The sequence below is a fragment of the Oncorhynchus clarkii genome, unplaced genomic scaffold (assembly GCF_045791955.1).
Source record: "Oncorhynchus clarkii lewisi isolate Uvic-CL-2024 unplaced genomic scaffold, UVic_Ocla_1.0 unplaced_contig_1454_pilon_pilon, whole genome shotgun sequence".
Taxonomy (NCBI): domain Eukaryota; kingdom Metazoa; phylum Chordata; class Actinopteri; order Salmoniformes; family Salmonidae; genus Oncorhynchus; species Oncorhynchus clarkii.
Window position 1 is genome coordinate 1 of NW_027260827.1, and position 112,199 is coordinate 112,199.

Here is a 112,199-nt window from a genome sequence, read left to right on the forward strand (position 1 = left end):
TGGTTAGTCAGGCTGATTGAGGTAGTATGTTCATGTAGATATGGTTAAGTGACTATGCAGATATGATGAACAGAGAGTGGCAGTAGCGTAAAGGAGGGGTTGGTGGGTGGAGGGACACAATGCAGATAGTCTGGGTAGCCAATGTGCGGGAGCACTGGTTGGTCAGGCCAATTGAGGTAGTATGTACATGAATGTATAGTTAAAGTGACTATGCACATATGATAAACAGAGAGTAGCAGCAGCGTAAAAGAGGGGTTGGGGGCACACAATGTAAATAGTCCAGGTTGCCATTTGATTACCTGTTCAGGAGTCTATTGGCTTTTGGGTAAAAACTGTTAAAAAGCCTTTTTGTCGTAGGCTTGGCACTCCGGTACTGCTTGCCATGCGGTAGCAGAGAGAACACTCTATGACTGGGGTGGCTGAGGTCTTTGACCATTTTTATGGCCTTTTTCTGACACCGCCTGGTGTAGAGGTCCTGGATGGCAGGCAGCTTTGCCCCAGTGATGTACTGGGCCGTACGCACTACCCTCTGAAATGCCTTACGGTCGGAGGCCGAGCAATTGCCGTGCCAGGCAGTGATGCAACCTGTCAGGATGTTGCAGCTGTAGAACCTTTTGAGGATCTGAGGACCCATGCCAAATCTTTTTAGTTTGCTGAGGGGGAATAGGCTTTGTCGTGCCCTCTTCACGACTGTCTTGGTGTGTTTGGACCATTCTAGTTTGTTGGTGATGTGGACACCAAGGAACTTGAAGCTCTCAACTTGCTCCACTACAGGCCCGTCGATGAGAATGGGGACGTGCTCGGTGCTCCTTTTCCTGTAGTCCACAATCATCTCCATAGTCTTGGTTACGTTGTGCTACCCTTTTTGTAGCATTTCTGATATCACTAATTTATTTTCAGCTACATCTCGGTTCTATCTAAACGGGTCAGCAACTTGGTTGCTTGGTAACAATACAGCTGCTATTAGCTAACGTTAGCTTGCTTGTCCAAAGTCCAGCAGCTAGCCTCTGTAGCTAACGAACAGGCAAAGAAAGGTAACTAACTGTAATTGTTTATTGAAGGTTTGTTACACAAATGACTTCAGCCTTTAGTTAGCCAGCAGACAAGAACTGGTGACAACAATAGCTAGTTCATGTCTAAACGGCAGTCCTAACGTTACATTTTTTTCCCACAAAACATAATTAGCTAGCTACATCAGTTAAACAAAATTGTCATGCAGCTACCTTATAATGCATTCCATGGACTTTTTCAACATGTCGTGGTAGTTATTCTAATCAAAAGGAGAGACTTTTATATTTCTACAAAAACATCCAACTTTATTAATAATTACTGCAGTAATGGAGGGTTAACGGTCACCAGATGGTGTAGAGCAAAAAGCCCAAATACTACTTTTTATAGTCCTCCTGAGTCCTCATAAGTAACAGATTTGTGAAATTATACAAGGGTACAGACAGTAACAGACAGCAAGATTTACATGGCGCCAAATGTCTGTCTCGGTCATTTACTGCTTGTTGTATTATAATTTATGTATAAACATGGGACACTGGGTCCTTCCCACAACAGATGAAGTCCAGTGTCCATTTGTGATGTGGGGAAGAGAAACTGGAGGGAGAGTTTTCCTGGCTCTGGCAGACAGACCAGCATTTCACACAGACACTAATCATGCAGTGGAATGTAGTTTAGGTTTTATCACCAAGGTATCATAAATCAACTGCCAGCATTAAGCCTCAGAGGCTCCTCTCAGGCCAACAGACAGTGTGAAATTACTAATTAAAAAATATTCTATAAAAGGTCATTTGAATAACAATGTTGACATTTCTACCACAAACGCTAGCTAGCTACTCCATAGTCCAAGCTATGGTAAGATCTTGCCATTTTTCACTGTCAGACAGGACATAACTCAAACTGTAGCTGAGAAAACAAATCAAGTCAGATTGTATTGGTCCATGCACATGTTTATCAGATCTTATTGAGGGTGTAGTGAAATGCTTGTGTGTCTAGTTCCAACAGTGCAGTGATATCTAACAATTCACAACAATAACGTTACACATCTAAAGGAATGGAATTCAGAAATATATAAATATCAGTCCAGAGTATAAATACAGTACATTCATAAGTATGTGGACACCCCTTCAAATTATTGGATTTGGCTATTTCAGCCACACCCGTTGCTGACAGGTGAATACAATTGAGCACACAGCCATGCAATCTCCATAGACAAATATTGGCAGTAGAATGGCCTTACTGAAGACCTCAGTGACTTTCACCGTGGCATCGCCATAGGATGCCACCGATCCAACATGTCAGTATGCCAAATTTCTGCCCTGCTAGAGCTTCCCCGGTTAACTGTAAGTGCTGTTATTGTGACGTAGAAGCATCGAGGATTAACACTGGCTCCATGGAGAACTGGTACGCCACACAATATCTGAGTCTGACCGCCGAGGACTAAAGCGCATAGCCTGTAAAAATCATCTCTTTTGCAACCCTCCCTACCGAGTTCCAAACTGCCTCTGGACGCAACGTCAGCACAATAACTGTTCGTCTGGAGTTTCATGAAATGGCTTTCCATAGCTGAGCAGCTGCACACAAGCCTAAAATCACCATGCGCAATGCCAAGCGTCGGCTGGAGTGGTGTAAGGCTCACCGCCGAACGACAAATCTGGGTTTGGCAGGGGGGAGAATGCTGCCTGCTGTAATACATATTGCCAACTGTGAAGTTTGGTGGAGGAGGAATAATTGGCAGGAACCAAGGATTATTTGACATTTAGAAAAGATGAACATTTTCAAGGCTGCTCTTCACATGATAACATTTTCCATCACAGGATGTAGAGACAGTATGTGGATATACTAAATATTCTACCTGTAGGATAGAATAGTGTGTGTGTGTGTGTGTGCGCGCACAGTGCTGTGAAAACGTATTTGCCCCCTTCCTGATTTCTTATTTTTTTGCACATTTGTCACACTTAAATGTTTCAGATCATCAAACAACTTTAAATATTACACAAATAACCCAAGTAAACATAAAATGCATTTTAAGTGATGATTTTATTTATTAAGGGAAAAAAGCTATGCCAAACTTCATGGCTTATGTGAAAAAGCAATTGCCCCCTAAACCTAATAATTGGTTATGCCACCCTCGGCAGCAACAACTGCAATCAAGCATTTGAGATAACTGGCAATGAGTCTTTCACATCGCTGTGGAGGAATTTTGGCCAACTCTTCTTTGCAGAATTGTTTTAATTCAGCCACATTGGAGGGTTTTTTAGCATGAACCGCATTTAAGGTCACGCCACAGCATCTCAATCAGATTCAAGTCCGGACTTTGAGTGGGCCACTCCAAAACCTTCATTTTTGTTTTTTTAAGCCATTCAGAGATGGACTTCCTCTGATTTAGTTAAACTCCAAAGGGATTTGGAGTTTCCTTCATTAAACAGTCCAAAATCACATTACACAATTTCACAAACAGTATCATCCTCACTCATTCATCTTATACAACAATTAGATGTAAGTCTCATATCTGAGGCTATTGTATAAACAGCGTTATGGTAATGTGGTCGTATTGTTTCACAAAATTGTACCAAATGGACCAGTTCGTAGCTGGATTCTTCACCGATCTTTTATACATTCTCCAGAACATAAATGTTGTTCGGACCTCAAGTTCTGTGAGGTGTAAGAAATTCCTTTGTTCTCTCTATGAAAATTCACTCTCTCTATACTGTGGCCATGAGAAGATAATCTCCTCCAGGAATTTACGACCTCTCTGACCACAGCAGCCTAGTTGTAGGAGACAGAGAGAGGGGGATGGTGCTGGCAGGGGGATGGTGCTGGCAGGGGGATGGTGCTGGCAGGGGGGGTGGTGCTGGCAAGGGGGTGGTGCTGGCAAGGGGGTGGTGCTGGCAAGGGGGTGGTGCTGGCAAGGGGGTGGTGCTGGCAAGGGGGTGGTGCTGGCAAGGGGGTGGTGCTGGCAAGGGGGTGGTGCTGGCAGGGGGATGGTGCTGGCAGGGGGATGGTGCTGGTAGGTGGATGGTGCAGAGCTGTGTCCAAAGAGGGCAAAGTCATGACACTGCCATGGATGCTATTTTTGCCCAGTGTCTTTCTTATGGTTGAGTCATGATCACTGACCTTAACTGAGGCAAGTGAGGCCTGCAGTTCTTTAGATGTTGATGTGGGTCCTTTTGTGACCTCTTGGATGAGTCGTCGCTGCGCTCTTGGGGTAATTTTGGAAGGCTGGCCACTCCTGGGAAGGTACACCACTGTTCCAAATTCTCCATGTGTGAATAATGTCTCTCACCGTGGTTCGCTGGAGTCCCACAGCTTTAGAAATGGCTTTGTAACCCTTTCCAGACTGATAGATGTCAATGACTTTGTTTCTCATCTGTTCCTGAATTTCTTTGGATCGCGACATGATGTCTTGCTTTTTGAGATCTTTTGACCTACTTCACTTTGTCAGACAGGTTCTATTTAAGTGATTTATTGATTCAACAGGTCCGGCAGTAATCAGGCCTGGGTGTGGCTCGTGAAATTTAACTCAGCTTTCCAAAAAATGTGATTAACCACAGTTAATTCATGATTTAACTAATGGGGGCAATTACTTTGTCACATAGGGCCATGAGAGTTCGGATAGCTTTTTTCCCTTAGTAAATAAAATGATCACTTAACTCAAGTAAACACAAAATGCAGTTTATCTTTGTTAATATTACAATTTGTTTGATCGGAAACATTTAAGTGTGACAAAAAAATAAGAAATCAGGAAGTGGACAAATACTTTTTTACAGCACAGTATATATATATATATATATATATATATATATATATATATATATATATATATATATATATATATATATATATATATATATATATATATATAGGACTAGTTGAATAGGATGGCCTTGACTAGAATACAGTATATACAGGACTAGTTGAATAGGATGGCCTTCACTAGAATACAGTATATACAGGACTAGTTGAATAGGATGGCCTTCACTAGAATACAGTATATACAGGACTAGTTGAATAGGATGGACTTGACTAGAATATAGTATATACAGGACTAGTTGAATAGGATGGACTAGAATACAGTATATACAGGACTAGTTGAATAGGATGGCCTTGACTAGAATACAGGACTAGTTGAATAGGATGGCCTTGACTAGAATACAGTATATACAGGACTAGTTGAATAGGATGGACTAGAATATAGTATATACAGGACAAGTTGAATAGGATGGCCTTGACTAGAATACAGTATATATAGGACTAGTTGAATAGGATGAGCCTTGACTAGAATACAGTATATACAGGACTAGTTGAATAGGATGGACTAGAATACAGTATATACAGGACTAGTTGAATAGGATGGCCTTGACTAGAATACAGTATATACAGGACTAGTTGAATAGGATGGACTTGACTAGAATACAGTATATACAGGACTAGTTGAATAGGATGGCCTTGACTAGAATACAGGACTAGTTGAATAGGATGGCCTTGACTAGAATACAGTATATACAGGACTAGTTGAATAGGATGGACTAGAATACAGTATATACAGGACAAGTTGAATAGGATGGCCTTCACTAGAATACAGTATATACAGGACTAGTTGAATAGGATGGACTAGAATACAGTATATACAGGACTAGTTGAATAGGATGGACTTGACTAGAATACAGTATATACAGGACTAGTTGAATAGGATGGACTTGACTAGAATACAGTATATACAGGACTAGTTGAATAGGATGGACTTGACTAGAATACAGTATATACAGGACTAGTTGAATAGGATGGCCTTGACTAGAATACAGTATATACAGGACTAGTTGAATAGGATGGACTAGAATACAGTATATACAGGACTAGTTGAATAGGATGGACTAGAATACAGTATATACAGGACTAGTTGAATAGGATGGACTAGAATACAGTATATACAGGACAAGTTGAATAGGATGGCCTTCACTAGAATACAGTATATACAGGACTAGTTGAATAGGACGGCCTTGACTAGAATACAGTATATACAGGACTAGTTGAATAGGATGGCCTTGACTAGAATACAGTATATACAGGACTAGTTGAATAGGATGGCCTTGACTATAATACAGTATATACAGGACTAGTTGAATAGGATGGACTTGACTAGAATACAGTATATACAGGACTAGTTGAATAGGATGGACTTGACTAGAATACAGTATATACAGGACTAGTTGAATAGGATGGACTAGAATACAGTATATACAGGACTAGTTGAATAGGATGGCCTTGACTAGAATACAGTATATACAGGACTAGTTGAATAGGATGGCCTTCACTAGAATACAGTATATACAGGACTAGTTGAATAGGATGGCCTTGACTAGAATACAGTATATACAGGACTAGTTGAATAGGATGGCCTTGACTAGAATACAGTATATACAGGACTAGTTGAATAGGATGGCCTTCACTAGAATATAGTATATACAGGACTAGTTGAATAGGATGGACTAGAATACAGTATATACAGGACTAGTTGAATAGGATGGACTAGAATACAGTATATACAGGACTAGTTGAATAGGATGGACTAGAATACAGTATATACAGGACTAGTTGAATAGGATGGACTAGAATACAGTATATACAGGACTAGTTGAATAGGATGGACTAGAATACAGTATATACAGGACTAGTTGAATAGGATGGCCTTGACTAGAATACAGTATATACAGGACTAGTTGAATAGGATGGACTTGACTAGAATACAGTATATACAGGACTAGTTGAATAGGATGGCCTTGACTAGAACACAGGACTAGTTGAATAGGATGGCCTTGACTAGAATACAGTATATACAGGACTAGTTGAATAGGATGGACTTGACTAGAATATAGTATATACAGGACTAGTTGAATAGGATGGCCTTGACTAGAACACAGGACTAGTTGAATAGGATGGCCTTGACTAGAATACAGTATATACAGGACTAGTTGAATAGGATGGCCTTGACTAGAATACAGTATATACAGGACTAGTTGAATAGGATGGCCTTGACTAGAATACAGTATATACAGGACTAGTTGAATAGGATGGCCTTGACTAGAATACAGTATATACAGGACTAGTTGAATAGGATGGCCTTGACTAGAATACAGTATATATAGGACTAGTTGAATAGGACGGCCTTGACTAGAATACAGTATATACAGGACTAGTTGAATAGGATGGCCTTGACTAGAATACAGTATATACAGGACTAGTTGAATAGGATGGCCTTGACTAGAATACAGTATATACAGGACTAGTTGAATAGGATGGCCTTGACTAGAATACAGTATATACAGGACTAGTTGAATAGGATGGACTAGAATACAGTATATACAGGACTAGTTGAATAGGATGGCCTTGACTAGAATACAGTATATACAGGACTAGTTGAATAGGATGGCCTTGACTAGAATACAGTATATACAGGACTAGTTGAATAGGATGGCCTTGACTAGAATACAGTATATACAGGACTAGTTGAATAGGATGGCCTTGACTAGAATACAGTATATACAGGACTAGTTGAATAGGATGGCCTTGACTAGAATACAGTATATACAGGACTAGTTGAATAGGATGGCCTTGACTAGAATACAGTATATACAGGACTAGTTGAATAGGATGGCCTTGACTAGAATACAGTATATACAGGACTAGTTGAATAGGATGGCCTTGACTAGAATACAGTATATACAGGACTAGTTGAATAGGATGGCCTTGACTAGAATACAGTATATACAGGACTAGTTGAATAGGATGGACTTGACTAGAATACAGTATATACAGGACTAGTTGAATAGGACGGCCTTGACTAGAATACAGTATATACAGGACTAGTTGAATAGGATGGACTTGACTAGAATACAGTATATACAGGACTAGTTGAATAGGATGGCCTTGACTAGAATACAGTATATACAGGACTAGTTGAATAGGACGGCCTTGACTAGAATACAGTATATACAGGACTAGTTGAATAGGACGGCCTTGACTAGAATACAGTATATACATATGAAGTGGGTAAAACAGTATGTAAACATTATTAAAGTGACCAGTGTTCCATGTCTATGTACAAAGGACAGCAGTCTCTAAGGTGCATGGTAGCGCAACCGGGTGGTAGTCAGCTAGTGACAAGTTCAGGGCAGGGTACTGGGTGGAGGCCGGCTAGTGATGGCTATATAACAGTTTGATGGCCTTGAGAGAGAAGCTGTACTGACCTCGTCTTCTGGATGATAGTGGTGTGAACAGGCCGTGGCTCGGGTGGTTGATGAACGTGATGATCTTTTTGGCCAACCTGTGACATTGGGTGCTGTCAGTGTCTTGGAGGGCAGGCATTGTGCCCCGGTGATGCATTGGGCAGACCGCACCACCCTCTGGAGAGCCCTGAAGTTGTGAATGGTGCAGTTACCATACCAGGCGGTGATTCAGCCAGACAGGATGCTCTCAATGGTGCATCTGTAAAAGTTTGTGGGTCTTAGGGGCCAAGCTGAATTTCTTCAGCCTCCTGAGGTTGAAGAGGTGCTGTTCAGTCTTCTTCACCACACTGTCTGTGTGGATGGAAATCTTGCTTGTTTGTAGGTGACCAAATACTTATTTTCCACCATAATTTGCAAATAAATTCATAAAAAATCCTACAATGTGATTTTCTGGATTTTTTTCCCCTCATTTTGTCTGTCATAGTTGAAGTGTACCTATGATGAAAATTACAGGCCCATTTTTAAGTGGGAGAGCTTGCACAATTGGTGGCTGACTAAATACTTTTTTGCCCCACTGTATATATACCACTTCCATATGAAAAATCTGCCAAAGTGATTGAAAATGTTGTGGAAAGTAGTGATCAGTGATGCCCTTCAGGAGAAATGCGATATTACAAGTATGCACCAATCAATCAGAGATTCAGACTAAAGTAAGAAAATGTTTGGTCTAATGATATTCTATGTACAATACTTCCTGTGGTCACCAGGACAAAGCTAGTCCGTCCCCCTCCACCCTGCCGGAGTCCCCTGGTCACAACTCTCCTGGTAGCGCCTTACTGCTGGATCTGAAGAGGGTGTCTGTGTGGCTGGTCGACTGCAGGAAAACACCAGGGCAGAGTGGAACTGTGAGAGAAGGACAGGAGGAGGGAGATTTGATTTCATCAAGTAAGAACAATGGGGGGGGGTGGATGAGACCACAATCTGCTTCTGCAACTTCTGTTAATTCATTCATAAACAGTAAACACTCAGTGGCCAGTAAATTATCGATCGTTTTGTGAATGGAGGGGGTGTACCTAATAAACTGACCAATGAGTGTATATTGATGATAAAGACAGCAGGTTGTCTAGTAGTTAAAAGCATTGGGCCACTAATCGAAAAGTTGCTTGTTAAAATCTCTGAGCCAACTAGGTAAAAAATCTGTCTGTGTGCCCTTGAAAGGTACAAAACCCTAAATGCTCCTGTAAAGTCGCTCTAGAGAAAAGCGTCTGCTAAATAACAAAAATAAAGTGTTTATGGACCCATATTTCCAAAACCTATTATTCAGTGTCTTTGTTTCACAGGTGACACCCCTAACTGTCGTTCTCTCAGTGGGAGGAGCTTATCTGGAGGGCCTCAACAACATGTTACTGACGTGACAGAGAAGAGTCTCTCCAGATCAGAACACCTCAAGAAACACCAGCAGAGATGTAGAGGGAAGAAACCTCACCACTACTGCTCTGACTGTGGGAAGAGTTTCACTAGCAGGAGTGGCTTCATTATGCACCAGCGGATTCACACCCGAGAGAAACCGTACTGCTGCTCTCAGTGTGGGAAGAGTTTCACCTGTGCAGGAGGTCTTAAAGTACACCAAAGAATCCATACTGGAGAGAAGCCTTACAGCTGCCCAGAATGTGGGAAGTGTTTTACTGCTTCTAACGCCTTCAAATATCATTTGCGAATTCATACAGGGGAGCGGCCTTACCCCTGCCTTGATTGTGGAAAGAGCTTCAACCAGTCATGCAACCTGACGACACACAAGCTAACACACACTGGAGTGAAGCCTTATAGCTGTGATCAGTGTGGGAAGAGCTTCAATCAGGCAGTCCACCTGACCACACACAAGCTAGCACACTCTGGAGTGAAGCCTTACAGCTGTGATCAGTGTGGGAAGAGCTTTGCTGTAGCTTCCACCCTGAATAGACACCAGGTAACACACACAGGAGTTAAGCCTTATAGCTGTGATCACTGTGGGAAGAGCTTCTCTGTAGTTTCCTCCCTGATTAGACACCAGGCAACACACACTGGAGAGAGAACTTATGTCTGTCTATGTGGGAAGAGCTTTGCTCTAGCTTCCACCCTGACTACACACCAGCGAACACACACTGGAGAGAAACCTTATAGCTGTGATCAGTGTGGAAAGAGCTTTGCTGTATCAGAAAAACTAACTATTCACCAGCGAACACACACAGGAGAAAAGCCTTATAGCTGTGATCAGTGTGGGAAGAGCTTCAGTCAATCAGTACACCTGAATACACACCAGCGAACACACACAGGAGAGAATCCTTATAGCTGTGATCAGTGTGGGAAGTGCTTCAGTCAATCAGTACACCTGAATTCACACCAGCGAACACACACAGGAGAGAAACCTTACAGCTGTGAGCATTGTGGAAAGAGTTTCAGTCAATCAGGGACCCTAAATTCACACCAGCGAACACACACTGGAGAGAAACCCTATGTCTGTTTTTGTGGGAAGAGCTTTGCTCATTTAGAGCCAATGAAAAAACACCAGAAAACTAAAACGTGCCGTATTTCCTCTCCCTCCTATCTGTCACCGGTTCCAGATCCATAAATAAAGGATCAATAGAAAACATATATTGAACAGTCATATCCATCTCCCATTAAACAGTTGCTTTAGTCTAATCACCATGGTAACCTCTGTGCAGCATAATATGCAGCTCTGATCTGTCTGAACCTGTGATTGATTAAAATGATCAATAATACATTGGATAATAATATCCATGAGGTTCAGGTAATAACTATGCATACTGTCTCTTGTAACAATGGTTAATGTAATAACTTTTAGATTTATGTAATAAAACTGGTAAATGTAATGTCTTGTTGGTTAATATGATAACATGTTGAATTGTAGTAATAAATTACTCCATTTAATGTAATAAGTTACATTATGTGAGTAACAACTTTTTTTAATGAGTAATGTAATAATTTCAACCGATCATGTAATAACACCTAAACCAATGTTTTATGTGCTACTTCACTAATGTTAATGCACATACCACCCTCCACCAATTACAAACCTATGCACCTGTACTCACACACAAACACACACTCTTGTATTTGTCACATACACATGTTTAGCAGATGTTATTGCGGGTGTAGAAATGCTTGTGTTCCTAGCTCCAACAGTGCAGTAATATCTAACAAAATACAACGATACTCACAAATACAAAAGTAAAATAATGGAATTCTTAAAATGTACACACATATACATTCATACACACACATTGATCAAAAAATAATCTGAATGAATCTGCAGGCCTTATAGTCAATGAGCCAGGGTGCTCGGTGGGGCTCACCTCGGGTTGAACATGTCTCATAGGGTTTTTTTGAAGGGCCATGTCCCTGGAGTTGAACATGTATTCTATCACAGCAGCAATGGTAGCTTTCTGTGTGTTTATCACTATTTCTATTCATCCCTCCATCCCTTTCAGTTTTCCCATAGGGTAAAACCCCTATGACAACGTCAGCATACAGTACATCAGGTTATTACTCATGTTTACCCTTTAATCATATATCATTGGAAATATTAGATTCATAGCTGTCCATCAGACACATCTTCAGAATGTTCAGATTGACAGAAATGTGATATTTGACCTCTAGTATACATATCAAAATGAGCTGTCATAGCTTTTAAAACAAAATTATACATTTAAACTTTGTTTGACAATTGATTCTGAAACGTCATAAATTACCTTTCAAAAGTGTCCAGGCCTCGGGCAGGGAGAACCCCACGCCTCAGAGGACTCTGTTGTCAACGTCAGAAGACTAAGAGTGAAAAATATGTTCAGACAGAAACATAAAATAGACAAACATACTTTGATAATGTAATGTGTTGTCAGTTGGATGAAACAGGACCAAAATACATTAGGAAAAGGAGAAGATCATTGAAGAAAATTAAAAAGAGTAAGGGATCAAGTATGGACCGTTGCCAGAAGAATGTGACTCTGACTCCAATATGATGTTAATGCTACAAGCCCATAATTGTATCAATGAATCTAACCAAGAGGCAAGTGTCTAGGTTTACCGTTATGCATTCATTAAAAGACTAAGGGACAACAGCTAATATCTTGCAATCAATGACCTTTTTAAAATGGACAATTCTGTGACCTGTCATGGGCAAGATTTGAAATGACAATACCTAGCAAAGGTTAGCAAAGGTGTCAGCTGGAGATGATGTGCAGGAGCTTTTAAGGGTTTGTAGTTTTGCATGATGTCTACTTTTATCCTAATTAGCGTTTGCGAAATTTGAGTGTAAATAGAGACGATTATATTGATAAAAGTCACCTTGTCCGAGAGAGATTGAAATGATTCTCAAAATGTCATGACCAATTGGTTTTAAGAGTATTATGACTCATCCACTGTGGGGCTCTATAGAGAGAAATAGTAATGGCACCTTTCTATAGGCACTAATTTTGCCATGGTTCGCTGGACAAAGACTATGGGGAAAATGAATGGCGGTTTTGGATAAATGCTGAAAATAAGGACTGTTGTAAACACAGGTTTAGGAGATCTTGTTCGTTTTGTTCATCAATCTTTATTAGCTAATGTCAATTATGCAATAAAAAAAAGCATTTACATCACATAAAGGCTTCATTATTAATAAAGGTAATATTAACTGACTGCTATTATCTCATAGAACAAACGTATAAGATCTCCTTAGCCTGTGCTGACCTTATTTTTCCTATTAGGATGGCTGAACGAGCCAAAGGTAACTCATTTCATTGTTATAATTCTACAAGCTGGCGAGATCTGAAGCTCTGTTTAGCTCAACATTGACATGATTGGTTGACGGTAAGTGGGGGCGGTACTTCCTGTATAAACACAAACGTCGTCTCTTGACTACTTCCTTCCAGCAGTGATGAGTATTCTACAATGTTTGTACAATTCATCGTTGTCAAAGCCATGCTTAATTAATCCGTTAAAAGAGCAAGGAACAGTATGCAGTGCGACACAAAAAAATAAAAGAAAAAACAACACCAACAATCATTTTTGGGCGTTCATAGCCGTGGTTGTCAACTGTACCGCAGGTGTAGAATGTAAAACACAGTGGATAGATGTTGTGATGGCAGCTGTTGAGAAGTACTTGCGTGTACAATATTTTACTGCAGAGTTATAATGTGTTTTGAACGATAATATCCTGTCCTCCCAGGCTGCTGGCCTGGTGTTGAATCAGAGGGCCAAAGTAGTGGAATAATGGGTGTAGGGTTAGTTGGTTTTTCACAAAGTGCAATGAATTAATACTACAGAATAGTAGACTGATACACAGCCAATACACTTGCTGGAGGTATGACCCGATAATTGTTTATGGCGGACCGCCATAATACCAAAGAAGAAGAAGACCACTTCCTTCTCAACTGCTTCGAGGCTGCTCGGTGAAACGGAAGTATAAGTACATTGACAACTGCGGAGATTGCATTGCCTTTAAGTGCTGCATGACAACTGCAGACTTCGGATTGAACATACTTTGGGTTTTACTGGTTCGCTGCACGGACAGCGCAGCGGTAATCAGTCTGGTATTATATAGGCTTCCCTTACTGGGCCTCAGACAATTAAAACTATCTGGACTCCCGAAGAGGACGTTGTTCCAACAGACTCGTATAGAGTTAGACGATAACAGACAGCATGATTCTTGGTGAATAGGGTTTTGAACGTTTTCCTGACTTTAATAGATCAGGTAAGATCTTATCCAGGATCTTTCTGAAGTTAGGTTAGCCTACATCAGACATTTTATTGTCACAAATTAAATCTAGTTTTAATATTTAAAAGGACGTTTGATGGCTCTGGTATAGCTGTTCTTTATCTGAACGCTGTAACAAAGAAAGTAACTATAGTGGGGGCTAGCTACAGATTTACTGTCACGTTTTTTTTATTTGAAGAAATGTTGAAGAAAAAATAGCTTCAACGATGGATCGGGTAAGTTTAGTTTTATTTTACAGTATGCTTACTGTGGTGTATAACATGTCTAGGCCTATTTTCGTCATCTTTGATCATCCATTTACATTTGAACAGCTGGACAAATTAAACTGATGGTAATTAAAAACTTGGGATATTTTATTGTTTGCTCTAACCTGTTCGTTCATATGCCTTGACACAGCCGTGACAAGAAGACAGTGGCAGAATAAATTCAACCACACCTTTTTGTGTAATCATAAAACCGGAGTGCAACGTCTTTCCGGTGAAGTTAACCAAATATGTTCCATGTAACTAACAGTTACATGACCTACAGAATGGTCAAGCAAGTGAATGTTTCGGATGCTTTCAGACTACTCAACAACTATTGAATTATTGTTAACGCAAAGAAATCAGGCGCTGCCTCCACTATTCAAGCACCATTTCAACATAATCTAATCATTCAATCAAATGTATTTATAAAGCCTTTTTTACATCAGCCGATGTCACAAAGTGCTGTACAGAAACCCAGCCTAAAACCCCAAACCGCAATTAATGCAGATGTAGAAGCACGGTGGCTAGAAAACACTCTCTAGAAAGGCAGGAACCTAGGTAGAAACCTAGAGAGGAACCAGGCTCTGAGGGGTGGCCAGTCCTCTTCTGGCTGTGCCAGGTGGAGATTATAACAGTACATGGCCAAGATGTTCAAATGTTTATAGATGACCAGCAGGGACAAATAATAATAATCACAGTGGTTGTAGCGGGTGCAACAGGTCAAGCACCTCAGGTGTAAATGAGAGAGAGAGAGAGACCTGAGGCATGGTCTTAGGGCAGAGAGAATTTAAATTCACACGGGATAAAACAGAAGAAATACTCCAGATCTAACAAACTGACTCTTAGCCCCCTGACACATATACTGTTGCAGCATAAATACTGGAGTCTGAGATAGGAGGGGTCGGGAGACACTGTGACCCCATCCGACGATACCCCCAGACAGGGCCAAACAGGCAGAATTTAACCCCACCCACTTTACCAAAGCACAGCCCCCACACCACTAGATGGCTATCTTCCGCCACCATCCTACTACTCTGAGACAAGGCCTTGTATAGCCCACGAAGATCTCCCCCACAGCGTGAACCCGAGGGGGGCGCCAACCCGGACAGGAAGATCACATCAGTGACTCAATCCACTCAAGTGACGCACCCCTCCTAGGGAAGGCATGGAAGAACACCAATAAGCCAGTGACTCAGGTAATAGGGTTAGAGGCAGAGAATCCCAGTGGAAAGGGGAACTGGCCAGGCAGAGACAGCAAGGGCGATTCGTCGCTCCTTTCTGTTCACCTTCACACCCCTGGGCCAGACTACACTCAATCATATGACCCACTGAAGAGATGAGTCTTCAGTAAAGACTTAAAAGGTCATGACCGAGTCTGCGTCTCTCACATGGGTAGGCAGACCATTCCATAAAAATGTAGCTCTTTTGGAGAAAGCCCTGCCTCCAGCTGTTTGCTTAGAAATTCTTGGGACACTAAGGAGGCCTGCGTCTTGTGACCGGAGCGTACATGTAGGTATGTACGGCAGGACGAATTCGGAAAGATGGATAGGAGCAAGCCCATGTAATACTTTGTAGGTTAGCAGTAAAACCTTGAAATCAGCCCTTGCCTTAGCAGGAAGCCAGTGTGGAGGCTAGCACTGGAGTAATATGATCACATCTTTTGGTTCTAGTCAAGATTCTAGCAGCCGTGTTTAGCACTAACCGAAGTTTATTTAGTGCTTTATCCGGGTAGCCGGAAAGTAGAGCATTGCAGTAGTCTAATCTAGAAGTGACAAAAGCATGGATACATTTTTCTGCATCATTTTTGGACAGAAAGTTTCAGATTTTGTGCGATGTTACGTAGATGGAAAAAAAGCTGTCCTTGAAACAGTCTTGATATTTTTTCTAATCACCTATACTTAGTCTACTACAGTGACAACTAAAGTATACAAACAATCAGGAGCGCAACTTTCACTGGGGGCGGGGTGACATGACCCCCCCCCATTCTGAAATTGCTTTTTTGTCCCCCCCCCCCACACCCCCACCCCCACACTCTTATACCCACTGCTATCAGCTACCTGTGGTGTAGCTGTGGAGCCAGGCTAGTAACCATCACCCTCTGTCTTCTTCCTGTGGTGTAGCTGCTGAGCCAGGCTAGTAACCATCACCCTCTGCCTTCTTCCTGTGGTGTAGCTGCTGAGCCAGGCTAGTAACCATCACCCTCTGCATTCTTCCTGTTGTGTAGCTGTGTAGCCAGGCTAGTAACCATCACCCTCTGCCTTCTTCCTGTGGTGTAGCTGCTGAGCCAGGCTAGTAACCATCACCCTCTGTCTTCTTCCTGTGGTGTAGCTGCTGAGCCAGGCTAGTAACCTTGGACACAGGTCAATGTCAAACAGATGTTGCAGGAGCTTTGTGTGATCTACTCGATCAAAGGCTTTTGGACATATCAGCAAGTAACACCCTCACCATTGTTGGTATGTTTGGAGTCTGTAGTTGTCAGCCAGGAGTGTGTGGCTTTCACAAGGGCGGTAGTATCGCTGGAGTTTGGGAGGTAGGCATACTGATTAGTGCACTCAGATAAAACTGTTGGCTTGAGTTTTCTTTTAATGAAGGATTTTTCCAAGGCATGACGTTAGAGAGATGGGCCTCCAGTCACTCGTTGTACATGGGTTTGACACTTTAGGTATAGGACATCCTGATCACATGGACAGTGTTGATGAGATACACTGTGTTCTACCGAAGTGTTTTCTCATTTGCCCATGGTGGATGATTAGAGTAGTCCCACGAACAGAGTTGAAAATGAGCTGGGGAGTCGTTTAGGACGGAGCTGAAGCCACATACACTCAAATTCCTCTTTCTCCTGGTCAGTTCTTCTTTTTGCCTGCATACTGTGGTTCCCATACATAGCCACACCCCCTCCTCTCATCATCTCCTCTCTGGACCTGTCATTTCTGAACAGCTGATAGTTGTATATGAAAAGAGATTAATCTGGGATATTTTCGTGGGCCCAAGTTTAAGTGACGCATCCAATGTCTGCATTTACTGCAATGAAGAAGCAGATCAAATTCATCCACTTTGTTCATCAATGATCTTGAATTACAAACCAGCACATTCGGGGTCCTTGGGGCATCCTGGGACGTATTTGTGACGTCACATAATTCAGTTAGAATATAGTCCATCTCACCCTGCTTCTTACGCGCATTATCCCGAGGCACTAAAGTTTGTCTCGGATATGTGGTGCCAGTGGAGGTGCATATTTTTTGTAAATCCGTAGAAAATGTGATGAGTATTCAACAACGTTTGTACAATTCATCGTTGTCAAAACCATGCTTAATTCGTTAAAAGAGCAAGGAACAGTATGCAGTGTGACACAAAACAATGAAAAAACAACACCAACAAGCATCTCAAACATTGTAACACGTTACTCTCGAGCAGCTGCCTGGAAGCGCCACAGCATTGAACTACATTAACTACATCAGATCAAAACAAAATATGCTAGCTAGCTACTCCATAGTCCAAGCTGCGGTAAACGCTAGCTAGCTACTTTATAGTCCAAGCTACGGTAAACGCTAGCTAGCTACTCCATAGTCCAAGCTGCGGTAAACGCTAGCTAGCTACTCCATAGTCCAAGCTACTGTAAACGCTAGCCATATTTCACTGTCAGACAGGACACAACTCAAACTAGCTGAGAAAACAAAACAAATCAGATTGTATTGGTCCATACACATACTTAGCATATCTTATTGAGGGTGTAGCGAATTGATTGTTCCTAGTTCCAACAGGGCAGTAATGTCTAACAATAAAAGAATGGAATTCAGAAATATATAAATATTAGTCCAGAGTATAAATACAGTACATTCATAAGTATGTGGACACCCCTTCAAATGATTGGATTTGGCTATTTCAGCCACAACCGTTGCTGACGGGTGTATAAAATTGAGCACACAGCCATGCAACCTCCATAGACACACATTGGCAGTAGAATGGCCTTACTGAAGAGATCAGTGACTTTCAACATGGTAACATGCCACCTTTCCAACAAGTCAGTATGTCAAATTTCTGCCCTGCTAGCGATTTCCCCAGTCAACTGTAAGTGGTGTTATTGTGAAGTAGAAATGTCTAGGAGCAACAACAGCTCAATTGAGAAGTGGTAAACCACACACAAGATCACAGAACGGGACCACCGAGTACTGAAGCACGTAGCGCATAACAATTGTCTGTCCTCAGTTGCCACACTCCCAACCTAGTTCCAAACTGCCTCTAGACGCAACGTCAGCACAATAACTGTTCGTCTGGAGTTTCATGAAAATGGCTTTCCATAGCTGAGCAGCTGCACACAAGCCTAAGGTCACTATGCGCAATGCCAAGCGTCGGCTGGAGTGGTGTAAGGCTCACCGCCCGAACGACAAATCTGGGTTTGGCAGATGCCAGGAAAAGCTACCTGCTCCAATGCATAGTGCCAACTGTAAAGTTTTGGTGGAGGAGGAATACTTGTCTGGGGATGTTTTTCATGGTTCAGGGCTAGGTCCCTTAGTTCCAGTGAAAGGAATTCTTAACGCTACAGCATGCAATGACATTTTAGACGATTCTGTGCTTCCAACTTTGTGTTAAGTTTGGGGAACGCCCTTTCCTGTTTCAGCATGACAATGCCCCGTGCACAAAGCCAGGTCCATACAGGAATAGTTTGTTGAGATTGGTGTGGAAGAACTTGACTGGCCTGCACAGAGACTCCTGACCTCAACCCCCATCGAACACCTTTGGGATGAATTGGAACGCAGACCGCAAGCCAGGCCTAATTGCCCAACATCAGTGCCCAACCTCACTAATGCACTTGTGGCTGAATTGAAGCAAGTTCCCGCAGCAATGTTCCAACATCTAGTGGAAAGACTTCCCGGAAGTGGAGGCTGTATAGCAGCAAATGGGAGACCAACTCCATATTAATGCTCATGATTTTGGAAGGAGATGTTCAACGAGCACGTGCCCACAGACTTTTGGTCATGTAGTGTATGTGATGGGATTCTCGTGGAAATTCAACACAGGGACACTCGAATTCAATCTTAAATGAATTAAGTTTTTATCAGCATGCTGGTGAGGTCAAACTTAGAAGTATAAAGTACCGTTCTGAAGGTATCTCCCTCAGGGAAGTCCCATTAGATATCTTATATTACTGGTTACAGACACGTTACATAGTCATAGTTCATAGGGTTGGTTCCAGCACGTGTCTGGCACCTCCTCCTGTCCTAACTTATAGAACATATTCTGGCCGTTCTGCCAGATGGTCCTAAGGAGAGGGTCATGCCAAATCTGTGCTTATCAACAGTGCCAAACTAACAACTCTGCCATTAGACAGGCTTGATTGTATTTATAGCTCTGATCTGGATGGTGGACTAGCCCTGTGTTGGATAATTGTCAACGGCCCTTCCAATGGAGGGGTGCTTGGGGTGGGGGAGGAGCTAATGCCCCCCAAACCCTGGTTATATAAATGTATAGGATGCATAACTCTGCAATGCTTTAGGCTAGAAACAGGCTGTTAAAGGCACCAGAAAGACGTGGCTCTATCGTACATGGGGATAACTGTTTACATTCATTTAATTCAGGGTGGAAGGTAAAACCAAATAATTGATGAAGTTGGCTCTAAATACTACATCATAATGAGCAGCAGTAGTTCAGGTGTTTTGCTTTTTCCTCTGGTTATTATGACGAATAACGATTTTGCAGGTGTTGGTGTTCCCCGACTTTTTGGAGAGGGAAGGGTGGAGCTCTTCATTCTAGCATCTGTTAAGCTCTCATCCTAACACGTATGAACTCAGAACTAAATCGTGCGGCTGACCAATTACGTGAGACATTAGTTCTGGGGTGAAAGATGTGTTCAACTCCAATGAATACTCAAAGGTTCTGAACATAAGACAGAGGGGAATTACAAGTGTTATAAGTTTTTACATTAGTAAAAAAATATACCACTTCCATTTGAGAAATGTCCCAAAGTGATTTGAAAACTGTACATTTGTGGAAAGTAGTGAACAGTTACACACTTCAGGAGAAAGGAGGTATTTATAAGGATGCACCAATCAGAGATTTAGACTAATCAAATGTTTGGTCTAATGATATTCTATGTACAATACTTCCTGTGGTCACCAGGACAGAGCTAGTCCGTCCCCCTCCACCCTGCCGGAGTCCCCAGGTCACAACTCTCCTGGTAGCTTCTTACTGCTGGATCTGAAGAGGGTGTTTGTGCGGCTGGTCGACTGCAGGAAAACAACAGGGCAGAGTCGAACTGTGAGAGAAGGACACGAGGATGGAGATTTGATTTCATCAAGTAAGAACAATGGGGTGTGTGGCTGAGACCACAATCTGCTTCTGCAACTTCTGTTTATTGATTTATAAACAGTAAAACGCTCAGGGGCTAGTTATTTGTCAATAGAATTTCATGAATGGAGGGTACCTAATAAACTGGGTGTATATTGATGATAACAGAGGCAGGTAGTCTTGTGTTTTAAGAGCGTTGGGCCACAAATTGAAAGGTTGCTTGTTTGGATCTCTGAGCCGACTTGGTAGAAAATCTGTCTGTGCCCTTGAGCAAGATACTAAACCCTAATTGCTCCTGTAAATCACTCTGGATAACATTGTCTGCTAAATAACACTCTAAATAATTTTTATAGTGTTTGTTTATGGACCCATGTTTCCAAAACCTAGTTATTCAATGTCTTTGTTTCACAGGGGACACCCCTAACCGTCGTTCTCTCAGTGGCAGGTGCTTATCTTCTGGGGATCCTCAACCACATGTTGCTGACGAGACAGCGAAGTGTCTTTCCAGATCAGAACATCTCAAGAAACATCAGCAGAGGCGTACAGGGAAGAAACCTCACCACTGCTGCTCTGACTGTGGGAAGAGTTTCACAAACCGGAGTGACTTCATTATTCACCAGCGGATTCACACCGGAGAAAAACCGTACTGCTGCTCACAGTGTGGGAAGAGCTTCGCTGCTTCTAACACCTTAAAATCTCATCTGAGAACTCATACAGGGGAGAAGCCTTACCCCTGCCTTGATTGTGGGAAAAACTTTTCATATTTGGGAGCCCTAAACATACACAAGCTAACACACACTGGAGTGAAGCCTTATAGCTGTGATCAATGTGGGAAGAGCTATGCTGTATCAGATGCCCTAACTATACACCAGTGCATACACACAGGAGAGAAATCTTATATCTGTGATCAGTGTGGGAAGGGCTTCAGTCAATCAGGGCCCCTAAATTCACACCAGCGTGTACACACTGGAGAGAAACCTTATAGCTGTGATCAGTGTGGGAAGAACTTTGCTCTAGCTTCCTCCCTGACTAGACACCATCGAACACACACTGGAGAGAGACCTTATGTCTGTCTATGTGGGAAGAGCTTTGCTCTAGCTTCCACCCTGAATACACACCAGCTAACACACACTGGAGAGAAGCCTTTTAGATGTGATAAGTGTGGGAAGAGCTTTGCTATAGCTTCCTCCCTGACTAGACACCATCGAACACACACTAGAGAGAAACCTTTTACCTGTGTTAAGTGTGGGAAGAGCTTCAGTCAATCAGGGACACTAAATTCACACCAGCGAACACACACTGGAGAGAAACCTTATAGATGTGCTCAGTGTGGCAAGAGCTTTGCTCAATCAGTACACCTGAATATACACCAGAGACAACACACAGGAGAGAAACCTTTTAGCTGTGATCAGTGTGGGAAGAGCTTTGCTGTGTCAGAAAAACTTACTATACACCAGCGCATACACACAGGAGAGAAGCCTTATAGGTGTGATCAGTGTGGGAAGAGCTTCAGTCAATCAGGGACCCTAAATTCACACCAGCGAACACACACTGGAGTGAAACCCTATGTTTGTCTATGTAGGAAGCGCTTTGCTTATTTAGGGCAATTGAAAAAACACCAGAAAACTAAAATGTGCCGTATTTCCTCTCCCTCCTATCTGTCACCGGTTCCAGTACACTAAATAAAGGATCAATAGGAAATATCTAGTGAACAGTCATATCCATCTCCCATTCTTAAACAGTTGATTTAGTCTGATCACCATGGTAACCTCTATGGAGCATAATATGCAGCTCTGATCTAGCATCAGGTCTCCCCTGTGTCTTTGTAATATCACACATTGATCTAAATGGATAAATGTTCTCATAGGAAATGTTATAGTGAACCTGTGAGGATGTTGATAATTGTATCTTCTTTCATACACTGCCCTTTGGCATTTTTCCTATTTTGTTGTATTACAACTTGTAATTTAAATTGATTTTTATTTGGATTTCATGTAATGGGCATACACGAAATAGTCCAAATTGGTGAAGTGAAATGAAAAATATTACTTGTTTAAAAAAATTATAATAAATTAAACAAAAGTGGTGTGTGCTTATGTCTTCACCCCCTTTGTTATGAAGCCTCTAAATATGATCTGGTACAACCAATTACCTTCAGAAGTCACATAATTAGCTAAATGAAGTACACCTGTGTGCAATCTAAGTGTCTTTTATACAGGTAATGAGTTCAAACAGGTGCAGTTAATACATGTAATCAGTGGAGAACAGGGGGGGCTTCTTAAATTAAAACTGGTCTGTGAGAGCTGGAAATCTTACTAGTTGGTAGGTGATCAAATACTTATGTCAGGCAATAAAATGCTAAATAATTACTTAAAAATCATACAATGTGATTTTCTGGATTTTTGTTTTAGATTCCGTCTCTCACAGTTGAAGTGCACCTATGATAAAAAGTTACAGACCTCTACATGCTTTATAAGTAGGAAAACCTGCAAAATCGGCAGTGTATCAAATACTTGTTCTCCCCACTGTATATATATATATACACACCTTTTCTGAAAGGCCCCAGAGTCTGCAACACCACTAAGCAAGGGGCACCACCAAACAAGCAGCACTATGAAGATCAAGGAGCTCTCCAAACAGGTCCGGGACGAAGTTGTGGAGAAGTACAGATCAGGGTTGAGTTATAAAAATTATATCTGAAACTTTGAACATCCAACGGAGCACCAGTAAATCCATAAAAAATGGAAATGGCCCTAAGCATACTGCTAAAGCAACACTCGAGTGGTTTAAGGGGGAAACATTTAAATGTCTTGGAATGGCCTAGTCAAAGCCCAGACCGCAATCCAATTGAGAATCTGTGGTATGACTTAAAGATTGATGTATACCAGTGGAATCCAACCAACTTGAAGGAGCTGGAGCAGTTTTGCCTTGAAGAATGGGCAAAAATAGAGACACCCCAAGAGACTTGCAGCTGTAATTGCTGCAAAAAAGGGGGGGGATAATGTAGAATAATGTTTCAACAATAGGTACATATTCATGTATTCAATTAATCAATACATTCAATCCATTATCTTATAAACAAGAAGTTATCACTTAAATGGTGTATTTTATATATCTGTATTGATTAAAATTATCCTAAATCTAATCCATAATATATTGGATAATTTCCAAGGAGTTCAAGGTAATAACTATGCATACTGTCTTGTAAAAACGGTAAATGTAATAGATTTATAATGTAATAAAACTGGTATATGTAATATCTTGTTGGTTAATATGATAAAATGTTGAATTGTTATAGTAATAACTTTTTCAATTTAATGTAATAAGTTACTTTATCAGTCAGGTGAGTAACGTAATAACTTAAACCGATCATGTAATAACACCTAAACCAATGTTTTATGTTACTACACTAATGTTAATGCACATACCACCCTCCACCAATTACAAACCTACACACACAATCCTATGCCCTTGTACTTGTACACAAACACACACTCTAATCATTGGTCACATACACATATTTAGCAGATGTTATTGCGGGTGTAGAAATGCTTGTGTTCCTAGCTCCAACAGTGCAGTAATATCTAACAATACACATCTAAAAGTAAAAGATTAGAATTCTTGAAATATACACACCTGTACAATCGATATATATATACACACAGACACATTGATCAAAAATAAACTTAATGAATCTGTAGACCTTATAGTCAATGAGCCAGGGTGCTCGGTTGTCTCACTTGGGGTGAAAATGTCTCAGTGATTTTTTTTGTCCTTGGAGTTGAAAATGTGTTCTATCATACACATCAGAATGACCTGTTATTTATTTTAAAAGAAAATTATACATTTGTAACTTGTTTTGACAAGTAGTTCTGAAACATCATAAAAATGACCTTGAAAAAGTGACCAGGCTTCGTGTGGGGAGCCCCCCGACCGTACCCCCACCCCATCATGTGCTACCACCTCCACCCTGATCACCACTTCTCGGAGAAGTCATTACACGCCTCAGAGGACTTTTCAGATAGAAACATAAAATAGACAAACATACTTTGATAGTGTCATGTATTTATCAGATGGATGAAACAGGACCAAAATACACATTAGGAAAATGTGAAGATCATTGAAGCAAATTAAAAAGAGTAAGGGATCAAGTATGGACCGTTGCCAGAAGAATGTGAAGAGTGAAGAACATTTAGACTCTGACTCCAATATTACATGAACGCTAAAGACCCATAATTGTATCAATGAATCTGGTCAAGGTAGAGAGCCTTGAGTCACCACTCAGAATACTATAATATGCAAGTGTCTAGGTTTACCATTATGCATTCATTAAAATACTAAGTGACAAGAGCTAATATCTTGAAATTCTGTTGTCAATTTGTTTACTGTAAAATAGCATTGTATCTGGTCAAACACAATTTTTTCTAAGGGTTGGTATAACAGCCTGATTGGTCGGCTATTTGAGCCAGTAAAGGGGCTTTACTCTTCTTGGGTAGCAGAATGACTTTAGCTTCTCTCCAGGCCTGAGGGCACACGCTCTCTAGTAGGGTTAAATTGAAGATGTGGCAAATAGGAGTGGCAATATCGTCTGCTATTATCCTCAGTAATTTTCCATCTAGATTGTCAGACCCCGGTGGCTTGTCATTGTTGAGAGGCAATAATTTATTCACTTCTTCCACACTGATTTTATGGAATTCTAAAGTACAATTCTTGTCTGTCATAATTTGGTCCGATATACTTGGATGTGTCGTGTCAGTGTTTGTTGCTGACATGTCATCCCTTAGTTTTCTTATCTTGCCAATGAAAAAGTAATTCAAGTGGTTTGCAATATCAGTGGGCTTTGTGATGAATGAGCCATCTCTATAAGCAAATCAAATCAAATGTTATGTGTCACATACACATGGTTAGCAGATGTTAATGCGAGTGTAGCGAAATGCTTGTGATACTGCATAGTTTCCTAGCAATGCAAAGCGAGGCAGCCATCTCTGTCGGCGCCGGAAGGTCTGTTGTAAACACAGGTTTAGATGTTATGCGTTTTGTTCTACAATCTGTATCAGCTAACATCACTTCTTGTGAATTTTAAAGTATTTATGTAATAAAAAAGCACAACAATTGCAAAGGCTTCATAATTCACAAGATTCATATTAACTGTCTGCTATTATCTCATAGAACAAAATGTACTGTATAAGATCTCCTTAGCCTGTGCTGACCTTATTTTTGGTGTTCCAAAATCTTCATTTTCCCCCATTAATTTTTCCCATTGGGATGGCTGAACGAGCCAAAGGTAACTAATGTCCGAGTTTCAAGCTGGCAAGCTTTAAAGCTCTGTATTAATCGACATTGACATGATTGGTTGACGGTAAGTGTATTGGTGCTTCCCGTATAAACACAAACTCCCTTCCTTGACAACTTCCTTCCAGCAGTGTGTATCAGGGAGATTCATAGATGTGAGAAGTGTGCAGGAGGACCTGAGAGAAAGGAATGTGTAGTATTGATGTAAAAAGTTGTGTGTATAAACTGTAGGGGTACACATGGTGCTGGAGATCAGATGTGTCCGGTGAGAGAAAGACAGGTTGAGGTTACCAGGATCACAGTAGTGCAGAAGGTGTTGTATGCTGAGGCAGTGAAGAAAGTAGTAGGGGAAGATGGGTCCAGGGTGAGGGATCCTGAGAGGATCCCTGTAATTAGGCCGAGGTCAATAGAGTGAGATGGGTCCAGGGTGAGGGATCCTGAGAGGGTCTCTGTAATTAGGCCGAGGTCAATAGAGAGTGACAGGAATAACATGCTTCAGTAAGTTTTGGCCAAGTTCATGGCCATGGTTGTCAACTGTACCACAGTAATAGAATGTAAAACACAGTGGATAGATGTTGTGGTGGCAGCTGTTGAGAAGTACTTGGGTGTATAATATTTTACTGCATATTTACAAGGTGTTTTGAAGGATAATATCCTGTCCTCCCACGATGCTGGCCTGGTGTTGAATTAGAGGGCCAAAGTAGTGGAATAATGATGAGGTTTTAATGGGTGTAGGGTTAGTTGGTTTTTCACAAAGTGTAATGAATTCATACTACAGAATAGTAGGCTGATACACAGCCAACACACTAGGTGGGGGCGTGCACCTATAGTCATTGTTTTGCGGACCGCCATAACACTAAAGAAGAAGAAGACCACTTCCTTCTCAACATCTCTGGATCTGGTCTGTAAAGCGGAAGAATTATAAATCAATCCAATTTTATTGGTCACATACTTGTGTTTAGCAGATGTTATAGCGGGTGTAGCGAAATGCTTGTAACACACTGACTACTTCGGAGGTTGCATTGCTGTAAATGCTGCATGGTTCGCAGCACGTATAGCTTGTAATTTGGTATTTTTTAGGCCACACCTCAGACAATTAAAACTATCTGGAATCTCGGAAGAGGACGTTGTTCCAACAGACTCTGGGGTAGAGGTAGACAACAGTATTTTTGGTGAATAGGGTGTTGGACGTTTTATTGACTTTAATAGATTCAAATCTTATCCAGGATCTTTCTGACGTAAGATTAGGCTACATCAGACATATTTGTCACAACGTAAGTCGAGTGTTGATATTTAAATTAACGTTTGTTCTGGTCCAGCTTTATCTGAACGCGGTAACAAAGAAAGTAACTAGTGTAGGCTAGCTACAGATTTACTGTCACGTTTTTTATTTGAAGAAACTTTGAAGAAAGAACGGCTTCAACGATGGATCGGGTAAGTTATGTCGACTTATTAACAGTTTTCCTACTGTGGTGTATAACATGTCTAGTTTAATCATCTTTGATCTTCCATATCCATTCGTTCCATTTGAACAGCTGGACAAAATACATGTAACGGATGTGAAACGGCTAGCTTAGTTAGCGGTGTGTGCGCTAAATAGCGTTTCAATTGGTGACGTCACTTGCTCTGAGACCTTGAAGTAGTAGTTCCCCTTGCTCTGCTAGGGCCGCGGCTTTTGTAGGTAACGATGCTTCGTGGGTGTGGTTCGCGCCCGGGTATGGGCGAGGGAACGGTCTAAAGTTATACTGTTTCATAAACAATGGTGGTAATAAACACGTGGGATATTTTGTCCTTCAGCAAAGTAGCCTACTAGCCTAAAGCACACAGATTGACAAGACAATGCGCAAGGAGCAGGTAAAGTCAGAACCATGGAGAAATAATGAGGGCAAAGCTACAACTTGCAGTAGCGGTGTGTAGGTAAAAATGACCAGGGAAGAAAGCCAGAAAAAGCCATTTTACATGTTGTGATACTTGCGTTGTTATAACGTGTTAGTTCATATGCCTTGACTCAGCTGAGACAAGAAGACAGTGGCAGAATACATTCAACCACACCTTTGTTACATCATAAAACTAGAGAGCAACATCTGTCCTGTTAAGTTCACAAAAAATGTTGCATGTAACAGTTACATGACCTTCAGAATGGTCGAGCAAGTGAATGTTTTCTGAATACTAAACAACTATTGATTTAGAGTTACCGCAAGTCGAAAAGGAAACAGGTGCTTCCTCCACTATATCAATCTGGACACCACTGAAGTACATGAAATCAATTCCCAACACGACAGGAAAAGCAAGGTTCTTGGTTTGTAGGATAACCAAAGGAATCACATAGGAGCTGTTACACAGGCGGAACTCTACCTCACTCCATCCAAGTGGTCGTCTAGCCTCACCATCAGCCAGATAGAGTGGACCTTCTGTCCACGGCTTCAAGTTGTATTGTGGGTCTTTAACCTCCTTCCACAGTTTCTCATTGAGCAGTGTGTAGGATGACCCGGTATCCAAGATGGCTCTTCCTGTCCATGGGCCTATGGACAGGGGTAACACCAGTTCGTGCGGTATTAACTGAAAGGAAGGGGATGTCGATGGGGGGGCGTAGGCAGTGACTCTTGGGGTTTCAGCTCTGGTTAAAGCACCCAGAGTAGGATGGTGATTCCTGTGAAAATAGTTAGGTGTGTTGGCCTGTTGTGATTTGTGGTTTCTGGAAGGGTTTACTTGATACGGTCTTGGACATGTAGCTGAAGAATGTCCCTTTTGGCTACATCTCCAACAGAACACGAGAGGGGTCTTGGCTGGAGACTCTGGCTGTTGTTGATAGTCTGTCTTGGGTAACTGTTTGGGTGTCTGTTTCTTTCTCTGGTCATATTGCTGTTGGCATTCTCTGTCCTTCTCAAACTGCTGTCCCAAGCGAACCAGTCCATCGACAGTGGTGACTCGTTCTCGGAGTTGACTGGCTAGTAGTGGGTTGATGTTCTTCAAGATCAATTTAATTACCTCTTCCTCCTCAATGCCAGGTTTCCACCTTCTGCACAGGGAGTGGTAACCGTATGCAAAGTCACAGATACTCTGGTCTTGGCTGTTCAGAGGTGCCAGCTTGGCCCTCAGTGGTCTGAACTGAAGTGGACACCAGAGAAACTCTGTGTAAGGAGTTGTGCCTAATGGAGGCCATGTCCACAGACACGTCATCCAACATTTTAACACAATTAGAGAGTTCTGTCTGCAAGTGGTCTACAGTGTTAACCATGGGAGAAAAAAACAGAATTAACGTCCTTGAGGACCTCAGTGTGATGATGTTGCAGGCACCATTGGAGAGTGGCAGTGAGTTGGTTTCGTTGGTAGTCAAACTGCCTGTCCATGGCACCAGTCATTTCCCGTCTTCCACTCTCACTGAGCTCTGTCAGCATGTGGGTTAGAGTGCTCAGTGAGTTTCTGAATTCCATGGCACTCTGTTGTTGCTCTTCCCTCAGACATTGGAAATTATGGTGGATAAGAGTTTGGAGATGTTGTTGAGTCCGACGAATATCAAGGATGTCACCTTGAAGTTGTAAGACTACAACCTCTGGAGATAAACCAGACAATGGAGGAAGGTTGGGTGTCATTGGGAGGGCTAGCTCAGTACTTCCACACAGATCCATGTCAATAAGTGAGTAACTGGTTAGACCTCCTGTGGCCTGTGGTCCAGACCGAGCATTCAGATTCCTAGGGCTCTGGCCCAAATCAACTCCATTATCTCCATTCACATTATGATTTGTATTGTCAGCTTGATGGTCAGAATGGCCCTGTGTATTCCCATTGACAGGTATGACATGGATGAGCACATTATCTTGGGGTGAATCCATTGTTTTAATTCCACACAAAAGATTTGCTTTGGTTAGTTCTCAATGTTGAGCTGTCCCATCTGGGGTGCCATTTTTTTATGTAACGGTTTTGACTTGAGGTTATTATTTATAGGGGTGCCAGGTAGGTTGTGCCTACCAGAAAAAACATTGGTTTCTCCTTTTGGTTTGGGAGGGAATGAGTCCCATCTGGTCAGTCAAGTCTACACCAATACAAAGGACTTATGTAAAAGTCAGGATGGAAATAAACTTTTCATAAACCCTTAAAACATTGGAAAGAACTTCAAAAAACAACTATATTATTTTGCGTGGGTTGTATTAGCAACACTAATGATTACACACACACATATAATAATATCACAATGAGTTCTGGTTCCTCCAGAAATGTCCTGTACCTCAGGCCTAAAAAGAGTCCAGCCCGGTAAAGGAGTTCAGGGAACTCCCGTGACCTTAGTCACGCGATGTTTGTCCGTTCATTCAAGTGTAGCGTAAACCCAGTATTAATCATACAATCAATATAACAATTATTTTACCACAGAACTTTAAAGCGTATCAACTCTTACTAAGTCCTCAACTACAACTAACTACATAAATCATCACAGTATACCTCACATCAAAACAAATGAAATACCGTATACAAAAAGGTTGTGGTCAGTCAGACAATACAATCCGCCAACAGATCTCCAGCGGAGAAAGGCCACGAAAAACGGAGAGGTGTAGTCCACGGACACAAAGAGTGGATCCGATCCTGGGTAAACTCTATTAGGCTACAAAACACACGTTTAACGGCAACAAAACAACCGGAATAGAGAAGCTTCAGAACTGAGGGTTGAACACATCCTCATTCCCGTCTCCATCACAACCCCACTTTTGCGCAGCTGATGCTGGCTATTTAATTGGGAATTAAAGGGAAAGCACCCTATTGGAAGGAGAAGCACTGAGACGGTTCAGAAAAATTCAGGGCCGTCACAACATGCCACAATACCCCTATATCTGATGGTTTCTTCTATGTATGTACTGTATATGGATACTGAAACTATGAGACTGACATTTTTCTCAACATGCTCCAAGTGGGATAACTAGCAGCAGTAGTTCTGGTGTTTAGGTTTTTCATCACTGGTTATTTGAACAACATGATTTAGCAGGTGTTGCCATCTCTCACACGTTGGAAGGGGAGGCGACATCTACATCTACATCACTCATGCTGCCAAACATACCCTCGTAAAACTGACCATCCTACCAATCCTCGACTTTGGCGATGTCATTTACAAAATAGCCACCAATACCCTACTCAACAAATTGGATGCAGTCTATCACAGTGCAATCCGTTTTGTCACCAAAGCCCCATATACTACCCACCATTGCGACCTGTACGTTCTCGTTGGCTGGCCCTCGCTTCATACTCGTCGCCAAACCCACTGGCTCCATGTCATCTACAAGACCCTGCTAGGTAAAGTCCCCCTTATCTCAGCTCGCTGGTCACCATAGCATCTCCCACCTGTAGCACACGCTCCAGCAGGTATATCTCTCTAGTCACCCCCAAAACCAATTATTTCTTTGGCCGCCTCTCTTTCCAGTTCTCTGCTGCCAATGACTGGAACGAACTACAAAAATCTCTGAAACTGGAAACACTTATCTCCCTCACTAGCTTTAAGCACCAACTGTCAGAGCAGCTCACAGATTACTGCACCTGTACATAGCCCACCTATAATTTAGCCCAAACAACTACCTCTTTCCCAACTGTATTTAATTTATTTATTTATTTTGCTCCTTTGCACCCCATTATTTGTATTTCTACTTTGCACATTCTTCCATTGCAAAACTACCATTCCAGTGTTTTACTTGCTATATTGTATTTACCTTGCCACCATGGCCTTTTTTTGCCTTTACCTCCCTTATCTCACCTCATTTGCTCACATCGTATATAGACTTGTTTATACTGTATTATTGACTGTATGTTTGTTTTACTCCATGTGTAACTCTGTGTCGTTGTATCTGTCGAACTGCTTTGCTTTATCTTGGCCAGGTCGCAATTGTAAATGAGAACTTGTTCTCAACTAGCCTACCTGGTTAAATAAAGGTGTTCTCAACTGGCCTCCCTGGTTAAATAAAGGTGTTCTCAACTAGCCTACCTGGTTAAATAAAGGTGTTCTCAACTGGCCTCCCTGGTTAAATAAAGGTAAAATAAAATAAATAAATAAACATCTTGAAAGAGGGGGTGGAGCTTTTCGTTTCTGTTCTGCTCTTTGTTCTACCATCAAGTTTTATACGTTTTTAAATTTTGTAAAAAATATTCCAATTCTATTTAGAAACATTTGCCAAAGTGAAATATACAAGACATTTGTGGAAAGTAGTGAACGGTTACACACTTCAGGAGAAAGGAGGTATTATAAGGATGCAGCCATCAATCAGAGATTTAGACTAATCAAATGTTTGGTCTAATGATATTCTATGTACAATACTTCCTGTGGTCACCAGGACAGAGCTAGTCCGTCCCCCTCCACCCTGCCGGAGTCCCCTGGTCACAACTCTCCTGGTAGTGCCTTACTGCTGGATCTGAAGAGGATTTCTGTGCTGCTGGTCGACTGCAGGAAAACACCAGGGCAGAGTGGAACTGTGAGAGAAGGACACGAGGAGGGAGATCTGATTTCATCAAGTAAGAACAATGGGGGGGGGGGGGGGGGGGGGGGGTATATTAGAACACAATCTGCTTCTGCAACTTCTGTTAATTGATTGATAAACAGTAAACACTCAGTGGCCTGTAAATTGTCGATCCAGTTTTGTGAATGGAGGTGTTCCTAATAAACTGACCATAGTGTATTTATTGAAGAGGGAGGCAGTTAGCCTAGTGGTTAAGGCCAGTAATCGCAAGGTTGCTGGTTTGAATCTCTGAGCCAACAAGGTAAAACCATCTGTCTGCTCTTGGGCAGGGTACTTAACCCTGATTGCTCCTGTAAGTCGCTCTGGATAAGAGCGTCTGTTAAATAACAATTAATTTTGACAAAAATAATACTATATATGGACCTATATTTCCAAAACCTAGTTATTCAATGTCTTTGTTTCACAGGGGACATACACTGTTGTTCTCTCAGCGGGAGGGGCTTATCATCTGGGGAGCCTCAACAACATCCTGTTGCTGATGAGACAGAGAAGAGTCTCTCCAGATTAGAACACCCCACGAAACACCAGCAGGGACATACAGGGAAGAAACCTCACCACTGCTGCTCTGACTGTGGGAAGAGTTTCACAAGCCAGAGTGGCTTCATTATTCACTGTGATCAGTGTGGGAAGAGTTTTGCTTCTTCTAACACCTTCAAATCTAATGTAAGAATTCATACAGGGGAGAAGCCTTACCCCTGCCTTGATTGTGGGAAAAGCTTTGTTCGTGCAGGAGCCTTAACTGTACACCAGCGTGTACACACAGGAGAGAAACCTTATAGCTGTGATCAGTGTGGGAAGAGCTTCAATCATTCAGGCAACCTGACTACACACCAGCGAACACACACAGGAGAGAAGCCTTATAGTTGTGATCAGTGTGGGAAGAGCTTTGCTGTATCAGAAACACTAACTAGACACCAGCGAATACACACTGGAGAGAAGCCTTATAACTGTGGTCAGTGTGGAAAGAGCTTTGCTGGAGTTTCCTCCCTGACTGCACACCAGCAAACTCACACTGGAGAGAAGCCTTATAGCTGTGGTCAGTGTGGGAAGAGCTTTGCTGCAGCTTCCGCCCTGATTATACACCAGCGAACACACACAGGAGAGAAACCTTATAGCTGTGATCAGTGTGGAAAGAGCTTCAAACATTCAGGCAGCCTGACTACACACAAGCGAACACACACAGGAGAGAAGCCTTATAGTTGTGATCAGTGTGGGAAGGGCTTTGCTGTATCAGATAGACTAACTAGACACCAGCGAATACACACTGGAGAGAAGCCTTATAACTGTGGTCAGTGTGGAAAGAGCTTTGCTGGAGTTTCCTCCCTGACTGCACACCAGCAAACTCACACTGGAGAAAAGCCTTACAGCTGTGGTCAGTGTGGGAAGAGCTTTGTTATAGTTTCCTCCCTGACTACACACCAGCGAACTCACACTGGAGAAAAGCCTTACAGCTGTGGTCAGTGTGGGAAGAGCTTTGCTGTAGCTTCCACCCTGACTAGACACCAGCAAATTCACACTGGAGTGAAACCTTATAGCTGTGATCAGTGTGGGAAGAGCTTTGCTGTATCAGAAAAACTAACTAGACACCAGCGGATACACACAGGAGAGAAGCCTTATAGCTGTTATCAGTGTGGGAAGAGCTTTGCTCAATCAGAAAAACTAACTAGACACCAGCGGATACACACAGGAGAGAAGCCTTATAGCTGTGATCATTGTGGAAAGAGCTTTGCTCAATCAGATAACCTGTATTCACACCAGCGGATACACACTGGAGAGAAGCCTTATAGCTGTTATCAGTGTGGGAAGAGCTTTGCTCTAGCTTCCACCCTGACTACACACCAGCGAACACACACTGGAGAAAAGCCTTATAGCTGTTATCAGTGTGGGAAGAGCTTTGCTCTAGCTTCCCACCTGACTGCACACCACAGAACACACACAGGAGTGAAGCCTTATAGTTGTGATCAGTGTGGAAAGAGCTTTGCTGTATTTTCCTCCCTGTCTACACACCAGCGAACACACACTGGAGAGAAGCCTTATAGCTGTGATCAGTGTGGGAAGAGCTTTGCTGTATTTTCCTCCCTGTCTACACACCAGCGAACACACACTGGAGAGAAGCCTTATAGCTGTGATCAGTGTGGGAAGAGCTTTGCTGCAGGTTCCACCCTGACTAGACACCAGCGAACACACACAGGAGAGAAATCTTATTAGCTGTGATCATTGTGGAAAGAGCTTTAATCAGTCAGGAGCCCTGAAATCACACAAGCAAACACACACTGGTGAGAAAGAAGCCTTATATCTGTGATCAGTGTGAGAAGCGTTTCAGTCAGTTATGGACCCTTTATTCACACCAGTGAAGCTCTGTTTATTTTGGGCCAATGAGAAAAAAAACAGAAAGCACAAACTTGCTGTAATTAGATAACCTGAATTCACACCAGCGAATACACACTGGAGAGAAGCCTGTGTTTCATCTCCCTTCCTTCTGGCACCGGTTCCAGATCCCTAAATAAAAGGATCAAATCAAATGTATTTCTATAGCCCTTCTTACATCAGCATTATTATTAAATGTCATTATGTAGAATAATATTTCAACAATAGGTGTATATTCATGTATTCAATTGATCAATACATTCAATCCAATTACCAGGTAACACACACTGGAGAGAGAACCTATGTTTGTCTATGTGGGAAGAGCTTTGCTCTAGCTTCCACCCTGACTGTACACAAGAGAACACACACTGGAGAGAAGCCTTATAGCTGTGATCAGTGTGGAAAGAGCTTTGCTGTATCAGAAAAACTAACTAGACACCAGCGAATACACACAGGAGAGAAGCCTTATAGCTGTTACCAGTGTGGGAAGAGCTTTGCTCAATCAGACAATCTAACTAGACACCTGCGGATACACACAGGAGAGAAGCCTTATATCTGTGATCATTGTGGAAAGAGCTTTACTCAGTCCTCAGCCCTGAATTCACACAAGTTAACACACGCTGGTGAGAAAGAAGCCTTATATCTGTGATCAGTGTGGGAAGCGTTTCAGTCAGTTATGGACCCTTTATTCACACCAGTGAAAACACACTGGAGAAGGAGCCTTTGGTCTGTCTAGGTGGGAAGAGCTCTGTTTTATTTAGGGCCAATGAGAAAAAAACAGAAAGCACAAACTTGCTGTAATTAGATAACCTGAATTCACACCAGCGAATACACGCTGGAGAGAAGCCTTATAGCTGTGTTTCATCTCCCTCCCTTCTGGCACCGTTTCCAGATCCCTAAATAAAAGGATCAAATCAAATGTATTTATATAGCCCTTCTTACATCAGCTGATATCTCAAAGTGCTGTACAGAAACCCAGCCTAAAACCCCAAACAGCAAGCAATGCAGGATCAGTAGAAAACATCTAGTAAACAGTCATATCCATCTCCCATTCTTAAACAGTTGCCTTAGTCTGATCACCATGGTAACCTCTGTGCAGCATAATATGCAGCTCTGATCTAGGATCAGGTCTCCCCTGTGTCTATGTAATATCACACATTAATCTAAATGGATAAATGTTCTCATAGGAAATGTTATAGGGAACTTGTGTGTGTGGGGGGGGGGGGTGGTGATAATTGTATCTTCTTTCATGTACTCATGATAATACTATTATTAAATGTCATTATGTAGAATAATATTTCAACAATAGGTGTATATTCATGTATTCAATTGATCAATACATTCAATCCATTATCTTCTAAACAAGATGTTATCACTTAAATGGTGTATTTTATAAATCTGTATTGATTAAAATGATCCTAAATCTAATCCATAATATATTGGATAATTATTTCCATGAGTTTAAGGCAAGATCTATGTAATAACTTTTAGATTTATAATGTAATAAAGCCGGTAAATGTAACATCTTGTTGGTTAATATGATAAAATGTTGTCTAATAACCTTTTCCACTTAATGTAATAAGTTATTGGTATCAGGTAACAACTTTTGTTAATGAATAACGTAATTACTTAAACCGATCATGTAATAACACCTAAACCAATGTTTAATGTGTTACTTCACCAATGTTAATGCACATACCACCCTCCACCAATAACAAACCCACACACACAAACCTAAGCCCTTGTACTCGTACACAAACAAGCACACAGTTATAGACACATACATTGATGATATAAAAAAAAATGAAATAACAATTCATCGGTAGTTCTTACATTCAATGGGGCGGCAGGGTAGCCTAGTGGTTAGAGCGTTGCAAGTTCAAACCCCCGAGCTGACAAGGTACAAATCTGTCTAACTGCCCCTGAACAGGCAGTTAACCCACTGTTCCTAGGCCGTCATTGAAAATAAGAATTTGTTCTTAACTGACTTGCATGGTTAAATAAAGGAAAAAAATAAATGAGACAGGGGGCTCGGTCGGGCAAGAAGAAGGAGGATTGGGAAACTGCAAATAACAATAATCTGAACTCCGCCTAGCAGAAACATCTTTGTATTAGCAACTATTAATGATTAGTTTATATTGTGTTAAAGTTAAGGGATGTCACCCTGCGAGGGGATATAAAGAGAAAACACCATCTTGAGAACTGAGTGTCTTGTTTATAAATTGCTGTAAGTGTATACTCCGGGTTGCAAACCATATTAAACAAACTAACCTCTGATTCCTGTGGTCACGCTAGGGCATCTAGCCATGAGCTCATTTGAAAGACAACAGCAAAGAATTTCTCTAACCAAGCTGTTTTTGTTGTTTCTATAGATTTGTGATTTTAGATTTTATTTGCAAATATAAAAACAATACAACCACACGTGGACATAATGCATTTACTATCATTCAGGATGATTCTAAAACAGTGAAACATGTAATGTACAGTTTAAATAGATTCATGATATAATACAAAAGTATTTTCTAGCATAATGACTCCCTAAACCGCCTCACCCACTTGAAGAGAGGTGTTGATGACTGTGTACAGTAGGTGGCGGTACTTCTTAAACACCACAGAAGAAGCCGGAAAGCATCAACAGGAAGTACTTTGTTACCATCCTCTGTCGAGTTTTCAAACCAAATAAAATTCAACCGGTTTTTGCAGGATGTTTCTAATGTAAGATTAGTCTAAATGAGACGTTCGTTTGTCACAACTTAAATGGAGTTTTGATATTTATAAAGTTGTGGTCTAGCTTTTCTTTATCTGAACGCTGTGACTAAGAAAGTAACTGTAGCATACCCATTTAGTGTCGTTTTATTTTTTTTTTCGAAAGAATACAGTAACGTCAGCTTCCACGATGGACCGGGTAAGTTTGGTTGACTTTTATTAATAGTATACCTATGGTGGTGTTTTAAATGTCTATGTCCAGTTTTCACGTGTGATCCTCCACATCCATGAGTTCGATTTGAACAGCAGGAGAAAAGAAACCATGGTGGTAATTTCAGCCAAGTAGCCTACTAGCTCATCGCACACAGATTGATGAAACAAGGCAATGCGCAACAAGCAGGTCAAGTCAGAACCAGGGAGAAATAATTAGGCATCGCCTACACCAATTATGTATCGGTTAACTTCTTTGAACACCTCAAATTGTTTCTTCAGATGTCAGTTCGATCACACAGCGTTTATACACTAATTTGTTGCGCCCAAATAAAGAAAACGACCATTGAAAATAGGGGATTTTTGTTGCTAGGCTACCAGTTACGGTGCTGTTAGCTTGTGTTTGCGCGCGTCTTTATGCGGAAGTAACACAACAATGATAGCTAGTGTCGAAGAATGATATGGAGTTAATATTAGTCAAATTATTGAGCATATCCTCCGCGAAAATAAGCATCAGAAATTGTCCTTATTTAGCATATCAAGACCCTGAATTGGACCTCAATCTAGAGCTTAAAATATACAATGTAGGCCTACTGTCAGTATTTGTCGTCCTATTGAGAAAATAAGATGTCCACATAGGCCTATCACAGGATATTGAATGATTCCATATCCGCCCATAGGAAATGTCCATGTGTGATATTCAGAGTAATCCCAATATCATATGTCTAAAAGAAAATAGTTTTGATATATCGTTTTTTACATTAGAACTTGAAAAAACATTGGAACAACGACATCTGGATTGTTTTGAAACAGTTGAAGTCGGAAGTTTACATCCACCTTATCCAAATACATTTGAACTCAGTCTTTCACAATTCCTGACATTTAATCCCAGTAAAAATTCCCAGTTTTAGGTCAGTTAGGATCACCACTTTATTTAAGAATGTGAAATTTCAGAATAATAGTAGAGAGAATGATTTATCAGCTTTTATTTATTTTGTCACATTCCAAGTGAGTCAGAAGTTTACATACCCTCAATTAGTATTTGGTAGCATTGCCTTTAACTTGTTTAACGTGGGTCAAACGTTTCGGGTAGCCTTCCACAAGCTTCCCACAATAAGTTGAGTGAATTTTGGCCCATTCCACCTGACAGAGCTGGTGTAACTGAATCAGGTTTGTTGGCCTCCTTGCTCGCACACACTTTTTCAGTTCTGCCCACAAATTTTCTATAGGATTGAGGTCAGCGCTTTGTGATGGCCACTCCAATACCTTGACTTGTTGTCCTTAAGCTATTTTGCCACAACTTTGGAAGTATGCTTGGGGTCATTGTCCATTTGGAAGACCCATTTGCGACCAAGCTTTAACTTCCTGACTGATCAAATCAAATTTATTTATATAGCCCTTCGTACATCAGCTGATATCTCAAAGTGCTGTACAGAAACCCAGCCTAAAACCCAAAAAACAGCAAGCAATGCAGGTGTAGAAGCACGGTGGCTAGGAAAAACTCCCTAGAAAGGCCAAAACCTAGGAAGAAACCTAGAGAGGAACCAGGCTATGTGGGGTGGCCAGTCCTCTTCTGGCTGTGCCGGGTGGAGATTATAACAGAACATGGCCAAGATGTTCAAATGTTCATAAATGACCAGCATGGTCGAATAATAATAAGGCATAACAGTTGAAACTGGAGCAGCAGCACGGCCAGGTGGACTGGGGACAGCAAGGAGTCATCATGTCAGGTAGTCCTGGGGCATGGTCCTAGGGCTCAGGTCCTCTGAGAGAGAGAAAGAAAGAGAGAAGGAGATAATTAGAGAACGCACACTTAGATTCACACAGGACACCGAATAGGACAGGAGAAGTACTCCAGATATAACAAACTGACCCTAGCCCCCCCCCCCGACACAAACTACTGCAGCATAAATACTGGAGGCTGAGACAGGAGGGGTCAGGAGACACTGTGGCCCCATCCGAGGACACCCCTGGACAGGGCCATACAGGAAGGATATAACCCCCGATATAACCCCCTTGTCCCCGAGCTGACAAGGTAAAAATCTGTTGTTCTGCCCCTGAACAAGGCAGTTAATCCACTGTTCCTAGGCCGTCATTGAAACTAAAAATGTGTTCTTAACTGACTTGCCTGGTTAAATAAAGGTTAAGAAAATACATCATAATGAGCAGCAGTAGGTCAGGTGTTCCTCTGGTTATTTTGACAAATCACGATTTGGCAGGTGTTGGCGTCCTCCTCGTTTCATCATCTCTCCTAAAACGTATGAACCCAGAACTGAATAGAGCGGCTGACCAATTACGTGAGACATTAGTTCTGGGTTAACCAAGACTAACTCAGGGGTGAACGATGTGTTCAACTCCAATGAACGCTCAATCAAAGGTTCTGAACATAAGACAGAGGGGCATTACAAGGACCACTTCCATTTTGAAAAGTGATTAGGAAAAAAAATGGTACATTTGTGGAAAGTAGTGAACGGTTGGTTACACACTTCAGGAGAAAGGAGGTATTATAAGGATGCACCAGTCAGATATAGAATACAATAATCAAATGTTTCGTCTGATGATGTTCTATGTACAATACTTCCTGTGGTCTCCAGGACAGAGCTAGCCCGTCCCCCTCCACCCTGCCGGAGTCCCCTGGTCACAACTCTCCTGGTAACGCCTTACTGATGGATCTGAAGAGGGTGTCTGTGTGGCTGGTCGACTGCAGGAAAACAGCAGGGCAGAGTGGAACTGTGAGAGAAGGACACGAGGAGGAGGGAGATTTGATTTCATCAAGTAAGAACAATGGGGTGTGTGGATGAGACCACAATCTGATTCTGCAACTTCTGTTAATTCATTGATAAACAATATATACTCATTGGCCAGTTTATTAGGTACACCAATCTAGTACCGGATCGGGTCAGCCTTTGCCTCCAAAACAGCCTGAATTCTCCGGAGTGTGGATTCTACAAGGTGTCGGAAAAACGTACCACGGGGATGTTGGTTCATGCTGACGCAATGGCAACACGCAGTTGCTGCAGATGGCTGCTCATTCATGCTGCCAACAGCCCGTTCCATCTCATCCCAAAGATACTGTATTGGGTTTGGTCAGCAACAATGTTCAGATACACTGTGCCGTTATTTGTCTGTTTGTGGCCCGCCTGTCAGTTTGCACGATTCTTGCCATTCTCCTGTGACCTCTTTTGTCAATGAGCTGTTTTCACCAACAGGACTGCTGCTGACTGGATATTTGCTTTTTTGAGGCACCATTCTTGGTGAACTCTGGACACTGTCGTGTGTGAAAAGTCCAGGAGAGTGTCTGTTTCTGAGATTCTGGATCCGGCGCGCCTGGCACCGGCGATCATACCTCGCTCAGTCGCTTAGGTCACTTTTACCCATTCTGATGTTCAATCAAACAGGAACTTAATGTCTCTGTCTGTCTGTCTGCTTTATATAGCAAGCCATAGCCACGTGACTCACTGTCTGTAGGAGTGACCTATTTTCATGAACTGGGGAGTGTACCTAATAAACTGTGCACTGAGTGTATAATGATATATTGTTGATGTTTGTTTGTTTTATGGACCCATTATTCCAAAACCTAGTTATTCAATGTCTGTTTCACAGGGGACTCTCCTAACCGTCGCTCTCTCAGCGGGAGGGACTTATCATCTGGGGAGCTTCAACAACAACATGTTGCTGACGAGGCAGAGAAGAGTGTCTCCCAATCAGAACACCTCAAACACCAGCACAGACGTACAGGGAAGAAATCTCACCACAGCTGCTCTGACTGTGGGAAGAGTTTCACTACACGGAGATCCTTCATAACTCACCTGCGTATTCACACTGGAGAGAAGCCTTATCGCTGTTGTCAGTGTGGGAGGAGCTTTGCTCGGTCTGGACAGCTGACTACACACCGGGTAACACACACTGGAGAGAAGCCTTATAGCTGTGGTCAGTGTGGAAAGAGCTTCAATCAGCCAGGCAACCTGACAGCACACCAGCTAACACACACGGGAGAGAAGCCTTACAGCTGTGATCAGTGTGGGAAGAGCTTCAATCACTCAGGCAACCTGACAGCACACCAGGTAACACACACTGGAGAGAAGCCTTATAGCTGTGATCAATGTGGGAAGAGTTTTGCTACATATTACACCTTCAAATATCATCTGAGAATTCATACAGGGGAGAAGCCTTACCCCTGTCTTGATTGTGGGAAACACTTTGCTAGTGCAGGATCCCTAACCATACACCAGAGTGTACACACAGGAGAGAAGCCTTATAGCTGTGATCAGTGTGGGAAGAGCTTTGCTGTAGCTTCCACCTTGAATAAACACCAGCGCATTCACACTGGAGAGAAGCCATATAGCTGTAATCTGTGTGGAAAGAGCTTTGCTGTGGTTTCCACCTTGAATAAACATCAGCGCATACACACTGGAGAGAAGCCATATAGCTGTGATCAGTGTGGGAAGAGCTTTGCTCAATCAGATAAACTAACTATACACCAGCGAACACACACAGGAGAGAAGCCTTATAGCTGTGATCAGTGTGGGAAGAGCTTTGCTCGAGCTTCCACCCTGACTAAACACCAGCGAACACACACTGGAGAGAAGCCTTATAGCTGTGATCAGTGTGGAAAGAGCTTTGCTGAGTCAGGGACCCTGAATTCACACCAGCGAACACACACTGGAGAGAAACCCTATGTCTGTCTATGTGGAAAGAGTTTTACTCATTTAGGGCAAATTAAAAAACACCAGAAATCAAAAACGTGCCATATTTCATCTCCATCCTATACCCGACAGTGGTTATAGATCCCTAAATTAAAGGCTCTATAGAAAACATATCCATCTCCCATTCTTAAACAGTTGACTTAGTCTGATCACCATGGTAACCTCTGTGGAGCATAATATGCAGCTCTGATCTAGGATCAGGTCTCCCCTGTGTCTTTGTAATATCACACATTGATCTAAATGGATAAATGTTCTCATAGGAAATGTTATAGGGAACTTGTGTGTGTAGGGGGGGGGGGATGTTGATAATTGTATCTTCTTTCATGTACTCATGATAATACTATTATTATTAAATGTCATTATGTAGAATAATATTTCAACAATAGGTGTATATTCATGTATTCAATTGATCAATACATTCAATCCAATTATCTTCTAAACAAGAAGTTATCACTTAAATGGTGTATTTTATATATCTATATTGATTAAAATGATCCTAAATCTAATCCATAATACATTGGATAATTATTTCCATGAGTTCAAGACAAGATCTATGTATACTGTGTCTTGTAACAACGGTTAATGTAATAACTTTTAGATTTATAATGTAATAAAACTGGTAAATGTAATATCTTGTTGGTTAATATGATAAAATGTTGTCTAATAACCTTTTCCACTTAATGTAATAAGTTATTGGTATCGGGTAACAACTTTTTTTAATGAATAACGTTTAAAATTAACAATTCATCTGTAGTTCTTATAGTCAATGAGACAGGGGGCTCGGTCGGGCAAGAAGAAGGAGGATTGGGAAACTGCAAATAACAATCTGAACTCCGCCTAGCAGAAACATCTTTGAATTTGCAAATATTAATTATTAGTTTATATTGTAATAAAGTTAAGGGATGTCATCCTGCGAGGGGTGAACCATAGTAGGGGATATAAAGTGAAAACACCATCTTGAGAACTGAGTGTCTTGTTTGTAAATTGCTGTAAGTGTATACTCCGGGTTGCAAACCATATTAAACAAACTAACCTCTGATTCCTGTGGTCACTTGTGGTCTGTGGTCACGCCCTATAAAGGAATCTAGCCATGAGCTCATTTGAAAGACAACAGCAAAGAATTTCTCTAATATAAAAACAATACAACCACACGTGGACATAAATCATTTACTATCATTCAGGATGATTCTAAAACAGTGAAACATGTTTACAGTACAGTTTAAATAGATTCATGATATAATACAAAAGTATTTTCTAGGATAATGACTCCCTAAACTGCCTCACCCACTTGAAGAGAGGTGTTGATGACTATATACAGTAGGTGGCGGCACCTTTTAAACACCACAGAAGAAGCTGAAAAGCATCAACAGGAAGTACTTTGTTACCATCCTCTATCTAGTTTTCAAACCAAATATAATTCAACCGGTTTTTGCAGGATGTTTCTAATGTAAGATTAGTCTAAATGAGACGTTCGTTTGTCACAACTTAAATGGAGTTTTGATATTTATAAAGTTGTGGTCTAGCTTTTCTTTATCTGAACGCTGTGACTAAGAAAGTAACTGTAGCATACACATTTAGTGTCGTTTTAATTTTTTTATAAAGAATACAGTAACGTCAGCTTCCACGATGGATCGGGTAAGTTTGGTTGACTTGTATTAATAGTTTACCTATTGTGGTGTTTTAAATGTCTAGGTCCAGTTTTCACGTTTACCTATTGTGGTGTTTTAAATGTCTAGGTCCAGTTTTCACGTTTACCTATTGTGGTGTTTTAAATGTCTAGGTCCAGTTTTCACGTGTGATCCTCCACATCCATGAGTTCGATTTGAACAGCAGGACAAAAGAAACCACGGTGGTAATTTCAGCCAAGTAGCCTACTAGCTCATCGCACACAGATGGATGATACAAGGCAATGCGCAACAAGCAGGTCAAGTCAGAAACGGAGAAATAATTAGGCATCGCCTACACCAATTATGTATCGGTTAACTTCTTTGAACACCTCAAATTGTTTCTTCAGATGTCAATTCGATCACACAGCGTTTATACACTAATTTGTTGCGCCCAAATAAAGAAAACGACCATTGAAAATAGGTGATTTTTGTTGCTAGGCTACCAGTTACGGTGCTTTTAGCTTGTGTTTGCGCGCGTCTTTATGCGGAAGTAACACAACAATGATAGCTAGTGTCGAAGAATGATATGGAGTTAATTTTAGTCAAATTATTGAGCATATCCTCCGCGCAAATAAGCATCAGAAATTGTCCTTATTTAGCATATCAAGACCCTGATGTGGACCTCAGTCTAGAGCTTAAAATATACAATGTAGGCCTACTGTCATTATTTGTCGTCCTATTGAGAAAATAAGATGTCCACATAGGCCTATCACAGGATATTGAATGATTCCATATCCGCCCATAGGAAATGTCCATGTGTGATATTCAGAGTAATCACAATATCATATGTCTAAAAGAAAATAGTTTTGATATATCGTTTTTTACATTAGAACTTGAAAAAACATTGGAACAACGACATCTGGATTGTTTTGAAACAGTTGAAGTCGGAAGTTTACATCCACCTTATCCAAATACATTTGAACTCAGTCTTTCACAATTCCTGACATTTAATCCCAGTAGAAATTCCCAGTTTTAGGTCAGTTAGGATCACCACTTTATTTAAGAATGTGAAATTTCAGAATAATAGTAGAGAGAATGATTTATCAGCTTTTCATCACATTCCCAGTGGGTCAGAAGTTTACATACCCTCAATTAGTATTTGGTAGCATTGCCTTTAACTTGTTTAACGTGGGTCAAACGTTTCGGGTAGCCTTCCACAAGCTTCCCACAATAAGTTGAGTGAATTTTGGCCCATTCCACCTGACAGAGCTGGTGTAACTGAATCAGGTTTGTTGGCCTCCTTGCTCGCACACACTTTTTCAGTTCTGCCCACAAATTTTCTATAGGATTGAGGTCAGCGCTTTGTGATGGCCACTCCAATACCTTGACTTGTTGTCCTTAAGCTATTTTGCCACAACTTTGGAAGTATGCTTGGGGTCATTGTCCGTTTGGAAGACCCATTTTCGACCAAGTTTTAACTTTAACTGATCAAATCAAATCAAATGTATTTATATAGCCCTTCGTACATCAGCTGATATCTCAAAGTGCTGTACAGAAACCCAGCCTAAAACCCAAAAAACAGGTGTAGAAGCACGGTGGCTAGGAAAAACTCCCTAGAAAGGCCAAAACCTAGGAAGAAACCTAGAGAGGAACCAGGCTATGTGGGGTGGCCAGTCCTCTTCTGGCTGTGCCGGGTGGAGATTATAACAGAACATGGCCAAGATGTTCAAATGTTCATAAATGACCAGCATGGTCGAAATAATAATAAGGCAGAACAGTTTAAACTGGAGCAGCAGCACGGTCAGGTGGACTGGGGACAGCAAGGAGTCATCATGTCAGGTATTCCTGGGGCATGGTCCTAGGGCTCAGGTCCTCCGAGAGAGAGAAAGAAAGAGAGAATTAGAGAGAGCATATGTGGGATGGCCAGTCCTCTTCTGGCTGTGCCGGGTGGAAATTATAACAGAACATGGCCAAGATGTTCAAATGTTCATAAATGACCAGCATGGTCGAATAATAATAAGGCAGAACAGTTGAAACTGGAGCAGCAGCACGGCCAGGTGGACTGGGGACAGCAAGGAGTCATCATGTCAGGTAGTCCTGGGGCATGGTCCTAGGGCTCAGGTCCTCTGAGAGAGAGAAAGAAAGAGAGAAGGAGAGAATTAGAGAACGCACACTTAGATTCACACAGGACACCGAATAGGACAGGAGAAGTAATCCAGATATAATAAACTGACCCTAGCCCCCCCGACACATAAACTACTGCAGCATAAATACTGGAGGCTGAGACAGGAGGGGTCAGGAGACACTGTGGCCCCATCCGAGGACACCCCCGGACAGGGCCATACAGGAAGGATATAACCCCCGATATAACCCCCTTGTCCCCGAGCTGACAAGGTAAAAATCTGTTGTTCTGCCCCTGAACAAGGCAGTTAATCCACTGTTCCTAGGCCGTCATTGAAACTAAAAATGTGTTCTTAACTGACTTGCCTGGTTAAACAAAGGTTAAGAAAATACATCATAATGAGCAGCAGTAGGTCAGGTGTTTAGGTTTTCCTCTGGTTATTTTGACAAATCACGATTTGGCAGGTGTTGGCGTCCTCCTCGTTTCATCATCTCTCCTAAAACGTATGAACCCAGAACTGAATAGAGCGGCTGACCAATTACGTGAGACATTAGTTCTGGGTTAACCAAGACTAACTCAGGGGTGAACGATGTGTTCAACTCCAATGAACGCTCAATCAAAGGTTCTGAACATAAGACAGAGGGGCATTACAAGAACCACTTCCATTTTGAAAAAGTGATTAGGAAAAAAAATGGTACATTTGTGGAAAGTAGTGAACGGTTGGTTACACACTTCAGGAGAAAGGAGGTATTATAAGGATGCACCAGTCAGATATAGAATACAATAATCAAATGTTTCGTCTGATGATGTTCTATGTACAATACTTCCTGTGGTCTCCAGGACAGAGCTAGCCCGTCCCACCCCACCCTGCCGGAGTCCCCTGGTCACAACTCTCCTGGTAACGCCTTACTGATGGATCTGAAGAGGGTGTCTGTGTGGCTGGTCGACTGCAGGAAAACAGCAGGGCAGAGTGGAACTGTGAGAGAAGGACACGAGGAGGGAGATTTGATTTCATCAAGTAAGAACAATGGGGTGTGTGGATTAGACTACAATCTGATTCTACAACTTCTGTTAATTGATTGATAAACAGGAAACACTCAGTGGCCAGTAAATTGTCGCTCCAGTTTCATGAATGGAGGGGGTTGTACCTAATAAACTGGCCAATGAGTGTATATTGTTAAGGGCAGCAGGTAGGTTAGTGGTTTAGAGCGTTGGGCCACTAATAAAGGTTGCTGGTTCAAATCTCTGAGCCGACAAGGTGAAAAATCTGTCTGCTCTTGAGCAAGGTACTTAACCCTAATTGCTCCTGTAAGTCTGCTAAATAGTATGTGTTTATGGACTCATATTGACAACCCAGTTATTCAATGTCTTTGTTTCACAGGGGACACCCCTAAGTGTTGTTCTCTCAGTGGGAGGGGCTTATCATCTGGGGAGCCTCAACAACATCCTGTTGCTGACGAGACAGAGAAGAGTCTCTCCAGATCAGAACATCTCAAGAAACACCAGCAGAGACGTACAGGGAAGAAACCTCACCACTGCTGCTCTGACTTTGGGAAGAGTTTCACAAGCCAGAGTGGCTTCATTATTCAGTGTGGGAAGAGTTTTGCTTCTTCTAACACCTTCAAATCTAATGTAAGAATTCATACAGGGGAGAAGCCGTACCCCTGCCTTGATTGTGGGAAAAGCTTTGTTAGTGCAGGAGTCCTAACCATACACCAGCGGACACACACTGGATTGAAGCTTTATAGCTGTGATCAGTGTGGGAAGAGCTTCAATCAGTCAGTCCACCTGACTACACACCAGCGAACACACTCTGGAGAGAAGCCTTATAGCTGTGATCAGTGTGGGAAGAGCTTTGTTCAGTCAGTCCACCTGACCACACACCAGCGAACACACAGTGGAGAGAAGCCTTATAGCTGTGATCAGTGTGGGAAGAGCTTCGTTCAGTCAGTCCACCTGTCTACACACCAGCGAACACACACTGGAGAGAAGCCTTATAGCTGTGATCAGTGTGGAAAGAGCTTTGCTGTATCAGAAAAACTAACCATACACCAGCGAACACACACTGGAGAGAAGCCTTACAGCTGTGATCAGTGTGGAAGGGGCTTTTCTCAATCAGTAACCCGGAATAAACACCAGCGACTACACACAGGAGAGAAGCCTTATAGCTGTGATCAGTGTGGAAAGAGCTTTGCTGTATCAGAAAAACTAACTATACACCAGCGAATACACACAGGAGAGAAGCCTTATAGCTGTGATCACTGTGGGAAGAGCTTTGCTGTAGTTTCCTCCCTGATTAGACACCAGGTAACACACACTGGAGTGAGAACTTATGTCTGTCTATGTGGGAAGAGCTTTGGTCTAGCTTCCTCCCTTACTATACACCAGCGAACACACACTGGAGAGAAGCCTTATAGCTGTGATCATTGTGGAAGGGGCTTTTCTCAATCAGTAAACCGGAATAAACACCAACGAACACACACAGGAGAGAAGCCTTATAGCTGTGATCAGTGTGGGAAGAGCTTTGCTGCAGGTTTCACCCTGACTAGACACCAGCGAACACACACAGGAGAGAAGCCTTACAGCTGTGATCATTGTGGAAAGAGCTTTGCTCTAGCTTCCACCCTGACTACACACCAGCGAACACACACTGGGGAGAAGCCTTATAGCTGTGATCAGTGTGGAAAGCGCTTCAATCAGGCATGCAACCTGACTAAACACCAGCGAACACACACTGGAGAGAAAGAAGCCTTATATCTGTGATCAGTGTGGGAAGCTTTTCAGTCAGTTATGGACCCTTTATTCACACCAGTGAACACACACTGGCGAAGGAACCTTATGTCTGTCTAGGTGGGAAGAGCTCTGTTTATTTAGGGCCAATGAGAAAACACCAGAAAACACAAACATGCTGTATTTCATCTTCCTCCCATCTGGCACCGGTTCCAGATCCCTAAATAAAGGATCAGTAGAAAACATCTAGTGAACAGTCGTATCCATCTCCCATTCTTAACTCTTTGGGATAGCGGGATGCCTCGTCAACATCCGGTGAAATTGCAGATCGCGAAATTCAAAATGACAGAAATAGAACTACTAACATTCATGAAAATACATGTATCATACATCAAAATAAAGCTTAACTTCTTTTTAATCCAGCCACTGCGTCAGATTTCAAAAAGGCTTTACGGCGAAAGCAGACCACCATCTGAGGACAGTGCCCCACATACAAAAGCATGAAAAACTATTTCAAGCCAAGTAGAGGAGTCAAGAAAGTCAGAAATAGCGATAAAATGAATCACTTACCTTTGAAGATCTTCAGCTGGTTGCAATCATAAGAGTCCCAGAAACATCACAAATGGTCCTTTTGTTCGATAAAGTCCTTTATATTAAAAAAAGTTAGTTTAGCTGGCGCGCTTGACTCAGTAATCCACCGGTTTCCCTCGTTGAAAAATGCAAACAAAAGTTCTAAAAGCTATTGGCAAACTTTGTCGAAACTAGTCAAACAACGTGTCTATATCATCCTCAGGTTGTCTGAAATGTAAATAAACTATAATATTTCATACGGAAAGGACTGTGTTCAATTTGAACATCAAATTAGCAAGAGCGTACCTTCCTCATTGCGCGCAAAAACACTGATGTGACCCTAGCAGTCACCAGACTCTAAGTCAAAATACTAATTCATTTTTCAAAACAATAGCCTCAAAACCTTGAATAAAGACAGTTGACAGCTAGTAGAAGCTATATCAATTGCAATCTGGTGGATGGACATAGGGGTTTTCTATAGCTTTACAAAATAAAAGCCTGTGATTGAATTTCTTTTTTTTCTGGTTGGATTTTCTTTGTGTTTTTGCCAGCCATGTCAGTTCTGTTTTCCTCACAGACATTATTTTGACAGTTTTGGAAACTTTAGAGTGTTTGGGCCTGAGAAAGTGGGCCTGAGAAACAGGCAGTTTACTTTGGGCACGTTTTTCATTCAAACGTCTCAATACTGCCCCCGTTCCCATAAAGGTTAAACAGTTGCCTTAGTCTGATCACCATGGTAACCTCTGTGGAGCATAATATGCAGCTCTGATCTAGCATCAGGTCTCCACTGTGTCTATGTAATATCACACATTGGGCTCTAAATGGATAAATGTTATGATAACATGTCATAGTGAACCTGTGTGTGGGGGAAATGATTAATACATTCAATCCATTATCTTCTAAACAAGAAGTTATCACTTAAATTGTATATTTTATAAATCTATATTGATTTCAAATGCTCCTTATTACATTTATAATGTAATAAAACTGGTAAATGTAATATCTTGTTGGTTAATGATAAAATGTTGAATTGTTGTCGTAATAACTTTTCCACTTAATGTAATAAGTTACGTTACCAGTCAGGTGAGTAACAACTTTTTAAATGAATAACATAATGACTTTAACCGATCATGTAATAACACCTAAACCAATGTTTAATGTGTTACTACACTAATGTTAATGCACATACCACCCTCCACCAATTTCAAACCCACACACACACACACCTATGCCCTTGTACTCACACACAAATACACACACAAATACACACACAAATACACACACAAATACACACACAAATACACACACAAGCACACAGTTATAGACACATACATTGATAAAGAAAAAATAATAATGAATGAATCTGTATTTCGAATTGTCAATGAGACAGGGGGCTCGGTCGGGCAAGAGGAAGAAGGATTGGGAAACTAATTGCAAGTAATAATAACCTGAACTCCGCCTAGCAGAAAAATCTTTGTATTAGCAACTATTACTTATTAGTTTATATTGTATTAAAGTTAAGGGGTGAACCATAGTAGGGGATAAAAAGGGAAAACAGGATCTTGAGAACTGAGTGTCTTGTTTGTAAATTGCTGTAAGTGTAAACTCCGGGTTGCAAACTATATTAAACAAACTAACCTCTGATCAAAGAAGTTTCCTGTGGTCACTTGTATGAACATATACAGAAAGTGTAATGAATTTCTGCCCTGTTATCATTATTTCTATTCATTACGGAATAGTAGGCTGATAAATAGACAAATCATTTGGAGTCGTGCATCTATAACAATTATTTGCAGACCGTCATATTACCAAAGAAGAAGACCCCTTCCTTCACAACAGCTCTGCTCGGTGAAGCGCAGCAAGTATGAATGTCCTGACTTCTGCCAAGGTTGCATCCAGTAAATGCTGTTTGGCCACTGCAGACATAAAAATATCTGAACGCTCGTGTAACAGTATAGACTTTTCGTCCGTCCCCGAATTAGGGACGCTCTGCATACGTCAACAGTCACCCTCGAAGCATCGTTACCCAGCCACGGCCCTTGCAGAGCAAGGGGAACCACTACTTCAAGGTCTCAAAGCGAGTGACGTCACCGATTGAAATGCTATTAGCGCGCACCACCGCTAACAAGCTAGCCATTTCATATCCATTACACTCGAAGATAACTTTGTCAGAAAAGAAGAGGCAAAGAGAGAGGCCCAACTCTAGGGAAAATGTGATGCCCTCCAGCAGGCGGCGTTTATTCGCTCCAGCAGACAAGGAGTTTTTGTATGGAGGTCAATGAAAGAGTGTTGAATTTGGTCAAGCAAAAAAACGATTGGCTTATTTGCTATGTGAGGTTAATTTTTATCGAAAATAAGTTCCTTAGCTTGCTAGCACTCATAAGACCGCTTGTCGGGCCGATTTTGCGTCTCCATTCAGAGAACGGCTGGTTATCAGCCCTATAAAGCCATCTAGCCATGATCTAATTTGAAATACATTAGCAAAGAATTTCTCTAATCAAGCTGTTTTTGTTTCTATAAATACCTTAGATTTGAGATTTTAATAAGATTTTATTTGCAAATGTAAAAACAATATAACCACACGTGGACATATTGCATTTACTATCATTCAGGATGATACTAAAACTGAAAAATGTAATGTACCGTTTAAATAGATTCATGATATAATACAAAAGCCTTTTCTAGCATAATGACTCCCTTAACCACCTCACCCGCCTTGAAGCGAAGTGTTGATGACTATTGATGTTGATGACTACAGTTGGTGGCGGCACCTCTTAAACACCACAGAAGAAGCTGAAAACCATCAACAGGAAGTACTTTGTTACCGTCTATCGAGTTTTCAAACCAAATAAAATTAATCAGGCTTTTGCAGGATGTTTCTAATGTATGATTAGTCTACATGAGACGTTAATTTGTCACAACTTAAATCGAGTTTTGATATTTAAGAAGGTGTGGTCTATCTTTTCTTTATCTGAACGCTGTGACAAAGTAACTAGTAACTTTAGCGTACACATTTACTGTCAGTTTTTTTTTATTTGAGGAAAAGTTGAAGAAAGAATTCAGTAGCTTCTACGATGGAGCGGGTACGTTTGGTTGACTTCCATGAACAGTATGCTTATTGTGTATAAAATGTCTAGGTCCAGTTTTCATAATATTTGATCTTGCACAGCCATGCGTTCGATTTGAACAGTTGGACAAAATAAACCGTGGTGGTAATCTCAGCCAAGTAGCCTACTAGCTCATCGCACACAGATTGATGATACAAGGCAATGCGCAACCGGCAGGTCAAGTCAGAACCACCACCAATGGTGTAAATCAACCCTGGATTGCTGACCGAGGTAAAGACAGTTTCAAATGGGATATTCAACGGATATTCGAGCTTTCAAACCACAGACTCCAAATAAGTGTCACGATGTTGGAAAAATTGTGCACAACATTGCACAGGTCTTATGTTCACGAATTGGACATGAATTAGCTTTCCAAAGCTAATAAACATGTGGAAATGCGAGTAGCATTTTGTTTTCCTAGTTGAATTAGTTAGGGAGCGTAAACAAAGTGCAGACTTTTTTTCCATTTGAATTTCAATAGCTCCTTGGTTATGTTATCTACTTGACTCAAACAAGGTTCAGAATGTCCACTCAGTGGGCCTACACATTGCACACCCTTTTGTTTGTCCATTTTCATCCCACATGTTTTTACATTAATTTGGCAACATTTTGAATTTCAATAGCTCCTTGGTCATGTGACCTAGTGACTTAAAACAAGGTTCAGAATGTCCGCTGACTAGCCTTTGATTTGCAGACCCGTTAGTTTGTCCATTTTCACACCCCTTGACTTTCAATTGGCACCCTTGACCTGTATGTATTCTCTCCTGATTGGCTCTGTGGTGCAAAGTCTGGCAGTCTGAATAAAGTGCCAGAGGTATGAGGACTGAGGAGACATCCTCCTTTGTATTTATGGGAACAAATATTTCTTAACACTTTGGATCCTATTCTTGGACAGTTAGAAGACAAAAAAATAAATAATGACTAATTACTGTCCATGAGTAACCTCAACCTTATGGGTCTGTGGGTGTTTGGGCCAATAAAGTGCCAACTCAATTCTACCACTGACTAGTCTCTCATTCCCCTATGAATGGGGACACAGGGCAATAGTTTATAATCTAAACCAGACCTTTTTTACTGGAGTACACTAACCCCTAATTGGGGCTCTTTTCTTGACACACAGTAGCAGTTTACCAGATAAGAAGTCAAGAAGATCAACAAGTAGATTGTTGTAAGGGTGTATTACATCCTGTGCTGGCCCCATTGTCATATCCATTCTGGATTCTGAGTGGTAAAATCATAGCTGAAAAATGCCTCTATGTATGTGAATACATTTTCCTCCAAGACAGAACTGCCAAAGGGGGTGGAGTTGCAATCTACTGCAGACACAGCCTGCAGAGTTCTGTCATGCGATCCAGGTCTGTGCCCAAACAGTTCGAGCTTCTACTTTTAAAAATCCACCTTTCCAGAAATTAGTCTCTCACTGTTGCTGCTTGTTACAGTCCCCAGCTGCAGCCTGGATACCATATGTGAATTAATTGCCCCCCATTTATCTTCAGAGTTTGTACTGTTAGGTGACCTAAACTGGGATATGCTTAACACCCCGGCCGTCCTACAATCTAAGCTAGGTGCCCTCAATCTCACCCAAATTATCATGGAACCTACCAGGTACAACCCCCAAATCCGTAAACTCAGGCACCTTCATAGATATCATCGTGACCAACCTGCCCTCTAAATACACCTCTGCCTTGTTCAACCAGGATCTCAGCAATCACTGTCTCATTGCCTGCGTCCGTAATGGGTCTGCGGTCAAAAGACCACCCCTCATCACAGTCAAACGCTCCCTAAAACACTTCAGCGAGCAGGCCTTTCTAATCGACCTGGCCCGGGTATCCTGGAAAGATATTGACCTCATTCTGTCAGTAGAGGATGCCTGGTTATTCTTTAAAAATGCTTTCCTCACCATCTTAAATAAGCATGCCCCGTTCAAAAAATGTAGAACCATGAACAGATATAGCCCTTGGTTCACTCCAGACCTGACTGCCTTTGAAAATCACAAAAACATCCCATGGCGTTCTGCATTAGCATCGAATAGCCCCCGCGATATGCAACTGTTCAGGGAACTTAGGGACCAAAAAACACAAGCCGGGCTAGACAATCTGGACCCTCTTTTTCTCAAATTATCCGCCGCAATTGTTGCAACCCCTATTACTAGCCTGTTCAACTTTTCTTTCGTATCGTCAGAGATCCCCAAAGATTGGAAACGCTACCGCGGTCATCCCCCTCTTCAAAGGGGGAGACACTCTAGACCCAAACTGTTAAAGACCTATATCTATCCTACCCTGCCTTTCTAAGGTCTTCGAAAGCCAAGTTAACAAACAGATCACCAACCATTTCGAATCCTACCGTACCTTCTCCGCTATGCAATCTGGTTTCCGAGATGGTCATGGGTGCACCTCAGCCACGCTCAAGGTCCTAAACAATATAATCGCCATCGACACAAGACAATACTGTGCAGCCGTATTCATCGACCTGACCAAGGCTTTCGACTCTGTCAATCACTGCATTCTTATCAGCAGACTCAACAGCTTTGGTTTCTCAAATGACTGCCTCGCCTGGTTCACCAGCTACTTCTCTGATAGAGTTTAGTGTGTCAAATCGGAGGGCCTGTTGTCCGGACCTCTGGCAGTCTCTATGGGGGTGCCACAGGGTTCAATTCTTGGGCCGACTCTTTTCTCTGTATACATCAATGATGTCCCTCTTGCGGCTGGTGATTCTCTGATACACCTCTACGCAGACGACACCATTCTGTATACTTCTGGCCCCTCTTTGGACACTGTGTTAACTAACCTCCAGACGAGTTTCAATGCCATACAACTCTCCTTCCGTGACCTCCAACTGCTCTAAAATGCAAGTAAAACTAAATGCATGCTCCTCAACGGATCGCTGCTTGCACCTGCCTGCCCGCCTAGCATCACTACTCTGGACGGTTCTGACTTAGAATATGTGGACAACTTTAAATACCTAGGGGTCTGGTTAGACTGTAAACTCTCCTTCCAGATTCATATTAAGAATCTCCAATCCAAAATTAAATCAAGGCTTCCAATTTCGCAACAAAGCATCCTTCACTCATGCTGCCAAACACACCCTCGTAACACTGACTATCTTACCGATCCTTGACTTCAGCGATGTAATTTACAAAATAGCCTCCAACACTCTACTCAGCAAATTGGATGCAGTCCATCACAGAGTTTTGTCACCAAAGCCCTATACACTACCCACCACTGCGACCTGTAAGCTCTCGTTGGCTGGCCCTCGCTTCATACTCGTCGCCAAGTCCACTGGCTCCAGGTCATCTATAAGTCCTTGCTAGGTAAAGTCCCCCCTTATCTCACCTCATTTGCTCACATCGTATATAGACTTGTTTATACTGTATTATTGACTGTATGTTTGTTTTACTCCATGTGTAACTCTGTGTCGTTGTATGTGTCGAACTGCTTTGCTTTATCTTGGCCAGGTCGCAATTGTAAATGAGAACTTGTTCTCAACTAGCCTACATGGTTAAATAAAGGTGTCCTCAACTTGCCTACCTGGTTAAATAAAGGTGTTCTCAACTAGCCTACCTGGTTAAATAAAGGTGTTCTCAACTAGCCTACCTGGTTAAATAAAGGTGTCCTCAACTTCCCTACCTGGTTAAATAAAGGTGTTCTCAACTTGCCTACCTGGTTAAATAAAGGTGTTCTCAACTAGCCTACCTGGTTAAATAAAGGTGTTCTCAACTAGCCTACCTGGTTAAATAAAGGTGTCCTCAACTAGCCTACCTGGTTAAATAAAGGTGTTCTCAACTAGCCTACCTGGTTAAATAAAGGTGAAATAAAAAATTTAAAAAATACAAATATATATTAATATTGTGTGTGAGAATGTCTGTCTGTCCTACATGTAGTGTTGGTAAATGGAGTTTTCCTCAACTGCCTAATCATAAATTGATATTGCAAATAGAAGTATTATGCTCAATAACTGACATTTTCAGATATTATTTTGACAAACACATTTTGGTGCTTACAATTCATTCTCGCTTGTCATAGATTTGGTGGGCACTGTCATCTGTGATCTTTGTGATACGTAATGATGAAACTGTCACTTCATATTTTATTTCTTAGTCTACAAACGCGATAGGGTTGGATCCTATATGCTCCTTTTTATTATTGTCCTGTGAATGGTTCAGTGCCTATCATTTAGGCTGTGTGTAGAATGGGGCATAAAGGAAATTCCCTCTACTACTAAATTACTACTAGATTATAGTGATAAGGAAAAAAGTATTCAAATGTTTGGTCTAGTTATATTCTATGTACAATACTTCCTGTGGTCACCAGGACAGAGCTAGTCCGTCCCCCTCCACCCTGCCGGAGTCCCCTGGTCACAACTCTCCTGGTAGCGCCTTACTGCTGGGTCTGAAGAGGGTGTTTGTGCGGCTGGTCGACTGCAGGAAAACACCAGGGCAGAGTGGAGCTGTGAGAGAAGGACACGAGGAGGGAGATTTGATTTCATCAAGTAAGAACAATGGGGTGTGTGGATTAGACTACAATCTGCTTCTGCAACTTCTGTTAATTGATTGATAAACAATATACACTCAGTGGCCAGTAAATTGTCGATCCAGTTTTGTGAACGGGGAGCGTGTACCTAATAAACTGGCCATAGTGTATTTATTGAAGAGGGAGGCAGGAAGCCTAGTGGTTAATGCCAGTAATCGCAAGGTTGCTGGTTTGAATCTTTGAGCCAACTAGGTAAAACCATCTGTGCTCTTGAGCAAGGTACTTAACCCTGATTGCTCCTGTAAGTCGCTCTGGATAAGAGCGTCTGTTAAATAACAATAAATTTTTACAAAAATAATACTATTTATGGACCTGTATTTCCAAAACCTAGTTATTCAATGTCTTTGTTTCACAGGGGACACACACTGTTGTTCTCTCAATGGGAGGGGCTTATCATCTGGGGAGCCTCAACAACATGTTGCTGACGAGACAGAGAAGAGTCTCTCCAGATCAGAACATCTCAAGAAACGCCAGCAGGGACGTACAGGGAAGAAACCTCACCACTGCTGCTCTGACTGTGGGAAGAGTTTCACAAGCCAAAGTGGCTTCATTATTCACTGTGATCAGTGTGGGAAGAGTTTTGCTGCATCTAACACCTTCAAATCTAAAGTAAGAATTCATACAGGGGAGAAGCCTGTCTTGATTGTGGGAAAAGCTTTGTTAGTGCAGGAGCCTTAACTGTACACCAGCGTGTACACACTGGAGAGAAGCCTTATAGCTGTGATCAGTGTGGAAAGAGCTTCAATCAGTCAGTCAACCTGACTACACACCAGCGAACACACACTGGAGAGAAGCCTTATAGCTGTGATCAGTGTGGAAAGAGCTTTAATCAGTCAGGGGAGAAGCCTGTCTTGATTGTGGGAAAAGCTTTGTTAGTGCAGGAGCCTTAACTGTACACCAGCGTGTACACACTGGAGAGAAGCCTTATAGCTGTGATCAGTGTGGAAAGAGCTTCAATCAGTCAGTCAACCTGACTACACACCAGCGAACACACACTGGAGAGAAGCCTTATTGCTGTGTTCAGTGTGGGAAGAGCTTTGCTGTAGCAGAAAAACTAACTAAACATCAGCGCATACACACAGGAGAGAAGCCTTATAGGTGTGATCAGTGTGGGAAGAGCTTTGCTGTAGTTTCCTCCCTGTCTACACACCAGCAAACACACACTGGAGAGAAGCCTTATACCTGTGATCATTGTGGAAAGAGCTTTGCTCAATCTGGGAGCCTGACTGCACACAAGCAAACACACTGGAGAGAAGCCTTATAGCTGTGATCAGTGTGGGAAGCGCTTTTCTCAAGCTTTCTCCCTGATTAAACAAGCGAACACACAGGAGAGAATGAAGCCTTACATCTGTGATCAGTGTGAGAAGCGCTTCAGTCAATAAGGGACCCTTTATTCCCACCAGTGAACACTTACTGGAGAAGGAACCGTATGTCTGTCCAGGTGGGAAGAGCTTTGTTTTTATTTAGGGTCAATGAGGAAAAAAACAGTAGACACAAACATGCTCTATTTCATCTCCCTCCCTTCTTGCACTGTTTCCAGATCCCTAAATAAAGGATCAGTATAAAGCATCTAGTGAACAGTCATATCCATCTCCCATTCTTAAACAGTTGACTTAGTCTGATCACCATGGTAACCTCTGGAGCATAATATGCAGCTCTGATCTAGGATCAGGTCTCCACTGTGTCTATGTAATATCACGCATTGATCTAAATGGATAAATGTTATCATAGGAAGTGTCATAATGAACCTGTGTGTGTGTGTGTGTGTGTGGGGGGGGGGGGGGGTGATAATTGTATCTTCTTTCATATACTCATGATACTACTATTAAATGTCATTATGTAGAATAATGTTTCAACAATAGGTGTATGTTCATGTATTAAATTGATCAATACATTCAATCCATTATCTTCTAAACAAGAAGTTATCACTTAAATGGTGTATTTTATATATCTGTATTGATTAAAATGATCCTAAATCTAATCCATAATACATTGGATAATTATTTCCATGAGTTCAAGACAAGATCTATGTATACTGTGTCTTGTAACAACGGTTAATGTAATAACTTTTAGATTTATAACGTAATAAAACTGGTAAATGTAATATCTTGTTGGTTAATATGATAAAATGTTGAATTGTTGTTTTTTCTATTTAATGTAATAAGTTACGTTATCAGTCAGGTGAGTAACAACCTTTTTAATAAATAACATAATGACTTCAACTGACCGTGTAATAACACCAAAACCAATGATTTATGTGTTACTTCACTTAAGTTAATGCACATACCACCCTCCACTAATTTCAAACCCACAAACACAAACCAATGTGTGTAACCGAAAGGTTGCAAGTTCGAATCCCCGAGCTGGTGACGTACAAATCTGTCATTCTGCCCCTGAACAATGCCGTTAACCCACTGTTCCTAGGCCGTCATTGAAAATAAGAGTCATATAAAGGTCAAATAAAATGCTATTGTAATCTTATACAGGCACACAGTTATAGACACACGCATTGATTTAAAAACAAATGAAATAATTCATCGGTAGTTATTTAGTTAACGAGACAGGGAGCTCGGTCGGGCAAGAGGAAGGAGGATTGGGAAACTGCAAATAACAATAAGCTGAACTCCGTCTAGCAGAAACATCTTTGTATTAGCAACTATTAATGATTAGTTTATATTGTGTTAAAGTTAAGGGATGTCACCCTCGGCGGGGTGAACCATAGTAGGGGACGTAAAGAGAAAACACCATCTTGAGAACTGAGTCTTCTTTGTAAATTGCTGTAAGTGTAAACTCCGGATTGCAAACTATATTAAACAAACTAACCTCTGATCAAAGAAGTTTCCTGTGGTCACTTGTATGAACATATACAGAAAGTGTAAGGAATATCTGCCCTGTTATCACTATTTCTATTCATTACGGAATAGTAGGCTGATAAATAGGCAAATCATTTGGAGTCGTGCATCTATAAAAATTGTTTGCAGACCGTCATAATAGCAAAGAAGAAGAAGACCCCTTCCTTCACAACAGCTCTGCTCGGTGAAATGCAGCAAGAATGAATGTCCTGACTTCTGCCAAGGTTGCATCGCCGTAAATGCTGTATGGCCACTGCAGACGTCGGATTGAACATACGGACTTTACTGTTTCACCACAAGGATGGCGCAGCGCTAATCGGTATTTTATTTACGAGGCCACTCTTACTGGGCCTCAGCCAATAAAAAATATGTGGACGCTCGAAGAGAACGTTCCCAGAGAAGGAGAGGCCCAACTCGAGGGAAAATCTGTCGCCCTCCAGCAGGTGGCGTTTTTTCCCCGCTCCACCAGGCAAGGAGTTTTTGTGTGGAGGTCAATGAAAATGTGATGATTTTGGTCAATCAAAAAACGAATGGCTTATGTGAGGTTTATTTGATCAATATAAGTTTCTTAGTCTACACCCCTAAGTCCACTATAAGCCCTTGGCGGGACGCTTTTGCGTCTTCCATTCAGAGAACCGCTACACGCCCTATAAAGGCATCTAGCCATGAGCTCATTTGAAAGACAATAGCAAAGAATTTCTCTAACCAAGCTGTTTTTGTTGTTTCTATAAATACCTTAGATTTGTGATTTTAGATTTTATTTGCAAATATAAAAACAATACAACCACACGTGGACATAATGCATTTACTATCATTCAGGATGATTCTAAAACAGTGAAACATGTACAGTTTAAATAGATTCATGATATAATACAAACAGTTATTTTCTAGCATAATGACTCCCTTAACCACCTCACCCACTTGAAGAGAGGTGTTGATGACTATATACAGTAGGTGGCGGCACCTTTTAAACACCACAGAAGAAGCCGGAAAGCATCAACAGGAAGTACTTTGTTACCATCCTCTATCTAGTTTTCAAACCAAATACAATTCATCAGGCTTTTGCAGGATGTTTCTAATGTAAGATTAGTCTAAATGAGACGTTCCTTTGTCACAACTGAAATGGAGTTTTGATATTTATAAAGTTGTGGTCGAGCTTTTCTTTATCTGAACGTTGTGACAAAGAAAGTAACTAGCATACACATTTAGTGTCGTTGTTTATTTTTTCGAAAGAATAAGGGAACGTTAGCTTCCACGATGGATCGGGTAAGTTTGGTTGACTTTTATTAATAGTATACCTATGGTGGTGTTTTAAATGTCTATGTCCAGTTTTCACGTGTGATCCTCCACATCCATGAGTTCGATTTGAACAGCAGGAGAAAAGAAACCATGGTGGTAATTTCAGCCAAGTAGCCTACTAGCTCATCGCACACAGATGGATGATACAAGGCAATGCTCAACCGGCAGGTCAAGTCAGAACCAGGGAGAAATAATTAGGCATCGCCTACACCAATTATGTATATAAACCCTGGCTTGCTGATGCTATATATTGGCAATTGAGAGGCTCTGAAGGCACCGGTTAACTTCTTTGAACACCTCAAATTGTTTCTCCAGATGTCAGTTCGACCACACAGCGTTTACACACTAATTTGTTGCGCCCAAATAAAGAAAACGACCATTGAAAATAGGTGATTTTTGTTGCTAGGCTACCAGTTAAAGTGCTGTTAGTTTGTGTTTGCGCGCGTCTTTATGCGGAAGTAACACAACAATGATAGCTAGTGTCGAAGAATGGTATGGAGTTAATTTTAGTCAAATTATTGAACATATCCTCCGCGCGAGTAAGCATCAGAAATTGTCCTTATTTAGCATATCAAGATCCTGATGTGGACCTCAGTCTAGAGCTTAAAATATACAATGTAGGCCTACTGTCAGTATTTGTCGTCATATTGAGAAAATAAGATGTCCACATAGGCCTATCGCAGGATATTGAATGATTCCATATCCGCCCATAGGAAATGTCCATGTGTGATATTCAGAATAATCCCAATATCATCTGTTTAAAAGAAAATAGTTTTGATATAGTTTTTTACATTAGAACTTGAAAAAACATTGGAACAAAGACATCTGGATTGTTTTGATACAGTTGAAGTCGGAAGTTTACATACACCTTATCCAAATACATTTGAACTCAGTCTTTCACAATTCCTGACATTTAATCCTAGTAAAAATTCCCTGTTTTAGGTCAGTTAGGATCACCACTTTATTTAAGAATGTGAAATTTCAGAATAGTAGTAGAGAGAATGATTTATCAGCTTTTATTTATTTAATCGCATTCCCAGTGGGTCAGAAGTTTACATACACTCAATTAGTATTTGGTAGCATTGCCTTTAACTTGTTTAACGTGGGTTAAACGTTTTGGGTAGCCTTCCACAAGCTTCCCACTATAAGTTGGGTGAATTTTGTCCCATTCCACCTGACAGAGCTGGTGTAACTGAGTCATAGGCCTCCTTGCTCGCACATGCTTTTTCAGTTCTGCCCACAAATATTCTATAGAATTGAGGTCAGGGCTTCGTTATGGCCACTCCAATACCTTGACTTTTTTGTCCTTAAGCCATTTTGCCACAACTTTGGAAGTATACTTGGGGTCATTGTCCATTTGGAAGACCCATTTGCGACCAAGCTTTAACTTCCTGACTGATATCTTGAGATGCTGCTTCAATATATCCACATAATTTTCTATCCTCATGATGCCAACTATTTTGTGACGTGCACCAGTCCCTCCTGCAGCAAAGCACCCCCACAACATGATGCTGCCACCCCCGTGCTTTCGTCGGCTTGTCTGGTTTTTTTTTTTATGGCGGTTTTGGAGCAGTGGCTTCTTCCTTGCTGAGCAGCCTTTCAAGTTATGTCGATATTGGACTCACACACACGTTTAAAACCAAAGCCCCTGCCAAAAACAATGTAGTCCCATCAACCTAAACTAAATATGTCTATCCATTGTGCTGATTTCTGTATGTGCGTACAAATAAAATAAAATAAACGTGTTGTGTGTCCCAACTTATGTTCCCTGAACGGTCTTGGACTCTGTCATACAGTACACGCTTTTCGTTTTTTTTGTTTGTCCAAGGCTACCTGGCTAAGATGCTTGCAATGATGCGCCAGGCCAGCTAGTTAATTGCCCATTTTCAAATGATTACTAGTTTTGAAGTAATTGTGACATGCTCATCTTACTACACACGGGCAAAAAAAAAAATATTTGGACAATTATTATTTTCTATTTTATTGTTTTAGATTCCCTTATATTGTCGTCGTGAGTGTTCAGTATTTCCTGTGTCTACTTTGCTAAAATTATTGTGTCAGATTAAAATGGCACTATAGCTTCCATAAAGTGATGGGAATTAAAGTTTGAATAACTGAGTCGAACAGATTTGATTACATTTGATCATGTATTACTCTCACGTGCACATTTCTGTCCATTAAGACCCAACAATGTGCTACCTTTTTGTAGCATTTCTGACAATGCTAACATCTTTTCAGCCAAATCTATCTAACCTGGTCAGCAACTTGGATGCTTGGCAACAATACTACAGCTATTAGCTAACATTAGCTTGTCCAAAGTCCAGCTAGCCTCTGTAGCTAGCTAACACCAGTCAACTGAAAGCTGCTAGCTAGCTAACCTACAGGCAAAGAAAGGTAGCTAGCTGTAATGGTTTATGGAAGGTTTGTTACACAAACAACAACTTCAGCCATTGTCCTGATCCAGACAACAATCGCTGACATTGACACAGAAGCTGGCTAACGATAGCTAGTTCACATCCAAATGACAGTCCTATATTTTTGCAGAAAACATAGCTGATCCGTTCAAAACCAAATTGACACGCTGCTACCTTACAATGCAATAGACTTTTGCAACGCTAGCTAGCTACTCCATAGACCAAGCTATATTTAGAGCTAGCCATATTTCACTGTCCGGCAGGACACCACTCAAGGTGTAGCTGAGAAAGCAAATAGACATGTAAACAGCATGTTGTGGACTGCAGTGAGCAAATGCATGCTGGCTAGTATCAGAACAAACTCAGTTTCAAACATCCTGAATAAATTAAAATAGTCTCCTTCTCCTGTCTTCTTTACAATTTTAATCCAAACCTGTGCAGATAAACAGTGTCAAACTAAGAACTTTGCCAATTGACTGGCTTGATTATTTTTACAGCTCCGATCTGGATGCTGGACTTGCCCATGTGTTGGATATTTGTCAACAACTCTGCCATGCACGGCCATTCCAGTGGTGCAGCACTAGGGGTGGGGGCTAATGGGGGCAAGAGAATATGTTAGGAAATTTAAAAAATCTTTCTCAGTAGCTTGCATTGCTAAAACAAAGGTTTAAGGAAATACAGGCAGGCACCACATTGCTACAAGACAAAATCAGTCGGTCAACTAATCATGATGGTCTTGTAAGTATTAAAGCAGTGTGTTAACTTAATTTAAACTCAATAAATAAATCATTTTGAAGAGCCTGGTCCTTCCCCCACCAGTAGCCAACCAGCAGTGTAGATACCAGTCCCAGGGGTCCCCTCAAGGAGTTATACTGACAGACACCTGTAGGATACATTGCTTTATAAAATAAGCAACAACCACTCAGACCAATTCCAGGATTTAATTTAATCATATGTTTTGTAGTGTTAAATATGTAATTATAGTGTTGCATGTTTTATAGAGTTAAACATTTTTTTATGGTGTTACATAATATTTTATAGTGTTAAATAATGGTGGGTCTACATCATGTTTCTTTGTATCTGCAGGAACAGTTGCACCCATGGCCCTCACGCTAGCTCCACTTCTACCTACATAATATGTTAAGGAATCCCTAGTTATCTTTCCTTCCTCCCTAACTGTGCACTTGTTGACTTTCCTTCACTGATTTGAAAGGAAATGGCTGTTATAAAACATATGGTGGATTCTCCCACTATCACATGACTCCACCAATCCAATGCCATTTTTTTCTCTCTCATTGGTACAATTTTCATAAGTATGTTGTAGATTTTCGTAACTGTAAGTACAACGATGTTCCTGTCATTTGTTGATAATACATTGAACTATCATTTAATCAAACTACTAAAAACTGAATTACGAAAGCAAAATTATAAAGTGTCAAGTGGACAATGTACTGCTGAAATACTTGGGTGTTAAATTACAGTTTATTCCACTCATTATCTGAATGTTGTTGATTTTTAGATGTGGCTGCTGTTACAGTAACAAGTCACATAGAAAAGTGGATCTTGAGCAATGTTACATGGAGCAGAAATTGCACCAGGCTACACCAATACCTTTCTACTGTAGGTTTCTACTACATGCCACAATACCCCTATATCTGAGGGTTTATTCTATGTATGTACTGTGTAAGGATACTGAAACTATAAGACTGACATTTTTCTCAACATGCTCCAAAAGTGGTATAACGAGCAGCAGTAGTTCTGGTGTTTAGGTTTTTCATCACTGGTTATTTGAACAAACCATGATTTAGCAGGTGTTAGTTACCATCTTTCACATTTCGGAAAGGGAGGGGACGTTTGGCCCTTATCAAGAGGGAGGAACTCCTCATTCTGGTTCTGCTCCTTGTTGTAGCATCTCTTAACTCGGGTGAAAGATGTGTTCAACTCCAAGGAATGCTCAATCAAGGTTCTGAACATAAAATGGGGCATTCCAAGTGTCATCAGTTTTTGCATTTGTACTAAGAGTAAAAAAATATATAAACCACTTTCATTTGAAAAATGTGTGATTTGAAAAAATATGTACGTTTGTGGAAAGTAGTGAACGATTGCACAGTTCAGGAGAAATGGGGTACTATAAGGATGCAGCAATCAATCAGAGATTTAGACTAAAGTCATATTTTTTGGTCTAATGATATTCTATGTACAATACTTTCTGTGGTCACCAGGACAGAGCTAGTCCGTCCCCCTCCAACCTGCCAGAGTCCCCTGGTCACAACTCTCCTGGTAGCGCCTTACTGCTGGATCTGAAGAGGGTGTCTGTGCAGCTGGTCGACTGCAGGAAAACAGCAGGGCAGAGTGGAACTGTGAGAGAAGGACACGAGGAGGAGGGAGATTTGATTTCATCAAGTAAGAACAATGGGGTGTGTGGATGAAACTACAATCTGATTCTGCAACTTCTGTTAATTCATTGATAAACCATATATACTCAGTTTATTAGGTACACCAATCTAGTACCGGATCGGGTCAGCCTTTGCCTCCAAAACAGCCTGAATTCTCCGGAGCCTGGACTGCTGCTGACTGGATATTTGCTTTTTTGAGGCACCATTCTTGGTGAACTCTGGACACTGTCGTGTGTGAAAAGTCCAGGAGAGTGTCTGTTTCTGAGATTCTGGATCCGGCGCGCCTGGCACCGGCGATCATACCTCGCTCAGTCGCTTAGGTCACTTTTACCCATTCTGATGTTCAATCAAACAGGAACTTAATGTCTCTGCCTGTCTGTCTGCTTTGTATAGCAAGCCATAGCCACGTGACTCACTGTCTGTAGGAGTGACCTATTTTCATGAACTGGGGAGTGTACCTAATAAACTGTGCACTGAGTGTATAATGATATATTGTTGATGTTTGTTTATGGACCCATATTTCCAAAACTTAGTTATTCAATGTCTGTTTCACAGGGGACTCTCCTAACCGTCGCTCTCTCAGCGGGAGGGACTTATCATCTGGGGAGCTTCAACAACAACATGTTGCTGACGAGGCAGAGAAGAGTGTCTCCCAATCAGAACACCTCAAACACCAGCACAGACGTACAGGGAAGAAATCTCACCACAGCTGCTCTGACTGTGGGAAGAGTTTCACTACACGGAGATCCTTCATAACGCACCTGCGTATTCACACCGGAGAGAAGCCTTATCACTGTGATCAGTGTGGGAAGAGCTTTGCTCGGTCTGGACAGCTGACTACACACCGGGTAACACACACTGGAGAGAAGCCTTATAGCTGTGGTCAGTGTGGAAAGAGCTTCAATCAGCCAGGCAACCTGACAGCACACCAGCTAACACACACGGGAGAGAAGCCTTACAGCTGTGATCAGTGTGGGAAGAGCTTCAATCACTCAGGCAACCTGACAGCACACCAGGTAACACACACTGGAGAGAAGCCTTATAGCTGTGATCAGTGTGGGAAGAGCTTTGCTCGGTCTGGACAGCTGACTACACACCGGGTAACACACACTGGAGAGAAGCCTTATAGCTGTGGTCAGTGTGGAAAGAGCTTCAATCAGTCAGGCAACCTGACAGCACACCAGGTAACACACACGGGAGAGAAGCCTTACAGCTGTGATCAGTGTGGGAAGAGCTTCAATCACTCAGGCAACCTGACAGCACACCAGGTAACACACACGGGAGAGAAGCCTTACAGCTGTGATCAATGTGGGAAGAGGTTTGCTCAAGATTCCAACCTAACTAGACACCAGGTAACACACACAGGAGAAAAGCCTTACAGCTGTGATCAATGTGGGAAGAGGTTTGCTCAAGCTTCCAACCTAACTAGACACCAGGTAACACACACAGGAGAAAAGCCTTACAGCTGTGATCAATGTGGGAAGAGTTTTGCTACATATTACACCTTCAAATATCATCTGAGAATTCATACAGGGGAGAAGCCTTACCCCTGTCTTGATTGTGGGAAACACTTTGCTAGTGCAGGATCCCTAACCATACACCAGAGTGTACACACAGGAGAGAAGCCTTATAGCTGTGATCAGTGTGGGAAGAGCTTTGCTGTAGCTTCCACCTTGAATAAACACCAGCGCATTCACACTGGAGAGAAGCCATATAGCTGTAATCTGTGTGGAAAGAGCTTTGCTGTGGTTTCCACCTTGAATAAACATCAGCGCATACACACTGGAGAGAAGCCATATAGCTGTGATCAGTGTGGGAAGAGCTTTGCTCAATCAGATAAACTAACTATACACCAGCGAACACACACAGGAGAGAAGCCTTATAGCTGTGATCAGTGTGGGAAGAGCTTTGCTCGAGCTTCCACCCTGACTAAACACCAGCGAACACACACTGGAGAGAAGCCTTATAGCTGTGATCAGTGTGGAAAGAGCTTTGCTGAGTCAGGGACCCTGAATTCACACCAGCGAACACACACTAGAGAGAAACCCTATGTCTGTCTATGTGGAAAGAGTTTTACTCATTTAGGGCAAATTAAAAAACACCAGAAATCAAAAACGTGCCATATTTCATCTCCATCCTATACCTGACAGCAGTTATAGATCCCTAAATTAAAGGCTCTATAGAAAACATATCCATCTCCCATTCTTAAACAGTTGACTTAGTCTGATCACCATGGTAACCTCTGTGGAGCATAATATGCAGCTCTGATCTAGGATCAGGTCTCCCCTGTGTCTTTGTAATATCACACATTGGGATCTAAATGGATAAATGTTATCATAGAAAATGTCATATTGTGTGGGGGGGGGGGTATTGATAATTGTATCGTCGTTCATATACTCATGATACTATTATTACATCTCATTATGTAGAATGTTTCAACAATAGGTGTATATTCATGTATTCAATTAATCAATAAATTCAATCCAATATCTTATAAACAAGAGTTCACTTTAATGTTATAGTTTTCTTGTGTGAGCAAGATGGTGCCAACAGGAGGGGTCGCCTCAATTCTAGTCCAGCCGGAAATAACTATTGGATATCAGAGTTACGTCAACTTACCAACAATTCGACCAGGAATACAACTTTCCCGATGTGGATCCTTTGTTCGCACCACCACCCAGGGCATTCGATCTGATTCCAGAGGCCGACCCAAAACAACGTCACCGCAGAAGTGGTAGACGGAGCGGCCTTCTGGTCAGAATTCGGAGGCGTGCACACCACCCACAGCTTCCGAGTATATTACTCACTAAAGTCCAGTCTCTAGACAACAAGGTAGACGAAATTAGGGCAAAGGTTGCTTTCCAGAGAGACATCAGGGACTGTAACATACTCGGTTTCACGGAAATATGGCTCTCTCGGGATATGTTGTCGGAGTCCGTACAGCCACCGGGATTCTTTATGCGTCACGCTAACAGAAATAAACATCTCTGGGAAGATGAAGGGCAGGTTGGTTGTTTCATGATTAACGACTCATGGTGTAATCGTAACAACATACAAGAACTCAAGTCCGTTTGTTCACCTGACCTAGAATTCCTCACAATCAAATGCCAACCGTTTTATCTCCCAAGATAATTCTCGTCTGTTATTGTCACCTCCATGTATATCCCCCCTCAAGCCGATACCACGACGACCCTCAAGGAACTTCACTGGATTCTTTGCAAACTGGAAACGATATATCCTAAGGCTGCATTTATTGTAGCTGTGTATTTCAATTAACAAAGCAAATTTGAGAACACGGCTACCTAAATTCTATCAGCATATTGATTGTAGCACTCGTGAGGGCAATACACTGGATCACTGCTACTCTAACTTCCGCGATGCATACAAGGCCCTCCCCTGCCCTCCGTTCGGCAAATCTGACCACGACTCCATTTTGCTCCTGCCTTCCTAAAGGCAGAAACTCAAACAGGATGTATCTCCTGACGAGGACTATTCAACGCTGGTCTGACCAAGCGTAACTCACGCTTCAACATTGTTTTGATCGCGTGGACTGGGACATGTACCAGGTAGCCTCAGAAAATAATATTGATTTATACGCTGATTCGGTGAGTGAGTTTATAAGGAAGTGCATTGGAGATGTTGTACCTACTGTGACTATTAAAACCTACCCCAACCAGAAACCGTAGATAGATGGCAGCAGGTTCTGAAATTAACACCCGCCAAGCGCCAAATGTGGGTAGATTTTTCATTTGGCGAGTAAATCTCAGAATGTTATCCGCCACACTTGCGGGTAAATGTTTGTATCAAAATAGTAATGTAATCAAATCTGGCATGATGGCTCAAGGGAATTACTCATGTTTGCCAGCCTACCACAGACCGTCTCTAGTGCTCTTAGTTTCGCGGCACTGTTTACCACACGGTACATCAGCTACTCGACATCGCTCACTTGCCACGGGTCTGCTGCTAGCATAATAGCTATTATGTGTCGACATTTACCTGGAGTGAGCCAACCTTTTGAAACAAAAACCCACTGACGAAAAGGAGGACGAATCACAGAAAGTTTTGTGAGAAATGAAGGTTTGGAGATAAAGGTGTTTCAAGAGGCTGGCTACAGTAAGATGCGGAGACTGTGGTGATGAATTGTTCTGTGTGCCACCAGTATGCTGAAGATAAAAGCAGAAACAACTCATTTGTTATCAGAAATGAAATGATGAAGCTGGAGAACATTTGTGACCATGAACACAGCAATGTCACATTGCCTGCGTGCCGAGTGTCCCAGGCTCAATCAGAGACTCCTCTTGACACCCTCTGTGACGGCAATAATGGCAATGTCAGAGCAGACCAGCACGAAGATGAAGATACTGTTTAGGACTGTACATGCCATTGGCAAGAAGATGAGACCACTTTCTGACTTTGAGTGGATGTGCGAGTAAGTGAAAGTTGTTACTCTTGTAGCTAGACTAGTACTTTGTAGCTAGATTTTTCAAGTCTATTTATCAGACGTGGTCCAGTATTGTAGGTTATTTCTCAGTTATTGATAAGCTTTGGTTCATCTCAAAATAGTGTATAAATAACCAAATTATAGGCCTACTGATTTTTTTTATTTTACTAGGCAAGTCAGTTAAGAACAAATTCTTATTTTCAATGACGGCCTAGGAACAGTGGGTTAACTGCCTTGTTCAGGGGCAGAACGACAGATTTTGTACCTTGTCAGCTCGGGGATTTCAACTTGCATAATTGTATTTTACCATTGTTGTTGCCCTGTTTGGACATCTATGTGCTCTTATTCATTGTCTCTGCTATGTTTTGTTTCTATCATTGTGTGCCCACTTTTTACAGCATTGTATTCAACATAATAATACCGGCCTCCCGGGTGGCGCAGTGGTTAAGGGCGCCAGCTAGCAGCGCCAGCTGTGCCATCAGAGTCCCTGGGTTCGCGCCCAGGCTCTGTCGTAACCGGCCGCGACCGGGAGGTCCGTGGGGCGACGCACAATTGGCCTAGCGTCGTCCGGGTTAGGGAGGGCTTGGTCGGTAGGGATGTCCTTGTCTCATCGCGCACCAGCGACTCCTGTGGGCCGGGCGCAGTGCGCGCTAACCAAGGTTGCCAAGGTTGCCAGGTGAACGGTGTATCCTCCGGTGCGGCTGGCTTCCGGGTTGGAGGCGCGCTGTGTTAAGAAGCAGTGCGGCTGGTTGGGTTGTGTATCGGAGGACGCATGACTTTCAACCTTCGTCTCTCCCGAGCCCGTACGGGAGTTGTAGCGAAATTGGGGAGAAAAAAGGGGTAAAATAAAATGTTAAAAAAATACATAATAATACCGCCCCAATAGGTCCACAGACGATACAGACGATACTATCACACCGCTCTGTCCCATCTGAACAAGAGGAATACTAATAAGAATGAACACATTGACTACAGCTCAGCATTCAACCCTCCAGACTCATCATCAACCCCACCCTGTGCAATTGGGTCCTGGACTTCCTGACGGGCCGCCCCCAGGTGGTGAAGGTAGGAAACAACATCTCCACTTCACTAATCCGCAACACACTCAATCCTCTGTAGTCCTGCAATGTGTCTGTAAGGGCACCTACTAGATCCACAGCCCTTGCTAGGTCAAGAGAGCTTGATTGGAGCATGTCAGAAAGACATTTGGCATCACCAAGCACTTTACAAAAGGTAACCAAAAGCCCTATAAAATGTGAATATATCTGAGAATGAAGGCCCCTATTTTCAAGTGTGATATCCTGTAATTTATTAAATTTAATAAATTATACATTGGATAATAATTTCCATGAGGTCAAGGCAAGAACTATGCATTCTATGTAATAACTTTTAGATTTATAATGTAATAAAACTGGTACAGTTGAAGTCGTAAGTTTACATACACTTAGGTTGGAGTCATTAATTAAAACTTCTTAGGGTTAGCCCCTTTTTTTCAATTTTTGCCAAAATGACATACCCAAATCTAACTGCCTGTAGCAGTAATATGCATATTCTTGGTACCATTTGAAAGGAAACACTGAACTTTGTGGAAATGTGAATTGAATGTATGAGAATATATCACAATAGATCTGATAGAAGAAAATGCTAAGAAAAAAACAACCTGTTTTTTTTCTACCACCATCTTTGAAATGCAAGAGAAAGGTCCCAGTTCTACCCATCACTCTGGTTGTAATTCTGATGGTGTCCACAAGATGGAAGCAGTGTGTGCGCACATTTTCAGACGGATAACTTGACGTTTGAGCGTTCTACATGACATTTAGTGTGAAGTCACCCAGGTACATTTGTGCAAATCTTGAAGGAGACGTTTGCATTCATAATACATAATTTTGCAAGAATATCATCAAATCTGTATACTTTAACTTTGATTTAGCTTTTCCATTATTAGTAGCCATATTATTAATTCAACATTTTGCAAAACAACCAGTTTTCATAACTCTGAATATTCTTGTAGTTTTTGTCCAAAAGGAAAAGGCATGCTGTCACAAAAGGTTAGCACCTACATTTTGTGACAGACAGACACAGGGTTTCCGGATACTCCCGTAATCTAGCTAGCTTTGTTTGACCCCTTTTGGTGCTTATTTGACAAAGATACAATTGTAAATGCTGGTGTTCCTAGCTCCAACAGTGCAGTAATATCTAACAATACACCCGTCTAAAAGTAAAATCATGGAATTATTGACATGTACACACCTGTACAATCACTCTCTCACACACACACACCTGTACAATCACTCTCTCACACACACACACACACCTGTACAATCACTCTCTCTCTCACACACACACACACACACACACACACACACACACACCTGTACAATCACTCTCTCTCTCACACACACACACACCTGTACAATCACTCTCTCTCACACACACACACACACACACCTGTACAATCACTCTCTCTCACACACACACACACACACACACTTGGGTAATACAAGTTATTTTGCTGGTAGGGGAATAACCTGCGTGTGAATGTAATAATGTGTGTTATCTGTGATGGTTTTGTTTGTCTTGTTTAGTTTATTAATCATTGTACCTAAACTGTATGTATAGACATGTATACGTAGGGCCCAGCTGTAAAAGAGGTCTGTCCGTGTTCCTTGTTGAAATAAAGTTATAATAATACACATTGATTAAAAAAATTAACAGAATTTATTTGTAGACCTTGTTGTCAATGAGCCAGGGGGCTTGTTCAGGCTCACTTGGGGTGACAATGTATATGTTCCTAAAGTGTAAAATGTGTTCTATCATTGCAGCAATGGTACCTTTCTGTGTGTTTATCACTATTTCTATTCATCCCTCCATCCCTTTCAGTTTTCCCATAGGGTAAAACCCCTATGACAACGTCAGCATACAGTACATCAGGTTATTACTCATGTTTACCCTTTAATCATATATCATTGGGAATATTAGATTCATAGCTGTCCATCAGACACATCTTCAGAATGTTCAGATTGACAGAAAGTTGATATTTGACCTCTAGGAAATATATCAGAATTACCTGTCATTGCTTTAAAAAGAAAATTATACATTTTTAACTTTGTTTGACATGTGGTTCTGAAACATCGTAAAAATGACCTTTAAAAAAATGCCTTGCCTCAGGCGGGGAGAACCCTCGACTGGACCCCCACCCCATAATGGGCTACCACCTCCACCCCGACCACCACTCCTCAGAGAGGTCACTACATGTCTTAGAGGACTCTGATGTCAACGTCAGAAGACTGTACGAGTGAAAAATATTTTCAGATAGAAACATAAAATAGACAAACATACTTTGAAAATGTAATGTGTTGTCGGTTGGATGACACAGGACCAAAATACACATTAGGAAAAGGTGAAGATCATTGCCTTGCATCAGCATTTGAGAATAAATATAGCTGACTATACTGATCAAGTCACCTTGTCTGAGAGAGAGTTACATGGAAATCAAAATGTCTCCCCAGGGTAAGCCTATGGGAAATCCCCTATGGGAAAAATGAATGGTGGAAAACAGTTGGAACCATTTCCCTGTTCGAGCACTAGGTTTTATGGGTATTATGACGAGTACACTGTGGGGCTCTAAGGAGAGAAATAGCAATAGGTACTAATTTTGCCATGGTTCATTGGACAAAGCCTATGGGGAAAATGTAATGGCGTTTATGTAGGGTGTTTGGATAAATGCCGAAAATATGGACCGTTGTAAACACAGGTTTAGGAGATCTTATACATTTTGTTCTACAATATTTATCAGCTAACGTCACTTCTTGTTAATTTTGAAGAATTTGTAACAAAAAAAGCACAGAAGGCTTCATAATTCATAAACTTCATATTAACTGACTGCTATTATCTCATAGAACAAAACGTATAAGATCTCAAGCCTGTGCTTATCTTATTTTCGGTATTTATTCCAAAACAAAACATTTTCCCCATTGGGATGGATGAACGAGCCAAATGTATCTCATTTCCGAGTTTCAAGACTACAAGCTGGCGAGCTCGTATAGCTCGACATTGAAATGATTGGTTGACGGTAAGTGGGGGCGGTACTTCCTGTATAAACACAAACTCCCTTCCTTAACTACTTCCTTCCAGCAGTGTGTATCAGGGAGATTCCTAGATGTGAGAAGTGTGCAGGAGGACCTGAGAGAAAGGAATGTGTAGTATTGATGTAAAAAGTTGTGTGTATAAACTGTAGGGGTACACATGGTGCTGGAGATCAGATGTGTCCGGTGAGAGAAAGACAGATTGAGGTTACCAGGATCACAGTAGTGCAGAAGGTGTTGTATGCTGAGGCAGGGAAGAGAGTAGTAGAGGAAGATGGGTCCAGGGTGAAGGATCCTGAGAGGATCTCTGTGATTAGGCCGAGGTCAATAGAGAGTGACAGGAATAACATGCTTCAGTAAGTTTTGGCCAAGTTCATGGCCATGGTTGTCAACAGTACCACAGTAATAGAGTGTAAATCACAGTGGATAGATGATGTGGTGGCAGCTGTTGAGAAGTACTTGGGTGTACAATATTTTACTGCAGAGTTACAAGGTGTTTTGAAGGATAATATCCTGTCCTCCTAGGATGCTGGCCTGGTGTTGAATCAGAGGGCCAAAGTAGTGGAATATTGATGAGGTTTTAATGGGTGTTTGGTTAGTTGGTTTTTCACAGTGTTATGAACTAATACTACAGAATAGTAGGCTGATACACAGCCAATACACTAGGTGGGGGCGTGCACCTATAATCATTGTTTTGCTGACCGCCATAACACTAAAGAAGAAGACCACTTCCTTCTCAACATCTCTGGATCTGGTCTGTAAAGCGGAAGAATTATAAATCAATCCAATTTTATTGGTCACATACTTGTGTTTAGCAGATGTTATAGCGGGTGTAGCGAAAGGCTTGTAACACACTGACTACTTCGGAGGTTGCATTGCTGTAAATGCTGCATGGTTCGCAGCATGTATAGCTGTAATTTGTCTGATATTTTTTTAGGCTACACTTACTGGGCCTCAGACAATTAAAAATATCTGGAATCTCGGAAGAGGATGTTGTTCCAACAGACTGGGGTAGAGGTAGACTATAACGGATGTTAGAGTTGCGTCAATCGAATCTGGTATCAGGATAAATATGACAATGAGTCACCGATTGTATACTATGTACTTTTTATTAGCTAAGCAATAAGTGGTATATGCAATTTTCGTATATACGGGCTCTCTGTCACACCTCGCAGGGCAAACAGACAACTGACTTGTTCCTGACAAAGTTATTATAATATACTCTGACAGAAGTAGTTCCTGCTTCCGTGCCGGCCTCTCAGAGTAGAGACTGGGCGTGGTTTAAACTCACCCAGCCTATCGTAGATTGTTGGCGCAGAGCTGGTCCCAGCCCCCTAGGGCTCCAGCGGTCAGTCGTTGTAGTTGTGTAGAATATTCAGTTATCAGGCACCTGGCACCTGTTATCTAACAAAAGACCGTTTGTCTCGCAACACTACGTTCTGAATGTGCCCCCCCCCCCCCCCCCCCCCCCCCAACTCATTGCACAGGTCCTGTCTTCATGTTATTCTGTATTTTTCCATCAAGAGAAAAGGCCATGGCCCTGAAACTGTTAACAATGTCTCAAGTCAGCTATGTTGCATAACACACACACCCACACAAGCCAACAGCAGATAATATTCCACCACATATGATATGGTAACGGGCTATAGTGTATAACGCAGAACCTCACACAGACAACAGGATTGTTGGTGGTGTTGAACGTTTTATTGACTTTAATAGATTCAAATCTTATCCAGGATCTTTCTGAAGTAAGATTAGGCTACATCAGACATATATTTGTCACAACGTAAGTCGAGTGTTGATATTTATATTAACGTTTGCTCTGGTCTAGCTTTATCTGAACGCGGTAACAAAGAAAGTAACTAGTGTAGGCTAGCTACAGATTTACTGTCACGTTTTTTATTTGAAGAAACGCTGAAGAAAGAAAGGCTTCAACGATGGTTCAGGTAAGTTATGTCGACTTACTAACAGTTTTCCTACTGTGGTGTATAACATGTCTAGTTTAATCATCTTTGATCTTCCATATCCATTCGTTCCATTTGAACAGCTGGTCAAAATAAACAATGGTGGTAATAAACACGTGGGATATTTTGTCCTTCATCAAAGTAGCCTACTATCCTAAAGCACACAGATTGATACAAGACAATGCGCAACGAGCAGGTCAAGTCAGAACCATGGAGAAATAATTAATTGCAAAGTTACAACTTGCGGTAGCGGTGTGTAGGTAAAAATCACCTGGGAAGAAAGCCAGAAAAATAGCCATATTACATGTTATAATAATTGCGTTGTTATAACCTGTTAGTTCATATGCCTTGACTCAGCTGAGACAAGAAGACAGTGGCAGAATACATTCAACCAGACCTTTGTTACATCATAAAACTAGAGAGCAACATCTGTCCTGTTAAGTTCACAAGAAATGTTGCATGTAACAGTTACATGACCTTCAGAATGGTCGAGCAAGTGAATGTTTTCTGAATACTAAACAGCTATTGATTTAGAGTTACCGCAAGTCGAAAAGGAAACAGGTGCTTCCTCCACTGTTCAAGCACCATTTCAACTTCAACATCATCTAATTTAGTGACAACTAAAAGATACCAAAAACCAGGGGTGCAACTTTCACTGGGATTGAGTGTATCTGCAGGAACAGTCGCACCCATGGCCCTCACGCTAGCTCCACTTCTACCTACATAATATGTTAAGGAATCCCTAGTTATCTTTCCTTCCTCCCTAACTGTGCACTTGTTCACTTCCCTTCACTGATTTGAAAGGAAATGGCTGTTATAAAACATATGGTGGATTCTCCCACTATCACATGACTCCACCAATCAAATACTGTTTTTTTCTCTCTTTGGTACAATTTTCATAAGTATGTTGTAGATTTTCGTAAATTTAAGTACAACGATGTTCATGTCATTTGTTAACCATCATTTAATCAAACTGCTAAAATCTGAATTACGTAAGCAAAATTATAAAGTGTCAAGTTTACGTACAGTATTAAAAAATATGAAATCAGAAATGATGTAGTGTACAATGTACTGCTGAAATACTTGGGTGGTAAATTACAGTTCATTACACTCATGTTCTGAATGTTGACGGTTTTAAATGTGGATGCTGTTACAGTAATAAGACAAGTGAATCTTGAGCAATGTTACATGGGGCAGAAATTGCACCAGGCTACACAATACCTTTTTACTGCAGGCTTCTGCTACATGTTACAATACCCCCATATCTGATGGTTTCTTCTATGTATGTCCTGTATAAGGATACTGAAACTATGAGACTGACATTTTTCTCAACATGCTCCAAGTGGGATAACTAGCAGCAGTAGTTCTGGTGTTTAGGTTTTTCATCACTGGTTATTTGAACAACATGATTTAGCAGGTGTTACCATCTTTCACACGTTGGAAGGGGAGGCGACATCTACATCTTGAAAGAGGGGGTGGAGCTTTTCGTTTCTGTTCTGCTCTTTGTTCTACCATCAAGTTTTATACGTTTTTAAATTTTGTAAAAAATATTCCAATTCTATTTTGAAAAATTTGCCAAAGTGAAATATACAAGACATTTGTGGAAACTAGTGAACGGTTACACACTTCAGGAGAAAGGAGGTATTATAAGGATGCAGCCATCAATCAGAGATTTAGACTAATCAAATGTTTGGTCTAATGATATTCTATGTACAATACTTCCTGTGGTCACCAGGACAGAGCTAGCCCATCCCCCTCCACCCTGCCGGAGTCCCCTGGTCACAACTCTCCTGGTAGCTCCTTACTGCTGGGTCTGAAGAAGGTGTCTGTGAGGCTGGTCGACTGCAGGAAAACACCAGGGTGGAACTGTGAGAGAAGGACAGGAGGATGGAGATCTGATTTCATCAAGTAAGAACAATAGGGTGTGTGGATGAGAACACAATCTGCTTCTGCAACTTCTGTTAATTGATTGATAAACAGTAAACACTCAGTGGCCAGTAAATTGTCGATCCAGTTTTGTGAATGGAGGTGTTCCTAATAAACTGACCATAGTGTATTTATTGAAGAGGGAGGCAGTTAGCCTAGTGGTTAAGGCCAGTAATCGCAAGGTTGCTGGTTTGAATCTCTGAGCCAACAAGGTAAAACCATCTGTCTGCTCTTGGGCAAGGTACTTAACCCTGATTGCTCCTGTAAGTCGCTCTGGATAAGAGCGTCTGCTAAATAACAAATACTTTTTACAAAAATAATACTATATATGGACCTATATTTCCAAAACCTAGTTATTCAATGTCTTTGTTTCACAGGGGACATACACTGTTGTTCTCTCAGCGGGAGGGGCTTTTCATCTGGGGAGCCTCAACAACATCCTGTTGCTGACGAGACAGAGAAGAGTCTCTCCAGATTAGAACACCCCAAGAAACACCAGCAGAGACGTACAGGGAAGAAACCTCACCACTGCTGCTCTGACGGTGGGAAGAGTTTCATATGAATGAAGCCAGAGTGGCTTCATTATTCACTGTGATCAGTGTGGGAAGAGTTTTGCTGCATCTAACACCTTCAAATCTAATGTAAGAATTCATACAGGGGAGAAGCCTTACCCCTGCCTTGATTGTGGGAAAAGCTTTGTTCGTGCAGGAGCCTTAACCATACACCAGCGTGTACACACAGGAGAGAAACCTTATAGTTGTGATCAGTGTGGGAAGAGCTTCAATCAGTCAGGCAGCCTGACTACACACCAGCGTGTACACACAGGAGAGAAACCTTATAGTTGTGATCAGTGTGGGAAGAGCTTCAATCATTCAGGCAACCTGACTACACACCAGCGAACACACACAGGAGAGAAGCCTTATAGTTGTGATCAGTGTGGGAAGAGCTTTGCTGTATCAGAAACACTAACTAGACACCAGCGAATACACACTGGAGAGAAGCCTTATAACTGTGGTCAGTGTGGAAAGAGCTTTGCTGGAGTTTCGTCCCTGACTGCACACCAGCAAACTCACACTGGAAAAAAGCCTTACAGCTGTGGTCAGTGTGGGAAGAGCTTTGTTATAGTTTCCTCCCTGACTACACACCAGCGAACTCACACTGGAGAAAAGCCTTACAGCTGTGGTCAGTGTGGGAAGAGCGTTGCTGTAGCTTCCACCCTGATTACACACCAGCGGACTCACACTGGAGTGAAGCCTTATAGCTGTGATCAGTGTGGGAAGAGCTTTGTTATAGTTTCCTCCCTGACTACACACCAGGTAACACACACTGGAGTGAAGCCTTATGGCTGTGATCAGTGTGGGAAGAGCTTTGCTGCAGCTTCCGCCCTGATTATACACCAGCGAACACACACAGGAGAGAAACCTTATAGCTGTGATCAGTGTGGGAAGAGCTTCAAACATTCAGGCAGCCTGACTACACACCAGCGAACACACACAGGAGTGAAGCCTTATAGCTGTGATCAGTGTGGAAAGAGCTTCAAACATTCAGGCAACCTGACTACACACCAGCGAACACACACAGGAGAGAAGCCTTACAGCTGTGGTCAGTGTGGGAAGAGCTTTGCTGTAGCTTCCACCCTGATTACACACCAGCGGACTCACACTGGAGTGAAGCCTTATAGCTGTTATCAGTGTGGGAAGAGCTTTGCTCTAGCTTCCCACCTGACTGCACACCACAGAATACACACAGGAGAGAAGCCTTATAGTTGTGATCAGTGTGGAAGGGGCTTTTCTCAATCAGTAAACCGGAATATACACCAGCGAACACACACAGCAGAGAAGCCTTATAGCTGTGTTCAGTGTGGAAAGAGCTTTGCTGTATTTTCCTCCCTGTCTACGCACCAGCGAAGACACACTGGAGAGAAGCCTTATAGCTGTGATCAGTGTGGGAAGAGCTTTGCTGCAGGTTCCACCCTGACTAGACACAAAAACTAACTAGACACCAGCGAACACACACTGGAGAGAAACCTTATTAGCTGTGATCATTGTGGAAAGAGCTTTAATCAGTCAGTGGCCCTGAAATCACACAAGCAAACACACACTGGTGAGAAAGAAGCCTTATATCTGTGATCAGTGTGAGAAGCGTTTCAGTCAGTTATGGACCCTTTATTCACACCAGTGAAGCTCTGTTTATTTAGGGCCAATGAGAAAGAAACAGAAAGCACAAACTTGCTGTAATTAGATAACCTGAATTCACACCAGCGAATACACGCTGGAGAGAAGCCTTATAGCTGTGTTTCATCTCCCTCCTTTCTGGCACAGTTTCCAGATCCCTAAATAAAGGATAAAATCAAATGTATTTATATAGCCCTTCTTACATCAGCTGATATCTCAAAGTGCTGTACAGAAACCCAGCCTAAAACCCCAAACAGCAAGCAATGCAGGATCAGTAGAAAACATCTAGTAAACAGTACATATCCATCTCCCATTCTTAAACAGTTGCCTCAGTCTGATCACCATGGTAACCTCTGTGCAGCATAATATGCAGCTCTGATCTAGGATCAGGTCTCCCTTGTGTCTATGTAATATCACACATTGATCTAAATGGATAAATGTTATCATAGGAAATGTTATAGGGAACTTGTGTGTGTGTGGGGGGGGGGGGGGGTAATTGTATCTTCTTTCATGTACTCATGATAATACTATTATTAAATGTCATTATGTAGAATAATATTTCAACAATAGGTTTATATTCATTTATTAAATTGATCAATACATTCAACCAATTATCTTCTAAACAAGAAGTTATCACTTAAATGGTGTATTTTATAAATCTGTATTGATTAAAATGATCCTAAATCTAATCCATAATATATTGGATAATTATTTCCATGAGTTCAAGACAAGATCTATGCATACTGTGTCTTGTAACAACGGTTAATGTAATAACTTTTAGATTTATAACGTAATAAAACCGGTAAATGTAACATCTTGTTGGTTAATATGATAAAATGTTGTCTAATAACCTTTTCCACTTAATGTAATAAGTTATTGGTATCAGGTTACAACTTTTTTTTATGAATAACGTAATAACTTAAACCGATCATGTAATAACACCTAAACCAATGTTTAATGTGTTACTTCACCAATGTTAATGCACATACCACCCTCCACCAATAACAAACCCACACACACAAACCTATGCCCTTGTACTCGTACACAAACAAGCACACAGTTATAGACACATACATTGATTTAAAAAAAAAAATGAAATAACAATTAATCGGTAGTTCTTATATTCAATGGGGTGGCAGGGTAGCCTAGTGGTTAGAGCGTTGGACGGTTGCAAGTTCAAACCCGCGAGCTGACAAGGTACAAATCTGTCTAACTGCCCCTGAACAGGCAGTTAACCCACTGTTCCTAGGCCGTCATTGAAAATAAGAATTTGTTCTTAACTGACTTGCATGGTTAAATAAAGGAAAAAAATAAATGAGACAGGGGGCTCGGTCGGGCAAGAAGAAGGAGGATTGGGAAACTGCAAATAACAATCTGAACTCTGCCTAGCAGAAACATCTTTGAATTTGCAAATATTAATGATTTGTTTATGTTGTAATAAAGTTAAGGGCGGGGTGAACCATAGTAGGGGAAATAAAGTGAAAACACCATCTTGAGAACTGAGTGTCTTGTTTGTAAATTGCTGTAAGTGTAAACTCCGGGTTGCAAACTATATTAAACAAACTAACCTCTGATTCCTGTGGTCACTTGTGGTCACGCCCACTTGTGGTCACGCCCTATAAAGGAATCTAGCCATGAGCTCATTTGAAAGACAACAGCAAAGAATTTCTCTAATATAAAAACAATACAACCACACGTGGTCTAGAGCTTAAAATATACAATGTAGGCCTACTGTCACATAAATAATTTACTATCATTCAGGATGATTCTAAAACAGTGAAACATGTTTACAGTACAGTTTAAATAGATTCATGATATAATACAAAAGTATTTTCTAGGATAATGACTCCCTAAACTGCCTCACCCACTTGAAGAGAGGTGTTGATGACTATATACAGTAGGTGGCGGCACCTTTTAAACACCACAGAAGAAGCCGGAAAGCATCAACAGGAAGTACTTTGTTACCATCCTCTATCTAGTTTTCAAACCAAACACATTTCCACATCCTTTTCCAGAATGTTTCTAATGTAAGATTAGTCTAAATGAGACTTTCATTTGTCACAACTTAAATGGAGTTTTGATATTTATAAAGTTGTGGTCGAGCTATTCTTTATCTGAACGCTGTGACTAAGAAAGTAACTGTAGCATACACATTTAGTGTCGTTTTTTAATTTTTTTTAGAAAGAATACAGTAACTTTAGCTTCCACGATGGATCGGGTAAGTTTGGTTGACTTTTATTAATAGTTTACCTATTGTGGTGTTTTAAATGTCTAGGTCCAGTTTTCACGTGTGATCTTCCACATACATGAGTTCGATTTGAACAGCAGGAGAAAAGAAACCATGGTGGTAATTTCAGCCAAGTAGCCTACTAGCTCATCGCACACAGATTGATGAAACAAGGCAATGCGCAACAAGCAGGTCAAGTCAGAACCAGGGAGAAATAATTAGGCATCGCCTACACCAATTATGTATCGGTTAACTTCTTTGAACACCTCAAATTGTTTCTTCAGATGTCAGTTCGATCACACAGCGTTTATACACTAATTTGTTGCGCCCAAATAAAGAAAACGACCATTGAAAATAGGTGATTTTTGTTGCTAGGCTACCAGTTACGGTGCTGTTAGCTTGTGTTTGCGCGCGTCTTTATGCGGAAGTAAGACAACAATGATAGCTAGTGTCGAAGAATGATATGGAGTTAATATTAGTCAAATTATTGAGCATATCCTCCGCGAAAATAAGCATCAGAAATTGTCCTTATTTAGCATATCAAGACCCTGAATTGGACCTCAATCTAGAGCTTAAAATATACAATGTAGGCCTACTGTCAGTATTTGTCGTCCTATTGAGAAAATAAGATGTCCACATAGGCCTATCACAGGATATTGAATGATTCCATATCCGCCCATAGGAAATGTCCATGTGTGATATTCAGAGTAATCCCAATATCATATGTCTAAAAGAAAATAGTTTTGATATATCGTTTTTTACATTAGAACTTGAAAAAACATTGGAACAACGACATCTGGATTGTTTTGAAACAGTTGAAGTCGGAAGTTTACATCCACCTTATCCAAATACATTTGAACTCAGTCTTTCACAATTCCTGACATTTAATCCCAGTAAAAATTCCCAGTTTTAGGTCAGTTAGGATCACCACTTTATTTAAGAATGTGAAATTTCAGAATAATAGTAGAGAGAATGATTTATCAGCTTTTATTTATTTTGTCACATTCCAAGTGAGTCAGAAGTTTACATACCCTCAATTAGTATTTGGTAGCATTGCCTTTAACTTGTTTAACGTGGGTCAAACGTTTCGGGTAGCCTTCCACAAGCTTCCCACAATAAGTTGAGTGAATTTTGGCCCATTCCACCTGACAGAGCTGGTGTAACTGAATCAGGTTTGTTGGCCTCCTTGCTCGCACACACTTTTTCAGTTCTGCCCACAAATTTTCTATAGGATTGAGGTCAGCGCTTTGTGATGGCCACTCCAATACCTTGACTTGTTGTCCTTAAGCTATTTTGCCACAACTTTGGAAGTATGCTTGGGGTCATTGTCCATTTGGAAGACCCATTTGCGACCAAGCTTTAACTTCCTGACTGATCAAATCAAATTTATTTATATAGCCCTTCGTACATCAGCTGATATCTCAAAGTGCTGTACAGAAACCCAGCCTAAAACCCAAAAAACAGCAAGCAATGCAGGTGTAGAAGCACGGTGGCTAGGAAAAACTCCCTAGAAAGGCCAAAACCTAGGAAGAAACCTAGAGAGGAACCAGGCTATGTGGGGTGGCCAGTCCTCTTCTGGCTGTGCCGGGTGGAGATTATAACAGAACATGGCCAAGATGTTCAAATGTTCATAAATGACCAGCATGGTCGAATAATAATAAGGCAGAACAGTTGAAACTGGAGCAGCAGCACGGCCAGGTGGACTGGGGACAGCAAGGAGTCATCATGTCAGGTAGTCCTGGGGCATGGTCCTAGGGCTCAGGTCCTCTGAGAGAGAGAAAGAAAGAGAGAAGGAGATAATTAGAGAACGCACACTTAGATTCACACAGGACACCGAATAGGACAGGAGAAGTACTCCAGATATAACAAACTGACCCTAGCCCCCCCCGACACATAAACTACTGCAGCATAAATACTGGAGGCTGAGACAGGAGGGGTCAGGAGACACTGTGGCCCCATCCGAGGACACCCCCGGACAGGGCCATACAGGAAGGATATAACCCCCGATATAACCCCCTTGTCCCCGAGCTGACAAGGTAAAAATCTGTTGTTCTGCCCCTGAACAAGGCAGTTAATCCACTGTTCCTAGGCCGTCATTGAAACTAAAAATGTGTTCTTAACTGACTTGCCTGGTTAAACAAAGGTTAAGAAAATACATCATAATGAGCAGCAGTAGGTCAGGTGTTTAGGTTTTCCTCTGGTTATTTTGACAAATCACGATTTGGCAGGTGTTGGCGTCCTCCTCGTTTCATCATCTCTCCTAAAACGTATGAACCCAGAACTGAATAGAGCGGCTGACCAATTACGTGAGACATTAGTTCTGGGTTAACCAAGACTAACTCAGGGGTGAACGATGTGTTCAACTCCAATGAACGCTCAATCAAAGGTTCTGAACATAAGACAGAGGGGCATTACAAGGACCACTTCCATTTTGAAAAAGTGATTAGGAAAAAAAATGGTACATTTGTGGAAAGTAGTGAACGGTTGGTTACACACTTCAGGAGAAAGGAGGTATTATAAGGATGCACCAGTCAGATATAGAATACAATAATCAAATGTTTCGTCTGATGATGTTCTATGTACAATACTTCCTGTGGTCTCCAGGACAGAGCTAGCCCGTCCCCCTCCACCCTGCCGGAGTCCCCTGGTCGCAACTCTCCTGGTAACGCCTTACTGATGGATCTGAAGAGGGTGTCTGTGTGGCTGGTCGACTGCAGGAAAACAGCAGGGCAGAGTGGAACTGTGAGAGAAGGACACGAGGAGGGAGATTTGATTTCATCAAGTAAGAACAATGGGGTGTGTGGATTAGACTACAATCTGATTCTACAACTTCTGTTAATTGATTGATAAACAGGAAACACTCAGTGGCCAGTAAATTGTCGCTCCAGTTTCATGAATGGAGGGGGTTGTACCTAATAAACTGGCCAATGAGTGTATATTGATAAGGGCAGCAGGTAGGTTAGTGGTTTAGAGCGTTGGGCCACTAATAAAGGTTGCTGGTTCAAATCTCTGAGCCGACAAGGTGAAAAATCTGTCTGCTCTTGAGCAAGGTACTTAACCCTAATTGCTCCTGTAAGTCTGCTAAATAGTATGTGTTTATGGACTCATATTGACAACCCAGTTATTCAATGTCTTTGTTTCACAGGGGACACCCCTAAGTGTTGTTCTCTCAGTGGGAGGGGCTTATCATCTGGGGAGCCTCAACAACATCCTGTTGCTGACGAGACAGAGAAGAGTCTCTCCAGATCAGAACATCTCAAGAAACACCAGCAGAGACGTACAGGGAAGAAACCTCACCACTGCTGCTCTGACTTTGGGAAGAGTTTCACAAGCCAGAGTGGCTTCATTATTCAGTGTGGGAAGAGTTTTGCTTCTTCTAACACCTTCAAATCTAATGTAAGAATTCATACAGGGGAGAAGCCGTACCCCTGCCTTGATTGTGGGAAAAGCTTTGTTAGTGCAGGAGTCCTAACCATACACCAGCGGACACACACTGGATTGAAGCTTTATAGCTGTGATCAGTGTGGGAAGAGCTTCAATCAGTCAGTCCACCTGACTACACACCAGCGAACACACTCTGGAGAGAAGCCTTATAGCTGTGATCAGTGTGGGAAGAGCTTTGTTCAGTCAGTCCACCTGACCACACACCAGCGAACACACAGTGGAGAGAAGCCTTATAGCTGTGATCAGTGTGGGAAGAGCTTCGTTCAGTCAGTCCACCTGTCTACACACCAGCGAACACACACTGGAGAGAAGCCTTATAGCTGTGATCAGTGTGGAAAGAGCTTTGCTGTATCAGAAAAACTAACCATACACCAGCGAACACACACTGGAGAGAAGCCTTACAGCTGTGATCAGTGTGGAAGGGGCTTTTCTCAATCAGTAACCCGGAATAAACACCAGCGACTACACACAGGAGAGAAGCCTTATAGCTGTGATCAGTGTGGAAAGAGCTTTGCTGTATCAGAAAAACTAACTATACACCAGCGAATACACACAGGAGAGAAGCCTTATAGCTGTGATCACTGTGGGAAGAGCTTTGCTGTAGTTTCCTCCCTGATTAGACACCAGGTAACACACACTGGAGTGAGAACTTATGTCTGTCTATGTGGGAAGAGCTTTGGTCTAGCTTCCTCCCTTACTATACACCAGCGAACACACACTGGAGAGAAGCCTTATAGCTGTGATCATTGTGGAAGGGGCTTTTCTCAATCAGTAAACCGGAATAAACACCAACGAACACACACAGGAGAGAAGCCTTATAGCTGTGATCAGTGTGGGAAGAGCTTTGCTGCAGGTTTCACCCTGACTAGACACCAGCGAACACACACAGGAGAGAAGCCTTACAGCTGTGATCATTGTGGAAAGAGCTTTGCTCTAGCTTCCACCCTGACTACACACCAGCGAACACACACTGGGGAGAAGCCTTATAGCTGTGATCAGTGTGGAAAGCGCTTCAATCAGGCATGCAACCTGACTAAACACCAGCGAACACACACTGGAGAGAAAGAAGCCTTATATCTGTGATCAGTGTGGGAAGCTTTTCAGTCAGTTATGGACCCTTTATTCACACCAGTGAACACACACTGGCGAAGGAACCTTATGTCTGTCTAGGTGGGAAGAGCTCTGTTTATTTAGGGCCAATGAGAAAACACCAGAAAACACAAACATGCTGTATTTCATCTTCCTCCCATCTGGCACCGGTTCCAGATCCCTAAATAAAGGATCAGTAGAAAACATCTAGTGAACAGTCGTATCCATCTCCCATTCTTAACTCTTTGGGATAGCGGGATGCCTCGTCAACATCCGGTGAAATTGCAGATCGCGAAATTCAAAATGACAGAAATAGAACTACTAACATTCATGAAAATACATGTATCATACATCAAAATAAAGCTTAACTTCTTTTTAATCCAGCCACTGCGTCAGATTTCAAAAAGGCTTTACGGCGAAAGCAGACCACCATCTGAGGACAGTGCCCCACATACAAAAGCATGAAAAACTATTTCAAGCCAAGTAGAGGAGTCAAGAAAGTCAGAAATAGCGATAAAATGAATCACTTACCTTTGAAGATCTTCAGCTGGTTGCAATCATAAGAGTCCCAGAAACATCACAAATGGTCCTTTTGTTCGATAAAGTCCTTTATATTAAAAAAAGTTAGTTTAGCTGGCGCGCTTGACTCAGTAATCCACCGGTTTCCCTCGTTGAAAAATGCAAACAAAAGTTCTAAAAGCTATTGGCAAACTTTGTCGAAACTAGTCAAACAACGTGTCTATATCATCCTCAGGTTGTCTGAAATGTAAATAAACTATAATATTTCATACGGAAAGGACTGTGTTCAATTTGAACATCAAATTAGCAAGAGCGTACCTTCCTCATTGCGCGCAAAAACACTGATGTGACCCTAGCAGTCACCAGACTCTAAGTCAAAATACTAATTCATTTTTCAAAACAATAGCCTCAAAACCTTGAATAAAGACAGTTGACAGCTAGTAGAAGCTATATCAATTGCAATCTGGTGGATGGACATAGGGGTTTTCTATAGCTTTACAAAATAAAAGCCTGTGATTGAATTTCTTTTTTTTCTGGTTGGATTTTCTTTGTGTTTTTGCCAGCCATGTCAGTTCTGTTTTCCTCACAGACATTATTTTGACAGTTTTGGAAACTTTAGAGTGTTTGGGCCTGAGAAAGTGGGCCTGAGAAACAGGCAGTTTACTTTGGGCACGTTTTTCATTCAAACGTCTCAATACTGCCCCCGTTCCCATAAAGGTTAAACAGTTGCCTTAGTCTGATCACCATGGTAACCTCTGTGGAGCATAATATGCAGCTCTGATCTAGCATCAGGTCTCCACTGTGTCTATGTAATATCACACATTGGGCTCTAAATGGATAAATGTTATCATAACATGTCATAGTGAACCTGTGTGTGGGGGAAATGATTAATACATTCAATCCATTATCTTCTAAACAAGAAGTTATCACTTAAATTGTATATTTTATAAATCTATATTGATTTCAAATGCTCCTTATTACATTTATAATGTAATAAAACTGGTAAATGTAATATCTTGTTGGTTAATGATAAAATGTTGAATTGTTGTCGTAATAACTTTTCCACTTAATGTAATAAGTTACGTTACCAGTCAGGTGAGTAACACCTTTTTAAATGAATAACATAATGACTTTAACCGATCATGTAATAACACCTAAACCAATGTTTAATGTGTTACTACACTAATGTTAATGCACATACCACCCTCCACCAATTTCAAACCCACACACACACACCTATGCCCTTGTACTCACACACAAATACACACACAAGCACACAGTTAGACACACATTGATAAAGAAAAAATAATAATGAATGAATCTGTATTTCGAATTGTCAATGAGACAGGGGGCTCGGTCGGGCAAGAGGAAGAAGGATTGGGAAACTAATTGCAAGTAATAATAACCTGAACTCCGCCTAGCAGAAAAATCTTTGTATTAGCAACTATTACTTATTAGTTTATATTGTATTAAAGTTAAGGGGTGAACCATAGTAGGGGATAAAAAGGGAAAACAGGATCTTGAGAACTGAGTGTCTTGTTTGTAAATTGCTGTAAGTGTAAACTCCGGGTTGCAAACTATATTAAACAAACTAACCTCTGATCAAAGAAGTTTCCTGTGGTCACTTGTATGAACATATACAGAAAGTGTAATGAATTTCTGCCCTGTTATCATTATTTCTATTCATTACGGAATAGTAGGCTGATAAATAGACAAATCATTTGGAGTCGTGCATCTATAACAATTATTTGCAGACCGTCATATTACCAAAGAAGAAGACCCCTTCCTTCACAACAGCTCTGCTCGGTGAAGCGCAGCAAGTATGAATGTCCTGACTTCTGCCAAGGTTGCATCGCAGTAAATGCTGTTTGGCCACTGCAGACATAAAAATATCTGAACGCTCGTGTAACAGTATAGACTTTTCGTCCGTCCCCGAATTAGGGACGCTCTGCATACGTCAACAGTCACCCTCGAAGCATCGTTACCCAGCCACGGCCCTTGCAGAGCAAGGGGAACCACTACTTCAAGGTCTCAAAGCGAGTGACGTCACCGATTGAAATGCTATTAGCGCGCACCACCGCTAACAAGCTAGCCATTTCATATCCATTACACTCAAAGATAACTTTGTCAGAAAAGAAGAGGCAAAGAGAGAGGCCCACCTCTAGGGAAAATGTGATGCCCTCCAGCAGGCGGCGTTTATTCGCTCCAGCAGACAAGGAGTTTTTGTATGGAGGTCAATGAAAGAGTGTTGAATTTGGTCAAGCAAAAAAACGATTGGCTTATTTGCTATGTGAGGTTAATTTTTATCGAAAATAAGTTCCTTAGCTTGCTAGCACTTATAAGACCGCTTGTCGGGCCGATTTTGCGTCTCCATTCAGAGAACGGCTGGTTATCAGCCCTATAAAGCCATCTAGCCATGATCTAATTTGAAATACATTAGCAAAGAATTTCTCTAATCAAGCTGTTTTTGTTTCTATAAATACCTTAGATTTGAGATTTTAATAAGATTTTATTTGCAAATGTAAAAACAATACAACCACACGTGGACATATTGCATTTACTATCATTCAGGATAATACTAAAACTGAAAAATGTAATGTACCGTTTAAATAGATTCATGATATAATACAAAAGCCTTTTCTAGCATAATGACTCCCTTAACCACCTCACCCGCCTTGAAGCGAAGTGTTGATGACTATTGATGTTGATGACTACAGTTGGTGGCGGCACCTCTTAAACACCACAGAAGAAGCTGAAAACCATCAACAGGAAGTACTTTGTTACCGTCTATCGAGTTTTCAAACCAAATAAAATTCATCAGGCTTTTGCAGGATGTTTCTAATGTATGATTAGTCTACATGAGACGTTAATTTGTCACAACTTAAATCGAGTTTTGATATTTAAGAAGGTGTGGTCTATCTTTTCTTTATCTGAACGCTGTGACAAAGTAACTAGTAACTTTAGCGTACACATTTACTGTCAGTTTTTTTTATTTGAGGAAAAGTTGAAGAAAGAATTCAGTAGCTTCTACGATAGAGCGGGTAAGTTTGGTTGACTTCCATGAACAGTATGCTTATTGTGTATAAAATGTCTAGGTCCAGTTTTCATAATATTTGATCTTGCACAGCCATGCGTTCGATTTGAACAGTTGGACAAAATAAACCGTGGTGGTAATTTCAGCCAAGTAGCCTACTAGCTCATCGCACACAGATTGATGATACAAGGCAATGCGCAACCAGCAGGTCAAGTCAGAACCAGGGAGAAATAATTAGGCATAGGCTACACCAATGGTGTAAATCAACCCTGGATTGCTGACCGAGGTAAAGACAGTTTCAAATGGGATATTCAACGGATATTCGAGCTTTCAAACCACAGACTCCAAATAAGTGTCATGATGTTGGAAAAATTGTGCACAACATTGCACAGGTCTTATGTTCACGAATTGGACATGAATTAGCTTTCCAAAGCTAATAAACATGTGGAAATGCGAGTAGCATTTTGTTTTCCTAGTTGAATTAGTTAGGGAGCGTAAACAAAGTGCAGACTTTTTTTCCATTTGAATTTCAATAGCTCCTTGGTTATGTTATCTACTTGACTCAAACAAGGTTCAGAATGTCCACTCAGTGGGCCTACACATTGCACACCCTTTTGTTTGTCCATTTTCATCCCACATGTTTTTACATTAATTTGGCAACATTTTGAATTTCAATAGCTCCTTGGTCATGTGACCTAGTGACTTAAAACAAGGTTCAGAATGTCCGCTGACTAGCCTTTGATTTGCAGACCCGTTAGTTTGTCCATTTTCACACCCCTTGACTTTCAATTGGCACCCTTGACCTGTATGTATTCTCTCCTGATTGGCTCTGTGGTGCAAAGTCTGGCAGTCTGAATAAAGTGCCAGAGGTATGAGGATTGAGGAGAGACATCCTCCTTTGTATTTATGGGAACAAATATTTCTTAACACTTTGGATCCTATTCTTGGACAGTTAGAAGACAAAAAAATAAATAATGACTAATTACTGTCCATGAGTAACCTCAACCTTATGGGTCTGTGGGTGTTTGGGCCAATAAAGTGCCAACTCAATTCTACCACTGACTAGTCTCTCATTCCCCTATGAATGGGGACACAAGGCAATAGTTTATAATCTAAACCAGACCTTTTTTACTGGAGTACACTAACCCCTAATTGGGGCTCTTTTCTTGACACACAGTAGCAGTTTACCAGATAAGAAGTCAAGAAGATCAACAAGTAGATTGTTGTAAGGGTGTATTACATCCTGTGCTGGCCCCATTGTCATATCCATTCTGGATTCTGAGTGGTAAAATCATAGCTGAAAAATGCCTCTATGTATGTGAATACATTTTCCTCCAAGACAGAACTGCCAAAGGGGGTGGAGTTGCAATCTACTGCAGACACAGCCTGCAGAGTTCTGTCATGCTATCCAGGTCTGTGCCCAAACAGTTCGAGCTTCTACTTTTAAAAATCCACCTTTCCAGAAATTAGTCTCTCACTGTTGCTGCTTGTTACAGTCCCCAGCTGCAGCCTGGATACCATATGTGAATTAATTGCCCCCCATTTATCTTCAGAGTTTGTACTGTTAGGTGACCTAAACTGAGATATGCTTAACACCCCGGCCGTCCTACAATCTAAGCTAGGTGCCCTCAATCTCACCCAAATTATCATGGAACCTACCAGGTACAACCCCCAAATCCGTAAACTCAGGCACCTTCATAGATATCATCGTGACCAACCTGACCTCTAAATACACCTCTGCCTTGTTCAACCAGGATCTCAGCAATCACTGTCTCATTGCCTGCGTCCGTAATGGGTCTGCGGTCAAAAGACCACCCCTCATCACAGTCAAACGCTCCCTAAAACACTTCAGCGAGCAGGCCTTTCTAATCGACCTGGCCCGGGTATCCTGGAAAGATATTGACCTCATTCTGTCAGTAGAGGATGCCTGGTTATTCTTTAAAAATGCTTTCCTCACCATCTTAAATAAGCATGCCCCGTTCAAAAAATGTAGAACCATGAACAGATATAGCCCTTGGTTCACTCCAGACCTGACTGCCTTTGAAAATCACAAAAACATCCCATGGCGTTCTGCATTAGCATCGAATAGCCCCCGCGATATGCAACTGTTCAGGGAACTTAGGGACCAAAAAACACAAGCCGGGCTAGACAATCTGGACCCTCTTTTTCTCAAATTATCCGCCGCAATTGTTGCAACCCCTATTACTAGCCTGTTCAACTTTTCTTTCGTATCGTCAGAGATCCCCAAAGATTGGAAAGCTGCCGCGGTCATCCCCCTCTTCAAAGGGGGAGACACTCTAGACCCAAACTGTTAAAGACCTATATCTATCCTACCCTGCCTTTCTAAGGTCTTCGAAAGCCAAGTTAACAAACAGATCACCAACCATTTTGAATCCTACCGTACCTTCTCCGCTATGCAATCTGGTTTCCGAGATGGTCATGGGTGCACCTCAGCCACGCTCAAGGTCCTAAACAATATAATCGCCATCGACACAAGACAATACTGTGCAGCCGTATTCATCGACCTGACCAAGGCTTTCGACTCTGTCAATCACTGCATTCTTATCAGCAGACTCAACAGCTTTGGTTTCTCAAATGACTGCCTCGCCTGGTTCACCAGCTACTTCTCTGATAGAGTTTAGTGTGTCAAATCGGAGGGCCTGTTGTCCGGACCTCTGGCAGTCTCTATGGGGGTGCCACAGGGTTCAATTCTTGGGCCGACTCTTTTCTCTGTATACATCAATGATGTCCCTCTTGCGGCTGGTGATTCTCTGATACACCTCTACGCAGACGACACCATTCTGTATACTTCTGGCCCCTCTTTGGACACTGTGTTAACTAACCTCCAGACGAGTTTCAATGCCATACAACTCTCCTTCCGTGACCTCCAACTGCTCTAAAATGCAAGTAAAACTAAATGCATGCTCCTCAACCGATCGCTGCTTGCACCTGCCTGCCCGCCTAGCATCACTACTCTGGACGGTTCTGACTTAGAATATGTGGACAACTACACATACCTAGGGGTCTGGTTAGACTGTAAACTCTCCTTCCAGATTCATATCAAGAATCTCCAATCCAAAATTAAATCAAGGCTTCCAATTTCGCAACAAAGCATCCTTCACTCATGCTGCCAAACACACCCTCGTAACACTGACTATCTTACCGATCCTTGACTTCAGCAATGTAATTTACAAAATAGCCTCCAACACTCTACTCAGCAAATTGGATGCAGTCCATCACAGAGTTTTGTCACCAAAGCCCCATACACTACCCACCACTGCGACCTGTATGCTCTCGTTGGCTGGCCCTCGCTTCATACTCGTCGCCAAGTCCACTGGCTCCAGGTCATCTATAAGTCCTTGCTAGGTAAAGTCCCCCCTTATCTCACCTCATTTGCTCACATCGTATATAGACTTGTTTATACTGTATTTTTGACTGTATGTTTGTTTTACTCCATGTGTAACTAACTCTGTGTCGTTGTATGTGTCGAACTGCTTTGCTTTATCTTGGCCAGGTCGCAATTGTAAATGAGAACTTGTTCTCAACTTGCCTACCTGGTTAAATAAAGGTGTTCTCAACTTGCCTACCTGGTTAAATAAAGGTGTTCTCAACTAGCCTACCTGGTTAAATAAAGGTGTTCTCAACTAGCCTACCTGGTTAAATAAAGGTGAAATACAAATTTTAAAAATACAAATATATATTAATATTGTGTGTGAGAATGTCTGTCTGTCCTACATGTAGTGTTGGTAAATGGAGTTTTCCTCAACTGCCTAATCATAAATTGATATTGCAAATAGAAGTATTATGTTCAATAACTGACATTTTCAGATATTATTTTGACAAACACATTTTGGTGCTTACAATTCATTCTCGCTTGTCATAGATTTGGTGGGCACTGTCATCTGTGATCTTTGTGATACGTAATGATGAAACTGTCACTTCATATTTTATTTCTTAGTCTACAAACGCGATAGGGTTGGATCCTATATGCTCCTTTTTATTATTGTCCTGTGAATGGTTCAGTGCCTATCATTTAGGCTGTGTGTAGAATGGGGCATAAAGGAAATTCCCTCTACTACTAAATTACTACTAGATTATAGTGATAAGGAAAAAAGTAATCAAATGTTTGGTCAAGTTATATTCTATGTACAATACTTCCTGTGGTCACCAGGACAGAGCTAGCCCGTCCCCCTCCACCCTGCCGGAGTCCCCTGGTCACAACTCTCCTGGTAGCGCCTTACTGCTGGATCTGAAGAGGGTGTCTGTGCAGCTGGTCGACTGCAGGAAAACAGCAGGGCAGAGTGGAACTGTGAGAGAAGGACACGAGGAGGAGGGAGATTTGATTTCATCAAGTAAGAACAATGGGGTGTGTGGATGAAACTACAATCTGATTCTGCAACTTCTGTTAATTCATTGATAAACAATATATACTCAGTTTATTAGGTACACCAATCTAGTACCGGATCGGGTCAGCCTTTGCCTCCAAAACAGCCTGAATTCTCCGGAGTGTGGATTCTACAAGGTGTCGGAAAAACGTACCACGGGGATGTTGGTTCATGCTGACGCAATGGCAACACGCAGTTGCTGCAGACGGCTGCTCATTCATGCTGCCATCCATCTCATCCCAAAGATACTGTATTGGGTTTGGTCAGCAACAATGTTCAGATACACTGTGCCGTTATTTGTCTGTTTGTGGCCCGCCTGTCAGTTTGCACGATTCTTGCCATTCTCCTGTGACCTCTTTTGTCAATGAGCTGTTTTCACCAACAGGACTGCTGCTGACTGGATATTTGCTTTTTTGAGGCACCATTCTTGGTGAACTCTGGACACTGTCGTGTGTGAAAAGTCCAGGAGAGTGTCTGTTTCTGAGATTCTGGATCCGGCGCGCCTGGCACCGGCGATCATACCTCGCTTAGATCACTTGTTTTTCCCATTCTGATGTTCAATCAAACAGGAACTTAATGTCTCTGCCTGTCTGTCTGCTTTGTATAGCAAGCCATAGCCACGTGACTCACTGTCTGTAGGAGTGACCTATTTTCATGAACTGGGGAGTGTACCTAATAAACTGTGCACTGAGTGTATAATGATATATTGTTGATGTTTGTTTGTTTATGGACCCATTATTCCAAAACCTAGTTATTCAATGTCTGTTTCACAGGGGACTCTCCTAACCGTCGCTCTCTCAGTGGGAGGGACTTATCATCTGGGGAGCTTCAACAACAACATGTTGCTGACGAGGCAGAGAAGAGTGTCTCCCAATCAGAACACCTCAAACACCAGCACAGACGTACAGGGAAGAAATCTCACCACAGCTGCTCTGACTGTGGGAAGAGTTTCACTACACGAAGATCCTTCATAACTCACCTGCGTATTCACACCGGAGAGAAGCCTTATCACTGTTATCAGTGTGGGAAGAGCTTCAATCAGTCAGGCAACCTGACAGCACACCAGGTAACACACACTGGAGAGAAGCCTTACAGCTGTGATCAGTGTGGGAAGAGTTTTGCTGTATCAGGACACCTGAATAGACACCAGCTAACACACACTGGAGAGAAGCCTTATAGCTGTGGTCAGTGTGGAAAGAGCTTCAATCAGTCAGGCAACCTGACAGCACACCAGCTAACACATACTGGAGTGAAGCCTTATAGCTGTGATCAGTGTGGGAAGAGCTTTGCTCGGTCTCGAGAGCTGACAACACACCAGGTAACACACACTGGAGTGAAGCCTTATAGCTGTGATCAGTGTGGGAAGAGCTTTGCTCAAGATTCCAACCTAACTAGACACCAGGTAACGCATACAGGAGAAAAGCCTTACAGCTGTGATCAATGTGGGAAGAGCTTTGCTCAAGCTTCCAACCTGACTACACACCAGCGAACACACACAGGAGAAAAGCCTTATAGCTGCGATCAGTGTGGAAAGAGCTTTGCTACATATAACACCTTCAAATATCATCTGAGAATTTATGAAGGGGAGAAGCCTTACCCCTGCCTTGATTGTGGGAAAAACTTTGCTAGTGCAGGAGCCCTAACCATACACCAGCGTGTACACACAGGAGAGAAGCCTTATAGCTGTGATCAGTGTGGGAAGAGCTTTGCTGTAGCTTCCACCCTGATTATACACCAGCGCATTCACACTGGAGAGAAGCCATATAGCTGTGATCAGTGTGGAAAGAGCTTTGCTGTGGTTTCCACCTTGAATAAACACTATCGCATACACACTGGAGAGAGAACTTATGTCTGTCTATGTGGAAAGAACTTTGCTCGAGCTTCCACCCTGATTATACACCAGCGAACACACACTGGAGAGAAGCCTTATAGTTGTGATCAGTGTGGAAAGAGCTTTGCTGAGTCAGGGACCCTGAATTCACACCAGCGAACACACACTAGAGAGAAACCCTATGTCTGTCTATGTGGAGAGAGCTTTACTCATTTAGGGAATATTAGAAAACACCAGAAAGCAAAAATGTGCCATATTTCAACTCCCTCCTATTTGACACCATTTCCAGATTCCTAAATAAAGGATCAATAGAAAACATCTAGTGAACAGTCATATCCATCTCCCATTCTTAAACAGTTGACTTAGTCTGATCACCATGGTAACCTCTGTGCAGCATAATATGCAGCTCTGATCTAGGATCAGGTCTCCCCTGTGTCTATGTAATATCACACATTGATCTAAATGGATAAATGTTATCATTGGAAATGTCATAGTGAACCTGTGGGGGGATGTCGATAATTATCTTCTTTCATGTACTCATGATAATACTATTATTATTAAATGTCATTATGTAGAATAATGTTTCAACAATAGGTGTATATTCATGTATTCAATTAATCAATACATTCAATCCAATTATCTTCTAAACCAGAAGTTATCACTTAAATGGTGTATTTTATAAATCTATATTGATTAAAATGATCCTAAATCTAATCCATGATATATTGGATAATTATTTCCATGAGTTCAAGGCAAGATCTATGTATACTGTGTCTTGTATCAACGGTTAATGTAATAACTTTTAAATTTATAATGTAATAAAACTGGTAAATGTAACATCTTGTTGGTTAATATGATAAAATGTTGTCTAATAACCTTTTCCACTTAATGTAATAAGTTATTGGTATCAGGTTACAACTTTTTAAAATTAATAACGTATTAACTTACTTGTAATAACACCTAAACCAATGTTTAATGTTTACTTCACCAATGTTAATGCACATACCACCCTCCACCAATTTCAAACCCACACACACAAACCTATGCCCTTGTACTCTAACACGAACAAGCACGCAGTTATAGACACATACATTGAAAAAATTAAATAATAATAATAACAATTCATCTGTAGTTCTTATAGTCAATGAGACAGGGGGCTCGGTCGGGCAAGAGAAAGGAGGATTGGGAATCTGCAAATAACAATAAGCTGAACTCTGTCTAGCAGAAACATCTTTGTATTAGCAACTATTAATGATTAGTTTATATTGTGTTAAAGTTAAGAGATGTCACCCTGGGCGGGGTGAACCATAGTAGGGGATATAAAGAGAAAACACCATCTTGAGAACTGAGTGTCTTGTTTGTAAATTGCTGTAAGTGTAAACTCCGGGTTGCAAACTATATTAAACAAACTAACCTCTGATCAAAGAAGTTTCCTGTGGTCACTTGTATGAACATATGCAGAAAGTGTAAGGAATTTCTGCCCTGTTGTTACTATTTCTATTCATTACAGAATTTCTCTAACCAAGATGTTTTTGTTGTTTCTATAAATACCTTAGATTTTGATTTTAGATTTGATTTGCAAATATAACAACAATACAACCACACGTGGACATAAATCATTTATTCAGGATGATTCTAAAACAGTGAAATATGTAATTTACAGTTTCAATAGATTCATGATATAATACAAAAGTATTTTCTAGCATAATGACTCCCTAAACCGCCTCACCCACTTGAAGAGAGGTGTTGATGACTATGTACAGTTGGTGGTGGCACCTTTTAAACACCACAGAAGAAGCCGGAAAGCATCAACAGGAAGTACTTTGTTACCATCCTCTATCTAGTTTTCAAACCAAACACATTTCCACATCCTTTCCCAGGATGTTTCTAATGTAAGATTAGTCTAAATGAGACGTTTATTTGTCACAACTTCAATGTAGTTTTGATATTTATAAAGTTGTGGTCGAGCTTTTCTTTATCTGAACGCTGTGACTAAGAAAGTAACTGTAGCATACACATTTAGTGTCGTTTTTTCTTATTTTTTAGAAAGAATACAGTAACGTCAGCTTCCACGGTGGATTGTGTAAATTTGGTTGACTTTTATTAATAGTATCCCTATTGTGGTGTTTTAAATGTCTAGGTCCAGTTTTCACGTGTGATCTTCCACATCCATGAGTTCGATTTGAACAGCAGGAGAAAAGAAACCATGGTGGTAATTTCAGCCAAGTAGCCTACTAGCTCATCGCACACAGATGGATGATACAAGTCAATGCTCAACCGGCAGGTCAAGTCAGAACCAGGGAGAAATAATTAGGAATCGCCTTCACCAATTATGTATATAAACCCTGGATTGCTGATGCTATATATTGGCCATTGAGGCTTTGAAGGCACCGGTTAACTTCTTTGAACACCTCAAATTGTTTCTCCAGATGTCAGTTCGACCACACAGCGTTTATACACTACTTTGTTGCGCCCAAATAAAGAACACGACCATTGAAAATAGGTGATTTTTGTTGCTAGGCTACCAGTTACGGTGCTTTTAGCTTGTGTTTGCGCGCGTCTTTATGCGGAAGTAACACAACAATGATAGCTAGTGGCAATGATATGGAGTTCATATTAGTAAAATTATTGAGCATATCCTCCGCGCAAATAAGCATCAGAAATTGTCCTTATTTAGCATATCAAGACCCTGATGTGGACCTCAGTCTAGAGCTTAAAATATACAATGTAGGCCTACTGTCAGTATTTGTCGTCATATTGAGAAAATAAGATGTCCACATAGGCCTATCACAGGATATTGAATGATTCCATATCCGCCCATAGGAAATGTCCATGTGTGATATTCAGAGTCATCACAATAACATCTGTCTAAAAGAAAATAGTTCTGATATTGTTTTTTACATTAGAACTTGAAAAAACACTGGAACAAAGACATCTGGATTGTTTTGAAACAGTTGAAGTCGGAAGTTTACATCCACCTTATCCAAATACATTTGAACTCAGTCTTTCACAATTCCTGACATTTAATCCTAGTAAAAATTCCCTGTTTTAGGTCAGTTGGGATCACCACTTTATTTAAGAATGTGAAATTTCAGAATAAAAGTAGAGCGAATGATTTATCAGCTTTTAATTATTTCATCACATTCCCAGTGGGTCAGAAGTTTACATACACTCAATTAGTATTTGTTAGCATTGCCTTTAATTTGTTTAACGTGGGTCAAACGTTTCGGGTAGCCTTCCACAAGCTTCCCACAATAACTTGTGTGAATTTTGTCCCATTTCACCTGACAGAGCTGGTGTAACTGAGTCAGGTTTGTAGGCCTCCTTGTTCGCACACGTTTTTTCAGTTCTGCCCACAAATTTTCTATAGGATTGAGGTCAGGGCTTTGTGATGGCCACTCCAATACCTTAATTTTGTTATCCTTAAACCATTTTGCCACAACTTTGGAAGTTTGCTTGGGGTCATTGTCTATTTGGAAGACCCATTTGCGACCAAGCTTTAACTGATATCTTGAGATGCTGCTTCAATATATCCACGTAATTTTCTATCCTCATGATGCCAACTATTTTGTGAAGTGCACCAGTCCCTCCTGCAGCAAAGCACCCCCACAACATGATGCTGCCACCCCCGGTGCTTCACGGTTGGGATGGTGTTTTTCGGCTTGCAAGCCTCCCCTTTTTCCTCCATACATAACGATTGTCAGTATGGCCAAACAGTTCTATTTTTGTTTCATCAGACCAGAGGACATTTCTCCAAAAAGTACAATATTTGTCCTCATGTGCAGTTGCAAACCATAGTCTGGCTTTTTTTTTGGCAGTTTTGGAGCAGTGGCTTCTTCCTTGCTGAGCGGCCTTTCAGGTTATGTCGATATAGGACTCTTTTTACTGTGGATATAGATACTCTTGTACCTGTTTCCTCCAGCATCTTCACGAGGTCCTTTGCTGTTGTTCTAGGATTCATTTGCACTTTCCGCACCAAAGTACGTTCATCTCTAGGAGACAGAACGCGTCTCCTTCCTGAGCGGTATGAAGGCTGCGTGGTCCCATGGTGTTTATACTTGCGTACTATGTAAACGTCTGACCTACTAGAATTGTGATACAGTGAATTAATCTGTCTGTAAACAATTGTTGGAAAAATTACTTGTGTCATGCACAAAGTAGATGTCCTAACTGACTTGCCAAAACTATACTTTGTTAACAACAAATGTGTGGAGTGGTTGAAAAACAAGTTTTAATGACTCCAACCAAAGTGTATGTAACCTTCCGACTTCAACTGTATATATCCTAACTTCACTTTACAAGGTTCTCTTCAAGAGTCCAGATATTTTTATTGGCTGAGGCCCAGTAAGGTTAGCCTCGTAAATACCGGACTGATTACCGCTGTGCTAGATTTGTGTTTGGTGGAGGGTGGTATGTGCATTAACATTAGTAAAGTAACACATTAAAACATTGATTTCAGTGTTTTTACATGATCGGTTGAAGTTATTACATTATTCATCACAAAAGTTGTTACTCACCGGACTGATAATGTAACTTATTACATTAAATGGAAAAAGTTATACTATAACAATTCCACATTTTATCATATTAACCAACAAGACATTACATTTACCAGTTTTATTACATTGTAAATCGAAAAGTTATTACATTAACCGTTGTTACAAGACACAGCATACAGAGTTCATGCCTGGGCCTCATGGATATTATTATCCAAAATAATATTGATTAGTTTTAGGAACATAAGTCAATTTAGATTTGTTTATTATTATAATAAAAATATAACATTGAAGTGATATATTCATGTTTAGAATACAATGGATTGAATTTATTGATCAATTGAATACATGAATATATACCTATTGTTGAAACCTTATTCCGCGTGAGATTTAATGACAATAGTATCATGAGTATATGAAAGAAGATTATCCCCCCACACACAGGTTCACTGTGACATCTTCTATGATAACATTTATCCACTCAAATCACAAATGTGTGATATTACATAGACACAGGGGAGACCTGATTCTAGATCAGAGCTGCATATTATGCTCCACAGAGGTTACCATGGTGATCAGACTGGGTCAACTGTTTAAGAATGGGAGATGGATATGACTTTTTCACTAGATGTTTTCTATTGATCCATTATTTAGGGATCTGGAACGGTCCGGGATAGGAGGGAGATGAAATATGTCATGCTTGTGTTTTCTCATTGGCCCTAAATGAACGAAGCTCTTCCCACGCACAGTACCAGTCAAAAGTTTGGACACACCTACCCATTCAAGGTTGTTGTTTTAAACGATTTTCTACATTGTAGAATAATAAAGAATCAAATCAAACTTAATTTGTCACATGCGCCGAAAACAAGTGCAGACCTGGCCATCAAATGCTTACTTACAAGCCCTTAACCAACAGTGCAGTTCAAGAAGATGAACTAAAGTAAACATTAATAAAAAGTAACACAAAAACATAACAGTAACAAGGCTACAGGGGGTACCAGTACCGAGTCAGTGTGGGGGCTATATACAGGGGGTACCGGTACCGAGTCAGTGTGGGGGCTATATACAGGGGGTACCGGTACCGAGTCAGTGTGGAGGTTATATACAGGGGGTACCGGTACCGAGTCAGTGTGGGGGCTATATACAGGGGTGTACCGGTACCGAGTCAGTGTGGAGGTTATATACAGGGGGTACCGGTACCGAGTCAGTGTGGAGGTTATATACAGGGGGTACCGGTACCGAGTCAGTGTGGAGGTTATATACAGGGGGTACCGGTACCGAGTCAGTGTGGAGGTTATATACAGGGGGTACCGGTACCGAGTCAGTGTGGAGGTTATATACAGGGGGCACCGGTACCGAGTCAGTGTGGAGGTTATATACAGGGGGTACCGGTACCGAGTCAGTGTGGAGGTTATATACAGGGGGTACCGGTACCGAGTCAGTGTGGAGGTTATATACAGGGGGTACCGGTACCGAGTCAGTGTGGAGGTTATATACAGGGGGTACCGGTACCGAGTCAGTGTGGAGGTTATATACAGGGGGTACCGGTACCGAGTCAGTGTGGAGGTTATATACAGGGGGTACCGGTACCAAGTCAGTGTGGAGGTTATATACAGGGGGTACCGGTACCGAGTCAGTGTGGAGGTTATATACAGGGGGTACCGGTACCGAGTCAGTGTGGAGGCTATATACAGGGGGTACCGGTACCGAGTCAGTGTGGAGGTTATATACAGGGGGTACCGGTACCGAGTCAATGTGGAGGTTATATACAGGGGGTACCGGTACCGAGTCAGTGTGGAGGTTATATACAGGGGGTACCGGTACCGAGTCAGTGTGGAGGCTATATACAGGGGGTACTGGTACTGAGTCAGTGTGGAGGTTATATACAGGGGGTACCGGTACCGAGTCAGTGTGGAGGTTATATACAGGGGTACCGGTACCGAGTCAGTGTGGAGGTTATATACAGGGGGTACCGGTACCGAGTCAGTGTGGGGGCTATATACAGGGGGTACCGGTACCGAGTCAGTGTGGAGGCTATATAAAGGGGGTACCAGTACCGAGTCAGTGTGGGGGCTATATACAGGGGGTACCGGTACCGAGTCAGCGTGCAGGGGTGCAGGTTAGAGGTAATTTGTACATGTAGGTCGGGGTGAAGTGACTATACATAGATAATAAACAGCAAGTAGCAGCAGTGTACAAAACAAATGGAGGGAGGGGTCAATGTAATAGATGGGTGGCCATTTGATTAATTGTTCAGCAGCCTTACGGCTTGGGGGTAGAAGCTGTTAAGGAGCCTTTTGGTCTTAGACTTGGCGCTCCGGTACTGTTTGCCGTGCGGTAGCAGAGAAAATAGTCTATGACTTGGGTGGCTGGAGTTTGACAATTTTATGGGCTATCCTCTGACACCACCTATTATATAGGTTCTGGATGGCAGGAAGCTTGGCCCCGTTGATGTACTGGGCCGTACGCACTACCCTCTGTAGCGCCTTACGGTCAGAAATGCCGAGCAGTTGCCATACCAGGCGGTGATGCAACAGTTCAGGATGCTCTCGATGGTGCAGCTGTAGAACCTTTTGAGGATCTGAGGACCCATGCCAAATCTTTTCAGTCTCCTGAGGGGGAATAGGATTTGTTGTGCCCTCATCACAACTTGGTGTGTTTGGACCATGATAGAGCTTTGGTGATGTGGACACCAAGGTACTTGAAACTCTTAACCCGCTCCACTACAGCCCCGTTGATGTTAATGGGGGCCTGTTCGGCCCTCCTTTTCCTGTAGTCCATGATCAGCTACTTTGTCTTGCTCACATTGTGGGAGAAGTTGCTGTCCTGGCACCACACTGCCAGTTCTTTGACCTCCTCCCTATAGTTTGTCTCCTTGTTGATCAGGACTACCACTGTTGTGTCGTCAGCAAACTTAATGATGGAGTTGGAGTCATGTTTGGCCGCGCAGTCGTGGAAGAACAGGGAGTACAGGAGGGGACTAAGTACACACCCCTGAGGGCCCCGTGTTGAGGATCAGCGTGGCGGACGTGTTGTTGCCTACCCTTACCACCTGGGGTTAGCACATCAGGAAGTCCAGGATCCAGTTGCAGAGGGAGGCGTTTAGTCCCAGGGTCCTTAGCTTAGTGACAAGCTTCATGGGCACTATGGTGTTGAACTCTGAGCTGTAGTCAATGAACAGCATTCTCACATCGGTGTTCCTTTTGTCCAGGTGGGAAAAGGCAGTGTGGAGTACGATTGAGATTGCATCATCTGTGGATCTGTTGGGACGATATGCGAATTGGAGTGGATCTAGGGTATCCAGGAGGATGCTGTTGATGTGAGCCATGACCAGCCTTTCAAAGCACTTCATGGCTACCGATGTGAGTGCTACGGGGTGGTAATAATTTAGGTAGGTTACCTTTGATTCCTTGGGCACAGGGACTATGGTGGTCTGCTTGAAACATGTAGGTATTACAGACTCAGTCAAGGAGAGGATGAAAATGTCAGTGAAGACACTTGCCAGGTGGTCCACGCATGCTTTGAGTACACGTCCTGGTAATTCATCTCGCCCCGCGGTTTTGTGAATGTTGACCTGTTTAAAGGTCTTGCTCACATCGTCTACCGAGAGCATTTTCACATAGTCATCCACAACAGCTGGTGCTCTCATGTATGCTTCAGTGTTACTTGCCTCGAAGCGAGCATAAAAAGCATTTAGCTCATCTGGTAGGCCCGCATCACTGGGCAGCTCACGTCTGGGTTTCCATTTGTAGTCCGTAAGAGTTTAAGCCCTGCCACATCCGACGAGCATCAGAGCAGGTGTAGTAGGATTCAATCTTAATCCTTTATTGACGCTTTGCTTGTTTGACGGTTCGTCTGAGGGCATCACCGGATTTCTTATAAGCTTCCAGATTAGCGTCCCGCTCCTTGAAAGCTGCAGCTCTAGCCTTTAGCTCAATTCAGATGTTGCCTGTAATCCATGGCTTCTGGTTGGGATATGTACGTACAGTCACTGTGGGAACGACGTCGTCAATGCACTTATTGATGAAGCTGATGGAGGTGGTATACTCCAATGCCATTGGATGAATCCTGGAACATATTCTAGTCTGTGCTAACAAAACAGTCCTGTAGCGTAGCATCCGCTTCACCTGACCACTTCCGTATTGATCTAGTCACTGGTACATCCTGCTTTAGTTTTTGCTTGTAAGCAGGAATCAGGAGGATATAATTATGGTCAGATTTGCCAAATGGAGGGCGGGGGAGAGCTTTGTACGCACCTCTGTGTGTGAAGTAAAGGTGTTCTAGAGTTTTTTTCCCTCTGGTTGCACATGTGACATGCTGGTAAAAGTTTGCCTACATTAAAGTCCCTGGCCACTAGGAGCGTTGTTTCTGGGTGAGCATTTTCTTGTTTGCTTATGGCCTTATAGAGTTGTTTTTTTGCGGTCTTAGTGCCAGCATCGGTCTGTGGTGGTAAATAGATGGCTACGAATAATATAGATGAGAAATCTCTTGGTAGATAGTGTGGTCTACAGCTTATCATAAGGTATTCTACCTCAGGCGAGCAATAACTCTAAACTTCTTTAATATTAGACATCACGCACCAGCTGTTATTGACAAAAAAACACACACCACCACCCCTAGTCTTACCAGACGTAGCTTCTCTGATCTGCCGGTGCATTGAAAATCCCTCCAGCTCTATATTATCTGTGTTGTCGTTCAGCCACGACTCGGTGAAACATAAGATATTACAGTTCTTAATGTCCTGTCGGTAGGATAATCGTAGGACATCAATTTTATTTTCCAACGATTGCATGCCAGCAAATAGAATTGATCGCAGTGGAAGTTTACTCGCTTCCCTACAGATTCTTAAGAGGCACCCCGTTATGCGTCCTCTTTTCCTCCGCCTCTTCTTCACGCAAATGATGGGGAAATGGGCCTGTTCCCGGGAGAGCAGTATATCTTTCTTGTGTGACTTGTTAAAGGAAAAAGCTTCTTCCAGTTCGTGGTGGGTAATCCCAGTTCTGATGTCCAGAAGTTATTTTTTGGTCATAAGAGATGGTAGAAGTAACATTATGTACAAAATAAGTTTAAAAAATAAGTTACAAATGCAAAAAAAAAATAACAAAATAGCATAATTGGTTACGGGCATGTAAAACGTCAGCCATCTTTTTCGGCGCCATCTTAACAAGAAGACCTCAAAACTATGAAATAACACATATAGAATCATGTAGTAACCAAAAAAAAGTGTTAAACAAATCAAAACATATTTGAGATTCTTCAAAGTAGCCACCCTTTGCCTTGATGAAAGCTTTGCACATTCTTGGCATTCTCTCAACTTGGTTCATGAGGTAGTCACCTGGATGCGTTTGAGCCAATCAGTTGTGTTGTGACAAGGTAGGGGTGGTATTCAAAAGATAGCCCTATTTGGCCTCCCGGGTGGCGCGGTGGTTAAGGGTGCTGTACTGTAGCGCCAGCTGTGCCATCAGAGTCCCTGGGTTCGCGCCCAGGCTCTGTCATAACCGGCCGCGACCGGGAGGTCCGTGGGGCGACGCACGATTGGCCTAGCGTCGTCCGGGTTAGGGAGGGATTGGTCGGTAGGGATCTCCTTGTCTCATCGCGCACCAGCGATTACTGTGGCGGGCCGGGCGCAGTGCGCGCTAGCCAAGGTTGCCAGGTGCACGGTGTAGCCTCCGACACATTGGTGTAGCCTCCGACACATTGGTGCGGCTGGCTTCCGGGTTGGAGGCGCGCTGTGTTAAGAAGCAGTACGGCTGGTTGGGTTGTGTATCGGAGGAGGCATGACATTCAGCCTTTGTCTCTCCCGAGCCCGTACGGGAGTTGTAGCAATGAGACAAGATAGTAGCTACTACAACAATTGGATACCACGAAAATGGGGAGAAAAATGGGTAAAAAAAAAAAAAAAAAAAAAAGATAGCCCTATTTGGCAAAATACCAAGTCCATAGGGTGGCAAGAACAGCTCAAATAAGAAAAGTGTATACGGTCTGTCGCAAAAACCATCAAGCACTATGATGAGCGCTCTCATGAGGACCGCCACAGGAAAGGAAGACCCAGATTCACGTCTGCTGCAGAGTAAAAGCTCATTAGAGTTACCAGGCTCAGAAATGACTGCCCAAATAAATGCTTCACATAGTTCAAGTAACAGACACATCTCAACATCAACTGTTTTTGTATTTTTTTATTTAAAACTTTAATTTAACCTTCTCTGTTCAGAGGAGACTGCGTGAAATCAGGCCTTCATGGTCGACATGCTGCAAAGAAACCACTAATAAAGGACACCAATAGGATGAACAGACTTGCTTGGGCCAAGAAACACGAGCAATGGACATTAGACGAGTTGAAATCAATCAGATTTAAGCGCAAGTTTTAGCGAACTCAAAGTTCTTGAAATATTCCATATTGACTGACCATGTCTTAAAGTAATGATGTACTGTTGTTTCTCTTTGCTTATCTGAGCTGTTCTTGCCCTAATATGGACTTGGTCTTTTACCAAATAGGGCTAACTTCTGTATACCACCCCTACCATGTCACAACACAACTGATTGGCTCAAAGGCATTAAGAAGGAAAGAAATACCACAAATGAACTTCTAACAAGGCACACCTGTTAATTGAAATGCATTCCAGGTGACTACCTCATGAAGCTGGTTGAGAGAATGCCAAGAGTGTGCAAAACTGTCATCAAGGCAAAGGGTGGCTACTTTGAAGAATCTTAAATATATTTTGAATTATTTAACATTTTTCTTGGTTACTACATGATTCCATATGTGTTATGTCAATAGTTTTTATGTTTTCACTATTATTCTACAATGTAGAAAATAAAAAAAATTAAGAAAAACCCTGGAATGTGTAGGTGTGTCCAAACTTTTGACTGGTACTGTATGTCTATCTAATGTTTTTCTCCAGTGTGTGTTAGCTGGTGTGTTTTCAGGTTTAATGATTGACTGAAGCTCTTTCCACAATGATCACAGCTGTAAGGCTTCTCTCCGGTGTGTGTTCGCTGGTGTGTATTCAGGTGTACTGATTGACTGAAGCTCTTTCCACAATGGTCACATCTGTAAGGCTTCTCTCCTGTGTGTGTTCGCTGGTGTGTATTCAGGTGTACTGATTGACTGAAGCTCTTGCCACACTGATAACAGCTATAGGGCTTCTCTCCAGTGTGTGTTCGCTGGTGTGTAGTCAGGGTGGAAGCTAGAGCAAAGCTCTTCCCACATAGACAGACATAAGTTTTCTCTCCAGTGTGTGTTTGATGGTGTCTAATCAGGGAGGAAACTACAGCAAAGCTCTTCCCACACTGATCACAGCTATAAGGCTTCTCTCCACTGTGTGTTAGCTGGTGTCTATTCAGGGTGGAAGCTACAGCAAAGCTCTTCCCACACTGATCACAGCGATAAGGCTTCTCACCTGTGTGTGTTCGCTGGTGTATAGTTAGTTTTTCTGATAGAGCAAAGCTCTTTCCACACTGATAACAGCTATAAGGCTTCTCTCCAGTGTGTGTTCGATGGTGTCTAATCAGGGAGGAAACTACAGCAAAGCTCTTCCCACACTGATCACAGCTATAAGGCTTCTCTCCTGTGTGTGTTCGCTGGTGTATAGTTAGTTTTTCTGATACAGCAAAGCTCTTTCCACACTGATAACAGCTATAAGGCTTCTCTCCAGTGTGTGTTCGATGGTGTCTAATCAGGGAGGAAACTACAGCAAAGCTTTTCCCACACTGTTCACAGCTATAAGGCTTCTCTCCAGTGTGTGTAACCTGGTGTCTACTCAGGGTGGAAGCTACAGCAAAGCTCTTTCCACACTGATCACAGATAAAAGGCTTCACTCCAGTTTGTGTTCGCTGGTGTGTAGTCAGGTTGCTTGACTGATTGAAGCTCTTTCCACCATCAAGGCACGGGTAAGGCCTCTCCCCTGCATGAATTTGCAGATGAGATTGGAAGGCGTTAGAAGCAGTGAAACTCTTCCCGCACTGAGAGCAGCAGTACGGTTTCTCCCGGGTGTGAATCCACTGGTGAATAATGAAATCACTCCTGCTAGTAAAACTCTTCCCACAGTCAGAGCAGCAGTGTTGAGGTTTCTTCCCTATACATCTCTGCTGGTGTTTCTTGGGGTGTTCTGGTCTATAGAGACACTTCTCTGTCTCGTCAGCAACACAATGTTGTTGAGGCTCCGCAGATGACAAGCCCCTCCAACTGAGAGAATGGTTAGTGCTGTCCCCTGTGAAACAAAGACATTGAATAACTATGTTTTGGAAATATAGGTCCATAAAAAAATACTATATTTACAATTTTAAAAATGTGTTTGTTATATAGCAGACTCTCTTCTCCAGCGCAACTTACAGGAGCAATTAGGGTTAAGTACCTTGCTCAAGGGCACAGAAAGATTTTTCACCTTGTCGGCTCAGAGATTTGAACCAGCAACCTTTATTAGTGGCCCAACGCTCTTAACCACTAACCTACTTGCTGCCCTTATCAATATACACTCATTGGCCAGTTTATTAGGTACAACCCCCTCCATTCATGAAACTGGATCGACAATTTACTGGCCACTGAGTGTTTACTGTTTATCAATGAATTAACAAAAGTTGCAGAATCAGATTTGTAGTCTCATCCACACACCACATTGTTCTTACTTGATGAAATCAAATCTTCATCTCCCTCCTCGTGTCCTTCTCTCACAGTTCCTGGTGTTTTCCTGCAGTCGACCAGCAACACAGACACCCTCTTCAGATCCAGCAGTAAGGCGCTACCAGGAGAATTGTGACCAGGGGACTCCGGCAGGTTGGAGGGGGATGGACTAGGTCTGTCCTGGTGACCACAGGAAGCATTGTACATAGAATATCATTAAACCAAACATTTGATTACTTTAGTCTAAATCTCTGATTGATTGGTGCATACTTGTAATATCGCATTTCTCCTGAAGTGTGTCACTGATCACTACTTTCCACAACATTTTCAATCACTTTGCCAAATATTTCCGATGGAAATGGTTTTTATATATATTTTTTTTACAAATGTCAAAACTGATAACACTTGGAATGCCCCGTCTTATGTTCAGAATGTTTGATTGAGCATTCATTGGAGTTGAACATCTTTCACCAGAGTTAATCATAGTTAAATTCTGGGTTAGGTGTCACATAATTAGTCAACTGCTCGCTTAAGTTCTGGGTTCATAAGTGGAGAGATTAAGAGATGGTTGAACAAGGAGAAGAACCGGAATGAGAAGCTCCACCCCCTCTTTCAAGATACGGGCTGAATGTCCCCTCCCCTTCCAACATGTGACAGATGGTAACACCTGCAAAATCATGATTGGTTCAAATAACCAGTGACACAAAACCTAAACACCAGAACTATTGCTGCTCGTTATCCCACTTTTGGAGCATGTTGAGAAAAATGTCAGTCTCATAGTTTCAGAATTCTTATACAGTACATATGTAACAGTATAACTTTAGACCATCCCCTCGACCACACCCGGGCGCGAACCAGGGACCCTCTGCACACATCAACAACTGACACCCACGAAGCATCGTTACCCATCGCTCAACAAAAGCCGCGGCCCTTGCAGAGTAAGGGGAACCACTACTTCAAGGTCTCAGAGCAAGTGACGTCACCGATTGAAACGCTATTTAGCGCGCATCACCGCTAACTAAGCTAGCCGTTTCACATCCGTTACACATACATAGAAGAAACCATCAGTTATGGGGGTATTGTGGCATGTAGTAGAAACCTACAGTAAAAAGGTATGGGTGTAGCCTGGTGCAATTTCTGCTCCATGTAACATTGCTCAAGATCCACTTTTCTATGTGACTTGTTACTGTAACAGCATCCTCATCTAAAAATCAACAACATTCAGATAATGAGTGGAATAAACTGTAATTTAACACCCAAGTATTTCAGCAGTACATTGTACACTACACCATTATTTCAAATTTCATTTTTATATATACTGTTTGTAAACTTGACACTTTATAATTTTGGTTTTGTAGATCAGTTTTTAGCAGTTTGATTAAATTATAGTAAAATGTATTAACAAATGACAGGAAATATTTTCAAAAGTAATCAATTGAAAATGGCCTAAGTGTTTTGAAACATATTTTTGTGCTTCGAGTTGTGAAAATGTACCATTGGATTGGGCTAGTCATGGGCTAGTCATGGGCTAGTCATGGGCTAGTCATGGGCTAGTCATGGGCTAGTCATGGGCTAGTGGGAGTGAAGGAAAGTGAACAAGTGCACAGTTAGGGAGGAAGGAAAGATAACTAGGAATTCCTTAACATATTATGTAGGTAGAAGTGGAGCTAGCGTGAGGGCCATGGGTGCAACTGTTCCTGCAGATCAATAAAATACAAAGAAAAATGATGTGAACATCCCTTTATTTAACACTATAAGCATTATTTAACACTATAAGCATTATTTAACACTATAAGCATTATTTAACACTAAGCATTATTTAACACTAAGCATTATTTAACACTATAAGCATTATTTAACACTATAAGCATTATTTAACACTATAAGCATTATTTAACACTATAAGCATTATTTAACACTATAAGCATTATTTAACACTATAAGCATTATTTAACACTATAAGCATTATTTAACACTATAAGCATTATTTAACACTATAAGCATTATTTAACACTAAGCATTATTTAACACTAAGCATTATTTAACACTA

The 112,199-nt window shown here is 41.7% G+C and overlaps 6 protein-coding genes and 2 pseudogenes across 9 annotated transcripts; 7 read left to right on the forward strand and 1 right to left on the reverse strand.

Moving 5' to 3' along the window:
- Positions 1–9,633: 9,633 nt before the first annotated feature.
- On the forward strand, positions 9,634–23,773 carry LOC139401829 (zinc finger protein 850-like). 3 transcript variants are annotated; one of them, XM_071145809.1, is made up of 3 exons: positions 9,634–10,197; positions 20,349–20,526; positions 20,928–23,773. In XM_071145809.1, the coding sequence occupies exons 1-3, from the start codon at positions 9,769–9,771 to the stop codon at positions 22,196–22,198; spliced, it is 1,878 nt and encodes a 625-aa protein (XP_071001910.1). In that variant the 5' UTR covers positions 9,634–9,768; the 3' UTR covers positions 22,199–23,773. The 3 variants fall into 3 exon arrangements, with proteins under 3 accessions (XP_071001910.1, XP_071001911.1, XP_071001913.1); XM_071145810.1 differs by having other exon boundaries at positions 9,688–10,197; positions 20,956–21,301; XM_071145812.1 differs by lacking the exon at positions 9,634–10,197 and adding an exon at positions 13,679–14,201 and having other exon boundaries at positions 20,956–23,773.
- A 2,934-nt stretch (positions 23,774–26,707) lies between these two features.
- Positions 26,708–34,825, forward strand: LOC139401825 (zinc finger protein 850-like; annotated as a pseudogene).
- Positions 34,826–40,108: 5,283 nt separating this feature from the next.
- On the forward strand, positions 40,109–42,568 carry LOC139401830 (zinc finger protein 180-like). The gene is made up of 2 exons (XM_071145813.1): positions 40,109–40,357; positions 41,186–42,568. The coding sequence occupies exons 1-2, from the start codon at positions 40,150–40,152 to the stop codon at positions 42,367–42,369; spliced, it is 1,392 nt and encodes a 463-aa protein (XP_071001914.1). The 5' UTR covers positions 40,109–40,149; the 3' UTR covers positions 42,370–42,568.
- A 1,106-nt stretch (positions 42,569–43,674) lies between these two features.
- On the forward strand, positions 43,675–50,961 carry LOC139401827 (zinc finger protein ZFP2-like). Its single transcript, XM_071145807.1, has 3 exons — positions 43,675–43,923; positions 46,858–47,035; positions 47,399–50,961. The coding sequence occupies exons 1-3, from the start codon at positions 43,915–43,917 to the stop codon at positions 48,778–48,780; spliced, it is 1,569 nt and encodes a 522-aa protein (XP_071001908.1). The 5' UTR covers positions 43,675–43,914; the 3' UTR covers positions 48,781–50,961.
- Positions 50,962–52,351: 1,390 nt separating this feature from the next.
- LOC139401822 (zinc finger protein 135-like) lies at positions 52,352–58,501 on the forward strand (annotated as a pseudogene).
- A 2,280-nt stretch (positions 58,502–60,781) lies between these two features.
- On the forward strand, positions 60,782–89,390 carry LOC139401824 (zinc finger protein ZFP2-like). Of its 2 annotated transcripts, XM_071145805.1 has the most exons (7): positions 60,833–61,071; positions 65,741–65,921; positions 66,470–67,908; positions 78,930–78,939; positions 79,039–80,207; positions 81,654–81,655; positions 86,190–89,390. In XM_071145805.1, the coding sequence occupies exons 1-7, from the start codon at positions 61,063–61,065 to the stop codon at positions 87,256–87,258; spliced, it is 3,879 nt and encodes a 1,292-aa protein (XP_071001906.1). In that variant the 5' UTR covers positions 60,833–61,062; the 3' UTR covers positions 87,259–89,390. The 2 variants fall into 2 exon arrangements, with proteins under 2 accessions (XP_071001907.1, XP_071001906.1); XM_071145806.1 differs by lacking the exons at positions 65,741–65,921; positions 66,470–67,908; positions 78,930–78,939; positions 79,039–80,207; positions 81,654–81,655 and adding an exon at positions 85,336–85,513 and having other exon boundaries at positions 60,782–61,071; positions 85,877–89,390.
- Positions 89,391–94,961: 5,571 nt separating this feature from the next.
- Positions 94,962–97,548, forward strand: LOC139401828 (zinc finger protein ZFP2-like). The gene is made up of 2 exons (XM_071145808.1): positions 94,962–95,169; positions 95,976–97,548. The coding sequence occupies exons 1-2, from the start codon at positions 94,962–94,964 to the stop codon at positions 97,328–97,330; spliced, it is 1,563 nt and encodes a 520-aa protein (XP_071001909.1). The 3' UTR covers positions 97,331–97,548.
- A 9,855-nt stretch (positions 97,549–107,403) lies between these two features.
- LOC139401823 (zinc finger protein ZFP2-like) lies at positions 107,404–111,393 on the reverse strand. The gene is made up of 3 exons (XM_071145804.1): positions 110,736–111,393; positions 110,155–110,329; positions 107,404–109,739 (listed from the first exon to the last, which is right to left on the reverse strand). Exons 1-3 carry the CDS (start codon positions 110,826–110,828, stop codon positions 108,415–108,417), a joined length of 1,593 nt encoding a protein of 530 aa, XP_071001905.1. The 5' UTR covers positions 110,829–111,393; the 3' UTR covers positions 107,404–108,414.
- Between the last annotated feature and the right edge of the window lie 806 nt (positions 111,394–112,199).

What these genes read in the sequence shown, in the direction of transcription:
- LOC139401823 (XM_071145804.1), bottom strand. Translation starts at nt 110,828, where the DNA reads ATGATTTTGCAGGTGTTACCATCTGTCACATGTTGGAAGGGGAGGGGA. An exon ending in GGGTGGAGCTTCTCATTCCG is followed by an intron (nt 110,330 to 110,735) that starts GTTCTTCTCCTT and finishes TGTGGTCACCAG; the next exon opens with GACAGACCTAGTCCATCCCC. An exon ending in TGAAGATTTGATTTCATCAA is followed by an intron (nt 109,740 to 110,154) that starts GTAAGAACAATG and finishes TTTGTTTCACAG; the next exon opens with GGGACAGCACTAACCATTCT.
- LOC139401830 (XM_071145813.1), top strand. Translation starts at nt 40,150, where the DNA reads ATGTACAATACTTCCTGTGGTCTCCAGGACAGAGCTAGCCCGTCCCCC. An exon ending in GGGAGATTTGATTTCATCAA is followed by an intron (nt 40,358 to 41,185) that starts GTAAGAACAATG and finishes TCTGTTTCACAG; the next exon opens with GGGACTCTCCTAACCGTCGC.
- LOC139401824 (XM_071145805.1), top strand. An exon ending in GGGAGATTTGATTTCATCAA is followed by an intron (nt 65,922 to 66,469) that starts GTAAGAACAATG and finishes TCTGTTTCACAG; the next exon opens with GGGACTCTCCTAACCGTCGC.
- LOC139401828 (XM_071145808.1), top strand. Translation starts at nt 94,962, where the DNA reads ATGTACAATACTTCCTGTGGTCACCAGGACAGAGCTAGCCCGTCCCCC. An exon ending in GGGAGATTTGATTTCATCAA is followed by an intron (nt 95,170 to 95,975) that starts GTAAGAACAATG and finishes TCTGTTTCACAG; the next exon opens with GGGACTCTCCTAACCGTCGC.
- LOC139401829 (XM_071145809.1), top strand. Translation starts at nt 9,769, where the DNA reads ATGCACCAGCGGATTCACACCCGAGAGAAACCGTACTGCTGCTCTCAG. An exon ending in CCACCCTGAATAGACACCAG is followed by an intron (nt 10,198 to 20,348) that starts GTAACACACACA and finishes TGTGGTCACCAG; the next exon opens with GACAGAGCTAGTCCGTCCCC. An exon ending in TGGAGATTTGATTTCATCAA is followed by an intron (nt 20,527 to 20,927) that starts GTAAGAACAATG and finishes TTTGTTTCACAG; the next exon opens with GGGACACCCCTAACCGTCGT.
- LOC139401827 (XM_071145807.1), top strand. An exon ending in GGGAGATTTGATTTCATCAA is followed by an intron (nt 47,036 to 47,398) that starts GTAAGAACAATG and finishes TTTGTTTCACAG; the next exon opens with GGGACACCCCTAAGTGTTGT.